Source organism: Pithys albifrons, chromosome 1, assembly GCF_047495875.1.
Source record: "Pithys albifrons albifrons isolate INPA30051 chromosome 1, PitAlb_v1, whole genome shotgun sequence".
Lineage (NCBI taxonomy): Eukaryota > Metazoa > Chordata > Aves > Passeriformes > Thamnophilidae > Pithys > Pithys albifrons.
Window position 1 is genome coordinate 18,136,859 of NC_092458.1, and position 144,179 is coordinate 18,281,037.

The 144,179-nt window shown below is 42.0% G+C and overlaps 1 protein-coding gene and 1 long non-coding RNA gene across 2 annotated transcripts; both read left to right on the plus strand.

Annotated features, from left to right (window-relative positions):
- Window positions 1-60,552: 60,552 nt before the first annotated feature.
- Window positions 60,553-115,544, plus strand: LOC139678699 (uncharacterized). The gene is made up of 4 exons (XR_011699074.1): window positions 60,553-60,798; window positions 89,185-89,271; window positions 113,953-114,026; window positions 115,158-115,544. It is a non-coding gene; the product is annotated as an uncharacterized lncRNA (long non-coding RNA).
- Window positions 68,805-70,907, plus strand: SOX1 (SRY-box transcription factor 1). The gene has a single exon (XM_071569720.1). The coding sequence runs from the start codon at window positions 69,340-69,342 to the stop codon at window positions 70,462-70,464; it is 1,125 nt and encodes a 374-aa protein (XP_071425821.1). The 5' UTR covers window positions 68,805-69,339; the 3' UTR covers window positions 70,465-70,907.
- Window positions 115,545-144,179: the final 28,635 nt, after the last annotated feature.

Genomic DNA, 144,179 nt, shown 5'->3' on the forward strand with positions numbered 1-144,179 from the left:
TTCTGACTAGAATACTAGGGTACAAAGTTAAAAGATGACAAATTGTTTAGGAATAACATATTGTCCTTAATGGTAAACATAATTAGTCCGTCAAACAGTCTATAGCTATGGCTGACTCTCCATTGCTGGATATTTTCATTTGAGACTTGACACTTTATGAAATATTATCTCTGACACCAAATAAAACCTACTCTACAAATCCTACACCCTGTGTTAGACCTGTACTCATAAAACCTCACTGTAATAGCTCTTTCTGGCTTTACAATGTATGCTGCGTCTAATCAGTGACAAATGAATTGTAGCAAAGGTAAACTTTACAAAACATATTCTAGAAGAAAAAAATCAATTGCATACCCTTCTTTTTAGTAGTCTTTTATTGACATCACTTGCTCCTGATTCTTGAAGCTCATGTGTCTACCAACCACAGACACTTGTGCACTCACTGTTGCATAGTAAACAGCGCTAATGCAGATTTTCCTTTTTAAAGTCCAGCTTGAAGATAATACAACAGAAATAAAGGTTCTTGTGTCTCTCCTGGATAATCTGCATTAAACAATCTCTAGTCACTGCCAACATGGCAGGAGAAAGGGAGAGACTTCTAGCAAGTTCATGGTGAGCCAATGGCAAAAAGTACCTATGAGTGTTCTGGGTGATTTCTCCACTGGTTCTTGCTCAGTAAAACCAGTATTTCATAGTCCACCTTTACAGGAACCCTTGGTCTTCACTATTCTTGATAAATAACCACTAAAGGCAGGTGCCAACACGTTTGCCAGAAAGAATAACAATGACTCAGGGAACTCTGCAAATTTTTAAAGCAAGAATCTATATCTCTAGCATATCCCATAGTCTTATAGAGGGAAGTCCAAGTAGCATACATTGCAGAGTTTGAAGCTCCACAACTTGAAAGTAATGACTTTCTTCCATGCACATAAGGGGAAAAACAATATATGTCCTGAAAATGCATCCCTGCTTTCAAAGGGATTCTTGCTGCTCCCTTTCTTTTCTCTGCAAAGATGAGACAAGGCAGACGACGATCAGAAACCAAACTGTTTTCTCTACAAGACTTCACTCTAAATGCACCACAGCAGACCTTAAACTGTGCACACAGTCTCAGCATAATGAGTGACAGTCTTGCTAAAACCATCAACATTACATTGCTGCTTTACTGTATACACTGGTAAATTGCAGTCAAATCCGTAGATGCATTAGGATCAAACTGGTTTCTATATCAAGGAAGGATGCCTCTGCTGCCTTTCTTTCTTTGACTGGTACCATCTCTTACGGCCTCAGGGAAGCATAACCTTCCATTACATTTGTACAGTGCAAGACCGATGGGTTTTGTCCCAGCAGATTCATCTGGTATTGTATTTAACAATTTAATACTTCTAATGCTGCTAAGTGATTATTTTTCCCAAAGTAAATATAGCTTAAGGATATGGTGAATTATACAGTTGGTCTGTGTTCCCATGAAAACATCTGTCAGCACTTTTACCTCAGATTTTCTGTTATTGTAGCACTAGAGTAGGTGGTCTGTAAGAGAGAAAGTCCTTATTCTAGAAGAGACAACTAACATAAAAAGCAAAGGAAGTAATGGAAGAAAACAGCAACAGAATTCATTTACAAAAATGCATCATTCTGTGGTTCTATGAAACATATAAATGTAAGCATGCTATCCACTGCACTGAGAGACAAGTTGTACAAGTCCAATTGTCTAGCAATGGCTGCACCCCCAAATATTAAGTATCTACTCCTAAGGACCTGCCTGCCTAGGCCTAGTGACATTTCCCAAAAGACCAAACTGTCAACTCGACTGTAGATGTATCTAAAACCAGCAGAATGATACAGAAGTGCATCAAACTAAGAAGCTGCTACCTGTGGCAGATTTGGCTTTTTTTAAGATCTATATGGGGTCAAACATATTTAGAATAGGAATTTAGGAAAGAAAATTCCCTCCTGCTAGACTCATACAACCTAAGTTTTCATGTCAAGAAAGGTAATACTTGTAGCACTTACCTTTATCCATCCACATATAACAGACGGGCAAAAAGTTTCTTGTAACTGTAAAATGTTATCATCCTTGGTTTAATTTATAGTTATTAATTTGCTTTACTTTTGGATGGTAGGAAGTAAGCAATCAACCTTCTTGTGGAAGAGAGAACTTTGAAAATTTGTTCATGTTAATTTAGCAGCTGGTAGCATTCAGACATTTGGAAACAAATGTAATTTCCTTTCAAACAAGAATTTATGAAATAGACCATACAAATATCAATAATATTTTACCAGTCAGACTTTTACTACAAGGAACAGGGGTTGGATGATGAGGAAAGAATATTGAAAACTGAAAGATAAAATAAATAAGTAAAAAAATGGAGAAAAACAGGAGCAGAAGGAAAAAATGGATGGTTAAAAGAGAAAAATGCTGTGCAAGGATATAAAATGAAAGCAAGGTAACAACTTATTGAATAAAAGGGCAGGAATCCACATTCTGTAATAAAGAAGGGATGAATTGAGGCAGCAATAGAAAGGATTAGAACAGAGATGCTTTAATATAATGTAGTTAGGAAAGAAGACTCTAAAAAACTGTAAAGCATAAAATGGTGCCAGACAGAAGGGAAGTAGGGGAGAGAGAAGAGATGAAAACTGAGAGCCAAAAAAAAAAATTGGATGGCATATGTCCATTTAACAAGCAGTCCACTGAAAGAGGGAGGACTAGACAATAAATAAAACAGTTTTCCCTTCTCATTCTTCTGTTTTACTGGAGGACAACGAATGGTGAAGACAGAGTTGACATTAGGTGAGAAATAAATGGATAGCAGTTGGCACACTTAATAGTCTGCAAGTGCTATCTACCTAATAAGCATATTTGACCCTGGATTCCCAAAAAGAGTAGCCTTATGCATTTTTGCTCTTCAAATATCCATCTCCCTCTCATCTTTACTAGCTTTTGTCAAGTCCAACTAAGAGTGTCTCAGACATTATAATTTTTCTTGTTTCAAGGAAAGCAGCCACTATGAAGAGGCAAGAAACCCAAATCAATCCCTACCCACCAATGACAGAATATTGCAGTACACGCACAGATGTTGTCTCTTCAGCAAGCAGTAAATAAATGCTGTGCAGTTAATAGGCACAGATGCAGCACAGAATCACTCATAAGACATGCTGCCTGCTGTTCAGCTGGTAGCTGGGGACAGAAGAGAAAACTGAGGGAATTGGTGATAGGTAGGAGACTCATCAGCGATTTTAAAAATTCTGGGACATTATGTGGCATTTTAAGAAATGCTGGAGGGAGGTAAAAATACAGTGAAACTGAGTTAGTGGAGAAGAACTGCATGGGGACATGGGGAAGGAGATCCTTTGAGGACCTGGAGAGGGGATAAGGCTATTGTGGAGAGGAAGTCACAAGACACAGGGAGAAGCAAAGTCCTTACAGCATGGTGCTGTAGAAATGTAGGATGTATGTATGTATGGCCAAACTTCGCGAACACAGATTTGGGCAGGGCTCTCCCCACGTGGGTGTGCCCTTCGAGCCTGCGCAGTGGATTTTTTAGGTGAGGCACAGCGTGTGCAGAACTGGCCCCACCGTTTAAGTCCCAAGGTCCATCTGCCACGGCCGAGCGAGCTTGGACAGTGACAGTGAAGTCCTCAGGACTGTCTACAGCACCCGGTACTAACCGGGGCTGACCCTGCTGAGCATCCAAGATCTGACGGGATCGGATGGCAGGGAGGCATTGAACTGCCCGGTACGGTCTCCACTGAGACGCGAACTCACGACCTTGTGATGAGGGTCCGGAGTGCTCACCATTACACCACGGGACCATGAAAAGCCAGGTTTTCACCACTCCTACTGAAACTATTTGTTTTCTCAGTGACTTCACTTGTGTGCGTAAAAACTACATAGAATGAAATGCCATTAAATTATTAAATTAAGTAATTAAATTACTTAAAACAGAGTTTGAGGAAATGGTTCATAAAGTACAAATTTGCAAAGGAAAACTAGTGGAAGCTGTATGGCCTCTGAGGTAAAAAGACACTTTTATAATCCTAGTCACATTGATATTAATCAGAAATAATACCAGGTTGATCAGACGCAAGAGCTTTTAGAATCATTGGCAGAAGATTCTGTACAAGGATGTCCACAATTTATTATCTTAGCTATGTCAGGAATTCTGGATATTCCTTTTTAAAGAATAGTTTCCACTAGCACTGTAAAAAAAGAGTAACCAGAAGGTCATCAACAAGGGAGCTGAGAGAATAATATATCATGAATAATGTATTAAATTATTTCAGTCTTTATCTATTAATGAATTATCTTCAATCATCTTATAATTTTCTTGAATGTATTTGTAATTCAAAAGTACTCCCCATGCAATTTCTCCAAAAATCATTTCTGTAAATTTTCTGTGGCCTTTTTGTGGATAGAAAGTAGCTAAAATTTGAATTCAATTATTGTGGTTTTAATAGGACATAGTAGGTGTTTCTGTTTCTGCTCCCTGACAAACACATTTCTAAGAACCATGTTACCTATACAGCACTAAAAGTTTAACCATGAAATCTCTTCCTCTAATATTTTCTCTAAATGTTACATTTCCACCAGTACCCCAATAAGATGTGCAGCATGGTAGTGCAGTCACTGAAATTCAGCATCTAGAGTCTACTGCCTGTTCTTGGCATAATTTTTTCTTCCTAAAAGAACAACTTCTGATATGGGTGTTCACTCATCTCTTGAAGAATTTAAGTGGTAGAAAGTCATAAAAATAATCTCTTTCAGAACACATTGAATGGTAGTGATGTAGTAGATGACCAGACAGGGTTTTTTCCATGTATCAGGCTATAAATAATTACCTTCATGGGAAACTTAAGTGGTCTCTAAATGAAAAAATCACCACAAATTTTCATTCTTTTTTTCCGGAACACCAAATAATCAGTTGCACCCACTGACACTCTTACATATTGTAAGCTGACTTTATCTTTACTTCTAATACTTGAAGTTATAATAGTGACGATCATACCTGCATTGGAATCCTGCGGTCATAATATGAATGACTGAAAAAGAGATTATTTTTCACTTTCATGGCATATATAATGCCATAACTAATATATACTAACATGCCAAATAAAAATAACATACTTTTATAGATACTTATGTGTAGCCTCCTTCCAGTGTGCAGAGATGTGCAGACATACCTTCTTCATGTGTAGGCCCAGCAGCCTTTTCTGAAATATCTAGGGGTGAGACACTCTTACTGATTTGGAAAATATTGCCAAAGGCTGGCTCAGCTTGAAATTTAATTTTTCATCACTAACTGTACCAAGAGTCTGATAAGTCTGTACTACCTGTCTAAATTCTATGACCTGTAAAGACACACCTGTGTCTTCGGCAATAACTTTTTGGCCCTCATTTAGTAATGTCCAACTGGCAACTGTCTTCACTAGTATCTAAGTATCCTGGTTGCAGCTGAGATAGAGTTAATTTTCTTCCTAGTATCTTGCTGTGTTTTGGGTTCAGCATGAGAATAATGTTGGTGACATGCTGGTGTTTTGTTTGTTGCTAAGTAGCATTCAGTTTCCCATGCTCTGCCAGTGAGAAGCTGCACAAGAAGCCAGGAGGCAGCATAGCCAGGACACTGACCTGTACTGACCAAAGGGATATTCCAGAGAACACCACTCTCAGTTTATGAACCAGGGGTAGTTGGCTGAGAGCCACTGACTGCTGCTTGGGGATAGGCTGTGCATTGGTCAGTGGGCAGTAAGCAATTGTATTGTGCATCACCTCTCTGTCTTCAGTTTTATTCCTCTTTCTTTTTGTTATCTTCCTTTTAATTACAATTAATAATAGTAGTAGTAGTATATTTTACTTTATTTCAATTTTTAACCTGTTCTTATCTCAAGCTGTCGGTTTTACCTTTTTCCACTTCTCCTCCCCATGTCGTGGTGGGTGGTGAGTAGTGTGCAAGAGGCTGTGCAGGGCTTAGCTGCCAACTGCTGTTAAACTACAACCCTCAGGAATGAAAATATGTGTGCCTACCTGAGACACTGTGTAAAGAACATTCAAAACATTGTGAATTTCCACATCCATGTCGTTGCTGTGTGTTTTGGATGTCCTCTAAAATAGGTTTCTAATAGGCAAAATGTTTCCATCTGCATCTTGAATTTACAGTGCAAAATGATGTAATTTTTATCAAGTTGATAAGAGAATATGTCCTCTCAATAACAGTGAGTCTGTCCAGGTCTCCTTCCAAAGTCCAAGTTCTTTTCTTTTGATCACTCACCCAATCATTTTGTTGGCACAGTGTGTTTTTTCCCATTCCTTTAGCCATATGTGATGCCACTAGCTACTCTAAGGCTCTGCCCAGGACCTCGTGCTGTACAAGGCAATTTGTGAAATCTATTGACAGACTTTGGATCAAGCTCTGACCATGGTACTACAGCAGCTGCAGACTTTTCCAACTGTCCCTATTGCTAAATCAATCTCTGTGGATTAAAACCCTAGCGGAAAGATGCGAAAATCTGTAACCAGTGCTGACATCTAAGCACAGTCACTAAAATATTTTGGGTTTCTTGGCATCAGTTCTGGCAGGCAGCAGCTTGCAATGAAAACATAGTATTAGTTGGTTTTTTTCCTGGAAACATCAAACACACTTTAATCCAAGTACTGTTTTCTTGTGAATAGAATCAAAGAATTTAGGAAAGTGCTCAGGGACACGGAGTTTCCAGATTCTATTTTAATTAAAGGCTATAAATACTCATGAAGAGAGGCTGGCACTCAGCTTTAGGGATCAAGCTGAGTAATCCTCATCTGGAATGCTTTCTTGTATTTATATGATCATGTTAGTTCTTGATAAGACAGTGACTTATCTAAGACAGAAACTTGCAAAATCTCCATCACATCAAAACAAAGAAAATTCTGCCAGGCTTTTCGATACCAGAACAGGTCAGGCAGGCTCATCTCCAGACAGCTCCCATACCAACTGGAACCTTCACTCAGCTCCCAGAGGACACCATTCCCCAGTGACTTCAAACAGGTGTGAAATCCTGCCTGGCCCCAGCTGTACTGAGTACAAAACAGCTGTCAGACAAAACCAAACAAGCTATTCCTAATCTGGTTGCTGGAACTCAGTCAGTGATCACTCATGGTGAGCAAGGAGCAAATGCAACAGGACCAAACAGAAGGGGGGGAAAAATAGAAGGAAAAGGCAGACTGGTCCCTTAGCACTACCTGCACAAATCTCTCCAAATGTGACCAAGGAGTGTGATGTCCAGCAGATACGCTGTATCACACAGACACAGGCATGCCTGCAGGAATGAGAAAGACTGAATTCAGGACATGAGCCTTTACATGACACTAGAAAATATAAAGACAGGGAAAGGAGCTAGTGATCATAAAACTTCCTGGCATCAGCTGACACAGCAAGGGCAGAAAGGACACACCTAATTTTAGTATTTCCTCCACATAAGTGGTTTTTTCCTTCCCTTCAAACACAGTGAAGATGCTTTCTCTGACCATAAAATGTTAAGCAGGGAAAATGCCTGACTAAGTAAAGGCAATTTATGCTCATCTGGCAAAGTTGCCAATCTGCTTTTGCAGGCTCAGTCTTTGCTGGCTAACAAATGGGATGCAGTGGTGGGAAAAGAGGGATAAACTCCAGTGCATACAAAGAATGCTCCTTACAATAGCACATCTTTTTCCAGGTGGGTTGGATCCTGAGTACCTCAGCCTCCTTCCCAGCTTTTGCTACAGCTGTTTTAGGCCATTTTGGCTCTATGCATCAAATGCCCACCTTTACAGTCAACACACAGACCGTCTTTCAGCCAGTCTTCTCCAGAGACTACTTAATCCCCTTTGGAATAACCTCCAAAACTTGACAGCAATCCTGATTGTAGATTGCTTTAAAGATCAGTTTTCCACAGAAGTGTACAAAATTACCACCAGATCTGTTTTTATATATATAAAATTTGTTAGCCTGACTCAAAATGTGTTCACTGGATTTGCAGAGAGAACTCCCATTCCATTTTACCTTCACAATGGTGCTGGAATGGTTGAATAAAGTGTGGCCCTGCTGCCCATATGCCATTCAGCTTCTGTCTGTCTTTTTGTTTACACTGGGAATACAATAGGAACTATAGTCCTTCCAATGCATCATTTATAAGTGTATTCTACCTCTGAATGTACAGACAGAACTGGCTCTGTGAATGAGCTCTGTGAATATTGCCAAGACACTGTGCTTTGTTCAGCATTATTCTTCACAATAGATACCACACTTTGGAAGTAATTTTAAAAAGGGAATCAAAATAGTGGTACTTTTAGCCTTTGTTTCTTTTATACCACACTGCATTCTCTGTCTCTCACTCAGCTGCTTCTATTATACTGACAAATTAAATAAACCACTCCATTGCTAAAGAGGCTTGGGCGGGCTGGGCTTCGGTACACTGCCGCACTAGGAAGTCGAAATAAACATTTATGCCGGTTTTATTCTTAACAAATTTAAGCTAACTTTAGTCAAGCATCCGTTTATTTTTTTAATTTATTTAAGAATGAATGAAAGAAAAAGGGAAAGCGGGGGGCAAAAAGGATGGAGTACTTCAAATTTTTGAGCGGATCTGCAGCATCAAGGGATCTGAAGCAATGAAGTAAGGAGAAGACATGTGTCCAGGTAATGAGCCTGCTTTTTTCGGTCCTCCACTATCTAGAAGCGCTGCAAGTTCATTCCTGCTGTGGGGCCTCTAGGAGAGTGATTTGGTGAGTTACAGGCAAAGTGGTGTGGTGCAGACTGGGTCCCTTGCAGAGGTTTGCTGTAAGTAGCTTGCAAACTTCCACAGCAAACTTTCCACTCAATCCGGGCATTTACCTCTCCTGCTACAGGCATAGCTCTGTTTCAAGAGGCGTTTTGTTCGCATGATTTTCTGCATACAGAAATAAGGGCAGGTGGGAAAGTGCCGAGAAAAGTGCGCTGGATGGAAAGGTCAGGTCTGGCTGCTTACAGGTGTGTATTTGTAGACAGATGGAGAGGTAGAAAAATGTGTTGGATTGTATTTTGGCTATAGAATTGTATTCCTATTGCATCGGTCGAAAAGAGAAAAGTACGAAACTGAGTAGCAATGTGGCCTTTATCTGCATGAAGGTGCTTTCTGACTTCTGTCTCTTCAGCTGGCAGTAAACAGAGAGGAGAACTATCCAGAAACTTGCGGTGATCTGCTTGCCTGTAGATTAGGTGTGAAAAGCCATCCTCTGCACCAGCTGTGGTGGTGGGGATATACTATTTACAGAGGTTTGCCCCTACAATCCAGTATTCTCGAAAATATTATGAAATAAACAACGTTATTTTCCCACATGAGATCAAAGTAATGAGCGCAATGTTGTTTGGGTTAGGTCTGAAAACTCTTCCTGTCCTCCTGGACCAGCAATGTGTGAATAATGCAGGACGAGTCTCATCCTGGTGTGCCTTTCCCCTCTTCTCCCAACAAAGGAAATGGACTACAGTCCTGAGTTTGAGTTGGGGGGGAATTTTGGGGAGGTTTTGCGGGTTTGTGTTTGTTTAGGGGACATTAGGAGTGGTCAGCTTCCTTCAGAAATCGTAAATGCCAGCCGTGTGCTATGAAACCCTGAGGTTCCTCTCAGAGGCAGGGAGCGGGCAACACAGGCTGGGGCCGCTCCAGCAGGGATGGTTCTTTGGTGACCGGGCCAGGTAGGGAGCAGTTAGCAGGAAGCAATCAGACCTCATGTTTTATTACTAAAGGAAGACTTTATAAAATGGGGGGGAAGAAAAAATAAAACCCTCAGGTGAAATTTCCTTCTGTTGTCTAGCAAAATTCCCTTTAATTTGTCCCCAGGGCCATCCAGCCGCCTTGGGATCTCCCACTCTCGCCTCTGTCAATGCCAGCATCTGAGGGGGCTCCCTGGAGAAGGGAGTGGGGAAGCTGAAGGTCAGGGTTACCCACTGTGGCATGACTTTTAAGCTAAAGGGGGTTTTATTTCTCTTGTTGCCGTGTCAGGTTTAATTTGCCCTGCATTATTCCAAAAGGGTGGGCCTGCTCATGACAGGAGGGGGTTAAATGGGATTACAAGCTTTAGAGGTTGTCAGCAGCCACTGCTGCCTGGGGATGTAAAATTGCGATTTAATGGTCAGCTCTATCTGTATAGTATCAGTGGAAATCTGCTGTTTTCAGCAACTTAATAGGCACTGTGGTTTTAGAGGGGCCGGGTTTGGGGGGCAAGGGGCAGGCGAGAAGGGCTGCCCGGGGCGGGAGCAGCGCGGGCAGCCCCTCCAGCCGGGCTGCGGCCATCGGGGCTGCGGCCATCGGGGTTCCCGCACGGGGCTGCGGTCATCGGGGTTCCCGCACGGGGCTCCGGCCATCGGGGCTGCCCCTCCCGCATGGGGCTCCGGCCATCGGGGCTGCCGCTCCCGCACGGGGTTCCGGCCATAGAGGCTCTGGCCGTCGGGCTGCCGATCCCGCACCGGGCTCGGCTTCCCAACGGGAATCGGGCATCCTCGCGACTCGGCACAGCGGGGAGGACAGGGCCAGCGATGGCGGGGAGGGGGCTGGAGAGTCGAGCGAGCGGGGAAGGGCGGCGGCGGGCAGAGCTTGCCCGTGTACGGCCGGGGGTGCCCGTGTGCGGCTGTGCGTGTGCCGGGGGCGGGGGGAACATGCCGAGGGCAGGCGGAGGGGCCTGGCCGGCAGACAACCGGCATTGTCTGGTGGCGGGCGAGGGGTCAGTCCGGAAAGTTCAGGATTAGTAAATCTAATATCCTGTCAAAATTCTCATGGTAATGAGCCCCGGCCGACGGAGCTGGCGCAGCAGCCCCGGCCCCGCCGCTCCCGCCAGCCATTTATGAGCACGGGATTGTGCTGCGCTGGCACGGCCGGGCAGGGAGAGCGGCGGGGCCCCGCCGGCTCTCAGACGGGGAAACCGGCTCTGGGTCCTTTCCAGTGGCTCTTGCTCATTCCCAAGCCCTCCCAGCGCCTCCAGCAGCAGCTTGGCCGCAGCGACAGAGGTGGTGTGCGTTTGGTTTTTCGTCTCTCTTGCAGGAGTTTCCCCGCCCTCGGGATTTTTGGCGTTAAAAAAATAATCAGAAAAAGGGAAGAGAGGCAAAATTGTGATTAGCCATATATATATATATATATATATATATATATATACTACATTATAAACTGTTTCTCAAAGGGCTTTTCTCTTAATTTACATGGCTGGTAAGTTTAAAACGGCAGAGAGGAGAAGGTGAGAAGAAAAGCGGCAGTGCAAACCCGTAGATCACAATAAATACCAAACTGTGGCCCCAACACAGTATGTTTTGAGCTGGTAATATTAAAATACAGTTCCTAAGCTGGTAACAAAAAAGATGGGGGGAGGAGAGAGGAGGAGGGGAAAAAAAAAAGAGGGGGGAGAGAAAGTTCCTGTGCACTTTGTTCAAGGTTCTGCACCTCTCTAAGCAGCTGTCACATCCGTACATTATGGTACATTGAATCTGAATGAGGCTCTCCACATCAAAACCTTGCATCCATTATGATATCATCTCCTGCTCTAAGCTGTAATGCTTATTAATTCTGCACCCATACTCTCCAAGCTTCAGCAAATGTATTCCATCAGCCTAGCATTTAATTTAATTAGTACAGCTGGGCTCTCATTCTCCTTTCTGTGTCAGAGGTATTGTCAGCACGTTCTGCTATAACACAATTACTGATTGCTTTTAGATAGGCAGAAATATGATTAGGGTATTGGGTGACTGTATCATAAGCCTTATTAGATTCATTTGAAATCTGGAGATAAATAGGAAACTTTTATTTGCAGTGTAATGAGATTATGCTTATTAGGCCAAGGCCTCACAACCTTTTGCAAAGAACATAGTGTATCACTAGGATTATACTTTGGAACCACACTTTCTGCTCATAGCATCCAAGCAATTTCTCAGCAGCTTTGAGATTTAACTGTTGTAGCCCTGTGCACATTTTAGAATTGTTTTCTGGCTCAGTGGGTTTCTCCCTGTGATGGATTGTGTGCACCTTCCACCATGTGTTTTCTTCTGCTTAAACCCAGAAATCAGGGGACGTTTTGTTCAACAGAGAAAGGATGTTTGGCTGAGCAGTGGACATACGTAGATAAGTAAACATACATTGGACAGAAGAGTTTTGGCCAATGCCAGTGGGGATTTTTTGAACTCTACTTTTCCCTCAGTAAAAAACTGCAGAAACATTTTAGGATCAGCAGGTAAAAAACATTGCTGTTGAGATACTTCTGAGGTTGAATCTTGAGATAGAAACAATGAGTTCATTTTCTTGTGTAAAAAATGATGGAAAGGCTGCACATTTCATGTCACTTCCAAAGAAGGTGCATTTAAATCTTAATGTATACATCACAACCTTTTGTGTTACACTGGCCTGACAAAACACATGACAACAGTGTTTGAGAAGCAACTGTTACATTTTTAAAAGTTCGTTTATTATAAGGATTCAGAATTTTGATCTGGTAATTTCCTTTTAACAATCAAAGGTACAAACAACATATCACTGACTTGACAGGCTATAGAAAGGAGTCCATCAGTTTTAACATCAGTGGCAAATTTAGGTTTCATTCTGTTTCTGCATAAGTTTTGCTGCAAACTCCAATGGGAGCAACATTAGTCTCTTACTGGATCCCTCTCCTTTCTGAGTGACATCACCCAGCAGGGAAGCTTTTTGTAACTGAATGTGGCAAAACCCTGAACCTAGTTTTGTATTCCTTGTTGTATCACTTGCTCTACAGTTAAGATAAAAGAATTTGTCAGGATGTCGGTCCCTCAGGCTAGCATCAGACTCAGGGAGAAAATGTGGATTTGTACTATCACAGTATTTTTATTTGCTTTTGCCTAGCATTGAAAGCACTTTGCCAAGTCTGGCTTGCCTCTGTCATTAGCAAGATCCATGTTCATAGTTTATCTCAGACATTTCTGGTATTTTAAAACCAGCATGGCAATAAGCTTTGAAGAGCTCGGGTAAAAGTTCTTGAAGATGACATTTCTGTATTTCTCATCTAGTTACTAAAGGCACATCCAGAGAGTAAAACTATTGCCGAGTGGCCTCCTGAGTCTGGTGTTCCCAGCCCTGCCTCCACCAGTACTTCTTCAGGAGCATCATTGTGCAGTCCTCTGTGATTCTCTAACTGGGGAATCTCATGATGTAGCTACATCTTTGTGGAGATAAATATGCATCAGTTTGGAATGGCTACTGATTTGCCTCAGGAGCCACAGTACATATGCCTAAAAAACCAGCAAAAAGTTATTCTAGAAGAATGATTCTTTAATCAGGAGACCTCAGTGCTTTGGAAAAAGAGGGGATTCATACTCTCCATGTTAGGTGCAGACAAGCTCAGGCACAAAACTGTGAATCATTTCTAGTTATATATCTAGGAGCAGCAGCCTCACTAGTGCTGAGTCTGCTAAAAAGTCAGATATTGAAAATCTTTTGTTTGCACTATACATAAGAAACAATTTTATTATTGTATAGCTTTATAAAGAGAGATGCCACTTTAAATCAGGTGTGTTTTGGAAGGAGATGATTTCTCTTGTAGTTTTAGAGGAGTGAATATCTAGTTTCTTTCTGCTAATCAACAAAAAAAAATTAACTGCAACCCTAGTTTGTACTGGCTCCAAAAGGAGCAGAGATGACAAATGCCACAATTTTCCAGTATGTTGCTTCATCAAGAAAGTATTTTAAAGTGTGGTGTAATTCTTGTATGTGAGAATGAACTGGTGGTCCTGTTCATTTTTCCTCCATCACTATCATTCTGATTTGCGGTGAGCAACAAGGTTATTCATATGCTCAGATTACACACATGCTTCGGTGCTCTGCTGGATCAAGGCCTAATTGACACCCTAATTGACAGGCTCAGTTGAGAGACTGAAGACTAAATTGGGCTTGGAAGCTGAAATGTGATGTATGTTTTTACCCTGAGAGGTGGTTTGTCCAGGCTCTGTTTGAGAAGTGTTACCAAATAATGTGTTTCACCTTCTGCTGTAGCTTTTGTTGTGTTTCTTTTGTGGCCAGATAGAGGACTTTGGTTGCTGGGCAAAAAATCCAAATAAATATGTTAGGCCAAACTAAATGACATGTTGGATGCTAAATCAAAACAAACCATTTTGTCTTTGGTCTTTCTAAAAGAGCAAGTTTGTTAAAAGAAATAGTAACAGCTGTTTATTCAAAACCAGTTGATTAAATGAAAGTATAACTAATTGTTAGATGTTTGTTTCATGTAGACTCAAAGGTAGAATCACAACAGAAGTAATTAGGGTAATTATTAAGGTCTGTATTTAATTCAAACCCTGAGAGATACTGCATATTCATTCAAGTGAGCTATATTTCCTATTAAAAAGATAGCATTCTCTCAAAGCTTTCATTTGCAGGTATGTTTTAGGTAGTGTCATTTTATATGGTATCATGTCATCTTGCTCTCTTTCTACCCTGACAGTGTTTGTTATTCAGAATGATGGCAATCAAAGGGGAAATGTTACTGGTAATTTCTGTGTGCACTTCTAACCTCCAAATATTTGTAGCAGTCATTTTCCTAAGGCATTAGAGAATTTGAAGATAGGGGCATGAACTTGCCTTGATCTCTTAGCGGAATGTACTGTGTACATTAAGACATGAAAGCTAGTTGGGTTTTATACACTCCTGAAGAAAGTGCAATGAGGCATTATTTATAGAATAACTGAAAAATTGAGGTAGTACTTGTACCCTCTTACTGACAATAAAGAAAAGTCTAGCTCTGTTTCACAGATTTTCTTCTTTTTAAGATTAGTCTTTATAAAATGTGAAGAAAATCTACAAAAGAAATGTTCATGAGCTTTGCTGTGGAGAGATTCTCAAAGGACTGATTCAGGCTGTAAACTGAAGATGCATTTGTATCAGAGCATTTTGGGGGGGAAAAAAAGCAGCTTCATGGACCCAGTTCTTACATATTCCTAATCACACAGGACACAGAGTGGCAGAATGCTTTCCAATATTTGTTGCTGGGAGAAGACACACACCATCTTTACAGGGCAGTTGGACTATTATGGTCTCCTCCTGGATGGATTTAATGCTTGGATTTAAGTCCAGATTCTTGTCTCAGTAAAGCCAGGTGTTTCTCTTGAATTCCTAAAATGAAAAATTGTGTTGTTCAGGCAGAAGATAATGTTGCTTTCTAAATTAGAAGGTACATTTTTTTCCTCTTGTGTTTCAGTACTGCCGTAGCACTCAAAGAGTATGTACTATGAATATGTGTATGGATTTCAAAGCTCTCCCAGACTGATTCCTTAGCCATACCACTCAAATGATAAGTTACTGGAACATTTTTAGTGCCATTGTTCAAGTATATACATTACACACCAAAATTAAAAATAACAACAGTAACAGATTTGTAATTCTCTTTTCTATTTACTGAAAAAGTGCAGTAATGATTATAGTAATGCCTAATTAACCTAATTTACTTGTACAATAATACATGTGCAAGGCCTTAGTATGGAGCCAACTGTTATGGTCTGATGATGGCCTGCCTTTCTAATTTACAAAAAATTGGTGCATCATGAAGCTGGCCAAACAACTGAATAGAGGGAAAAAAGTTCATATAAAAAAAAGCAGTGAACAGAGGTTATAGGTGGTAGCATTACAATTAGGATAATTAAAGTTCTGCATTTAAAAGTTGTATCTGCAAATTCATTGTAGTTCATGTTCTACCCCCTTGGACATAATTATATTTTTTTTCACCAAATGTAATATCTCTTCTTATTTGTGGCCATTTGAGTGCATATTGTTAAATGAGTAATAATACAGGCTCATTACTGAATTACTGGAGGTATTGAGATAGTGTAGGTGTCTGCTAGAAGACAGAAGACAAGGGGTTACTCACTGCTGAAACCTTTTGGCCAAATGACTGCACAAGCACTGTGCTCATGTGTTAGGATTCAGCATTTTGTTGTTTGTCCACTTTTCCAGAGCTAATTAGAGAAAAGGTAAAGCTTCCTTTCTGTCCCTCTTCCAATTGTGTTAGATAAGCCCTTCTCTCTGTGTAATACTCTTCCATCCTTCTAGCACTGGCCTACAACAGCCAGGTAGGACTAACTCTGCTGATGTTGATAGCAGTTTTCCATGTAGACCCTGCTTCTCCCACCCCTCCTTCCAAAGAGGGTGCACCTTTTCCACATTTAAAATTACCAGTGACTTTATTAAAAGGTACTGTCAGAAGCTGCAGTACAGCAGAACTGAATCCACTCATCACCATCTTGCAATATAGTCAAGATCTCAAACAGCTTTAGATGGTGCGTTTCCTAACCTAGCAGTCCATTTTACAAATTTATATAAAACTGATTTCAGAAGAAAGGCCTTGCCTGTCTTACAAGAAAGGCAGACTTGGCCTTCTCTGCCATATCATGGCACTGAATTGATAAACTGTGTCACAGAGGCTTTACAAAGTTATCTATTAGATCCTTTTCTAGTAGTGAAGGTATTATTTGGTCAGATCCATAATAAAAAAAGCCTTTGCCTTCAGGCACTTTTGACATTCATGCCTTTTACAATGGGCAGAGAAAACATGAAAACTTGCTTTAAAAAGGATGAAATTTTGTAAAATTACTCTTAACACTCACATGGCTTTGGTTTCCTTTGTGCACCAGCTGCCACTCAACGCATGATAACTTTTCTTTTTCCCTTTCAATATCCTTTTATAATTATGAGCTTCTCTGCAATGTTTTTGTTGGGATGGACTGTTCCATTAATATTCCCACAAGCCCTCCGTGGGTTAAAGCTTAGTGTATTTGACCCCCTACAGATGGACTTTTTTCTTGCCCAATGCAGCAGCAGCAACCTGAAAATCTATGTTGATGAAGGTCATCAGTTATGTTATATGCATTGTCTCTGCTCCTTCTCTTCAATATTTAAATATATTCATTTTTTTTCCTGTTCTCTACTGTGATTTTTTATGCTTGTAGAACATTATGGAGGTTGATGATTAACACTTCTCTTCCCCGCTGCTTTCCTTGTGCTGTATGGAAAACAAACAGGAGATTTAAGACTATTTCTCACTTTCCAGCAACTGAGTTCTGTATTCAGTTGCTGAGACTGAATATAAGAGGGTACATAGTGAGTTTGTTTCTTAGAGAGCTGCAGTAGCAGTACAGCTTGACTAAGAAATGCTACTAAAAGCTAGAAGAGTTGGATTTTATTTCAATCTCTGATATTTATTTTGGTTTAACCTGGGTTGGAGTTCTGAAATGTGCTGGTTTGTTTAGAAATCTTACCAACATGTGAATGGGTCTTCTGGGATGGATGTTCTGGTGAGTTCTGTTGCAAAGCTACCTAAGTGAAGCTGCTGCTTATGTTAGCCAGTGTTCATAAACCAATTCCCCAAACAGAATGTACTTTATTAAAGTGAATATGATTTTGTTGGTGTAAATGTACCTATGCACAGAAACAAAATCCTGTTCCAGAAAACAATTTAGTGTCTACTATATACCATATAATATATGGTAGCATCCAACTTCTGAAAAGGGGTAGTCTCTGCCCAATGACCTGTGAACCTGTAGGTCTCACTTTGGAAAGTGTCAAATGTCTCAAATTCCCACCACTAAAACACTATCTGTTTTATCAGCCTGTTCTGAGATTAAACAAATTGGTTTTAATATAACACAAAAACGTTTGAGTCTCTGTACTACTTCTGGTCAAAAATTCCCCAAGTTTACAATTTTCAAAATTTTGCAATTAAAATTCTATTTTTATTACAAATCTTTTAAAACTTGCAATGACAAATACAACGTTGTTGTCACACCTGTCATCGGAGCATTTTTATAATGAAAAAATAGGACACTGGCATTTTTCAAAATAAGTAATACAGAATTTTCTGTAGCACATTTTCAGTGCTTTTTACAGTAATAATTATTGTTTCAGATGCCTCATGTTTACCAGTATTGTGGCCATTTTTTAAAAAAAATATTGATTGATGACAATGAGATTACAGATAAAAGGTTGGAAGCTACAGGAAGTCAAATAGTAAGAATAGTGATCAACATGATGTGTAGGGATGTATGTATGTAGGGCAGTGCAGAACAGAGGGAGAGAGATGGCACAAATGTAGAGTTTTGTTTAAATAAAGTCAGTGAGAAGAAGAAAAGTATACAGATGTGGGAAGGGACACAAAGCAAAAAGGAACAAAAAGGATGTTTTGAAAAATGGTTAGGCAATAGGAAATTGTATGATTTAGTACTGATGGGATAGAAAAAGGGTAAATATCAGAAAACACTCTGCTTTTTGCATGGAAAACAAGAGGAAAGAAACAGGAATCTGAATTTCATAGCTTGATTCTCAACTGTGTTCTCATACTACATTCTACTGTATCATCACAACTCCATCATCTTCATGTAAGCCAACAACACCAGGAAACTTAATCATGGAACATCTGCTGCTTGTCTAGGGAGGCAAAGTGTTGGACTTAGCATCCCTTAGGTTCATTTGACACATCAAAAGGTGTTTGAGCAAGTCCAGAGGAGGGAACATCAAGATAATTAGAGGAATGGAGCTCCTCTCTTGTGAGGAAAGGCTGAGAGAATTGAGATTGTTCACCCTGGAAAAGAGACAGCTCAGGAGTGACAAAATTGTGGCCTTTCAGTACCTGAAGGGAGCCTGCAAGAAAGATAGAGAGGGACTTTTTACAAGAGTATGTAGTGACAGGACAAGGGGGGAATGGGTTAAAAGTGAAAGAGGGTAGTTTATATTAGATATTAGGAAGAAATTCTTTACTGTGAGGGTGGTGAAGCACTAGAACAGGTTGCCACTGAGAAGCTCTGGATGCCATATCCCTCGAAGTGTTCAAGAACTGGATGGAGGGGGCTCGGAGCAATCAGATCTAGTGAAAGGTGTCCCTGCCCACAATAGGGGTGTTGGATTGAGATGATCTTTAAGGTGTTTTCCAAACCATTCTGTGACTCTGTGATTCTATGATCTGTAACACAAAGAACTAAAATAGAGTTCTCACTGACATTTGCTTCAGTACCTATCCCTGGTCATTGTGAAGAAACCCAAGAAGTCTGAGGAGTTTTCCTATGATTTCCTACTAACTAAATCTGAATCCTGCTTAGAGTAAGGTGGGACAAGGAAAGGCCATTAAAACTTAGAGTGAATTAGGCCATATCTTTATTATTAGATTCTGAAGTGTTGTCATATTCTTGGATTTCATCTGCATGATGGGGCTATCCAGACTTCACCCTGGAGGACAAGCAGGCATGCGCCAAATATTGTTATATCTCTGCATTCAGGTTGGCAGAGGACTGTGACTCCAGGATTTATGTCAGTGGGTGTGTCAAATGCAGCCTTAAGCAAAGAAAAAAAAGATCTCTACAACCTTAGGAGTTGCTTTTTTATTTTTCTGTCAGGAATGCCAAGTATTAGTGAATTCCAATGGTTGTCTAATGTGTCTTAGACATGGTTCTGGTTTCCCTGACATCACACAAAAAATTCAGCTTCTTACACAGATTTAAATTTCAACTAGTAATATAGCATTAAGAATTTGTGCATTTTTCAAGTTGATATGGACAAGACCCTGATTTAATTAACTTATCTGAGTATATTGTGACAAAACTTACAGTATGATACCTGTTTTTCCCTGCTTCAGATATGACTTATACATAAGGCCATAGCAGGATCTAGTAGTAGACAAAATGTAGTCTTGAAATTTTTTAAGTATTTTTGGTAGGACTTAGTGGGGAAAAAAAAAAAGAAAATTGTAGACTTCATTCAGACAGGATATCTGGCATACTGACAGCTTTACATATGAGTTGGGTACTGAGTCAAAAATAATGCTGTGCAATTAACAACTAATAAAATTCCAACATAACAATTCCCATGTGGCCTTAAATTCTTAACATTATTTTCTAAGTTAAGCAGAGACTCCTGGGATTGTGTACTGTGCCCTTCTGAATAACATCAGCCACAAAACCTCCCTAGCAATTGCTGGTTTCATTCCAGTGACATATTGAACCTGCTGCACACATTTTTTATTATTACTTTTTCACTTATATTTATAGGTATCTATCAATTTTATGAAGTTACTCAATACTGAATTTAAAAATCCAGGCTGTTTCCTAAAGGGAAGTAGCGTGATCACTGGGTCATACAGTGAATCTCAAACTCAATTATCAAGGATAATAATGAGTGTAAATGTTATATTTTATTAGGTGTGTAGGCCTAAGAGAAACAACACCACTCAGCCTCTACTCATGTTTGCCATTTTCAGGCCCCCTGGAAGAGAAAACGCAAATTAAAACTGATGGCAAATGCATTCATTGGGGTATGTCTCACACAGCTGCAATAGGGATAATTGGAAGCTTAAACCCTAATCCTGCAACACTTAAGCAGTGCTTAACTTCAGTGCATGCAGGTTGACTCAAATGCAATTACTCATTTTTTCAAAAGTGCACTTGCTAAATCATGTGATAGAGAGGGGCAGAAATGGGGCTTTATTTAGCAATGAACTGCTGAAACTCTGCACAAACAGACCTGTAGGATTGCAGTTGACTCCTACAACATTTTCACATAGCACACGAGCATGTGTTTACAGTATTCACTTCTCCAATATTCTTCAAGGATGTTGAAATTATTGTTGAAGTAATATATTTCTTTTCAAAAGAACAATATAAGTAGAAAAATAGAAATCCCATAACAAATAGCAGTATGTTTAAGTTAATCTATATGCATGTGCCTGTAGTATAGTGATTTGTCAGTGAAGAATATGCTGTATGGATGTAGTTATTAGTGTTTGTGCCTGTCACGAACTCACTCACCCTCAGCAAGCTCTGAGTTTTTAATGTTATGATATTATTTAATTTTATTCTTTAATCTGAAAAAGCGGCCTGAGATCAGTAAGGGGATGGTTTTATCTTAATAATCACTCCTTTCTTCATAAACATGCAGATGTTCACCCTTCTTGTAACTCCAGCGATGATTTTTTTGATGCATAAGGACAATGGAATGAAGTAGTTTCACCTTAAACACTATTAGAACTGGTAGTCTGGTTATATTAGTATCAGAAGGGCATATTGCTTGTGCATTTTTAGAAACTGGGAAAATGTAAAGGTGGAGCTTAGAGCTTAGGGTTTTTTCTCCTTTTACTCTCTTGTGACAGAGTAACATTGACAGAAATGTTGCTGGGCTTTTTTAGAAAGATGTGTGTGAATATACTTTTCTCAGCTCCACTGTGATCAACAGAATTGGCAGTTTCAGATATCCTCTTATTTCCTAGTGAGAGGCTCTTAACCAACACTGCTTTTTTCAAGGAAAACACTGATAGAATTTTTTAAGCATTTATCTTCCATGTATGCAGAAAGTGTTAGTAGTTGAAAGTGGTTCTAAATTCAGTGAACCTTTGGCTACCTCTGATAGAAAACATGAATTTTACATCCTTTTGAAATATGGGGGAATTTATCTTATGTTTGTTTCCTTAATTTCTCTGCCTGAGATGCCAGAGGAAATGAGTATGTCAGGGTTAAGAATTGGATGCAGAGGAACCTTGTTGATTGAGAGATGAGTAGGCAGGAAAAGCAGTTTCACCTGGCCTATATTTGAGACCTGAAGGTGTTTCTCTGGTTCTGCATCTGGATGCACCTTCTGGCTATATCTCACTCCTAGGGGTAGGTGAGAAGATGTCACATTTTGTGTGAGGTCACATGAAATTCTCTTGATCTCTGATGGCAAAGTGTGACAGTGGAACTAATGTTACTGCTGTTGGGGTTTTTTTTCAGGTATTTACAGAGATTTGTTTTAGCTTATATCAGTAGCTCATCTCTGTCACATGCTGGTTTTCACTGGAAGGAAGGACAGACATGCAGCTGGCTGGGTATCACTGCATGGTCTGGCCAGGCCTCTATCTGGATGACTTGAGGGCACCAGAACTGTATGGTACAATGTGGAGCATGCATTCCAACAGCTAGAAAAACCTGTGTGCACAGGTGAGAGAATGTTCTTTTTTTGTGTTGAGTCTCCACAGGGTGAGGCAGAAAAGAAAAAGCTTAAAGCGTTCCCGTAAGATATACTAGACAAAGGCATCCTTTGGGGTCAATGGGAGTCATGACGGAAAGGAGGATACACCTGGATTATGCCCTCTTCTACGGTATAGAATGGCTGGACTTTAGTGCACAGAGAAGAAAAACATTTTCCTAGTGCAAGAGCTAAAGGTTGTTTTCCTTCCCTATGCTGTGTGCCTGTGTTTTGCCAAGTTGGAGTCTTGGCAAAAGGTAAGTTTCTTTAATTTGCCTGAGTCTAGCAAAAGTACTTGCACTAAAATGTTCTTCTAAAATGCAAACATAAAGTGTTAAGGTGAAGTACTGTTACATGCAATCCGTTATTCATATACATACCGTTATGACATAGGATTATGCATGTAAGAAATTGCTTAGGCACTTAATGTGATGGTAATTCACAGCAAAAGGCCAATAAATAGCTGATGTTTTTAGTGTACCTGGAAATCTGGTAGAGAGTTCCTCTATGACAGTATGCGTTCACCTTTGTAAATATTGCATAGAAAAGTTTGAATTACTTGTTTGTGTTGCATTACAAGTTGCTTTGGGCTCCTTAAATGATCTTGGCATAGTTTCATGTGAGCTAAGATCTTACAACTTTTGTCTTTTAGTTAAGGATATAGCTGTAGAATTTCTGTCATGACTGCTCTGAAATAAATGAAATAGATTTATAGGCAGATGAATAGTAAAGATTTTCTGAAAACTTTTAGGAATGTGTGAGCAAAATGTTTGGCACGATTGTCACTATAATGTGTGTGAGTTGTGTGTTAAATATACATACATATATGCACATACAATGTATCTGAACACATATATGTATGTCAATATTCATTCATGCATTTTGTGATTTGCTAATCTAAAAGTCTTCAAGATTATTTTAATACAGGGATTTTTGAATCTTGGAATTGTATTTTGTAGTCAACAGGAAGTATGATCATTCCTAATGGGAATTCTTTCCTTGAGGAGATTGTATTTGTATCTGAAGAACTATATCTAATACTTTTTCAGGTCAAAGCAGACAAAGCTAGTAGTACTATTATAATTATTTTGTTTTCATGAAAAGGGACACAAAAGAGGAAAGGATACTTGCCAAACTAATAATGGAAGTCTGTAGAAATTAAATCTTATTCAACCATGAATACTTTATATATTTACCTGATGAGGGAGGGAAATTCTCACACCTGTTGCTCAAGTAGATACATGAGTTTGGGATTTGTTGTCTTCTTTTTTTTTTCCTGTTTTTTTACCTAGATTTTAATTTAGATGAAGAGGAATGGGAGTGTCTTTTTGGTGTTTGTGTAGTGTATTGATTTCAGTGTTGTACTTTAAAGGACTAATTTACCATGTGTATCTTATCTATATGAGTATGTCCTTCATGTCCAGTCTAATAAATGTTAAGTTCCTGGGGTTTTCTTGTGGGACTGGGATAAATCAAGTCTTTTTATTTTATCCCCAGGACATTCTTCTCTGTATCACAGAGTTGCTCTTTTACCTGTTCAGTGTAATTTACCCTGAGTCAGGAAATCAGTTGAATCTATGTCCGGTAAACAAACAAATCTAAGAAATAGATGTTCCCCGATCACTGGGGATTTAATACTTTCCATCACAGTCATATTATACAGTGTAATAAAGTTCCAAAACCCTAAGTAAATAAGAGAAGTCATTCTGTTCCCAGTCCTCAGTGATTAACTAGATGCTTAAAACTAGTCTGGTGAATGTCCAAGGAAAATGATTTTTTTTTCCCTTTGGTCTCCAATTACGTAAATCTTGGTGAATTTAAGGTATGGAAGACAGTAGAGTAAATCCTGGTTTCTCCAATCTCCTGTGAACACACTCTTAAGCCTCAAAGTGCAGCATGGAGAGCAGCCAGGCAGAAAGGGACCTTGGAGTACTAATTGACAGGAAGCTCAACATGAGTCAACAGTGTGCCCAGGTGGCCAAGAAGGCCAATGGGATCCTGTCCTATATCAAAAATAGCATGATCAGCAGGACCAGGGAAGTGATCCTTCCCCTGTACTCTGCATTGGTGAGGCCACACCTTGAGTACTGTGTTCAGTTCTGGGCCCCTCAGTTCAGAAAGGATATTGAGGTGCTGGAGCGGGTCCAGAGAAGAGCAACAAGGCTGGTGAAGGGACTGGAGCACAAGCCCTATGGGGAGAGGCTGAGGGAGCTGGGGTTGTTTGGCCTGGAGAAGAGGAGGCTCAGAGGTGACCTTATCACTGTCTATAACTACCTGAAGGGAAGTTCTAGCCAGGTGGGGGCTGGTCTCTTCTCCCAGGCACTCAGCAATAGGACAAGGGGGCACGGGCTCAAGCTCTGCCAGGGGAAATTTAAGTTGGATATCAGAAAAAAATTCTTTCCAGAGAGAGTAATCAGGCATTGGAATGGGCTGCCTAGAGAGGTGGTGGATTCACCATCCCTAGAGATTTTTAAACACAGATTGGACATGGCACTTGGTGCCATGATCTAGTAAATGGACTGGAGTTGGACCAAGGGTTGGACTTGATGATCTCGGAGGTCTTTTCCAACTCAATCGATTCTATGATTCTATTCTATGGCCAACAAACAGACTTTTATCTCTGAACTTCTAGTTTCAGCCAAATATCGAGGAACCTTTGAGTCTTATTCTTCATAAAAGACTTGGTTTCAGTAAATGCCAGAAGTCTTTAGAAAAAAATGTACTTGGAAAGGTGATACTACCCTAATATCTAGACAAAACAGCTGCAAATTCAAGTTGCTCTCCTTTAGCCTTTAACCTAGTCGTAGTTACTCTTCTGAATTACTCATGCACAGTGAAGCAAATCTGCACATACTCATGCACATCTAAGCAAATGTATCATCTTAAACCTTGAAAACCTGAACCATTGCTAATTTGTAGGGCTGGAAATAAGGAAGGGTAACCTACAGACTTCTTTGAATTTCAGTCAGGTTTGACATTCAAGTTTGTGCTGTTATTTGTAGCAGTAACAACAACAGCAATTAGAGTTCAACAGATTTCATCCATAGGTACCACATTTGCATTTCAAGGGTAGTGCATGGTGAGTGCATTTTGTACAGTCACTCCTCTGAAAACAGCAGTGGTGGAGGCAGTATTAAAGTGGTTAGTAAGGATGCCTCTGCCCAGGCCACCACATAGCAACCACTATGTTTCCAAGGACAAATAGCTCTTGCCTGCCCTAAGCAACTGGATGAGAACATCAAAACATGCCTTGTGAGAGACCTCTAATACCCATTAGTGTTAGCAACTGTTACCTCAATCATGAATGACACAGCCCTAATTATTAAGGTAATTAGAAGTTATTACACTGGCAATATTAAAGGGAGAACTTCTAAAGCCCATTAACAATGTTACTTTAAGTGATCTGACTGTGAACTGTTCAAATCTCTAATTACATTATATGTCTGTCTTAAAGGGTGATGTAATTAAGTGATGGGAGAGGGAATGAATGTATAGTGACTACTGTGCTATACTTTTTAAGTACTATTTTCACAGAAACCAGCCTCAGTGATGTCATTATGTCATTTAGGGGTGGGATTTTTTGCTTGCTTGTGTACCACATGGGGCTAAAAATACTTAGAATATATAAAAATTATATGTCATGGTTTATTACAATGATAATTTCAAAATGAAGTTGGATTGGATACATTTTTCATTCATGACAAAACCATCAATGGGATGGCTTTGTTCATGCCACCTCAAACAGCACTACACTTCAATATCACCAGTGTGAGTGCATACCAGTATCCTTTATATCCTACACAGAGCAAACTACTCTAAATATTTTAGAAGAAAATACATAAAGTATTACAAAAATTTATGAAAAGTTAAAAATAGTTATGCTTGAGTAAGAACTGAGGGCAGACTTCTGCATCGTGACCTTTAGGTGTTCACATCATGAATTGTAATTGAGGACTGAAGAAGAGAGGAACCTTAGCACCAGTCCCTTTTTTTCAGATTGGAAGGAAGAGTGGAAGGAAATGCGAATGTAGTGAAAAACAGTTGGACGGATACAGGACACTGTAATTCTCCAGTCATCTTTTGGGAGTTTTCAAGATTGTTTTTCATGAAATAGAGAAAGTAGAAGATTAGTACCTCCCATATTCAGTAAAATATTCATTAACTCAGCAAAGAGAAACAAAATCAAGTAATTCCCTCTTTCCTGTTCTTTTTATTCAGAAATTGGCTATTTTTTCTAAGCATGAAACCTCCCAAGTTCTAAAAGACGGTGGAATCCAAGTGCTAAAGTTTGGCTTTGCTTCTGCCTCTGACAAAACCTCACCATCTGTATGGATATGGAGCCTCTAGCAAATCTGTTTTCCAGTTAGGTAGTTATATTTTTGAATTGTTTCTTCTAAATTCAGTGAAAGTAGGAAACGTCCATATACAACAAAGCACATTAAAATCTATACTCTTTTATTCTGCTGATCTTTTCACATTTTACAGCCCATCATGAGCTAAGAATTCTGGTTTTCATATTTTAAAGACGATTATTGGATGATCCTTTTATCCTTCCTCCAAATTCTGTGGGGTGTCTGAAGTGAGGAAAATTTGTCAGCATACTCAAACAAGCATCACAATGTCTGACTGTCATGTGGGTGTATGGGGACATTGACCCACTTTCAGCCCTGTGTAAACGCTTCCCTGTTTGCAAAGGCCCATAGAATCACAGAACTGTAGAACGGACCTTTTACCAAACCAGATTTTTAAATCTTTATAACAAAAGAAAAGGCAAAAAGTCTTCGAAAAAGACAAAAAAACATAGAGGACAGAGGTTTGCTGTTTTAAAAACCAGGTCACTCTTAAGTGACGCATAGAGAAAGTGTAGCTTAATGGGGATTGGGTTCCTCAGTAAACTGTAGTGTGAAAATTAAGAACTAAAGTAAACTTTTCAGATGATCTTAGATTTCATTCTTGCCCTAGCAAAAGAGGTGGTGTGCACAGAGGCCCTGGCTGGAAATATCCCATGTCAGAAAAGTACTTAAGCTCTTTCTTAAATGTATTTCTGAATTGGGTGTAAGCTATACACAAAAATAAACTGTATGTTGATAAATGGTAGTTGTAAAATTTCTGTTAACTGCCACTTTATGAAAGCACTGGTGTTGCCAGGGAGCAGAGAAAAGTAGAATATGATCCAGTGAGCTTGTTTCTTCTTACTCCCTCAAAGCAAGAAACATTTTTAGATGCATTACATTAGGTCCTGCTTCACATGCTAACAATTTTCTCAGACTTGGAGCAGGCATTTGTGAACATATGATCAAAAATTAGTTCCACAATATGGGAGTATTGGATAAGTCAGCTCTTTGTCAGGGTAAAAAGTCATTGGTGCATCTATTCCTGGCTAAGTCCCTGTGAGATAACATATCGATACAGGTCTTCATTTGAACTAATACCTCTCTGTTGTCAAGGCGCTTGCCGCTGAGTTCTGTTGGCCAGACAATTTCTGGCAGAAGCAAGGGTCACAGGTTAATGGCTAGGCACGTGTTTGTCACTCTTTATTTTAGAGCTGAATCTGAGACATACAACTTCATCCTGCAAAAAAAGAGAAATACCCTTCTCTCAGACACAAAGAACAGATCATTCCTATCTCAGTTTGAAAGCAGAGACTTACATTTCTAGTGAAGAAAAAAAAAGTAAGAACAGGATTTATCTTCGTTGGGGACTTGAACAAGTAATCAATACGTTAGTCGCTATCTAGATAGAGTTGGGTATAGAGCTCAATCAATAGAACGAGCAAGACAAGTCAAAGTCAGACATTAGAAGAGTAAAGATATACAAGGCGAGCATCTAGGCAAGACCTGGGATCAGAAGCCAAGCCAAAGGACAGTTGTAAGAAGTTGAAGGGCAAAAGTGGAAGGGGGGGCGGAGGCAATGGTAAGAAAGCCAAAGAATTATAATGCAAAGCAAAGCATGGAAAGGGGGAAAGGGGACCAAGACACAAGAGGAGCCAAAGGCAGAGTAAGCATGTTAGGGTGTTGGGGGCCGTCCCATGGTGTAATGGTGAGCACTCCGAACTCTGGATCGTAAGGTCATGAGTTCGAGTCTCAGTGGAGACCATACTGGGCAGTTAAATGCCTCCCTGCCATCCGATCCCGTCAGATCTCGGATGCTCAGCAGAGTCAGCCCCGGTTAGTACCAGTTGCTTGTAGACAGTCCCGAGGACTTCACTGTCACTGTCCAAGCTCGTTCGGCCATGGCAAGTGGACCTTAGGATTGAAACAGTGGGGTCAGTTCTGCGCATGCTGTGCCTCACCTAAAAAATCCACTGCGCAGGCTCGAAGGGCACACCCACGTGGGGAGAGCCCTTCCTAAATCTGCATTTGTGAAGTTTGGACATACACATACATACATGTTAGGGTGTGATTATTCCTTTGACACCCCAGACAAAGGACCAGCCAAGCTCAGTTGATTGTATTTATCAGGTCTTCAGGGGTCAGGAAGAGAGGGGCCTGGCAGGTCCCTGGAGCTAGAGTTGGAACTGGAAGGTTATCTCTGCTTTCTAGTACTTACTCAAACATAAGGCTTAAAACATTTCACCCTGCAAATAGATATTTTTAAACAACTGTTCTGAGATGAGCAAGGAAAAGCCTGAAATAAATACTCTGTGCATATGTGCCTGATTTACTCAACTGCACATATGGAGACATGGATATTGAAATAGGCAGTGACCTTGGTCCCCAGACTTCACAGGACATGGCACTCAGAGGCATTTGTGTCACTAGTAACTAGAGGCTAAGTATTTCTGTGAAAATACACTACAGCAGTAGGGATAAAAGAAAGAAAATGTGGTGAGATACCTTGATTTGGTTGGTTTGAGGATTATGAAAGTAGGTTTTTAAGGTTACAGGAAAGGGATACCTTCAGCACATGGTATTATGAGGCATAGGAAGGTGTATGTTCACAAAGTCTATTCAAATTTTTCTGTATTTTAGAATACATTTTGAAAGAAAAAGTCCCACCACAAACTTATATTGGAGCAATATTATGATGATGCCTAAATTGTACTTAAAATGATGTTTAAAGTCTGGAAATTATATGTTGAAGGATTTTTCTCTAGAGAAGGAGACATCTAGGCTCCCAGATCTCACTAAGAGTCAAGAGCAATCAGGCCTTTCATTCTCAGTTTTGTCTTAATCCTCACTGTCTTTCCCGATCCTGAGGTGCTGATACTGAGAATGGCTCCTTACAATTCAAGTTTTTTCTTACTTCCCATACACATTTTAGTACAGTCCTTAATTTCATGATTACCTACCTAGTCTCAAATCCCACAATATAAATAATATTATTTCTGTGAGCATCTTTAATAGTTAGAAGTGCCCAAGCATTCTGTTCTCCCTTGTGCTTCCAAGTGGAGAAAAATGTGAGCATTACTCTTGATGTGTGGATTTTTTTTAAATTAAGGCTGCTCAAAGATACTGAGAACATTGTATTACAAGAAGCTCAAAATGCTTTACTTAAATGAAATACACACAACACAGGGGGTTTTGACAGTATGGGTAATGAAGAGTTGTGTAATAAATCGATTTGGAGAAGAGAGGGGGAAGGTGGCAGACAAGTGTTGTTCTGACGCAAAGGTAATGCAGAACTGCTATTTGCCAAATTCCATATTATGAGAAATAGAGGCTACTCAGAGAAAATAATAGGAGTCTAAATTAAAGCAAAGAAGCAGTCAATCCTTTTACCCACTGGATAGTGAATTTCCAGAATTTGCTGCCACAAGAGATTGTGGAGGCAAACTCTTAAGAGAATCTTCAAAACAAGAACCAGAAAAATTCATTGACAACAAATCCATAAAGAGGTATAGAAGGACTAGCCAGGGACATGTGCTCTGAAATCCCCAGTGTTGCTATTTGTATGCTAAGGGAATGCAAAAGAAATGGACTGGAAATAATTACTAGGCTCACATGCTGTCCGTGAATGACATCTTTTGCCACTGAGACAGAATATGGGGCTAGATGGACAACTAGTACAACCCAGTAGCTTCTCATGTTCCCATGCATTTTGCTGCTTATGGCTTTGGGTCACCTTACCATCACACTGTCTGCTAATTCGTTCTTTTTGAAGCAGCTTCAGCAGCTCTTTTCAACCATAGACTAAGGATTTCTCTGCTGACTGGCCATTGGGTATCTCTTGTAAAACAGTTGCTTGGATGTAGGTGATGAGGTGGCTATTTGACCAAACTAATCTGAGATGATGAAGTGCACATCAAGACTAAATGGTGCTCTGTACAAATTAAGTGTGAACAGCTTGTCAGAGAGATAAAGCGGTGGAGAGGAAAAGACCATTTACTCAACCGTGGGATTAACTACATTAAACCTGATTTTATTCTGTCTCCACGGGTCTTCATTATCCTTTGTAACTATGTGCTCAAGTTTGGATTTTGTAACAAAACAAAAAAACAATTTTGTTTGTTTCTACACTAGCCAATCCTAGAGTAAAGGATAATGTACAAGACTACTGGTACACAACAATGCACAACATTCCTAATAGTAAGGTGATAACAAAAGCTGAAATCCTGGAGCACTTCTGAAGTTCCCAGCAATGGGGACCATTTGTTGCACAGGCTGGATTGGGCACTGATGCTGCCAGTATCTGTGTGAAAGAGGCACCTTCTTGCAAACATATTTAGACAAAATCCTTTAGCTATCGTAGGATAGTGGAACAGTGACTTGGTGGGATTTGTAACAGCAGCATTCAACTATGTGTCTTCCTAATGTTGTCCTTAGCTGGCCGTTTTGTCCCATTTCCAATTTTCTCATGTTTACAATCATTCAGAGTGATCTGTATCATCATATTGGTCATACACTCCTGGTTTTATTTGACATCATTTAACTAAGATAGTTCAGTTCCAGATCTTCTCTAAGTTGAACAAAGTCTATAGGAGTGATCAAGGAATGTAACTCACTGCAGATGATGCTTGAGTGGGAATCTGAGACTCTTAATCCCAGAACTGTTTTTCTACCAGTGTGGCAAGTCACTTCACTACCAGCTTCAGTCCTGCTTGTTTTCTCCAGTCCAGAAGAGTGAGATCATAAGACAGAAGGTGTGGCTAGATGTTACCTTTTATTCTTTGGAGTTGGCTCAGGGCCTTTTCTGATTCGGAATGCAAATTCTTTTGTTAAAATACACGGTTATCATGCTGTTTCTGTCTCCTGATAGGAATAGGGAAGGATTTAGGAAAAGGTGAACTTCTGCTTACTAAGAACTCATTCTAGTGAATATTGTGCAAGATATATATTTAATAATATTTATTTAATTATATTCTTACCCATAAATGTGATTTTTAGAAGAAAAAGTGGATAAGGCTTAAAATATATAAAATGGAAAGTCACTTAAAGCATAAATATTTGTGGACATCTTCTGTAGCTATAGTGTCTACTTTTCATTACAATCCCATTCCTAGGAAGCATACAAAATTTGGGACTGCAAACTTCAAAATTAGAATACCTTTCTGTTAAAGCAGTGTCTGTAAGATGGAGTCCGTGGTCTGGTGTGCACTGATGGACCAGTCTGCACAATGTAATGAGGCCAGTTTCTTCGGGTGAGTGAAAATCTTTTACTTACGTAACACCAACACTCATTTTTTGATTTATGTGACTCCAACTCCCGTTTTTTTATTAAACAAGGTTCTGTGATAGCAAACACAATATAAACTGTTTCTTAGAACCTTGGCAAAAACGACTTGAACTACTTCATGTAGATGTTGTCCTTGTATGTTTTATTTTATTAGAATTTTAGATAAATTTATAAATTTAATATTAAACATTTATCAGAAGACTGTACAGTTTACATAGAAAAGTATACCCTCTTACTAAGACCTTGATTCACCTGAGGAGTTCTGATAACGTGTATAAACCACTCAAGTCCCATTTTTGCTTGATTATTACAGTATCAGATCCTCAGTTGAACCAAACCTGTTTCTGCATTATCCCATATTAAATTTTAAGCTTCCAGCTTAATATTGTTCCTCCTTACTATTCATCTAGTAGATAACTGAAAAAGTGTTCCCATTTTTATTGTGATTTATATGCACTGTAAATACTTCAATCCATTTTCTCCCAAAGTTTCCTGCAATACTAAGTTGAAAGCCAGTTGAAATTCACTCACTGAAGGTTCTGTGTTGAACTGCCTCAGCTTTTTCCCTAAACAGTGTGTTGCTTGTCTTTTAAATCACTGCAACAAAGTTTTTTAAGGTGAGTGCTACACACATTAAACTGGCAAATCCCAGAAAAGTAAGGAAAGGAATTTCATATCGTCTGATGGAGCACAGCAATTTCTCTTTTTGCTTGGAGATCACCTTAACTATTCCCCTTACTACCATACATAAAACATGGTAGCCTTGGCTCTGACCTTCTGTGAGTCTTTTGCACACACTCCCTTAACATGTCAGGTTCTTTGTTGGGTTTGGTTTTTTTCTTTTTTCTTGTTCTTTTCCTATAATTAGTTAGTAGGTGCAGACATTTTCTGAAGTCATTGGTTATGCTGCAAAAGTGTAATTTGGTGAAGGGGCATTTGCACAAAAGAGAAAATGGAAGGCTGGTTTCAGTAGTAGGGGGCTGAGTGATTATGAGGCAGAAAGAGTTTATGTTAGTTACTAAGCAGTGTAAGGTCTACCAACAAAACAAAAAAAAAAAAAAAGAAAAGAAAAAGAAAGTACTATTATTCCAGAAAAGTGTCTGTGTAGGAACACAGAGAGTTCCACAAGCAGTAGCTGCTGCAGCATTATAATTATACTGCCATAGTTCTGCCAGTTTATTTCCTCACATGGACAAACCTTCAAATTTTTACTTGCAAAGTCTCTCCAAGAATTCTTACTCTGTATTAACTTCATGAATACCTGTCCTCTTCTTAAAAATGTATTGCTTTTTAAAACATCAGTTGCTGTAGGACCTATGAATTCTCCCCCAGACATCACAATGTATTTGAAGCACGGTGCAGATTTTATAATGTCTGAAAAACGTTATTGCATTTTGTCATTGAAATGCTATGCAGACATAAACCCCTGAGATGGGTGGCCCTGATAGCATTAATAGTAACAGACAGTCCCCTTTGGAAAAACTAATATGGCTGCTAATTCCTTGTTAGGCACTGGGCCCATGAAAGTAACAAGAGTAAGGGGTATGCAACAGCAAAATGAAGGTGTAAGGTAAGAATGGGGGTCTGAAGGATGAAACAATGCTTAGACAGCCAGACTGGCAGTTGCTTGGGAAAAACAACTTTATGGTCTTGTGTAAGGAACATTGCAAGAATGTCTTCATGAGCCCAAAGCAACAAAAGGAAAGGATTAGGAGAGCACCACATTACCACTCTTTTAGCTACATAGGGGTCTACTGTTCTTCCAGACAGGGCAGCAATGCACATTCACCCATGAAGGGGAAATATGAGGGTTTCAAACTGCAGGCAGTTTTTGGCCTAAACAAAGTGGTGCCTCCTTGAGCAACTGAGAAACGGCAAGAGATAATTAAGACTGAGAAAACTGGCAGGATAACTAAACCAGCACGAGATAAGAGAGGACCTGAGAAGAGCAAACTGTGGGAATGGAATGCGTGTTGATAATTTCTCTGGAAACTAAAATTACATCTGAAGAGTGAGTGATATCCAATTGGAAGATGTAACAAAGTATATGGACACTGTCATACACCTATTGGAAAGTGGCCATAGGAGGAACTAAGAATATATAAAGCGTAACTTGTAATTTGAAGGATCTTTCATTTTCCTATTCCTTCTCGTCCATTTTATTTTATTCTGAGTGTGTTACATTTAGCTTAATAAATTAGTTTTGTGTGTGACATCTGTGACCTTGTGCTCCTTTGTCCATCACAAGGATCAACAACTGTTTTGGTTTAGCTCGGCAAAATGACAACTGCTCAATAGTCTGTCAGAGTATCCCCCGCAGGGGAAGGGAGGGAGGAGAGAGAGGAAAAAAAACTAGAAGTGGAACTTTAAAATGGCAAGGTTTTTATGTTTACACAGAAGAAAAGAAAATTAAAAACAGAATAGGATATAACACATATATATATACAAATGTGAAAAAAAAATTACCGAGTCACCCAACCAAATAATACAGATTCCAACTACCCAATACCCACAAAAACCTTCCAAAAACTCTTCCAGAGAAAACTCCCAGCAAGTGAGGAGAAAAGTTAACAAGAAAATGTTCACGTCCCTAGATAACACAGCAGGGATGGCGGCAAGGCCTAATCTCAGTCGAGGCAGGGCAGTGTGTCCTCACAGGTGTAAGGCAAAGACCAAAAAGAGGCAGAAGCTCCACCTCCCTCTCTTTTTATACGTGTGATGATGTCAGATGATATATCTCTTTGGTTGTTTAAGTCAGGTGATGCTTGGCCCTTCTAATCTACATCACATTCTCTGGGCATCCTAAATTGAGGCTTAGCTAAAACTAAAGCCAAAACTACCACAACGACAGGGAAAGCTGTCCCTCATGCAAACCATGGGCTGAGACTGGCAGTATTGATGTAGTTACTGAAATGAGTAAGTTTGGGTTAGGTAGTGGTAGTCAATGACTGGAATTATTGAAAGAGGACACCTTTCTGGGATTGTATACAAACTAATGAATCTCTGCATTACTTGATAATATACAGCCATGGGCACCCTTATTTCCTTGTTGCTGTTGGACATTTTGTTTGCTTGCATATTTAAATATTGTTAGTGTTTTATTCTATTAGTGAAAGAAAGACAGACCATGGCCTTGCTAAAAGCATACAAAATTTGAAACACATAATTTACTATGGAAGACAGTTGTTAAAAACCAGAACCCAGGAGGGAAAGCCATGAAGTTCTGTTGTCAGCATCCTAAACAAACAAGAGTAAATGCCATATGTATAAAATATTTTCACAGTATTCTCAGGAGATTTCAGAGGCAACAAAATGCCTCCCTTTTTCCTGCTTTACTGGAGTTTGTTACATTCCAAGAGAAAATGTCATTTGCTCCACATAGAGCTTTGATGCATTTTTCTCTTACATTAGGACCGAGTTTTCAAATGGGAACAATCTTTGTATTAGAGACAACCAGCTCAAGAGCTTCAGAGACCTTCACTGTCAGATGAGTTCTCAGGCTCTTTCAGACACCTTACCTACCAGTACCAGCTACCAGCCTCAGGTGTCATTGCACATAGTAGCCATATGTGAGCTTTTTTTAGATTTATTTTCCAGAAATACTTTGCTCTATCAAAACTACTTCAGCCAGTCCCTTTAGTAAGAAGATTAGTTGTATTATTAATGATTGCTTAGCCTATCCTGATCCACTAGTTATTACTGTGGATCTGAGCATAGGAGAAAAACTAGCTATTTCCTTGAAATCATGTCTCCCTATGTTTAGGAATAGGATCAGATGTGTAGAGTCTGCTACATAGAGTAATCAACCTGATGGTAAACTAAAAGGTCACTTCAAGTGCTGTTACTACAAAGAGAATCAAAAGATAGACCTAGAACCACACTAGTTTAAATCCATGATCCCCAAAGAAGAGTTGAGGACAAACTGGTCTGTAAGAAAAATGATCTGTCTCAATAGCATTGCTCTTATTAGCCGGAAACAAACTCTTTAAGGTGCACTTAATCTGAAGTCTGTTTTGCCTGTCTTACTTATGTAAAAGTTTTTGTGCTGCATTTCCTCTGCTGGGTGAACAGTGTTACCCCAACTGTTTTATCTGATCATTCTGGGTAAAATTCAGAACAATTTAAGTTATTTTGTAATTTGTCTGTCACAAAATAGAAGCTGGGAAATTGGCAGGGGGAAATAGAGTTTTCCATTATAAATTCATAGATAACAAAGTCAGAGTAACCACTGCACTTGCTTACTGCCTTGGAGAAGCAGAATACAGAGTGTCCTGGAATTGCTCTGTGTTTAGTCAACATGAACTCTATTTAAAATTGGCAGTCTTGAGCAACCTGTCACAATCCCTTGACCAATAGAATACCCTCATCTACTTTAGTTCATTGAAAGGAGAAGATGAAAATGGACTTAATTTTGTGAATTTTACACCGCTAAAAATACAATATTGCTGGGAGGGAGATAGCATTACATAAAAAATACATTAAAAATACAAAAAAATAGGAAACTGCTTATTTTTTTCTTGTTTCAGACTTATAACTCACTGATATGGTGGGAGTTGTAATTCCAGAGCAGAAGTCTGAGTTTGGCAGTTCACATTTATTTTACTTGCAGCCAATGTTCCAGATAAAGTCTTCTGGGAAGACAACAAAAATCCCACCGTGTGGTGTAAAGCTGACAAAACAAGAGAAAATGAGAGGAAAATAATATCAGAGCTCATAGGCCTATAGTTCTAACAGCTCTGCTCATAATGCTTTCTTCCTTCATTTAAGCTTTCAGTGAAGTCTCCCTGTGTTTACCTCTAATTTAAGAAACTGTCCCTTAATCCCATCCCTTCCTATTCTCTGTCATTCTCATGTTACTTCCTTCCCCTTATCTTTTAAAAGCTTGCTCACTCGCTCTCCACCCCCACCCTGGCTTATTTCTTCCATATTAATAATAATCTTAGTACTGAGCACTTATATCACTCTCTACATGTTCAAAGTGCTGTACAAACCTTAGCTAATTAATCCTCACAACACACTCCCCTCCCTCTGTAAGATAGGTAAGTATTATTATCTCAGTTTTACAGATGGGGAAATTGTCGCAATGACTCAGTGGCAGAGACACAAGCACGGTAACCTTGTTCTTGCAACCTCTATTTTCAAAATACCTTCTCCAACCCAGCTTGTCTCTATAAATACATTCCCATCTCTTTTGTCTCCTAAATCATCAAGACAAATCCACTGCCTACTCCTGCCACGGCTCCCTTAATTGCTGCCATCTCTTGCTCCCTTAGACACCTCCAGCAGGAGCTTTGCCAGTGCATTGCTCTGCTGCCTCTTTGAATGCCTTCCTCTTGCATCTGCAGTTTTCATCTCACTTTCACCAGGCAAGGTGAAAGTAACTCCTTGCCAACCTCTCTGTTTTACAGCTATCCTATGTTTCTGCCCCAGGATTGCATCAAAATCAAGGCGTAGGTGCCTGACTCAAGGCAGCACATTAGAGATCTGGGTCAAAATGACCTGAGTTCCCTCAACATCTTTTCCTAATATCATGGCATTTCTGAAGGCATTCTGTATGAGCAGGAAAACAGCAGACATAGATTTGTTGGTAGAATTTATGCCCTCTGTATACATGCAGCTCTGAAATGGGCCACAGTGCTCCTGCTTAGGACCATGTGTTGGTTGAGGTTCAATCCACTGTTTTGTATTTTCAGTCAGTGAGCTGCAAATTCACCCCATGGCTCAGGACGCTGCTTGACCATTGAAGGTGCTGACCTCTCCCACCTGACACTTTTGTGTGCTCTGAACAACCTTCCTAGAATCTGGAATTTGGTACTTAAATAACTGTCTTGAAGTAGATAGTTCAGACAGTTCTGAATCTGTCCCTGAGAGCAAGTGGATTGACAGGATATTCTTAGATTTAGGAAAGAAGTGTCCGCAGTTACGAGTAATCACATCCAGGATTTAACTGCCACTGTGGTTACCTGTGCCTGTTGTGAGCCTTTCTTGTTCCTGTACATTGTAAATGGGTGATCCTTGTTCTCATGTTCCTGTGGTCACAGAATATGTGTGACACTTGAAACACTGGATTCAACTGCTAATTGCTTAGATATTATCCCTGATTTGCTCTCTCTGAAGGGATGCTCTTGGTCTTACCAGACTGAATAACAATAGATTCCAATAATGTGTTTCACTGAGGATAAGAGCTTAGCTGCAACCATAAGTTTTGTCAGTCTCATGTTTCAGACCAATTAATTAGATGTGACTACATGAATTTGCTCTTTAAAAGACTGCCATAATGTCATGCTCTGTCAGGAACATTCTGTTTAACGGATCAGTACTCATTTTGTCATTGTGTGTTCTGTGTCATATGATAGAGTATCATACCTCTAGTGTGACCTATCAGTACCTCTGGTGCTGTAGTAAGGATTTATTTTTCCAAGATGCCTTCAAAGGCTTGTTGTAGTGAGACTCCACAGCAAGTTCGGACTCATACTCATGCTAATGGGAGCCTGACAATGATAAAATGAATGCAAAGGCATGTCTCTTTTTTCATCTGCTATATGCATCAGTGTCATAGAGGTCAGAGACTTGGACAAAGATGTATCTGGTTTCTTGCAGCTAAGTTTTGCTGACCCATACCTGCCTCTACTGCTGTCTTTTTCATAATTTTATGTCAGTTTAGTTTATGTACATACTAGTGGTCCACTACTTTGTTGTGCATTGGGTCCTCACCATCTGCAAAGGGTGAGTAAGGAAACTGGTCAACCTTAGCAAATGTTCTTGAGGAGTCTGTGACAAATGTTATTACTTTGTGTTTGGTCTGGTGCCCACAGCTAAGGTGACAGGAACAATGTGTACCTGAGTGGCCTGCTTATGTCTTAGTTCAGGTTTAACAAGGTCTCTGTCATGCTAGGTTTCAGGAGCAAAAGATGTGGCATCACTGCATATTTTGCATAAGTGTTTGTTCTCAAAAACACTTGAAATTTTGGGATACCCCCTTCCAACATTGTGCCCTCCTTCTGCTAAAAATGAACGCTAGAGTGTGTAACCTACAAACCTCTTGGCTCTCCAGTGGACATTCTCTCTAGTTAAGATTAGCATCACTTTCAGATACAGATGGTCTTACCAGTTTACCACATGTGCACTTTTATGGGTACTCTACTTCCTTCTCAGCATCATCATCATTTACATATAGACCTCTGTGTCTCACTGTACCTCCTGGACCAAGTGACCTTGAATAATGTCCCTGACTTCATCTCTCCTGCTCTTCTCTCACCCTAGCTTTTTTCTGACTGTAACTCTTTCCAATGGAAGTAGAAACCACCTGCATAGGTTACGAAATACCTGGGTTGTTTACTTGAGGGATGAGGAAGATTGTTTTTCCTAAGGACCTGTACTGGTGTTGCATGGCAAGGTTTTAGTATTTGGGGGACTACGGGAGTGGCTTCTGTGAGAAGCTGCCAGAAGCTTCCCCCATGTCCATTAGAGCCAATGTAAGAAGACTCCCAGTCAGAGCCCATCAGCAACGGTTGTGCCTCTGTGATAATGGATTTAAGAAGGGGGAAAAGTTACTGCAAATGCAGCTGAAACAGAATATGTGAGAGAAATAGCCCTGTAGACCTCAAAGTCAGTAAAGGAGGAGGAGGAGGAGGGACTCCAGGTGCTGAAGTAGAGATTCCCCTGCAGCCTGTCGCGAAGATCTTGGTGAGGCAAGCTGTCCTCCTGCAGCTCACTGAAGTCCAGAGTGGAGAAGAGATCTACCTGAAGATCCTGGAGGACTCCATGCCAGAGCAGCTGGTTGCCCAAAGAAGTCTGTGACCTCATGGTAAGCCTGCACTGGAGCAAGCTTCTGACAGAATGTTTTGACCATTGGAGAGAGGAGCCCACACTGGAGCAGATTTGCTAGCAGAACTTGGCATCCCATGGGAGACTCACACTGGAGCAGTCTGTTCCTGATGGACTGCACCCCACAGGAAGGACCCATGCTGGACCAATTAGTGAAGAACAGCAGCCCGTGGCAAGGACTCACATTGGAGAAGTTCATGGAGGACTTTCTCCTGTGAGAGGGACCCCACACTGAAGCAGGCCAGAGTGTGAGGAGTCCTTCCCCCTAAGGAGGAAGGAGCATCAGAGATGTGATGTACTGGCCATAGCTCCCATTCCCTGTTCCCCTGCACCACTGGGGGAAAGAGGGAGAGAAATTGGGAGTGAAGTTGAGCCTCAAAAGAAGGAGGAAGAGGGAAGGTGGCTTTAGGTTTTAGTTTTATTTCTCACTGCCCTATTCTGGTTTCTTTGGTAATAAATTACTTTTTTGATTGTTTGTTTTCCAGAGTATGTTTTGGTAACTGATGAGTGATCTCTCCCTACCCTATCTTGACCCATGAGCCTTTCCTTATAGTTTCTGTCTTCTGTCCATCTGAGGAGGGGAGTGATAGAGTGGCTTTGGTGGACATCTGGCATCCAGCCAAGATCAACCCACCACAGTCGAGTCATTGGCCTTAGAGCCTTTCAAGCCAGAAATCTGCATTATTTTCTGAGAGCTGGAGCAATCATTTGTGGCTTTGGGAAGTTGTTCTGCCAGGTGAAAAGTGCAAAGATCCTTGGTCTTATCTAAGCTTGGTTCTGACCTCAACATTCAATATATTCATTGTGCTGTCTGACTACTCTGTGGAAAACCTAAATATGAAAACAGCAGTCAGTAATCAAACATGCTCAGCACAAGGCCCATGAGAAGAGAGTGCTACAAGCATTTGAATGCTAGTTCTGACATCAGTCCCCATGCCTTCAGCCATTTCAATAGACTTTTTTTTTCTGCCTTTCTTTCCTACCTACCAGAGAATAATAACCAGAGTTGTGGTTATGTGTATGTGCTTACTGGTATCTATTTACCATGAGCATAGCTACTGCTGTCTGGTAGAGTGGGTCCAGGGCCTTCAAGATGCTCATTCAGCTAAGTGGCTGTCAAACCCTGTTGGAAAATAGTGATGGGGTGAAACCTGTTTATAGCTGGATTTTTTCAATTCTGTTTTTCCAGGGAGTTGTATTTGGTATTTCACAGAAAAGCTCTGTCCTCTAGAGTAGTGTTGATGGGAAATTTAGATTACATCTAAAAATTTTCCCTTTTCCTATTAGCAATTAATATTTTCCTTTTTCATTTAATTTTTCTAAATTCAAATGCTGTTTATTTTACCTATGAAAAGTATCAGCTTAAGCAAACCCCACTTTTAAGGGAATTTCTTTTATTATTTCAAACATTTATATGATACTTCTAGTTATCTCTTTAAAATGTTAACAAGTTCTATCAGACCCCCACATAAACAGTCTCAGCAGAAGAAATGTCCATTTAAAAATATTTAGTTACATTTTTGAAGGTGGTCCAAGAACAGTTTTCCTGAATCCACCAAAGCCCACAGCTTCCTTTTGGAGCATGCCTTGAGTGAGGGTGTAGCACGCACCCCTCCATACAGACTCAACATTGATGACTTTTTGAAGATCTAAGGAGCTACTTCAAGGAATTGTGCAGGCAGGTTCTTATGTTAAAGTTCTGTCTCTCAGAGTTGAGATGTAGGCTTTAAGCTTTCTAGCTCTTCAGCCCACTGCAACAAGGATGCAGCCACACTAGCTGCAGCTGCTCAGGATTATACTTTTCACTTGGACAATAACTCTGTACTGCAAAACTTGTTACTAGATCTTATTCACTCTTGGGGCCATTTTTTTGTGTTTGCATGTGTTGCAGTCAGATTCCTGCCTTCCTGTAATCATGCTTTTAACACCCACTGTTGCTCTTGCTCCCAGAGTGATGCTCAGAGCATTCCTCGGTGCCATTTCCTCACATTGCAGTGTGGTCACAGCCATGGGGATCCATCAGATTTTTTTTTGAGTCATGTTCATTATTAAGTACTTTGCTGAATCAGAGCTAAATGTTTAATAAAACTGAACGTGAAGTAGCAGGGAAAATAACATGCTTTCAGGGCTACTCTACACTACTTGCTTTCAAAGAATAATGACAACAACTGCATCTCCTTATTCCACCTATATTCTGCCTGGGTGCCTGAAAGTGCCCTGTGCATTGCTGGTGTTTATACTGATTTCTTATCCATGGTATTTACCTCTGAAAGTAATGAATGTATCATTCCAAAAAGTTGCAGTGATAAAGAGTTTTGGTCTTTGTCAGCTTCTTTAATAGCAGAAACATTTTATTACATAATTGTCTGTCAAAGTAGAGAATCTCTACATTTTTAAAGCGTAAAATTTCTCTAAAAATTATATATTATGACCAAAACATTAATATTTAATCCAGTTAATTTGTTAGCCTGAGTAAACTGCCTTTCCGACTATAAGTGGATGTTTAAGTAGCAAACAAAGGAAAAAGATGCTCTAGAGAGGTCAGTGCTTTGTATCTAATATGCTTTTGCAGTTTACTTTTGTTTTAGTAAGCAGGTGCTTTGAAAACTGCTCTTCTGCAGTTCAGACAAAGGTCAATATCAGGCCAAGTAAGTATATAATACAAAGATCCAAATCAATATCCTGTGAAAGGAGGCTCAGCACCTTCTGCCTAAAAAGTATCTAGAACAGAAATTACTTCACAGGCTCAAGCTGTGCTGGGGAATTTCCTTCTTCTTGTTCCCACTGGAGGAGCCCATCATGATATTGCAGTAATTAGTAATCTTTTAACCACCTATCCATGTACTGAATTTTGAGATTCAAGTGAGCAAATTAATAACCAGCTTGGCATTTTTAGTACATAAATGTTAGGGTACCAGGCTTATATTTTTTAGATAAAAGTTCAGCAACTATTACCTGCAAAAGGTGGTTATTAGGGTCTAAGACGAGAATTCATCATAGTAAGTATGGTTATTTACTTTATACATTTATGCAGTGTATCAGCCACAGCTTTGACAGTGCTCTGCAATTTTTTTTCACACGAACGCATTCAAATCTAAGAAATATATTCATACCTGCTGTCAACAAGTGCAACTCCCTTGGAAAGCTCTGAGCCAATTTCAGCAGTGACGTGAATGGCAGCATAAATTTTAGGTCTAAATTAGTCAGAAAATAAGTGAAAGTGGGCATAATTTGCATGCTGAGGACTGAAAGAGAAAAAGTAGCTAGCGAAAAAAGTGTGCAATTAAGGGGGGTGGGGAGGAGGGGCAACAGAGTATCTACTGGCATGACTGTAGTGCATCAAATTTGGTTCTGAATTCAGACAACTGCAAGCAAATGTAAATGTTATACTTAATGCAACTAGCTATTTGTAGTGGAGTGAACACACTTTCTCTACCTATTATGCTCATTGCCTTGCTAAAGAATGGACTGGAGTATGTCATGCCTAGGGTGGCAAACAGTCAGCACATACCTGTATGTTATGTGCTGAATATGTTGCCCAGTTCCCTAGTGAGCTCGGTACTATGATCGCAAATATACTGACTCTTTGTGGACAGGCAATCTTGACAAATGAAAGCAAATTACCTTGATCACCTTGAATATGTTTATGGGGTCTTTTGCTTAAAGCAGCATTTCCTGTATTCCAGGCTACTGAGGTACATCATGGAAGGTGAGGGAAATTTGTCACTGAAGCATCTTTTGGCACCCACTCAAAGAAAAAAGCTAAGAACTGTGTCATGAAATGAAGACAGTATTTGAACTATCAATAGGAACTGCTCAGCTTGGGTGCTACCATACTTCCAGGCAGCCCCTGGCCCAGCAGGATGATTCAGCGCATCTAAGGTAGACATCTCAATTCCAAATACAATGAGTGGCGCAATGTGGCAACCTCTGAAATCATTCAAAGCAGCTAGGACCCTATTTCTCTCCACTGTTTGAGCAGGTCACTGAAACTCCTACCTACCAATCACCTGGGAAACCTCTCAGTTTAGATCTGAACAAGTTTTGAACCCCAGTCACCTTCATCCACTTGAAATCCAGAGCATTGAGGCATCACTTGAGAGGAAGCAGCTAATGATGGAGGAAGAAGAGGCAGCAGCCACTTCAGAATAACTTTATTGTTTGAACACTCTTACAAGAAGTGGGAAACATAGATTTTAAGCCTTTCTCAAACTGAAGGGGTTTGAACTGCAATTCCCTTTTCCTCAGAGCTTATCGTACCCATCAAGCTAGAGAAGTTCTTCATTCTGTTCACTATGTGAGGCTTTGGAGCAGAGAGAGAATAGGTAAGAGGGAGCTTGATTTTGCAGCCCATTGGTGAGGGCAGACATGAGAGAGTCCTGAGGCTTGGTCCCGGCTGTCACTGTTGTTCAAGTATTCTTTACTGTTAATTTTTAATACAGGCACTCATACAGTCAAGTAGACATGGCTGACAGACTGTAGAGACTGTCATGTTTAATTCTGCCTGAATTTGTATTAAGCACCAAACATGGGTGAACCAGTACTGCCCTAAGCCCTGACTTTCTCACACCCAGTGATAAGGACCTGAGACTATAAGCACAGTTGCCTAGTTAGGAGCAGAGTTGTTCAAGGTCTTCTGCAAAGATAGTTGGAAAAAAGGAAATGGACATAGAAAAAGTCAGACCATTCTTCATCCAAATCACATCCTGGAAGTGCCTTTTTTTCTGTCTTGATTATTAAGTAAGCCTAGGATGAAAAAGTTCCCCATATGGGATTTAGCATGCCCAAATCAGATTAATATGATTTATTTCTTAGTTATTTTGCAGTTTGTTGCTGCTGGTTTCCACTTCAAAATGGTGTGCACCTCTGGAGAAGGACTCAGTGAAATTGTCTAAACACAATCTAAGTGTCAAGACTGCTATGTAGCACCAAAAAAATGGAAAATATAAAGACTGTATTAAATTTTAGTTAGCCAGTTTCAACAAACTCATAGAGACAGTGAGAAGGCATGCCATTTTTGTTTGGGAAAGGCTTCAGTGATAATATCACAGAAATTACTCATCAGCCTTTATACCTCTCTGCAGTGTTTTTCACCTTTCTCATTCAAAGGGGATGTTAACTTGTAAGTAAGAATCAAATAAAGGTCACATAACATGAGTTCTCTGAAGATCTTCAGGCATTCAGCCCCAGCTTTCATAACCATAATGATCCTGTCATCCAGAGTAAACTATGCACAACCTAACTGGCCCAGGGAAGCTTTTGGTTGCAACACAGCTACCATCTCCCTACAGGTAGCCTGTCAAGTACTGGCACTTTTACTACAGTCTGAACACAAAATTTTAAGCTTTTTCATCTCTAGTACCTATGGGATTTAGGAGTTGGGCTTTCACCCAATTTTCTGAGACTGATACATACCTTTGTAATATTTAGATGAGACAACTGTGTATCTTCCCCCAAACCATTCACAGTTCTTGAAATATCCTTTTTGGCTGATCAGTTCAAGAGCCATGATAAAGGTGTTTGCCTGCTCATTTCACTGTATTAGTTGACTTTACTCCAAAAACAGGTAGCACTGATTGGGGAAGAAATACTAGGGAAGAAGCAAAAATATACTTATTTGGTCTTATGTGTGTGACAAAAAGTGTCCTGTTGTCTTGTGACTCCATCATGCTTCAGCAATTCACGTTATAGATCCTCAATGTTTTTGATTTTAGGCCTTGTGTTATGGTTCATGGACATTTACAGGAATTTTATCTATGTAACAGTGTTTATTTAGCTCTTTTATTTGACATTGTCCTTTTTAGTCAATTCTCCCCCGTATGATCTTACCTGTATCACACGCATTTTAGTTGCTGTATGAGCTTTAGAGGGTTACTGTTGTATTTCTCTGCCAATCTGTAACAGCAGCTTTTATCCTTGGGTGTTACCCATTCTAAAAAGTGCTGTTACCTTTGAACGTCAAACAGATGTTTTAATAGGACCTCAGTGCTTCTCAGCACCTGTTTCTTCCCACTCCTGGTTTAAGAAAACACACATAATTAGTTTTCCAAGCCAGTAATCTGATTTCATTTTTGTTAGGCAAAAATCTACCTTTGCTGTACAGGTGTTCTCTTTCAAAGAGAAGCCCAAATACCTTACAATATAGTTATGTTTGCTTTCTCTCACATTCACTCCTAAAGTGGGGATCTTGACATCTGTCCTTGTCATCCCATTTATATGGTCCTTTGCAAAGTACAGTATTACAGTGCATTCCCCAGATCGAAAGAAGTGCAATAAAACCAGCAGGACATATACACTGCTAAATAAACACTTACAAAGCCTAACTTGAAAACAGCTGAACATGTTTGGGAGTCTGTGAAGTAGATTTCTCTTCAAGGAAGCCTATCATCAGCCCTAGCTACAGACAATTGCTTCATCTCAGTGTATATTTTTGAGTCAACAATAAAAGAAAATCTAAGGCTTCTTAGGGCTTTAGATTTGTGGCCATACTCTAGTTGCTTCATGCATCACTAAGCAGTGTAAGAACATATACTGCTCCCTGAGGATTTCTCCTTTCAAGACTACTTTGGTGTAAACTGCCTGTTTAGTACTTCATATAGCAAGGTTGATCTGGAAACGGGATCATGAAACAGGAGTCCTCTTTCTAGCTTTGGAACCACAGTATATAGTCTGTATATATTCTATAAACCCAAAGACTGGCACAATTGCTAAGTTTATGTAGTGTCACTGTACATTCTTGAAGTTCGCTACTGAAGATCTGGTGTGGCAACAGTTAGATGTCAAAGGCTGTTACTCCCTAGTCTTCCCTTGTTCCACCTACACTGCTGATGGTTTTCCAACATTGGAGATGCCTTTGTAAGATTTCCATCATTTAGTTTCAGATGCCCACGTCTGAACTTGATACCTCCAGGTCTCTTCATATCCAGTGAAGAAAAACACCTGTAGTTCTAGAGAACTACATTTTTGACATGTACCTTTGGAAGAAACCAATCATACCATTTGTTTCCACTGACTTTACAGGAGGTTCAGATCACCAGCTCAGAAAGAGACTTTGAGAACTCAAGACTTTTGTCAAGGTACATCCCACTCAGTTTGTCTCTATGTATTTTCAATCACAGAACTATCTGCAACTCCAATTATCTGAAAATAAGAAAATGATATGTCATTTTTCATTTTCTTCAATGCAGGTCACCAAATGTCCATTCTTTGGCAGCTATTTCATTTCCTAGCATTGCCTGTTTTGCTACTGTTAAACTGAGCACAATTGCTTCCTTTTCTCTTCATTGACCTAGCAATTACCCTGTTCTCTTTATTACACTCTGTTTTAATGTCAACAGTTTTATGCTAGAGTTCAATCATTTGGACACTCCAATGACTTCACAGTAGACTAAGAATGAGAAAAAAGCCCCTTTTATATTTAGATTAAAATTACATTAGGTAATTAATTTGAAAACACGTTTTATTAGTGCAGTTTACGGAGTCCATACACCCAAACCAAACAAGCATAATTAAAGTTATTCTGTTCATTACTTGAACTGTGCTTTTACTTTCTATGTTCTCTAAGATATGCCATTGATTTTCATAAGATAACTTTTCAGCTTTTATTTCCAGGCAAGGTCAACAGAAAAAAAAAGGCATTCAGTATGAGGGTCTCTTGAGTTTCTAAAGATTCTCCAGGTAACACATAAAATATCTTTGGGAGCGTAGAGAGAGATGGACGAAGTAGAGATGGAGTTTAAGAATACCATATTTTGGGTAAGATTCCTTTCTCAGTACTGGATATCAGGCATCCCAGATTAGCCACTTCTGGTTACTTCAAACAAATTACTGTGATTCAAAGGAGTCTCAAAGCTTTTGTTATCACAGGGCTTCAGAAAAGTGTAATACAAGGATTCTTCACATTTATTTTGGTGTCTTTAAATAAATATCATGAAAATCATTAACAAGCACAATGTTCCCCAAAATTAAACTAATATTCTTGCATGCTTTTCTATTTTTTCTGGTATTTGTTGAACATATGTGGAATAAGTGGGATCTTTATAAATTTTTGCATGGAGTTTCCCTTAAGTACCAAAACAGATATGCATTTAAAAACCCAATTAAACAAAAAGTGTCTAAAAAACTTCTTGGGGACCAGTAGTATATTACACTATCTGGTTTTCACCTTCCCCTCAAGAGATCTTGATTCCAGATGTATTCTAGTATACTCCACATCATCCATTGTTTTCTCCCATTGAACTCTCACATCCAGCAGGAGCTCTGTGGAAGAAAAGACTATGAATCAGGACCATGAAAGCCATTTTGGGATTTGGGAAGTACCTTTTCTTTTGAGATGTCCATCTCGGGTCCTATCCACATACATTTATTTGGACTTCAGTTGTGTTTCTCTGCCTCATGGACAAAAACCAGACTTAGTGACACTGGCAGCAGCATTTTACAGGTACAGCCAGAGGTGGTATTTAATGCAGAGGTAATGTCTTGATGATATGAAGAATACTTCTTGGTCCTGTTGGAAGTTCAGTTACCATAATCACCTCTGTAGAAGTTACCACTGCTGACCTTCAGAAAGAAATAGGCTTTCCTTACCTCACAGAATAACAGCAGTGCCACTTAGGAGAGTTAGTTGATGGTCTTGGTTCAGCAAACAACATCAATGTTGATACAAAACTATGTTGATTCTTCCTTCTATTAGTAAGTCATAGTATATTCACAAAACTTATAAAGATGGAGCATGAAATTATGTATCAGTTCTTCCACCACTGACAATAGACAGTATATTGTCCCGTGTTCCTGAACAGAGCCAGTGCATAACTTTAGTCAGTGAGTTGTAACTTTAGGCCAGCCAGAGAAAGAACCCCTTTGGTTTTAAGACAAAACCCCCCAGAATCTTTCCACTGCCATTTTTTTAAAAAATCATATGTTGTACACATCTCACTGAAATCTGAGCATCCTGTCATCCAATAAATATTTTGATAAACAGAAATATATATCCTCCCTTAAAAAAATTTAAATATGTTATTAAAATGCACAGAAAGCTGCACAACACATCTTCTAGACTTTTGTAATAAAATATATTCTGGGAGAGATAAGATAAAATGTAATTAGTTTTCTTCATGGTAGTTTGGAGGGATTTTTTTGAGAGACCAACTGAGCTGAGATAGTAAAATTATTAAAATCCTGTGTGATCACATTTTTTATCATGTTCCTTTCTATGTTTAGAAACATTTTAAGGTTATTTTTATCTAAGTTTTTATTTGTGTAAGTAAATGTACATTAGTTCTCTACCAATAACTGTTTATGCCTCTGTTAAGCAACTAGCAAGTTGTTTTTCTCATGTGAAGAAACAGTTAAACATCTTAAAAACCATTTCCTAATGTAGTAAAGCAGGTAGCAAGGTAGAACTGTCACTGTTTGTGACTCCAAAAATCTTAAATTATGAGAGTTTAATTACTGTGATTCATGTTGCACACAGGTATGCAAGACTCTTGTCAACCACCGTAACTAACAGGGAAGTGTGGCCAAGACCCCTTGCACAGAAAGCATAAGCTACAGACAGCTGTTCAGAGAATTCCCAAATCTTTGATTTACTGTGATCAATTGCATGATTAGACTGGATGTGGTTAAGGGTGGTGATTATCTAATGGGTGCACTGTGGTCTCTGTTGCAAAGATACTCTGTTGGGGAGGGAAAATTTGCATAAGACATCAATATGTATTAATACAAAATACCTTAGGGCATCTTTGCAACCAACATACTAAAGGTTAATAGAGCTTTTTCTTGGTTAAGCCAGTGGAGGGAAACATGTTTGCATTAAATTTATGTCAGAAAGTGAATTTTAGTGTAAGGAGTTTTCTTTTACCTAATGCATTTAGCCACACTAAAGTACGAACTTAATCACTGAGCTATTCGGGAGATATCAAGCACAGACATTAAACAGGATTATGCAATAGCTCTCTGTGCTTGTTAATTAAAGTGTGGAAAACAGCCAGTACCAAATTATTTTGTTTAGACAATTCATGGAGGGGTTAGGTAGCTCAGCATATATGCAGTGGTTTCACTCTTTGGTAAGACTTGTATGATTTCACAACGAACTGTGTCATTCTAATATACAGACCTTAAGTGTAACCAATGTCATTGAGCCCAAAAAGAAACTTCAAACTTTTGTACTGAAGTAGGATTTTTAATAAATAATGGGCATTTTATTTATGTAGTTTGGAAAATATACTGATAATTTACGGAGCCTGCAATTTCTAAATTCTCTTCATCAGTAGCTTCAGCTACCAATGTCATGTACACTTCAACTACATTATGATTGATTCTTGCTTTTAGAAGACTTTTTTAGTAAAAACAAACAAACCAACCAAACTAAAAAAAAAAAAAAAAGAAAACTTGAGGTACCTTTTTTTTTAAATGGACTCACATGAGTCCTATAGAATTTGCTTTCTAATGATCTCTTATTCCAACAAAATTTACTTTTCAAGACATGAGTTGTAGTCATGAGTTGTACTGATGTGCTTCACATGTATCCAAGAAGCAAGAAAAACATTAATTTGATTCTGTAGCCTGTGACCCATCAGTTTGCTGTGAGAGAGCTGTAATCTGGATGACTCATTCTAGCAGTTTGTGTCCTGTAACCTTCTTTCCCCAGTGCCCAGCACACATCGCTGCTGCCCCAACATAACCAAAAGTTCATGCCTTGCATACAGGCACTGCCCACAGCCCCTACTAAATGCCATGTACATGTGGGAATGTGTGTGTCTGCAACATTACCACCTTCCTTTATGCTTTTTTGTTGCATGTTCCCCAACCTCCTTAGGTTGACTGCATCTGTATTCTTTGTTGTACGGGGCACATGTGCACCAGCACACCCACCAGCCATACGTCTCAATGTTTTAGATCAGGGAACTCGCTAGCACACATGCCACAGCTCTGTCAATGCATAAAAAAAAAAAAAGCTGAGCACAAGGATTGGATGGTGTGTACCTCAGTCTACCTCCATCATGAGGTAGGCCATGTCTGAGTCATCTCTCCAGAGCACACCTACTTTCTGAAGTGTGACACAGCTCATGTGGCCCACTGTAGCCAAAAGTTTGGTCACTACTTCATTAGTTCTTGAAAGCTCAGTATATGCCATCTCTCGGTCTTGTCACTTAAGTGAAACCCCAAAGGAACCCTAGTGCAAGAAGACATGTGACCATAGGTAGGGTTACCACTGTAGTTGCTTCAGTGACCAGTGTAGGAGGTCTGGCACATCTGTTCTTCTCATGGTCATTCTGTTGGGTCCCAGGTTCCTTCTCCCTCTAAAGAAACCATCCATTGCAATTACTTTTCTTCTTGAGCATGTCACCCTTTGTCCACTTCAACATTCAGCCAAGATAAGTAGGTTTGTGTGTTCATTAGAAAAATCACTGAAATGATTATCAGAGGAGCATTGCTTAAAAAATGGCATCTATATTCTAACTATAGTTTAGAGTCAATGCCTGCTGCAGGTGAAGAGAACTCCTGCCCCTATTAGATTTCCATCTGCACTTCCACTCCACTACCATCCACTGATGGTTTTGCATCCTTCTAACATTTTGACAGCTACCATTAGCAACCCAAGTGTTAAAAACTTTTTAAATTAAATCTTGGATTTCACTGCACAATTCTGTGGCAGAGTTGATTCACTGACACCCCTGCAGCCTCTGCAAAGTAGTAAAAGGAAGCTGGAGTTCTTCAAACTTAGAAGAAAAGATGGTTTGAACAACTCTGGATTGTTAACGTGGGTTTTAAGCAACATAGATTCAATAGAGAATCTTAAAATCAATGAGCAGTAACTTCTCTAACTACTGTTTTCCTGCTTGCATGAAAATGACTCATTAAAAGGACACATCAAATGGCTTTCCATGTCTGAAAGTGAACACCAACACAATTGGAGAATTTGCTAAGCTGTTACATTGAATGTGATATATAACAAGAGTGTTAGGAAGCTGCTGCATTAGCATGTGGGAGATGTTAAGAGAAAAACACAAATGTCGATGTAAGAATAGGGAGGAAATTTCATTTGCAATTATGCTTTAGATTTTTTTAAAAGACATTGTGGTTTGTAAAACAGAAAGAAGTGTAGTTTGGTAGTTCATGCTCCCAATTTTCAGTATAATTTTAATGTAAGTGTACAAAGTGTTTGGTTTCATGCTTTAAGTTTAAGTTTTTGTTGTAGTATTTTTGTCCTCCATCCTACACAGAGCACTCATGACATTCCTCTGTCTCAGCTGGAAAAAGAACCACATTTTTAGGCCCACATATAGACACAAAGAGAGGCTTGGTGTTTGCATTTTGTGATTATAGACTGTTAAATACAGAGATTCCATAGCAAAGAAGTCCTTTAAGTAAAGTGTAATATTAATCTCGGAAAATAACTTCTACCCATCCTTCAGCAGGGAAACCCCTAATAGGGCCAAGAGGCAGAAACCTGGGCTGTAAAAAGACAAAAAACTAAAATCCGCCTTTCTCTCACCAAATCACAAAGTCCCAAAATTACAATTGTCTTTTTATTTGTTTGTTTGTTTGTTTCTGAAAAGGGAAGTTGCACCATGCTTGGATTTGGGGCATGGGCAGGAGCATAACAAGCATATCCAAGAATGTCATTGCTTGATAATCAAGTGCTGTCAGAGAAAGCACATCAAGCTGCATGCATGGTGCTTCTCTGTCCTTCACAAAACTGCTGTCTAAATCATACAGCAATGGATCATGCTGAGGTACCAGTTTCTCAAGCCAAAAACCCTTCAAGCCCTTCAAATATGCAGAATTAAAATAAAATATAGCACTATTTCTTTGAGAGAGGCGCAAGGTATTCATATTGCTCCATAAATTAACAGGATGAGCATCCCCTATAGTCTTACCCCATGCACACATGATGGAAAGAGGATTCTCCAGCCCTTCTCTTTGCCACTTACCCTCTTGGTAACTGTGGTTTCAGACTTTTTGTCAGTGTAAGAGGAGTGAGCTCCAAGGACCCAAAGACCGATGGAATCAATGGGAAGTCTTAGAAGGCTCTCACCTCGTGAAAGTATTGAAAGACTATTTATTGACAAGATTGCACACTCAATTAGAAAGGTGTAAACTTTGTGAAACTCAGGGCAGTTGTTCCTTAGTAACACGTCTAGCTGAAAGTAGCAGTTAAATCAGTGTTTTAGCAGAAAAGACTGTTTACTCTGATAATTAAGGAGAGTCGAACAGTTAATCTATCAATAAAAGCTGTGCCAGTCAATTCAATAGAAAATCTCATTTTCCTAGGCAATTCAGGTGGAATACTCTGCATGCTATTCTGTTCCAGAAAAGAATCTATTAATATTGTATTTTAAAAATATATTGTTTGAAGCAATTATTTCATTAATCTGGCCTATCTGTGACAATATTTTTCAGGACACAATAATACCAGTGAATTTTACTACTTGCCAAGAGAGGCATGGTACTATCGGGATGCATCCTGAATGTGTTCAGCTAGTTCAGCTCAAAGGAAACAATGGAGCTTATAGGCATGGTAGGCTACCATTCAATTTGGCAAGGTTCCCATTAAAAATATTTCTTGTTTTGAGTATCTCTTGCCATCCAAGTTCTACATGATGCATATAATCTAAGCATTCTCCTTTATGAATCACAAATGAAGAGCAATGTCTATAAGAGAATTTCAAGGGAGATATGGGTAGGATCTTGTATTAGACTGAGTGAGCAGCTTCAGGGCAGGCAGGCAGAGTAGAGGCCTTACATAGAGGCTCTTGGTGGGAATAAGACCAAAGAGAGCTTTGGATCAAGCACAGAGGGGGCACAACACCTCTCCAGAGGTGTTTAACTGCCAACAGGTTAAAACCTCAGCTAAGTGTATATATTAAACTAGAGGCCTATATGTGGTTTTTGACATTTAAGGATAGTACTGCGGAGCTTGACAAGCCGAGCTTTGTCTGATTGAAGAGCATGGCGTGGCACCCTAAATTACCAAATATAAAATGTGTATTGTTATATATTGCTACTATATGTTTTCTACAGTTTGTATATGAGAAAGTATGATTAAAAGTCGATGAGAGACTGTTTATAAATTTTGATTGCTTCATAATTTTAACTCTGAGCAACATTTTTATCATAATTATAGGCTTTCTTAAAGCATTTATGCAGATTGTTTTATTCAAAAGGGGTTTATTCCATATAAACTCCACTCTTTTATCTCTCTATAAAATCAGTGTGTGAATTCCCAGCAACCACAACTCTACTAGACAGTCATCACATCAGTAGCAGAGATATTTTCAAACAAGGCAATATTCCTCAGATATTCTGACCATTATTTCCTGCTTTCCAAGCCAGTTAGTGTCATGGTGGTAAACTGTAATGATAATCCATAGCACATTTTTCACTTTATCTCTCTCTAAAAGTATTAGCAAGTTTGTACTCATAATTCCTCTGCGATATTCCTGTGTGCTGTGGTAGTCAGCATATTTATGGTTCAGTGGAGGCTTGGGGAGATTAAGCCAGATATCTCACATCTTGATCTCAAGGAGATTTAAGTCCAGGGATTTAAATGCAGAGCTTATGTTCATTTCAGTGAGAATTTTGTGTCTAAATAATCTAGATCCCTACAAATGTTGAAATACAAAGGTCTTTGGTAAGTTTTCAGGCTGTTTCTTAATTGTTATTAATGGTCACTTGATTGTATTGTTTCAATGCATGTGAACAGCTTTTGAGATGGGCAAGGGGAATGAGTCCATGGCTCCCAGTTCAGATTGGCAATGTCCATATCACCTGTGAGGAGAAGGCTTCTGAGAAAACCATCCTCTCTCCTTCCTCCAGGTTTTCTCACAAAGGATATGAGATCCCAAGCCCAGCCCAGCCCAGCCCAGCCCAAAGCCCAGGATTTCTGCAGTGGAAGCAATCAGGGTATCAGGACACTTGACTGAAGCTTAAGGCAACAAACTGACAGCACAGCTGGACCTAATGTAACAGAAAAGCAATTAAAGCCCCTGGGTGAAGTTGCATCCTGGTAAAACAGCAAAAGTGAATCATATTCACTGGAAGAGGAGCTGAAAGGTTTGAATAGTTTCATAGCAGTCACTGTCTCAGCAAGTTATGTCTCATTGTGATCGTCTCATCCTAATGACTTGAGAAGACACTTCACACTGGAACATCTATAAAGTACAGACAACATATATACCCTCTACATGCATATACTGCTAGGGCATCAAATGGAAAATACTCTAGCACCTCACCCAGGAAATACAAATATATGGTGTTAAATGTATATAAAATAGATGAAAACATTTTTGCCATTGCAGTAAAAATTAGATCTTTTAGTACATGTGCTTGGACAGTCAGAAAGACACTGATTTCTTAAAGTCATAACACATTCTGATGGGCTCATGACAGTGATGACACAGTCTCTAAATGTTTCACTCTTCAATGAGGAGTGTTAGTTTGTCTGTCTCTTTGATGCCTGATGCTAAACCGTGCTCCATTTTACAGCACTATCTTCAACTTCAATGATTTCCTCAAATGACTGGATCACATTGCAGTGGGATGACCTGATCTGAACCCCATACTTTGTATTCACAAGCCATTTGAAAAACTGTTTTGCACTTCAGTCTTGGAATGTATATTCTGCTCTTGAATGGTGTGATTCATACTTTGGAACCTATTGAAAGGGTAAACAAATGTAAGACCTAAAAAAAAAAAAAACACCCCAAACAAAACCAAACCAAACAAACAAAAAACCCACAAAAAACAAAGCTGCAAAACACTAAGGAACACTGAGGAAACAATTCCAATACTATCTGCTAGTATAAAATGAAATGAGAGAATCAACACAAACACTGTAAATACTGAGTTCTGTGCAGCAATACAAGTAGATTTTCGCTGTTGATTTTATAGCTTGCAGCCTTTAGCTTACAGGACTTGTAGCTTCCCTCTGGTTACACTCCGGTATGGATTAGGCCACAGTCCCAGGAACCAAGGAAGACAAAATTTTGATGAACTTTGTTTTTCCTATCTACAACACAAACAGCTTTTAATCCTTAAAAGCTAGAATCATAACCATCTTTGTTTACATTTCCTATGTTATTTTACTCATTTCCCATCTTTATCATTTGCATTTGTGGCATGATATTTCCACCTTGAAAACATGTTAGTATTAACATTTAAAGTATGGGAATAAATGTGAGTTGGTTGCTTGGATTTGTTATGATGCTGCAGTTAGAGAGGATGCAGATCTGTATTTCAGAGCAGTTGTAGGACAGGCAGGTTGTCACTGGACTTAATTTCAAGACTTGATAAAACTGCTATGTTTAAGGAAAAAATTATTTAGCTATGTCAATTATGTTCTGTCTACTGAGGTTTGGAACTGTTTTATGGCAGAATGCTAAAAAGGGGACAGCTATGTCTATGATGGAAAGCAACAATTGTACAAGTATATTGTTAAAAAGGCAGGCACATTAGAGGTAACAGAATGTCCATTTTTAGGTGACAAGAGAAGATTTTCAGTATCTATCAGGGATATTTCCAGATTTGTTGGTCAGTTACTTGTTTGAAAATAAGGGTCACGTTCTACCATAGCCTTTCTTAGCAGGCAAAGGGCTAGATACAGGCATTTTTCTGTGTGAGGGAATTGAATAAAGACAGACCACAGCTCCTCTCTAGAGCCAGGGTCTGGCCACAGAACCAGCCTCGCTGCCCATCAAAGTTGCAGCTACAACTGACTTAAAACAACTTGGAGGCAATTATTCCAAAGAAGACCTGACTTCTTCTTCGACGATGTTACCCGATGCTAGACTGTAGTTGTCGTTGCCAAGGCATGGAAGAGACGTGGGTGGTCTCGGGGCTGGTGCTTGAGACCCGAAGAGTATCCAGTACCCTCAGCCTGGAGTCCTCTAGGCGAAACGCTGGGCTTTTTTAAATACATTTTTTAAAATCTGGGGTTTCTGTAGCTGCAACTTTCAGGTCAGACCCGAAAAGAGACTACCTGTTGTACTGACCTACGAGCCCTGGTAAGAGATGGGGAAGGCTCCGAGACCCTCTCCGAGAGCCCGGGACTCAGATCTGCAGCCCCTGAGTTGCGGCCGGGGCCGCTGCCCGCCGCCAACGGAGCGGGGGAACCTTCCGCCGGGTGCGCGGCTGCGGTCATCCCCATCCCCCAAGCTTTCTGAACACCTGGGGCAGGATTAGCCAGTCTTGGGCTTTCATCATCGTTCTGCAAAAGTGTCTAAAGCCCCCGCAAAACAGCAAACAAACAAAAAGCTGCAAATTAATAAACGCTGTAATCAAGCAGCAGAGCTTTGAGGGTTTGGAGACGAGCGTGGAGAGAGTTTGGTTCAAATGGATTTTAAAGCTAGACAGCAGTAACTGCATATGATCAATAATCATCCTATGTGCATTCTTCTACTCATTTAACATCAGTTAGGATCATAGAAATATTGCAACTGAGTAGTCGACAAGGAAATCAGCTGAGCGTGTATTTAAACTGGTTAATTATTAATATGAAAAATTCTTTTCATTTAAATGTTTCATTTAATCCCCTCATATCGAATAGCCTAGGAAGCTACATGTCTAGATTCCAAAATGTTAATATGGGTGCAGACTTATCCTGGGGAATTTGGTATAATCCATATAATATCTCTCGTGAATTTTCATCTTTGCTCTTCTTACTTCCTTCTAACCAGCTGAGGCAACGAACAATTTTTGGTGTAAATATTTATGACATTTTTTAAATGTTCAAAGGAAATTTGTCAGGGAGATCCCTCGAAATACAGGGGAAAACCACATCTCAGAGAACATACGAGTCTTGGAAATGCGAGTTCAAAAGGAAAAGCAGCTCGTGTTTCAAATAGTAACTTCGGAAGAAATTAACATTGACTAATATTTCTTCCTGCATACCATTCTTGCCATGTCCTAGGCGGGTGTGTGCCACCCTTTGCAGCAGATCTGGCCACCTCCTTGCATGGGCCGTCGTTCACCCGATGAAGTCTGTGGTTGTGCAGTTGCCTGCTTGCTGCGTTTGTGGTCTTTCCTTCCCCTGCCGCCTTCTCCTAAATCAAGCCTCTCGACTCCTGCGTTAGAAAAAAGCCCCTTCTTTTCCTTCCTTCCTTCCTTCCTTCCTTCCTTCCTTCCTTCCTTCCTTCCTTCCTTCCTTCCTTCCTTCCTTCCTTCCTTCCTTCCTTCCTTCCTTCCTTCCTTCCTTCCTTCCTTCCTTCCTTCCTTCCTTCCTTCCTTCCTTCCTTCCTTCCTTCCTTCCTTCCTTCCTTCCTTCCTTCCTTCCTTCCTTCCTTCCTTCCTTCCTTTTTTCCTTCCTTCCTTCCTTTTTTCCTCCCTTCCTTCCTTTCTTCCTCCCTTCCCTCCCTCCCTTCAGATTTGGAAGAGCGACAGTGAGTTGAATGAGCCTTGGTTTCTCAGTACACACGGCAATCAGCCCCTTTCAACAAGCCATCTTATTTGTCCTTAATTTCGACTTTCCTAAGCGCTGTTCTTATATTCCACTGTTTGAAATGTAGGAAGATTTAGCATAATTTAGAGGTCAGATTTCTAAATAAGCCTACTTTAAATAACAAACCCACACGGGAGATTGTCAGTATCTGTATTTTGTATACAGTTTACACACTGGCACCGCTTTTTAAAACCCTATATGTGGGTTAAAACTCAATTTTACAACCCCCATTTATATGAGATGTAGGTTTGACATCTGTTTGCCAGAGTGTTTTGCACTTAGCCTAACACCCACTATTAAATGACAAAATTGTGGCAGGCTGTCAAAGACAGCTGACTGACAGCTGCTCTACTTTACAAAAAAGCCCCATTCAAATATTTGCAGGGTTGAAGCTTTCTGTAACGTTGTCGCCATTCTCCCCGTTATTTAGCATGTAAAATATAAGTCAAAGTTTTAAAGCTGCTTTCCAAAATGTTGCCATTTTTCCATATAAAAAGAGCGAGCTGTGGTTGCTGGCGGGAATCCAGCGGCGAACGCATTGGGTGGGTATTTCGCTGGGTCCCCGCGTTCCTCCTATCTGCACAAAACCGATAAAACTGTCATTTAGCAGCGTTTCTTAATATTGCAGCTAATTAGAGCCGGCGTGTTATTGAAGTGAGAGCAAAAATCCACTTAAAAGAGAGGGGAGGGAGGGGGATAAAAAGAAGGGAGGGGAATTTGCCGTGCGGACAGAGGTACGCACCCAGGCACGGCGCACAGCGAGACTCCCCCGGGGAAAGGGACGGGCTCAGGGGAGGGGACACTGAGGGCATCCCTGCACCCCCGCGGCGACCCCCCACCTGCCTTCCAGCCCCCATCTCCAGGGGTCCATCTGGGCAGCTCTGGAAGGACGTGCAAGGGATGGCGCTAGTGGAGGGCGAGCTATGCACCTTGGACGAGGTCTCTCCCACTTCTAGCCCCAGGGAAGAGGATGTAACATTCAGTATAGGTCGTTAATACATTCACGTCCGTTCCCCTGGTTTCCCTTCAGGCGCCAATACGAGTCTGTAAAGGGCAACGGTGGTTTAAACTTAAAACCATTCTGCTTTTTATTTCAACATATCTAATAATTGTATGTGACTGAACAACTCAAAATAGCTGACGAGGTAATCCCTGCATGCTAAGGAGTCGTCACAGAAATTGCTGGGGTTTATTTGAACCTCGGGTGCTTCTCGCAGCTTTTGCGTGATAAGCAGGACTCTGGCTGGCAGGAGGATGAGCGGTTAATGTTGGCAGTGGGGGAATGTATTAGTTTATTTTTTTAAGGAGGACTAGATCCCCCCCCAATAAAAGAAGAAGGCAGTCCAGCCATAGGAAGGGGGCTGCCCCCCGGTGTTCGTTCCCAGCGCTCTAGCCCCGGCGCTGTTTGTTCCCCAGCAGGGTACAGGCAGCCACGATCCGCCTGAACGCTACAGTCGGCTCTACCGGTGGGCAAAGCCATCCCCTCCGTGCGCCTCCTCCCTCTCTCCCCGCTGCACATCCCCGGCACAGAAGGACAGTCAAACACCCGCACGACCAGAGCGAAACGGAAACTGGGGCACTCTCAGCTTTACCTGAAAATCTTTGGCTGATTTGTGTTAATTTTAATAACCTCTATCGACCTTCTTTCCTAGAACGGTTGTCATGTTGGCACAACGACACTGGAAAAGAGTATTTCAGGGAGGGGAAAAAATGCAGGAAGAAAACTAACGGCTCTGCCTAGGAAAGGGGAGGTGATCGCAGAGAGCGGTACAGGGCGGAGGAGGTGCAGACCCTCCGCAGCGATCCCGTGCGGAGAGGGGGGGGGGGAGGGGGGGGTAGGCTGACAAAGCCCGACTCCATCCCAGGAAAAGCGAGGGAAGGCCGGGAGAGGGGGAGCGAGAGTGCGGAGGGGGGCTCTGAGCCTCGATGTGAAATCCAAGTTTATGGCCAACAAAGGAGAGTCTGGCCGGGCTCGGAGCCTCCACCATTCAGAGCTGCCGGAGGCAGGGTACGGCGGGGGACCGCGAAAACGGCGTCCCTGAACAGCCGGGGACCGTCAGGACACGGCGGGGAGGGCAGGAGCGGGGTCTCAGAGCGACCGAGGCGGACGTGGGGAGGGATGGGCGGAGGCGCGGGGAGCCCCACGGCACCGCACAGGTGGGGGAAGCAACATCCAGGGGTGGCTCTTGCTTTCCCGGAGACATCTCACCCGGAGAAAGGGGCAGGGGAGAGTGGCCCAGCAGGAGTGGGGAGGCAGAAATACAAGGTTAGAGGAGAAAGTGCGTGTGAGAGAGGTAAAGGGGAAGAGGAGGAAAGCTCCGAGCTCCACCTCCCTGCTCGGCGCGGCGCTCCAGCTGCTCTCAAACCAACTGCTCAATTCTATTCACTGCCGCGACGGAACAAAAAGTGGCTATTTATTAGAATACTTGTTTAGTATTGTTCGGTGCCACACAAAAGGCGTTTCATTATGTTGGGGTGGGGAGAAAAGCCCCTCTCTCTTCCCCCCCCCTTTTTTTTCTTTTCTCTCCAGATCGAAACAATAACTTGAAATTGTCTTTAAAGTCTTTTCTATCAATAATAAATTTCATTTTCTTCTCTCTCTCCCGCTCTCCCTCTCTCCCCCTCTCCCGTGCAGTGTGTGTGTGTGTTGCGCGTGTGTGTGTGAGGGGGAGAGAGAGAGAGCGAGTGAGCGAGAGAGCGCGAATGGTGAGTGTGCATGTGTCGCCGGGCACTCGTGGCTCGGGCACAGCCGCCTGGGAGCTGAAGCTGGGCGAGGGGCGAGGAGGAGACCGCCGGCTCCATGTCGCGCTGCCCTGCACCCGCGGGCACGGTCGGAGGAAGGTGTAAGCTAGGCTAGAGCAGAGAAAAAAAAAACTAAAAAAGTAATAATAATAAGGCTGTCCCTTCAGATGATATATTGGGAGGAGGCTGGAGCTGGAAGACCAACTGTAAGTGTGCCTCTAACTTTTGAGGGGGTCTTCACCCTTTCTTGGGAATGGAGGAGGGAAAGCCGGCGAGGGGAGGGCTTCCAAGTTACTTTTGCTGCATGGAGGGAAGAGCCGATTGCAGCCACTGGGTTATCGGCTGTGACATGGATTTGGGGGGGAGAGAGTGACAGTGTTTTGGGCTGCTCCCACTCCGCCTTCTGGGGAAGACGCCTCACTGGGTTGTGAGGAGGACGATGGAAGCGGCGGCCGGGGCCGGGGGCTGCAGTCGGGCTGGGGCGGGGAGGGCGCCGGGGGCGGCGGCGCTGCCTCCCGAGAGCGCAGCGCCCGCTCCGGTTACACGTTCAAAAATTAACATGTCCGTGCGCGGGTGCCATTTAGTGAAAGTGTCTTGGGCAAAGAATCAATTTTGCTGTGACTGACCAGCGGGCTTGTCTGTATTAATACTGACAAAAAAAAAAGGAAATAAATAGGCAGAGCAGCCCTCAGCTTTTGCAACTAATGCCTGCTTAATCTCTGCCCCTCGGAACGAGCATTTACATGGGCTTGCCAGCACTGCCAATGCGGCCGGGCTGAGCCCTGCTTCATCTTCCCAGGAAACGGGGATCTCGTATCTGGTCCCTTGTGAAGGTGACAGCTGTCGGCACCTCTCGACAGGGAGTTTGTGCCCAGCTTCACGAAGTCAAGTCCCGGCGAAGAAGGAACTCTGGGAGTTAGGGCTACCTGGAGTGGTCCGACCCAGGCTCTCACCCTCTCTCTCCGCAGCTCCAAAGTGTCTGTAGAGCTTCTCACTGTTGCTGTAAACTACGGGGATGTTAAAAAGGTGAAATGGATTTTTCCTCTCATATTTGACGGTGGTATTTGGGGTCGATCAACAGGCAATGGAGCAAGGTTGTACATCTATCGATCAGGGAGGGGACGGGTTTTGGCTGAATCTCTTTTCAGAAACAGGTGTTTAAACATGATAGCGGCTTCAGTCAATTAACCCATTAAAACCCCGTTTTATCGCATTGAGTCCCGCGGGCTCCCATAAAAGGTTATGGTTTGAAAGCCTCTTTGTTAAGGTGGGAGTGAGTGGATGGATGAATGGATGGATGCATGCATGCATGGATGCATGCATGGAGGTAGGGAGGGTGGTTGCAAATTGTCCTCAAAAGTACAGTATCGAGCAGGCAGTAAGATGCCGAACTCCGTTTCTTCCCACCAAGCCAGGCTGCACCAGCGTCTCAGCGCGCCCCATCTCTGTCCGCCGCTTCTGGTCCCAACCCCGCGGAGGGGCAAGAGCAGCCGCTCAGGGCCCAGGGGACTGCCGTCATCCCCTGCCCGCCGTGGGCCGCCCGGTTGCGCAGACCCTGTGGCAAAAATTGACACATCCACCTCGGGAAACGGACCTCCCGTGCGGGCTGCACTTCCCGTCCGGGGAGGAGGGGTACGGCCGGGGGCGGGGGATGCTGCCCTGCACCAGCTGCGGGCCGGGTCAGGCTGTGGGTGCAGCTAAACTGTAGCCCTAGATAGTTGCAAGAGGCGTTACTCCTAAAATAGGACAGTCTATGAACAACCTGCCCTCCCCACTCCACCCCCCGACCCAGCACCTTTTTCAGGTTTGCCAGTCTTTGCTGTAAATTATGTACCTGCTAAAGGCGTCAGTAGCCTTGTTCCTTTCCCCGCCTTCAGGTGACTACCAGGGAATCCGTGTAACGGAAATGTGAAGTATCAGTGATCTGGTGAAAAACAGATCTGCGACAAACACACCTTTTCCAAAAGGCAAACACGGGATCCCGACTACGGCCAAGTAATCGGGATCTCCTGATGGTGGGAAGGCAAACGGGTTTTTCTTCTCGCATCTCTGGGGTTCTTTATCCACCTTCTTATGGCCAGAATGCTGCACTGGATGGAGGAAGAGGATCATGTATTTTCTCTGGGTACTTTTAATTTCCAGACCAGAGATTATTTAGATGTTCCTAGTTTTCCCCCCTGTTTGCTGTTTTCTGAAGTAAGCACTGGATGAGCGACCGAAAAGGTTTGATATCGTGTCAAAGTGATGTTTTAATCTCATTGAAAAGTCTATTAAACGAGAAGATGTAATTTGTGTGGGGTGTTTCAATGAAAGGAGAGATTGGAGTGGATGATACTTTCGCTCTCCTGTGAACCTCATGTCATGTTTATATTGAAGCCTGTGTAGCTAATCTAATTTGCAATAACAGGATGGCCTGCAAGAAAGAAGCTTCTACATTATTTCTTTTTTCCTCCCCTCTTTTATTTTTTACGCAAATTCATTCTGACTTTGCCCTGAATGATGCCTTTGCAATTTGGGGATAACTGACGAGGATGTAAACCAGAAATATTACCTTTACGGTGTTCTGAGCCACGCGCCACAGACATAACCAGCCAGGTTGCCCTGCTGGAAATGGGATGCCGCACTTGGGCTTGTGAATTCTTTTTTGTGCTTGACTGACATTTCAGCAGCACAGTTTTAAAGATTAATTTCGTACTAACTTTCCGTGCCATGCTAGGTCCGACAGACTCTACCTCCCCGCAGCTCTTCGTTTTTCTTTAAGAGTTCACAGTTACAGAACTATGCTTTTAAACTATTTTCCTTTTGTTGGAATTTAAATTACGGGGTAGTATTTCTTGGGTGTGTTTGTTTGTTTGGTTGGTTGGTTGGTTGGTTGGTTTGGTTTTGAAGGGTTTTTTTTTTTTTGTCTACAGGGCCACTTGGTAAGTCGATTGTAAAAGGCAAAGGGTGTGGCTATCTTTTTAGGTAGAATTCCCAGACCCATAGGACAGTGCAAACCCTGATCTCCCGCGAGATGCTGTGCCATCTGATCAGCACGTATTCCTGGCGTGTGCCTTAGTAACAATAATTTTAAAAAATCTGAACAGACTTGAAAATTACAACTTTTCTGCAATGTAAAAAGGTGTATTCAGCTTGTTAATTACAGGGAGTTGTGTCATTGGAATGTTATCAATGACCCGTTTAATTTTACTGTAATTACTGACAAAATAAGACAAGGATAGTTCACAATACAGGATATTCCTCTTTCGGAACAATATTGTGCTGGAAGTCAAGCTAATGCGTAGCATAAACAAACATGTTAGAAAATGCTCCTGCTGGCAAAATTTCGTAAAGTCACGATTCTGCTTTTTCTACCGATTCGGAACTCCCATCGGGCGAAGTATTGGGACCATTCCAAGGCGGGGGGGCAACGCAGTATGTCCTGGCGGGGAGAGGAGAGGGGAAGCAACTCTCTGCTTAGGCGCCGACTGTCCATCCTGCCGTCTCATCTAGGTGTGCCTCGCCGTTCCCCATGCAGTGTCGATCCCTGGCGCTGAGCTGGGAGGTGACACCCTCCGGCTCACCTGTCCTCCGGGACCCGCTGCCACCTTGGGGCGGCCGCCGGCTGCTGCGTAGATCAAACCTGCAGAGAGATCGATACTACTTCTTTTAGGCGCAGAGAAAATATAAAGCTCATTTTTAAAGCCAGTGAAAACTAGAAAGGAAGGAATGAAAACAGAAAGCTGGGACAGACAAACTCTTTGGAAAAGAGCGATTTATCGACACTGGGGAGGGAGTGGTGATGCAGAATTCCTTTAGAAAAATGACTCCAGCCGCCTTTCTATCTGGCACAATAAATAAATAAATGAAAGTAACTACATGGAACAGCCGCCTGCCTTCCGGACGCTTTGATTTTGCCCAGAAAAGGCTGGCTTCATGTCTCGCCCCCTGTTCAGTGCCCGCGCCACGCAGGGCGAGCGGTTCCCGGCTGTTGAGCCTCGCCGGCCCAGGGCGCGAAGAGCACTTGCCTGCTCTCAGTAGGACTTCAGAAACCTTTCGACCCTGTCCCGTACCATCCTCAGTGTTCCCCCACCGTGCCTCCCCACTTCACCCTGGGGCATCCCCGCAGGGCAGTCTCAGTGCTGATGGCCCAGGTTGCCCCTTCCCCGTGCTCCCAGTGCGGAGGTGGACGACACTTGTGTTGGGGTGGAGGTACAGGGAAAGCGACCTGGGAGCCAAGCCGACGCCTCCCCAGGCCGCTCCAGGGGTCCGCAGCGAGGTCCCGTAGTGGGGCCGCCACTTGGGTCGCGATGGTGTCGCGACAGTCCGAGTTGTCTGGAACTGGCTGCCGGGTGCGGGGCGCGCCGAGGCGGTGGCAGGACAGCCCTTACCCTCGTCACTCTTCCAGTTGGTTGGCACGGCTCTCCTAGGCGAAGGGGAGAACATTTCTCGTCAGGGAATTTTAGCCCTTTCCTTCCCCTCCCTTTTCTTTTCCCCTCTTCCCTTTCATTCATAAACCTGGTGGCTATAGACGCAGCTTGAATATTTACGTCTCTTCCCCCAACTGCTCCACCGTTAACCCAATTACAGAATTCATCAAGAACTGTGTTGAATTATCTCTTTCCATACAGTATCAGCATTAGCCTAATTAAAAGCTATAATGTCTGATATAATGATTAAATCGTTAGCTCTGCTGTAGGGAAGCAATATTTTGTTTTCCCTTCAATTAGAAGCTGATTGAGGTTTTCAGAGCAGGTCAGCTGTGAAATTTGAATTATATGTGTGAGTACCGTTCACAGGGTGAGCCCCTACTCGAAAGCTCCAGAGATTCTCCATACGCTTTTACCCAGCAAGCTGGGAAAAGACAACAAAACACAGAGAGAGCCCGTAGCTGGTTTGGGACTGGGGCTGTAAGATCGCACGAAACAGTTGTTAACACTGGAAAAGAAAGCGAGACTTTATTCAGGCGCCCTTTTTCCTCCATCCCATCTCGACTGGGTAGCAGGTCGTGTTGAAAGCCGTGATCCACGAGTTTCCAAGTTATCGAGCCCAGGAAAGGGCTTCCTCTCTCTCCCTGCCTGCCCTTGCTGCTCCTTCACGGTTGTTCGCTTTGGCCCATGTAACAGCACCCCAGGAGCAAAGGAGTGCTTTGCGTTTCGTGCTGGCCAGCCGGCTTTTGCAGTGAAGTGCCACAGGAGCTAAGAGCGATCCCCGCACCTGCTTGCCCCGCGATTCAGATAGGGCTGGCGAGAGATCAGCCAGCATCTCTCTTGAGCATCTCCCCATGGCATCGTCCCGGTGCGGGCTGGCGCTCGCCAGCCCCGACCCAAGGTGAGGGAGGCACGGCGGCAGCCAGCAGACGGCGATCGCCGCCTGCTCCGGGATGTCCGGTTCTGCCCCGCCGCCCCTTTGCCCCCTTCTCGCCCCCGGGGGCACAAGAGGACACAGCGTCGGCCGCGCCCGCGGCGGGCGACCCCCTCCCCGAGGGACCGGGAGCTGGGGGAGGCGCCGCCCGCCGCACAGCGCGGGGGTGGGGGGAACGGTGGCTGGAGGAGGCACCTGTCTGCGGCCGGCCCCTGTCCTCTCTGCCGGGCCAGGCGGCGGCCAAGGCTGCTACTGGACTTTCAGATCTCCCCAGTCCTTCTCCCAGTGAGGGATCTACTTCTCGCTTCCCCTCTGGCTTCCCTGCAGCGTTCACCCAGCACACCCGCTCCCCGCGGCCGCCCCCCGCTATTCCTTTCATCACACTACTCCTGGTTCTTGGCAACCCACTTTCCTCTGGGAAAAGCCCAAGGACCTCCCATCTCTGGGCACAGCCCCCAGCTGCACTACCCCAGCACTGCAGACCTCTCTCGGCTTTTCTCCCCTGTCAAACGACACTCGCAAAAGTGTTTGACCTCGTCCCTCAAATCGGCATCTGCACTACCTTTACCACGGAAGAAAAGCCCCTGCCTGCCCTCTCGAGCTGGTTTTTACAGCCTCTCTACCCCCCCACCCCCCACCCCCCGCTCAGTCGATAGACACCCTTCGGCCGCCAGAAAGTGGGGTGCGCCTGGACCAGATGCAAGAGTGCTCATGGTAGCAGCGTATCCTCAGTCCTTGCTCCCTGTCCACGTTTTTCCCCACAAAAGACCATGTTCGAGGTAGTTTGCCTGCTTCTAGGGGAAGGAAGGAGTGCTCTGTATTTATTTGCCAGCAACGGGAGCAAAGAGGGGGAAACGCCACACCGCCAAAAAGCCGAAGAGGTGGGCAGCTCCGGGAGGTTGCAGATGAGCAGCTGCCCCTGAACCAGAGAAGGGAAGGACAGGGTCAGCCTCCTCCGCTGTTTCTCTGCTTGTGAGGGGGTGGGGAAGCAGGTGTGTATCTCCAGTTCCCAGGGATAAGTGCATGTTCCCACGGGGTCTTCCGGCTAGCAGGATGCACAGGACTCATTCAGAAAAGGTCGCCCCACAGACATTAGACACATTTATTTGTCAGGAGACCTTTAGGTACCTTTTTATCCAATTTCAGGGGGAAATACCACTAGGGCCTTTGGTGGATGGATAACGTGCAAGCCATGTCATATATCTCACAATATTTAGTCCTAATATCTTCATTTGGCCATCAAAGTGGAAGCATGCTTTTCTGCAGTAACCTTCTCTCCCCTCCTACCCAACCAATTATATTTTGAATACATAATTTAGCAATCACAGTGGCCTCACTTGTTTTGCTGCAGCAGATGTGGCAACTTGGGAAAATATCAGGTGGAGAAACATGCGTCCAATCCTACACTGCCTCCCCTCCTCTTTTTGCACCTTTAGGGCTGACCGGAAGGGGACAGGATCCTGCCTAAAGCATCCCCACCCGAGCTAATGGCACCACTCAGGCTGAGCTCAAGGAGCACAGAAGCAGGCCAAGCCTTTGGCTGTCAGAAATGGAGAGGCGCTTTCCTCTCCCCAGAAAAAAACACAGATTATCGTGGTGAGATCACTATTTCATGAAATGGGGGGGAAAAAGCCTAATCCTACCCCAGTGCCTAACGATGGTGCTTTGTGTATGGTGCATACTCCTCCTGCAGAAAACTTCTGGTGGTAATAACAGTTACTGGGGGAGCTGTGGCGTGATTCCAGCCTTGGATAGCCCCTGTGGTCAGGAAAATTTACACTGATGGACCATGAAAAGAGCAGGGATGTGTGTGTCCCTTTCTCCACCTGGTGAAAGACGATGGGGGTGGCAGTTCATACGTGTATGGGCATTTGTGCAACAGTTTAAGATTGCAGCCTGAATTTCCATATGGACCATTTTCTCCCCTCTACAAAACAACTACACGCTCACAGGTCAGACAGGGCACAAAGATAGTCTTTTAATATTCCCGAGGGGGGAAAAAAAGTCATACATCTGTACTTAGTATATTATATAAATATAACATGTTTCCATGTACCTTCTTCAGTCGCAGGTAAAATGCCCTGGGACTAAGTGAATAATGACTGCGTCTGGCCTCTGCCTCATGCCCGGGCCTAGGCCTGGGAGCAGTTTTAACGTCTAGGAGCGACGTCTGAGGGGTCTCCGGAGAAATCTCCAGAACGAAATCCCGGGGAACAGGCGGCTTTAGGTGCCGCTCACAGCGGTGCGGTAGCGGGGCGGACACCCTGGGGTGCTTCAACCCCGCTCAGTACTGCTCGACGGCCGTCTAAGCGCGGATGGCGCCCGGCGAGGAGGGTTGGACCGCGGCACCCGGGCTCCCCGCGGCGGTGCCCGGCGGGGAGGGTGGGACGGCCGGCGCTGGGTGGGTGTGTGGGTGAGTGTGTGGGTGCTGTGTCCCCGCCCCGGGGGCGCCGTCGAGGCCTCGGGGAGGGGCGCGCCCCCTCCGCCCCCGGCGCGCCCCGCCGCACGTCACCGCTCCGCGCGCGCCATATGCAAATCACCGCCCGCCGGCGCTCCCCCATTGGCCGCCGGCAGGCGATTTAAGGCGGGCTCGGCGCGCGCCGTATGGCTGCGGCTGCGCTCGGCCGCGCGCTCGGCGGCTCCTCCTCCTCTCCCGGCCCCTTCCCGGCCCGTCCCGCCCGGGCCGCGGGAGGGAGACCACCGCCAGCAAATTACTGTGCCGCCGCGCCCCGGCCGCCGGGCTCGGCGCGTGTTTTGGTTGGGCTCCTTCCTCCACCCCCTCCCTCCCCTGATCCTCCTCCCGCTTTTTTTTTTTTTTCAGTTAACGTTTAAATACTTTTTTTTTCGCCTCCTTTTCGCGTGGCGGTGGGTTCTCCTCTCTTCTGCTCCGTTCACCTGCGATCAGCGGATGCAAGTCACACACGCTCCCTCCCTTCCCTCCCTCCCTCTCTCTCTCCAAGTTAGAAGCAAAGAACAAAAAAAAATAGCTGCGTTAAGGATAAGAGCGGGAGCGGAGGGGTGTGCGCGCGTCTGCCGGGAAGCGCCGGCGAGCGGAGGACACCGCCGACGGCTCCGCACACTCCTCCCGCCGCGCCAAGTGAAGCAGCAAGTTTGCCGTGCACCTGTTTGAGCAGGTCGAACACCCGTCGCCGCCGAGCCCGAAAGTGATTTGCCAAAGGGAAAAACTTTTTCGCCGGTGGGGTCGCCGATCGTCCGCCTCTCGGTTTTCTTCTCCTCCTCTTTTTTTTTTTTCCCTTTCTTCTTTTTTTTTTTTTCCTTAACACGGCGGTCGCTACCTAGATACGAACGGGTTTCACCTCGCTCGCTCCCCGTCCTCCTGGGCTCCTCTATGTTTGATCCATTTTTCACGTCTGGCGCCGGTGGAAAATAAAAAAGCTACTTGAATGTACAGCATGATGATGGAGACGGACTTGCACTCCCCCGGCGGAGCCCAGGCCCCCACGAACCTCTCGGGGCAGACCGGAGCGGGAGGCGGCGGAGGAGGCGGTGGCGGTGGCGGAGGGGGGAACAAAGCGAACCAGGACCGGGTCAAGAGACCCATGAACGCTTTCATGGTGTGGTCGCGGGGCCAGCGGCGGAAGATGGCCCAGGAGAACCCCAAAATGCACAACTCGGAGATCAGCAAACGCCTGGGGGCCGAGTGGAAAGTCATGTCGGAGGCCGAGAAGAGACCGTTCATCGACGAGGCGAAGCGGCTGCGGGCGCTGCACATGAAGGAGCACCCGGATTATAAATACCGGCCCCGGCGGAAGACCAAGACCCTCCTCAAGAAGGACAAGTACTCGCTGGCCGGGGGGCTGCTGAGCGCTGGCTCGGCCGGCGGAGGCCCAGCCGGTGTCGGCGTGGGCATGGGCGTCGGTGTCAGCCCGGGCGGCGTCGGGCAGCGGCTGGAGAGCCCCGGCGGCACGGCCAGCGGCGGCTACGCACACATGAACGGCTGGGCCAACGGCGCCTACCCGGGCTCGGTGGCGGCGGCGGCGGCGGCGGCGGCGATGATGCAGGAGGCGCAGCTCGCCTACAGCCAGCACCCGGGCAGCGGGGGGCATCCGCACCACCCTCACCCCCATCACCCGCACCATCCACATAACCCGCAGCCCATGCATCGCTACGACATGGGCGCCCTGCAGTACAGCCCCATCTCCAACTCGCAGGGCTACATGAGCGCCTCGCCCTCGGGCTACGGCGCCCTGCCGTACGGCTCCCAGCCCCACCAGAACTCGGCGGCGGCAGCGGCGGCAGCGGCGGCGGCGGCGGCCGCCTCCTCGGGGGCGCTGGGCGCCCTGGGCTCGCTGGTGAAGTCGGAGCCCAGCGTGAGCCCGCCCGTCACCTCGCACTCGCGGGCCCCGTGCCCCGGGGACCTGCGGGAGATGATCAGCATGTACTTACCAGCCGGGGAAGGCGGTGATCCGGCGGCCGCTGCCGCCCAGAGCCGGCTCCACTCCCTGCCCCAGCACTATCAGAGCGCCAGCACGGGAGTGAACGGCACCGTCCCCTTGACGCATATCTGAACCCCCGCCGGCCCCGGAGCGGCGGAGGAAGGCTCGGGTGCGGGCACCGGGTCGGCCCCCGGGCCCGGGCCGTCCCGCTGGACTGCGCGTCCCGCCGCTGTCACCGCACGCTCAGCCCCGGCCGCCCGCCCGCGTCCCGGCCTCGCGCCGCTCCTGCCCTGCTCCCAGGTTCCCTCCTCTTATTTTTGCCTTTCACCCCTTTCCTCCCGCCCTCCCCCACCTCTCTTTTTTTTTCTTTCTTCCCTTCTTTTTGTACAGAAATGTTTTGATGTTCTTGTAATAATATTAATAAATAATAATAATAATAACGAGAGAGAAAAAAGGTAATGGTTGCTTTACTTACCTTTTTTTTTCCTTAGAAGGACTAGTTTATGAAACTAGTTTTAGACTGAACTTCTGTGTTTTATAGAGACATTTTGTACAGTATTTATCATTCACCCAAGAGACACAGAGCGTTTATTTGCAAAAGAGGAGAAAGAGAAAATAGGAAAGAAAGAAGGAGAAGGAGGGTAAGCGACGTCGAAAAGACCAAAAAACCCCAATAATAACCACTGAAAGTTGTAGGCGATGCCAACTTTTATACCGCGTGGAACAGCTACAATTTCAGTCATGGATCGCTTCTTGCGAAAGGTTTTAATTGACTAATTAACTCGAAGTTGATGAGGAAACAGTTCTCGTTTATTATTCATGTACTAAGGCAAATCCAAAAGAATACTTAAAAGTTTTTCGTAGATATTCTCGACATTTTGTTGGTTTGGGCGGGGTTTTTTGTTACCTGTTTGTTTATTTATAAATTTTTTTTCTTTTGGGACCTGCATTTTTTTCCTGAGGGCTGCAAAATTTTATTGTATCTGGATATTTTTGTTTGTTTGTTTTCTTTTAGTTTTGTTTCATTTTTGTATAACTTCTTGTAAATGCATTGTGAAATAATTTTTATTTTGGCGTTACGAGGGAATTCAGATTTTATATATAGTTTACTAAAAAGCCTTTCTGCTAAACAAACATCTTAAGAATGGGTTCTTCTTTTTTTTTTTTTAAATTTTATTTTATTTTATTTGAGTTAAATAAATTTCAAAGCGGGAAAAGTCACTTGGCTTTTAAAAACAAACAAACAAAAACTACCCGGAGAACGTAGTAGTGTTTACCATGGTAAAACCTAGATTTTGGGGAGACGTATTAAACAGCAGCGGCAAACAGAATGAAGTGGAATCTGCAGTAAATGTCGGTGTTCTCTAACCCGTGCAGATCAGGGGGTATGAAGGTAGATTTGTTTTAATACTTGTTCCCTACTGCAAGGGAAAGCGGCTTACTGCGTTACTCTTCTAGCCGTGAATATTTTGTGAACTTTATGGCTGGGCTGATGATCTGGACCTTACCGAGGCCGTGACTTTCCCCCTGGAGAGTGATCGGGTGCTGCCCGCCCTGCTCGCCTCGGGCCCCCGCTCGGCCGGGAGTTCCTGCCGGCCCAGGGGGGCACCCACCTCCCCGGGAAACGAGAAGGCACCGGTCAGCGTGGCACTTCCCCTCTAATTAACACCATGAAAAGAGAAAGCGCTTCGTTTTTCGCGTCCCGAAAAGAAAAGCGACCTCTAAGCTTCAAGCCCCAAAAGCAGCCTCATCCCTCCTGGGCATCCCGGGGGGCGAGCGGGGACCGGCAGGGTCAGACGTTTCTCCCCCGTCCGACCCCCCCGCCATTTTCAGCGATTGGTGCGAAAGCTGTCGAGCAAAACGATGCGTGTCAGTTCGTTGCAGAATATTGTTCAATGCTTTGAAATTTAATTTTTTCTAGATGTCGATCAATATTTTTCAATATGTTAGAATTAAAAGTCTGCTGTAAACTGCTTTAGAAAATGAATTTTTAAAATAGTCATAACTGTTTAAACAAAAGGGATAAAAAATAACTTCCATGACTGTAATGTCGGTGGCAGCAGGCTGTAGAACTTCTTAAACTATCTTTTAATGCTGGTGAATAAGTCCTTCATCCATGTAGGAGAGGGAAAGTTTTAGTTGGTTAATGAGGAGAGGTTTCGGTCCCTGTTAGAGATTGCACTTCTCCTATAAAGCTGACATGTCAATCCACATATATAACTCTTCAGAGTCATGTTGATAATTTTGTATAAATCACTCATACGTTAACCTGAATGCAGAATTTTCATGAAAGTCGTCTGTTGATTTCAACGCAAAATATCCCACACACATTTTTTTTCCCGTGTTTTTTGTTGTTGGTTGTTTTGGTTTTTTTTTTATTTGAGCCTTTATTAAAACGAAGTTCAGACAGTCAGCAAGTGACTTTTGGAAATGCTCAGAGTCCAAATAGAGAACACAGAAAGCAGAAAGCTGCGAGAAACCTTCCGTGGTGTTATCTCCAGACCAACACAGTCCTAGATGTAATTTAAAACATTAATAACCGTACCCTTAGATATGCAGATTAAGCTGGGTACCTGTTGAACTGTTTCTTAAAATGTGTTCTCCTTTATGTGTATACTACTTTTTCGTAAATATCTATCACACTAGAGATAGTATCATGACCGAAGAGAAGTGTATATGTGTAAATGTGCACATGCAGGCACATATACATCTAATGCAACCTTATTACGTGTCTTTTCTTTAAGGGTCATAGCTATTGAAAATCAAACTACTGACTATGCAGAATAGAAAAATCCCAGCGAGACGATCCTGTATCGCTGAACATGACTGATGTTACAGGAGGATTGGGGCGGTCAAGAGAGAAAAGCAAATAAACATCTGTTTATTTGCATCCAAACAAAATGAATACTGTGTGGAAGCGCTTAAAAAAGGAAAATATTTCGGCTCTCTAAACTGACTCCTTTTAACGAGTTTTCCCTCCTACCCTCACAATTTAGAAAGCTCAATGGCCTTATGCCTAGAATAATAGGAATACCTGCACTTTCAACAAAAGGGGATTAAACAGTCCCGATCTCAGCTATATTCAAATAAGCTTCGAATATCCTCAGACCGCCTTTCAAAGAGATACAATTCATTCTGTGGGGATACAACTCTCACCAAAAAAAAACCAAAAACAAACAAACAACCAAAAAAACACCCCCAAAACAAAACCAAAACCCAACACAAAATACCAAAAATACCTACCCATCCCACACCCCTGAAACATCATCAGGGTAGAATTTTTGTCTGTTCATGGTTTACTGGTTGGTTTGGCAGCTCGGTTTAATTTGAGTTAAACTTCACTTTTGGGTATGCAAACAAAACTTTCCTAGGCAAATGAGCTGGATTTGGGCACAGTAAAATAATTAGGTCTTCAGGCTTTTTGCTATGCGAGTTATATATAAGAGAATAATTGAATATGCAAAACTAAGAATAGGTTTAAGCGATTTATGGTTTAAGTACATTACATCTAAAATTGTATGAAATGTTCCTCCTTTAACGTGATTGACAGAGCTATTAAAATCACGTATGTGGAAGAATTAAACCAAAAAGTCATCTCATTTTCAGTAAAAGGAAGGACAATCCAGGGAATAAGGTGAAGGAGAGCAGGGCGGAGGTGCCTTCTCTGCGGAGTTAGGCTGCGTGCAGCGTGGGGAGCTTGGGGTCAAGGCCCCCGGTGGGCCAGACCTCACCCCCGCAGTCAGCGCTCTGGCGGAAGGTCCCTCTGCCCTGGGAGAGGAGCGGCGGCAGAGGAGCTAGAAGGATAGGAGGCACAAAGCGATAACAGATTTGATGTGCTCCAAACTTCGAGCCAGAACGCAAACTTGGCCTGAACTCCACAGCTCTCTCCCAGTGGTTCTCTCTCTTTTTTTCGGTGGTTTTTTCTTTTTTTTTTTCTTCTCCCTCTCCTCCCTCGCCTCCATCGTACGTGGCTTGCTGAGCAATCAGGAGTGACGCTGGGCCCCAGGGAAAAGCCATTCCCACCAGTTCCACTCCTCCGCACCTTTAGCCAGAGTCGTACCGCAACAGGCTCCGGAGGGGCATCGATGGGATGTCTCCGAGCCTCTGGGAGCAATGGAGCGGGGGAGAAGGGCACATGAAATTGTCCATGAAGACAAAAAGAGGGGGACGACTCCAGAAATCAGAGCCAACGAGCCCGGACTGCCATAGAGGGATAAAAAGCACCGCGAAATGCTTCTTGACAGGACGGAAGGGTGGGGAGGACCCTCCCTCCCAGCTGTGCCACATGCAGGCGACATCAGGCAGGGTCACCTGAGCGTCTGAGGCCGTTACAGCATTTTATTATAATGCGTAAACTGCCACGAAAGGAAAAAGAAACATTAAAAAAGGCACAGTATCACACATACACACTTCCCGCCGAAAACTAAACCAAAGGGATTATCTGAGAGTTGCTGTTAAGTACAGCGGAGCTAAAAGACGCGAACTGGACAAGTGCCTGTGGGTTATCTGGACGGCATGGGCTCCTGGGCCTGGCACAGACGCTCTCCCACTGACCGCAATACCCCCGCCTCTCCCGAGCACTCACCGATAACCCCCCTCCCCGGCCCTTTTCTGCACCACCATCCCCCCTTCCCGCACGCTTTCTGCCAGCTCCCCCGAGTAAGCTCCAGCTCTTCCCTTCCCTCCTACTCTCAGCAACACGTGGGGAGCATCGGGAAGGGGCAGTCCCGTGGGGGCGGACAGTGTCAAGCATGTCCATGTTTCTGTGTGTCCCTGTGAGTGTGCAGGGAACTGATCTTGCGGGAAGGGCCTTTCTCACTAAGCAAGTCCCCGCAGCGTCGTGGAGCGGTGGGCTTGGGGGATATTGTTCGTGGGTTGCGAGAGGGTCTCTGCGAGATGCAGCTCCAGGAACCGAGGTGCCTCCGGTGCCGTCGGAGGGACTGCAGATGAATGATGCAAGGGGGAAACGGGGGTGGAAGGAGGCAAGAGAGAGGGGAGAGAGAGGGAGGGAGAACGCGGGAAGGAGAGGGGGTCGGTGTTTGGAGAGCGAGGGATTAGCGAGGAGAGTCCTGACCCCGAGATCAACGGCCAGTCAAATCCGTTTACAATCACGCGGCGGAACACCGACGGCTCCCGCTGCAAGCCAGAGGCCGGGCAGCCAGCGAGACCAGACCCCGCGGTGGAAGGGGGAGTCTGGTGGGGGAGGCGCCGACCCTACTGCGGGGAGAAGGGAGACGCCCCAGCCGGGAGGGTGTGAGAAAAGAGGTCCCAGCTGGAGGTCGGGGAGCTGCAGCGGGTGGCCGTGGGGAGAATGTTGAGGTGTGCCCTGTCTCTCGACTGCAGCCTTCTGGCCTCTCACCGACGAGCGGCGGGGGAAGGGAATGAAGGAGCGTTCCAGGCGTGAGAGGCGGGGGCGGGCTGAGATAACCGGGAAAAACAAGCGTGTTGCTGTCAGCCGGCAAAGGCTGCTCTTGAACTCCACACGGGACCCTCCCGGGCTGGGAGACACCAGAGCCCGGCTCCAGTCATGCGTTCAGCGGCGGGCGGGCGCTGGCCGCCCTCTCGGACCGCGGGCCATCTGCTGCACGGCTGCTGGGGGAGGGAGATAGGAGTGGGGCAGGGAAGTCCCCCCGACGAGACCCCAAGCGGGGTCGGCAGCGTGGGGAGGGAGCCTCGGCTGCCGCTTCGCGCCCCGCGGGGCACCCGTGCGGCCGCTCCTCTGTGCCACTCACACAGACACTGCTCAGGACTGGGAGACGACACGTGCTATCTTTTCTTCTTCTTTTTTTTTTTTTTTTTTTTTTTTTTTTTGGTGGAGGAGGAAGGAAGAGGTCCCTCCACTTCGCGGCATGTTGACTCCTCCTCCTCTAGAAAACTCAGTACCCCAAAAAGTGAGAATGCTGAGTGGCTCGGCATTACCCCACAATCAGCATAGAGCATCTCGATGCACATCGTCCCAGTCAAAGGGGATCTGAAGCCAATGGGCCAGGCCCTGTTCGGAGACATTCCTCTAAAAAGTGCTGAGTGAAGCCCCGGCACCTGCTGCCACGCGTGACCCCACTCTGCAAAACGCAGCGCCGTCTCGCTCCACTGCCCTTCCGTCTCCCCAGCGCCACGGGTACTCACGCAGCTCCAGGCATGACTGGCGCCCGGGAGTGGCAGGCTGGGACCGGAGGGTACCAGTCAAGGCTAAGCGACTCTCTCTGGTTGATGTTGAGGTTAGAAGTGGATGGTGGTTTCCGGGGGGAAACTGAGATCTGGAGCAGGTATTTCCCACGGCCAAGGAGGAGAGGAGTCAAACAGCAAAACTTGTCTGGAAAGTCACTTATGGAAAGGCAAGGTCAAAAGAGAGGCAGAGGAAACGAAACAAAAAACATGATCTGAGTGGCTGCAGAGAGGAACGTGGGGGAGCGATGGAAGCCGACTTCCGCTGCGCGGGCGGCAGTAAGGATAACAGATTATGGGTGCGAGGCGGACAGGGCCTTTCCTGCCTGCCTCCCTGCCTGCAGGCTCCAGCCCCAGTGCGCCTTTGCTGAGTAATGTCCGGAAGAGCTGGGACACAGGGACGGCCCCGAGGGGCAGGACGGATGGCAAAGCAACCGGCGAACCTGGTGTGCAGGTACAAATGTAAATGGAGGCTTTAGTTAGAGGCTGAAGGGAAAGCCCATTGACTTTTACACGCAGTGAAACATTCTATCGTCAGAGGAAACTTTGCAAAAGTAAAGTTTAACAAACTAAAGTTCGGAGGCTTTTCAGGATCTTTGATGTAACAGTGGTGCAGCATATGGGTCCCACTCCTGTGGCCGCATGCCCAAAGTGGTAAGATGTGCTAGCAGGACACTCCTGGCGATGCCTTTGTAGGATAGGCTAGAAGTCAGTAGGAACTGACAGAGCTGAATCACACCGCTGCATGTGCCGTCAAAAAGTCTGGAACTACCAAAGTGAAAACAAATGCGGAGCTAGTGTTGAGTGAGGAGCAACTGCCAAGATAAAGAACATTGGTCCCTGGCTTTGGTGTAGAAGGAGTGGGGCCTTGTGACAAAGAACACATACCCTGCCCCCAGTTTACAAAGCCTTGGGGTGCACCCATTCAGTTTCATGTCTATCTTTCCTGGACGGTGTAACACTCTGAAGGGAGTAGCCTTCAGAAAGATCTCGTTTCAAGAAAGTCATTCAGTGCTTTTAGCACGGCCTGTCAGGATGGGTTTGGGGGGTAATATGCTTCATGCTCAGTAAAATCTCATTGTCCACGCTTTCAGCCCGGACACCTCTCATTGATTTGGAGAAGACGTGTGCCACAGATAACTGCGGCACTCAGACAGATGAACTATCACTCAGAAATCTTAAAAAAAACCAAAAACACCGGACAATGAAACCGAGGAAAAGCAGGAGAGCATCTGTCGGTGGTCAAACAATTGGGCAAGTCCTAGAGGGTGCGCTTAGATCCGAGTGGGAAAAGGCGGCTTCAGCCGGGGGCAGACCAGCGTGGGCTGAGGAAGTGCAAGCCGACATGAAGGGGGGAAGGACTGGAGTCTGCAAAGTGTCCATTTGGGAAAAGAATAGCTTCCACTGGGAGGAGGTGAAATATAGTTTACCAAGGCGTAAAACTCCATAGCAACTAGGAACTAGTGGTGAACAAAGGCGCCATACATCCACGGAGGGAGTGAAGGTACAGGAGGATTGAGAGGGGAGTAGCAAGATGTTTATTTCCTACCCTAAGAATTGCCTAGCACAGATTTTAGAATTATTCAGTTCAGGTCTTCCTCTCCCCACCCCCCTCTCCCCACCCCCGCCTCATGCAGCAAAAATCTGTAGGAGGATTGTCTTGCCATTGGACAGTGGATACTTCAGGACTTATCAGGTTAGAAGAATGAATGACTGTTCAGATTTGGATTTACAAACACAAGTAGCCCAAGGCCAGGAAAGACCTAAAACCCTAAACACGGGAGTTCAAAACGAAGTATTGATACGAAAACAATTCCCACGCAGTGGGAAAAGCTCTGAAACCATCTAGGGTGCTTCCGAGTTACATACATCCCAACCATGGTCTCCTCTTGTTGTCTTGCGCACAGGACATCTTTGTCTTTTGGAAAAATTTTGAGCAATCCCTTGATCAAGCGATCAGGTGAACTTTCCGCATTACCTTTTATTTTACCTGCAGGTAGTAGAAGAATGAAAGAGGCTTTGCTTTTCTTAAGGGTTTGTTTGGGGCTCTTTCTAATTATCTGTACCTTCGTGCATTATCAGTCCTACCTTCCTCTAAACCGCTTTCCAGTCCCAGAGCGGATGAAGGCTTCACAGTTTGTCATCGTCGTCCCCTTCCTCCTCGATGTCACAATGTAGGAAATAATGCAAAACACAAAATGCTGTGCAATCGAATCACTGTTAGCATGCGTATTTTTCTACCTAAGGACCGTAAAAGAGAAAACAAAACTAAGTGGGAAATATCTTTTAAACTACACAATTGTAAGTGAGCTCAAGCCTGTGTATTTCAGGGCGGAGAAACTGGAGGAGAACTGTGAATATCAGATTCCGTAATACAGCTGTGGCAGATTAAAATTTGGAAAAGAACAACAACAACAACAAAAAAAGGATATGAATGAAGGAGTCGTGGAGTTTAACCTAAAAAACTTCTCAGCAGTGTGTCTTGAACTGCCATAAGAATGAAGAGGAGGGATACAGGCATGCAGTGCATTTCCCAAAACTCTTATTTCCGTTCTCTGGTGTCACATCTTTACTTATGTGTCTTGTGGAACAGTTGAGAATGAAGTAACGGGTGCAGAACATGTATTTCTCTCTCCCAAAAGCATTTCATCCATTCACGTTCCTCTCAGTTTCTAGTTTTCTATCAAGCCTGAGGAAGTTTCTGCTACCTCTCCAACCAAAATGTCCATTTAGCCTAGTAAGTTCTGGGTCACAAAATAGGGGGGACAAATAGTCTCCTAATTGTTTTGCTTTGACTAGGCAGCTGCAGGAAAAGCCCTGCGTGATTTTCCTGAATGCAGCAATATCTCAGTTTTAGGAGTCTCAGACCAAAGCTCACTAGATAAGTGGGGCAAACTCATTATGATGATCCACTTATTTAAGAAACGCAAAGCAACGAAGTGAGGCTATTGCAAAAGGTATCCTTGGGTGACCAAAAGAGCCCAGTTTTGTACAATTTGATAGGAGCTTGCTATATAGCTGTATTATTCGTTGGGTAGTTTCAGGTAGATAAACTTAATGTGTTCGTGCATCTTAGATGTGTTTTAAATGTTTCATAATGCCTAAACTATGTGCTCATGTACTCACGTAGTTAAGGGTTCCTATTTGGACGTCTGTATGTATTATCTATTTTAGGATAGGCTTAGATGCTCAGTAAGAGAAAATACTACAGTTGAAAGGCAAACTTATTGTCATGAAAAAGGACAGTCTCAGAGTCCCCTTGTTTAACACATGGTCTTTGCTTCTCAGGATATCCTTGCTGATCTCCTTTAACAAGCAAAAACTAGTACACATTACAGAGAGGGGGGAAAATAAAAGAAAGAAAAAAGAAGAAAAATCTTTAATAAAAATCTCTGTGGGAATACCAACTGCTTCATAAATATATGCAATGACGTCATGTACTTGGGAACATCCCATCATAGTTTTCGGGCGTTTGCTGGAGAATGCAAGTCTCTCGCCATATTCACACAACTCCACAACAGATTCAGGTACCGGCAAGCGGAGTTGACTTGGCGTACCTTCTAGTATTATTAACACATTCCTATTGCCTAACAGGTAGAGGACTCGCTATAGGCGTGAAAACTGAGTGATAAATGGAAGTATTGAGGCGGAAAATCAGAGCTAAAATTCAGAGGATAGGGCTTGGCTTTTGCGGTGTGAGATATAATAATAAAAAATGAGGAAAGGGCAGAAAATATAGTACAGAAGCTCCCTTCCTATTCTATGAAACAGCTGGACAACACGTGGAACGGAGTCCTTTTCGTCATCGGGCATCACATAGTTAAGCGCAGCCACAAAGCTTTCGAAGGGGAAATTTCGGCATTCCCTCCGCCTATGCGCACGCCTCGCTTAGCGAAAACACCAGGCTTAGAGGGATTTCCAGTGTCTCTCTGGAGACGACAAAAGGAACTGTGAAATGTTGATTTAAAAAAAACCTTTCTGAGTTTTCTGTGGAAGACGGCTGCCTTTTCCCTATGAAAAGGGAAAAGAAGATTTTTCTCACGGAAAGCAGGGGTGAACGTAGCTGCGATGGTCTCCTGCTGTCCTGCCTCCAGCCGAAAGGACTGCTGATCTAAACCGGTCCGGTCTTGAGAGGCCGTTACTTTGCAAAACAACCTGATTAGACAAACTAGTTGCCAAACGTCGTTAAATGAAGCCCAGGACCCGACTAATCTGTGCGCTCACCCCCGCCCTTCCGACAGTGCCAAGTAGTTTTTTACAGAAACCGGTGTGAGCAGCCTCTTCCCGCCCCGCTGTGGCACCGCCACCGCGGGGACAGCCGCCCCACTGTCCTGGTGCCTCTACTGAGCAGGTTCTGGGCTCCTCCCCCATATTCTGGGGAGCGGGATTCTGTCCCCGCTGTGGGGGAAGGCGGCCCCCAGCGTGGGTGCGGGGACGGGCCGGGGTCGGGGTCGGCAGAGGCCGGGTGGTGGCAGCGTGGGTGCCGGTGACGAACCTCACGTCCTGGGCAGCAGCTTCGGGGCCAGGCTGTGGCGTCGCCGCGAAGATAGACGCCTCTTGTCCCTGGAGAGGGAAGACGGGGCAAAGGTTCCCCTGACCCGGGTCAGGGAACGGGAGGCGCTCAGGCTGCGAAGACTTCCACTCTGCGCTTTCCCGAGTGGGACAGGCGGGGCTAGCGCCTGGTGGATTTTAACGGGAGTTGAACCGGGCACGGGACGTTCCTTGTCCGAGGAGCCCGGAGATGCCTCATGGGCCGGCACTGACTGCCGCGGGTAGCCCCAGAGTCAGCCTTGTCCCCAGGATATCATGTTCCACGTCCTTGTCCCACTCCTGATGCCGTTTTTTTTGTTCACTGGTGAACAAATAGCAATTTCTATGACCTAACTTGCAGTCTGTCTCTTTGCCTACCTTCTTTTTCTATAGATATATTTTGGGTAATTTTGAGGGAATTATGGGACTTTGAAAAAGCATGTCTGCCTTTAGAAATAATTTTAGGTAACCTGTGAAAATGTTAAGCTTGGGACTGCAGTATCTTTGCACCTGCACAAAACACAAAATACGACCCAATTCAAAAGAATACCTCAGAGAGGGAGAGAAAAATAATCTACAGCCATTCAGCAGTAAAACAAAAAGTCAGAAGATTTTCTTGCCTTAAACCAGTAGTCACGGAAGAAATATATTTTCTTATATCAAAGAAGAGTTATCTTATAGAGTTTTCCTAATTGAAGTGTCTCCGAGACGTGTATTTTCTGCTCCAGCAGCAGGGCTCTATTTTGCCGAGTATTGCTGTGCCACCAATACAGGAAAAATACTGCTCGAGAAGTAAGGAGTATTGACATACAATTGAAGACCGACTTTCTCAAAGAACAGTTTAACTCCACCTGACAGCAAGCTGCTAGTAGAAAATAACATTTAGAATTTTACCACTATACAGAATATTTTCTGAACTTGTAAATAAATATAAACTGAACAAGTGAACTCATTTTGGAAACTTTACAATAGAATTACTGCAGGCAGCTAAGATCACTTCACTGACCCTCAACCGTACAACACAGATACTGCCAAACTGAACTCCCTTGTTATTCCTCAGAGTCAACACTTGTTAAAAAGGAGAATGCAGAGTCCCTAATTTAAATGTCAGCTTTCGGGGGAAGAAAAATAAAAAAAAGAGAGAGAGAGAAAGAGAAACCAAGAAAATGGTGGTAAGCTGTCTTTTAAAGTAAAATGAATTTGAGAAGTCTGTAGGAAAATGGCCTAAAGGTGACTAAACTAGTGTTGTCTCTTCTTCAGCCTACAAGTCTTCTGCAGGTTATTTTTCCCTAGTACAAATGTAATTTAATAGCCAAGATGGATATTGTTTCACTTTCAGCTATCTGCTCTATACTCCCGTCTCATTCTACGTTAGATGATTACCTTACTGTCCTATATGCACAATTTAAAGGGAATTACCTATTACTTCAATTATTTGTTTCTTATCAACTGATGTTACACTACAAGGATTTGCATTGAAAGGACACAAAGAAAGAGCAAGTCATGGCACATTGCCAAATAAAAGAGTAATGTTCTGGTGAATTTAGCCCAAATAATTTACTGCTATATAAAAGTGTAAAAGTGGAAGGTGAACCCTTTGACCAATAAATCTCTTCTGCATGTGAAACCCTTATCTTGTCCCCTCCAATATATTCCACACTAGGAAGCCATCATCATTGGCTCTGGTTTGTTATTTGTAAACCTTGATCTTCTGCACTCGGTGTCCTAAATATGGATAATTAGCATCAGTTTATCACGCCTCTGCATATTTTCTCTTCTCTCCAAACATGCATGCTTCTATTGGCTGCCATTCTGTCACAGAAGATTATGGAGACAGATTGCAGAGAATGAATGTGCTAAACGAGATTAGGAAGGAATAGAAATAGCAACTTGGCCAATAAATTCCTCGTGAGAGCCTTATCATACAATTACACGTTGACTTGTTTCACACTCTCCCAGCCTCTTAATCCAACGCCCCCACCAAGAATAAAATTTCACTAATTTCTGAATTACTGCATATCCTCATGACTTGTCACTGAGAATGGTTGGAAGGAGCAACATGGTCGAAAATAGCACACTAAACTTCCAAAAAGAAAAGAAACTTTACAGACAGAAAGAGATGTAACTTTAAACTGGTTTTGGCCACATGTAGTTTTTGTGCAGCAGCAGTTTGAAGGGTCATGACTTCAACATCCAGACATGTTCGTCTGCATTGTTATTCCCTAATTCGTTATATGGGGTGTTACCTTATCCTTTAGAGGGACTTGGGGATCAGAATACGGCGTGTTGATGCTGCTAAACTATGTACCTGCTTTTCAAACGATTCTCTCAAATGACCCTCTACAAACTCGCCAGAAAGCAGTGGTGAAAACACCTACTGCCGTCATCGGTTTATGGGACATTCCTGAAAATGCGTAACTGAGAAGACTCCAAAAGTATGAAACCAAAGTGAGATAAAATCGTGCTGAACTCACAAGAAACGTCTAGCAGCTCTGTGGAGTCTATTTTGTCCCTTCTGCAGCGGTTATTTCGATGTGGACATCAAGAAAACATTATTTCCATGACGTAATTAAGAGACACGGCTAAACCCTTCAGGAAACATCATCTCTGGAAACGCTGGGAGTCTCCATTTCCCCCCTTATACTAGCCCAAGAGGAGAACTTGCAAGAAGTACTAATGTTGTCATAATGTTGTTTTCATTACTTTAGATACGTGTGGAAGAAGGACAAAAACGGAATAAAAAGTCCCAAGACAGGAAGATAAAGCCTCGCTCAGTTGATCTATACTCATAGATTTGATGTCACAGTGCACTTGTCTTCCAGTTTTAGCAGAGTTAAGGACATTTTACAGAGCTTATTAAAATGAAAGGACTTGCTTTAGAAAGTAAGGTGTTTGTGTAACTCCAATAATTGTTTCCCCTAATAAATGTGAATCTTCAACCACAGACAGAACTCGGATGAAAAGTATGATGAAGTTGTGCTACGTATTCCCGAGTTGCTTAGCGTCACTCCCACCTGTGCAATCAGGTGTTGGAAACGTAGCAGTGAAGGGATACACATCTCAAGTGTTAAGGTGCGTAAAATAGGCAAATCACTCGAGTGGGACCTTTCCTGTGTGCTTTTCCCCAATGTGGAAGAGATTCGGGCTGCAGTGGACAATCCCCTCTTCCTCCGAGCTGGAGACCGCGGGGCCGCCGCGAACCCTGGGCACAGGAAACCTGTCCTGCGAGTAGCACTGAGTCTTGGCCCTCTGAGTTATCCCAAAGTTGATTCAGTGATGTTGGGGTTGGTGCTTTTGTTTTCTTTTAACCTGCCTATTGCTTTTCTCTTGCTCTCCCCCGGAGTTTTGTTTGGTACTCAATCACTTCCAGATGGAAAACCAGACTGCAGTTGAGAGTCACATTCATCCAGAGCTTTAAAACCATACCATTGCAGAAAAGATTGAGATGAGAATAGCATAACCCCGTGGGACAGCAAGACAGCCTGCTACTTATTTGGTGCCACAAGAACCTTTGTCGTCACATAAAATAAAATTTTAGTAACTCTCCCTTATTTCTTTCTTCCTTTCTTGATTTGTGTACATATTCATATGCACGTATATCTATATGCATACACACCCACACACCCCCATATATATATACACACACACTCACACATTCCCCAAATGAATTGGGATCGGGCAGAGAGGCGTTTGCCATTAATCTGGGAACAAACCGCTAACCTCGGTGACTGGTATTTTAGCTTTTCTTTTCTCGCTTCTCTCAGTGCGGGAAGAGCAGTAAAGCTTGTGTGGACTGATTGTGAGGGGCTCTGCTGGAATTTGGCAGGCCAGGGGCTTGGAGAGAAGCCCCATGCTGACTCCTATTCAGTGGGCCAGTTTTCTGCGAGCTTTGGAAGTTTCACTCAGCCGTGCACTCAATGGCTTCACAAAGCTGATTACAAGCTTCAGCGCATTCCTGAAGGAGCCAAAAGCGACGCAGGTGCAAACGAGCCGAGGGAGCCCCTTATCCCGGTGACAGAATGGGACAAGCTGGGAAAGGCTTGGACCACACAAATCCAGGGCTCACCAGGCAGCAGCAAGCCTGCCTTGGGAACAGGGGATCATTATCCGCTCCATTCAGCGGGGACCCAGCGGCGGCAGCGGCACGTCCCAAGGCTGGGGACGGCTCCTGGGGCTTTCCTTCCCGGGTGGGAGCAACGCCTCTTCACCTGGCATCCCCTGCCCACTCCCATCACCGCAGCCTCAGACATGGACCTGAGGTGCCCCTGGTCCCCCGCGCTGATTTGTATACCAGCATCTGTTAGACTTCAGCCTGACGGCTGAAGTACCTCGCCGTTTTATCCCTATTGCCCCATCACACACGAAAAGCCTCCCATCCCGTCTCTCTTCCCTCTTGCCTTCCCCGGATAAACACGGTGCTTAAGGGTCTGTCTGGAAACCCAGCACAGAAAACGCACTGATCCGAAATGGTAGGTTTCCTCCCGATTGAAGTTCTCTAACAAACACCCTATTTTGAAGACTGCCTTTAATTCCAGAGAGAAACCAGCCTAGAGTGCACCCGCCTCCCCTTCCAATTACTTGAGCCACTCAATTCCCACAGAAACCTCCCGCAACATAAGCGCCTGGTGAATGCTTTCTGACTCGCTGAAAGCAGCCCACGGTCCTTGCCCTTCCTGCCTCCCCGGCGAGCGAAGGGGTGGCGAGGAGTCTAGGGGGTCTCGATGCCGGAGAGGGTGAGGCGTGATTTCTTTTAATTAGGGGTTCTCGCAAGGAGTTCCTCTCGCCTCCGCTCTCTCGCCCCCTTTCCTCGCTCTCCAGCCCTTCCCCTCCAGCCAGGAGAAGAAGCTGCACTTTACTTCACTGCAAAATTAATTACGGCCCTTCCTCGCTATCAATTACGGAGGAATCAGCCTTTCCTGGGGAGAGGAGAAATAATCAAAAGGCTTTTCAGTCTTGCTGGGGGGGGGGACGACCTCGGACCGCCGAGCACATAATGCGGCAAGGGGACTGCCGCGCTTCTGGCCGCTGATTTCATATGCAAATGAAGAGCTGCCTCCAAGTTATCATTATGGTTTTATTTTTTTTCTTAATGTTATTATTGTGTCGGGGTTTTAATAGCCACATGCTCTACCCTTCCCTTTCAGCGAGGTTTCCTTGGCGATCAGCCACGCCGCTTCTTCCCCCGGGCGCGCTGCCCCCGCCCCAGAGCCTGCCCCACGTCCATGTTAATTTCGCCCTATGGAAATGAAAGCGGCCTGGCCGGGCAGCTGATATTAAAGCGATCCCCCGGCCCCGGGGCTCGCCCTCCCCGCTCCTCGCAGCGGCCGTGCCTCCGCAGGAGCGCGGCGTGTTGGTGCCATGAGTGCCCCCGACCCCCCCGAGCCCGCCGCCCCTTTCATGCTTGCGAGATGCTGGGGAGGCAGCGGTGCGTTTGCTTGTGCGGAGCACACCGCCTGCAAGCGGTTGCCTTGGCAGAAAGGTGCAGCTTTCTGATGTTCTTTTGTCTGATAACTAATTCAAGTTAATGCGATCTTTATGTAAAGCTAACAGCGGATAATTGTCTATTTTCTCGCCAACAATCTCCATCACAATCACTTATCTGGAAACCTGCGGTTGTATTAATCGTTATATTCCCCGAGATAAGCGTCTCTCGAATTATCAGTAAACACTGGAGGGAAATTAAACAAACTCCAGAGCCACTTAAGTTTCCTCTGCAGCTTTTAACTCCCTTATCCGGGAAGGGGGTGGGGAGAAGGGGAAGACGATGACACCTCCCAAACCAAAATGGGATCGGAACACAACATGAAAGGGGCGTGAGGGGACGGGGTTTGTGGGCGGGTATGTGTGAAACATTGGAGAAGGGCCTGAAATTTTGGATAGTTTTGATGAACCGAGTCCCGCTGAAGGCACCTTGCTTTGAGGTGTCCGTGTGGCAGACAGGCACGCACCTTGCGCCCCGCTCGCCGAGCGGAGGTCGGTCTTTAGTGGCCCCTGGGACCTCGTTGGCAATTCTTGTAAATCTTGTAATTAAGTGTATTAGTCGCTGCAGAGGAAAGACGAGCAGCTAGAAGAGAATAAACCGAGAGAGTGAGGAGGAGTCGCGTGGCTTTAGGTCTCATACACGAGAAGAGAGTTCTGCTTCCTTTCGAGGACCACCGTATTAGCACAATTATTGGCAATATTTATACTAGAGAGTGATCTGAACCCCAGGAGGATACAGAGAGCGCGAGAGAGTGAAACTGCTGTGGGAATATGTTTTACTGCTCCGATCCCATCAGTTCCGTTAGGTGTAAAGAAATTACAGCAAATTGTTCTGAAAAACCCTCCAGGGAAAACATACTTTTATGACAAAGATTTTGTCTTTTTGAGATAAAGTCAAAACATCGGTATCAAATGAAACTCATTTTAGGGACTCTGTCGTGTGTGTGTGTGTTTACTCGAGTACCTGCATGTGTTGGGGGGTGTGGGGTGTGAGGGGTGTGGAAAGCAGCCCAAACCATGACATTTCAGTCGTGAATCTGGGCTAGCAGAGAGTTTACAACTACTTCGGGAAGAGCGAGGCGTCCTCCACCCTCCCCTCACTCCCTCCCCTCGCCCGGGCTGGGGACACCGCTGTCCCGCCCGCCCGCCGCCGGACTGGCTGACAGCGTTCTGCGCGCTTCCCCTTTCTAGGAGGGTTTTCCACGTCGAAAGCGCTTTATGAACATTAACTAATTAATCCTGGCATTTAGTTACGGAGGCACCAAGGAATTTAAAAACTCGCCTCTATGATGAGCTTTATTTATTGTCGACCTTTTATTTCCCCCTTTTGTTAAGCCAACATTTATTCACAAAGTTTTCCAATGGCACATCTCCCATCTTAACCTGAGGAAGGTGCGGCTTGGGATGAAAAAAAAAAAAAACCAAAGCAAAAACCAAACCAGAAAAAATCCCCTCAACGCAACGAAACACAAACAAAACAAAATAACAAAATACCTTAACGAAACACACAAACCTCCTGTTACTTATTTGTGTGTCATGGCAGTGTAGTTCTAAATATGATCAGTTTCCTTAAAAAAAAAAAGAAGATAAAATCAGTCTTCTAAATGCTTTGATTCTCGAATTATTTCTCTTGAGCTAAAAGTTCCCAGGGTAGCTTTTTCTTATGGCATTTGAGAATCATCCCACTTCATCTCTCACCTGAATCTTGTCATCTGTGCCATCTTGAAGTGATCTGTGAACAATGCTGGTCCCTTGGACAGCCCAAGCTGGTCAATCAGGCAGAACAGACTATGCAAATGGAATGGAAAGGCGAAGCGATGAAGAACAGTGGCCCCCATTGTCTTGGGCATTTCAAAGTGAAGCCCAGCTGCAGCAGGCGTTGCTGTCTCGGACCCTTGGTTGCTACTCTAATGTCATCATTGCAAAACATCACATTTTGAAAACTCTACAGTCTGAATGCATGATCAGCCCTCCACAAAGATTTCACTTTGCCGTGACATCTTTCGAAGTCACCAAAAAAAAAAAAGTGTAAAAAAGGGCAGAAAAAAGTCGCCCCCCCCCCATTTCCCCAACAACTGGGGTCTGGGATCCCAGCCACATTGCCCGCTCACATCCCCCAATCCCTCTCCCTCCACTCCTAATAACTGCGGTGCAGCTGACGCCTTTTGCAACCTTTGGGTGGACACCTAGCCTTTCTGGTTGTTTTTGGAGTCGAATGGGATGATGATTTAAATTGCATTTAACTTATTTTCTGTCGAGTCTCTTTCAGGCACTCTAATGAGCTAACGCCGAGGAAAGGTCGCTGTAAGCAGACAGTGAAGTATTTATTCACAGTCACTTCCAAAACTTCAGATATGAGAGGCTTTAAAAGAGTCAGGCAATGTCTTTGCGAGTGATTAAACCAGCAGCCAAGCTGGATATTTTTGGGTCCATTAGGAGTTTTTGTGGATACTTGGTTTCTTAATACACTCATGCAGTTACTGCTCCTAAATGTTGCTGCCAGCCCTGCTCCAGCTTTGCCTCCTGACACTGGTTCCAAAGTTAGCCCTGCCATGAGAAACGAACTTTCAGTTCACTGAAGCTGAGAGCTGTCAGATGATTAATGCACATTTTCAAGGGGCTTAATCATTGCCCATGTTTCACTTATTGTTTCTTTTAATTTTCTTTTGTCTATAGGTGACATTTGTGATCACCATGTGGTGAGCAGAGGAAACTCCCCTCTCTTCTGCCCTCATGTCAGGAGCCTGCGCTCAAGGAGCAAAGGTCTGTGCCATCGGTATCTAAAAATGTTGGGGGTTACCTTTGCCTCTCAGTCTCTTACCTCATAGGAATTAATGAATCCAAAGCTTCTTCTCCAACAACAGTCTTTGTACAGTGAGCCTACAGACATGGATAACGCCCCAGCCTCAGATACTGTCTGGTTCATAGATGGAGTGGTCACACATATTAGTGGTCACCCTTGAGGGCAGACTGTTTAACGTTCATGTAAGAGCAGAGAAGAAAGTGTCATCAGTCAAAGAGAGCTGAGCTGAGAAACTCTTAATTACAGTATTTTCAGGACCAAGAATAACTCAGTGCTTCTTTCCTACTCCTTAAACTGGTTCTTTCCCTTTAGATTGGGTAATGCATTCTGTAATAACATCACATAAATAGTAAAAGATGGAATTTTTAAAAGGTAAATAATTATTTACTGTGATTTTATTGGCTTCCTAAAATTAAGGCTGCCTTATTCAGAATGCAGCAGTCAGTAAGAAGGAAAAGATGAGAGTAACAGAGAAATCCAAAGAGAGGTTGAAGTGAATTGGGCAAATTAATGCATAGGTATCTTTTCATCTGGCTGGAAGACTTTTTCCCTTGCTGTCTTGGGTTGAGCTGGCAAAATGCCAAGTGTCCAAGACAGAGAGAGAGGGTTCCCCCTCCCCCCAACCAGCTAAGGGAAAAAGAAGAGGGAGGGGGAAAAAACCCCTCTAAACCAGGTTTATGCTGAAACTACCTATATGTATTTATACAGAAAAGAGAAAATTAAGAGAAAACTACAATATAACACACACTTACACAAGTTATATATATATATATATATATATATATATATATATATATATATCAAGAAATAACTTCCCACTCTCCAATTAATACAAAGTGTATTACTCTATAAGTACTCTAAAAGACACCCTGCAAGAAAGAGAAGGTATAACAACAAAATATTTCTACTTTCCTGAACTCAAACAAAATGCAAGTAGCAGCAGCAGGAGCAGGGGCCTAGCATTGTAGAAGAGCTGTGGCACACTCTTCTTCTAGTGCAGCCATGGTGGAACTGAACAAGCCACTTCCACACACTGAATTTTACCCCTTTTGAGTTGATATAATATGGTATGGAATACAATATTATTGGCTAGAAGAAGTCAGCTGTTAGCTAGCCCAGCTCAGCCCAAGTCAGCTGACAATCCCAGGCCTGGTCTGAACTTTAAAGCCTAAATTTAGGCCTACTTTGCTAACCCATAACACTTGCCAAAGAGAGTTTTCAAAGGACAAGTACTGGGTCAAAAGAAAGTCTGCTTTGAACTACATGAGCCTCATGGTCAAATGAGTAATAGCAGGAACTCAGACTGCTACCTGCCTCATCCAAATATTTCAATAGAGATGATATGCATTGTAAGCACCCTTTTCTGCCTGGTATTTGTTCACTTACCACCTTTAAACTTTGCCTACTAGACAAACAGATCTCCCAAAATCTGTCTACTAGGAGATGTTGGACATGCTTCAAGTACCCTCTGGATCACTCACTTGCTGACTTGAATGCACAAACTCAGAGGAAAAGCAATGTTGTAGAACCAGCTCCTACACACAGGACAACAGCAATGCACATGGCCAGGCACCAAATACCCTATTACTGCAAGTGGGTGCATCTCCATTTGGGTCTTTGGTGAAGTACTTCCAGAAAGAGGTTGTGAAGGAGAAGCTTCAAAGAGGAGCAGCAACTTGTCTTGCCTCCCAGGGAGATATTGCCATGGGGATATGTAGAAGTAGGGGTACTCTCTGTGCACACCACAGTACCCAGTACATGGGGAGGTGAATGGTTGCCTCAGGGCCCAGACCGTGGGAGGGGAACAGAGGCCCACAAGGTCAAGTCACCACTTCTGACCCGGGCATGTCCTTCTCCCACAACAGCCCTATTCCAAGCCCATCCTGCCAGGCTGACTTACTCCTTCTCAGCAGCCTGCTAGCCTCACATGCTAGGGATGAAAGCCCAAAGGTGTGTTAACCATCCTCTTCTCAGTCTCTCTGTCTCTTCACAGTACCAAAACAGTTCCCATCACCCCAGGGTTAATGGATTTGGCTGTACTTGGAGGGTACTGGTCCCAAATACAGCCTTTGGATGGGGTGCTGGGATAAACAGGGACAACCTTCCTTCCCAGTGGGCCCATGCCCCCCTGCCAATGGATCCTAATTGGAAAAGAGATCAGCTTCTCCCTTGAGGAGCTGAACTTTGCTTTTCTCTCACAGCTGGAACTTCTGGCCCTTCCCCCTACTATCCCCAGTCCTGTTACATTCAACCACAGTTATCTCTGCTCATGCACTGACTGTATTTTTCATGTTTATTATCATCCAACCCAGTGTAGTGCCATCTGGCACAGGGACAACGGGGAGAAGGAATCCATATATTCAGCAAATGGAGCATACAGGGTTTAGGTTTTGTTTTGCCTTGTTTTTTTTATTCTTCCAGGTTCTGTTTCAAATTATATGGAACAGATAGCTGAGCAATTCTCCCTTATGAAAAAGTATGAAATATCCCAGTATGAAACTAAAAATTACAGGAGAGCTGAGATGCCAGGAAGAGACAAGAACATCCTTCTGCTGAAATACAGTTTCTTCCTTTCCTCTTTCTGTGTTTTATTTCATGTCATGCTCAGAGAAGGATTAGAATTACTTTAAACTGTTTGTGTTAATTCTTTTTATTCAGGATTTGTTCTGATATTTCAAATAACTATTTTACTGTAAGACACGTATTTTAAGCAAGTAATACATAGCAAACCACACTCCTCCAGAGCACCAGAGTACTATGAAACACCCTGCAGTCCTCAGAACCTTTGCTATTTTTACTGCCACAATAAAAATTGATACAAAATACACCTCCAGAGTAGATACAAAAAAACACATGTAGTATTTTCAGGGAAAACTTACACCTATTGGGTTGCCACCTTAATTCAAGGTATTTTATAACAGTTGTACAACCAAAGTGTATTTCTTTCCTGATAATTCATGCACTGTAAGCTTATCAGTGGAGCTGCCTGTGGAAAAAGTACCATACGGTGTATTCTATTACCTGATTCATTTTCTTTCAAATTTTCCTTTCATTTTAATTTTGGCTAGTTACTCTATTTTGATCTAAGTCAGCAATCTCAAATTAACCATCATCTTAACTTTTGAAGAAACCCTACAAAGGCATGATAATAGTGAAATATAAATTGCTGTTGGTTATTGTGTAATGTGTACACCATGGACAAGTAAACATTCAGGTATTTTAATTCCATTTGCATACGTAACATTGTGGTTTTCCTACTTAATTTTTCAGAGTAAAATTCTCTACTGTTTCCAAACTATAAAAATACTATTAAAAGCCTGTTTGAGGTATTTATTTATTTCCTTTTTCTAAATTGAATGACAGCTTTGGTGAAAATGTGAAAGGAAATAGTTATTGGAAGGAAACTGTCAGCTACTCAGATTTCTTTGGATAAAGAACTTGTTGTTTTACAGGTACAGATGCAGAGTGGTAGGACAACTCTCTGATCTTACTAAAACAGAGAAACACATTTCAGTGCAGTTGACACAATATTTTAATATTGAGCTAGAGTCTGGTCTTATATCTGTTTAAAACACCATTTGCTCAAGCCCTTATCCCGGGCTGAGTGATGTCACTGTATAATGACTTCTAGTGGGCTATGGGTCAAGGCCTCTTACACTATTGTGCCTCATGTCACTATGCTGAGAAACATTATTTTTATTACACCTTTCTTTGTCTATGAAACCAGATTAATTTGGAATGAATTAGAAACGCTTGAACAGAGATATTTATTTTTTTATGGCAGTAGTTTTAATTTTAAATAGTTCTTCCGAAAAAATACGATTTGATAGCAAAATAAAACTTTGCATTTTCGATATATTTTTGCTCATCTCTGATTTTTGGGTGAATACTTTTACATGTGTGTATTCATTGCTTTATTTCTGGCAGCAAAACATTAAAATTTCTATGTAAATAACAAACAAAATCTATTGTAAAATACAATTTATGACAAATTGATTGAAACAAGCAAAGTAATTGAAACAACAGTTTTCAATAAATGTCAGGAAAGCAATCCCATACCTTCATTGATTGAGGCTGCTATGTAACTTGGAAGAAAGTGATCAAGGAGAACTTTTTATGCGGTAATGTATGGAGCTTACTCCAGTTGTTAAGCACATAATTAGAAATTCAGCAAGTCTTACCAAAGAGAGTCATAAACAACCACAATTAAAAACTCAAATGTCTGTGCTTTGTATGGCAACATGTATGGCGGGAGGGAGGGGGGAAAGGAGATTTTTTGGTGATGACTCAGGTTAACTCCAATTAAACTTAGCTTTAACTCTCAGAGCCACAAAACAAGCAGAACTTTACTGCTCGCTGTTAGAGGTTGTTTTATAAACTGGTAAAATTGCTTCTAAGCATCTCCAATAGAAGAGGTACAAAAGGTAAATCAAAGGAAGAAGCAGTCAGAATGCTACAACTATAGCACAGAATCCTTATGTGTTAATAAGTGTCAATAGGTAACAAAGCAAACTTGAATCTATGCATCACTTTCCTCATCCTGTATGTATTGAACAAGTTAAATTTTTTAAAAAATCTTGTAATAAATTATTTTAGTTTTTGGAGTATACAGTGTTTGCAGAAATACTATTAATTTTAATACGCAGATTCAATGATACTACTAATTTGAATAACCAGAATCAATGTAGCTTTGTTAAATGATCTACAAACAATAGCATTTTAGCAGTGATCAGTGGCAGATTGATATTTCTATCTTATGGCACTTATGTGGTCTGAAATGGCAGAACAGACTTGTCTCATTAAATCCTGTCTGGGAAGACAATATGTGGGGAAAGAAACTTCATCATGATTAAACATCCCATTTAGATTACCATATTAGTGTTGGGTCATCATAAACGCTGGGTAAGTGAAGCAATGCTTCTCTTCAGTAAGTGCTTCAAAAATTTTAAGGAATTTAAATGCTTGGAAACATTTTCTGACTCACCTACTTTCCTCATCAAGTTTCGCCCTTGATTTCCATATTTATTCCTCTAACTCTCCTGAAGTGCCCTTCAAAATGCACAAGCATGGATTTATCGTAAACTTCAGTGTTGCAGCTCTGCTGTGATTGTTCTGATCATTTCAGGACAAATGTGACAGTTTAAACTAATGACTGAACATCTATTGTGTTAGTGCTGTTTCCTGGCTATCTAGTTATTATTTATTTCCTGCTTGTTCTATTGTTTCTTGCCTTACGAAGACTCCTGTTTGCTCTGATAAAATTCCTTATAACATGTCTGCAACACCAAGGTTTGGGTAAAGGGGGTCCTCTGAACGATAACACAAAGAGCATATAAAGAATCCATCAAAGCAGTCAGTAGTATAATGCAATTTTTTTTCACTAGACATCCTCTTCACTACTAGATTAGTCACTTTGTTAATGAGCAAATGACCCATAACTCACAGGAGTGGGAACTTTATGTGCAGGTCTTGCCTTTACCAGTGCAGATGAACTGCAGCATCCTTGCCATTATATCATTGCTTAATATTTATGGCTCCTTCCCGTCTTTCTTGGGCATTCCATGCATTGTGGGAGTTTCAAGAGGGTGAAAAATGCAGAACCCAATGGCAAAATAGACACTGGGATTTACACTTCTCATTGTAATAGAAAACATTATTAAAAGATGCCACTTAGATCTAGAATCCACCAGGACCCCATAAGCAGACAATGAATCAGTTTTAAAAAGCAATCTTTGTATGTGCTAATACATTCAAGATGCTATTTTCTACTACTATATTCTAGGCATCTTTGGAATTTTTTGTCCAGGTCTCACTTTAGCATGACTTTAAGTCTAAAGAGAATTCATCAGGTCATTCTCTGTATGAATGCAGCTTGTCTCACTGTGCTAGGAGGAGCTGACACAGTGAAGTCTAAAAAATTCATAGTTTGTCCATAAAAGAAGAGTTTACGGTTTCAGTAGAATCTAAGAACTTATGAGATCTTCCTTTTAAAAGTATTTTTTCCGCCTGTCCTTATTTTCACATATTGAAAATCTGTGTTTACAGAGCCCTGTGTCATCCCACCCCAAAAGGGAAGGGAGAACCCAAGATTCATAGATGCCTGTGGGCCAAAAGGAACAACAAAAGTCAGAGGGTCCACAAAAACTTGTCAAATTTTACTGGTAAATTTTACAGACAGCATGGAAATTGGTATGTTAGTCCTTTATAGCATAAACACACCATTGTGGATTTTGAATAAGGGAAAGAGTGAGAGAGGAGAGAGAAAGAGAGAGAGAGAGACAGAGTAAAGAGAGGGAGAGAGAAAGGAAGATGACAAGTCCTGGCTACAGCACTGATACAGCTGATGGGATGTCAGGGGTCCTGGGGTCACTGCTCAGGCCTTACAAGGGTACCTTTTTATAGGAAAGCTTTCCCCACCCTGGAGCTAAGTTTCTTGCTTTCTATGCAAATTAGTTATCATGTGCAGTTTGTTTTTCTAGACCTTTCTGGAAACAGGTAAGAGGGCTTCAGGGGCCTTTCGTGGTCTTGATCCTCCCCTGCTGCATCAGGCTTTGCTCAACAGTCCATGCCTGCTTCTTGACCTCATTCCTGCACTTGTTATGCTTATCTCTAGGAGCCAGAACAAGGAAGTTTGTCCAAAAGAGCGCTGTCCTACCTCCATATGGTCCCCTTCTCCAGCCACATCCTGTTCTTTCTTACAGCATGTTCTTACCAATAATCCTTGGTTGTCTCCATGGCTATCCAGCTATCAGTGTTTGAGACATAAGCACTGGCCCCTTATCTTCCAGACTTCTCTAAGCCCAGAAATTTCAGTCTATGACTCTCTTAAAAACTCAGAGTTCAAAAAAAATTCCATCAAAAGTATATAATATTCAAAATTTTAAGTTGGTGGATTTCCCTAAGTGATCAGGGAAGTAGAAGTCAAAGCAGAAGTACATTGTGTACCTCATTTAGCAAAAAATGATGACAAGATTTCCATATCCAGCATTATTTTAACATATTAAATTCTAGGAAGCATTTTGTACATTTAATCTAGAAATGGTTTTCTATAGACAAAATAACTTTCAGCTTTGATGATAGGGCTGATTCTCTTCTGCTGAAATACCCAAGTTAAGTTCATCCCTAACTTCATACCTGGCAGATCACAGAAAATTTATCTGCCTGACACAGTAAATCCCATGGTAATTAGAGAGATTAGAAGCCTTTATAAATATTCTAAACCTTTACTCACTTACACATGAGGCCAGGAAAAAAGTGTTTTCTCAAATCCTCAGTAAGACCCTGGACCCATTGAAGTCAACTGTAGTCTTTTCTATTGACTACCATAGATCTGAAATCAAGAATTCAGGAATTCAGAATTCAGATCTGCAATTCTCTTCTGTTGCTCTGCATCAGTGATGGTTTTGTGCAAAACCTTGGATAAAATGTTGCCAATGGCTCTCAGGATAGAATTTAGCTGAGCAGTAAAATGTAATGATTGGCCTGCTGCTGTGTTTTGCATTACATTTTATTGATATAGCAAACATTATAGGAATGAGGTCTATGAATTCTATGAATGCCTCTGATATTTCCTGAATTAATTCCTCTTTCAAACCAAAAGCTTGTGGTTAAAATGAAGTATACTTTAGAAACATGTTTTATTTGGAGAATTTTCAAGAATCAAAAATCCACCACAGCTTTCAGTAGATGATTAGTTATCATCACCATTGATCATTTTGGCCATTTTTAAGTCAAAATTTGTCTAGCTTGAACTTCCAGGTGCAGTGTAACATGTATGCCTTTGTCTGATAGACTGAAGAGTCCTCTACAGCCATCCTTTTGCCCTCATATAGATATTGACACAATCAAGTCACCCTTTAACCTGGGCTATAATGTGATTTATCTAGACTGAGTACCTTCCCTTTCTTCCACATACTTGGCCAATACTGATTTCCAGTCTTTTATCCATGCTACTTGTTCTCCTCTGAAATCTTACTGACATCCTCCAGGTTCATAGCAAGGTGTTCTCAAGCAGATATGCAGAATTAAGACTATTTTAAACCTGGAGCAGTGGCTCGTGTTAAGTTCTTATTAGAATTATATTAGTCATAAAGGCATTAGAAATTATTAGCAACAGCTCCTAAAAAAAAGGTGACATATCATGTTATTTCAGGTTTAGATGTTCAGGGACAGAGACTAAATGGGAAAATAAAGTGTGTTTGAGCCTTCAGCACTGACATTTGGGCTGCAGCAGCCTCTTCATTTGGGCTTCTACATACAGATGTAGGAGTCTGAAAAGAGGTGCCATTTCATAATCTAGAAAACTCCTCCCTTTGTTTATTTGCAAGTGTGCTTTAATGTACTGAAAATTTCCATCTAGCTTTGGATGAGGGCACAGTTCTTCATCTTCCTCTTGGAAAGTTGCCTAGTTTTTGTGTCCAATGTTAAGATCACGGCAGCAGCATGGCTGGAGGACTGATGTAATAAACAATGTAATACAGTGAAGTTTGTAAAACACTTTCCTTGGGGGTAAAATTAATGTATTAAACTTTATTGTAATTGCATTTTATTTAGAAAATTATGTTGTTATAATTCATACATGCTGTAAGATCTCCAGTGCAACTGCTTCATGAAAGTGTTGCAGTAACCTGTGAAGAGACTTATAATACTTTATCTAGCTATTTCTGCTTGTGATTGACAGTTCATAGACTGGTCTATGACACAGATATTTCATGCAATGAGTATTTGACATTTCTCACCCAATCATGCTGATATTTTATGAAGTTTCTCTAATAAAAAAAATCCTGTCAAATTTGGAGGAAAGAAATATTCTACCTTTATTCTTTGCTGAAATATGTTTACTGGTAAAGCAAAAAATACCTCTGTAAAACTGTATATCTGTTAAAACAACCAACAACCAACCAACCAAGCAAAGAGTTAAATGTGTTACTTCAGCAAAAATTCTCAGTTGTTCAGTATCCTTATGATCGAGTGTTTCTTCTAGCCTTTTCTGTCAGATTTTTTACTTTTGCTTCTGCTTTTGGTCTATCACAGTTTCTTACACTCTTCCTATTTTTCTCTCTCCTATATTTCCTTCTGCATTATGAAGTCCATGCAGGATGAGCAGAAATAGACTTTTCTGATCACCCTAGTTTTCAAACACGGAGGTTTGAGGCTTTAAAGAGAGGTAAGATAGGGAATGCTGATGTCAGGGCTACATTGTTCAAAGAATTAAAAATAGGACTACAGGGAGAAAAGAGGACAGGACTGAAAAATAAATCCCAACAGAGAGGTTTTAAGAAAACCCTCTGTCATGCAACTTTACAGTCAGTTTCTGAGAGAGGACTATGTATCTGTGCAGTCCCACTAAGACCTGGCCCTGTCAGGCCAATTTCTCCTACTTTATAACTTCAACACCACACTAAAATTGTAGCATGGTTTCATAAGTCAGTTCAGTGCACAGCCATTTCACCTTCCCTCATCCCTCCACACTCCTGCAAAATGAGTCTAAGGTGCAGCAACAGCCACGAGTCAATCAAGGATGGTTCTGATTGTAAATGCTTGCAATAGTATAAATGACAGTGCTGAAGGAGATTATATTCAGAGCCACATACATGCTGCAGAGGTCCCACCTCGAGATTAGCCTAAAATACCACCCAGATCTCTAGGTCCCACCCAATTAGCACAGCCAGGCAATCTTCCTGGCACTACAGAGGCAAAGATGTATTTTTAGCTCAGTGCTGTGCTCTCTCCCCTGAACTCTTGGAGCCCCGCTGAGCCAATGGAGTCCCAATCAGTGGGCTAGCTCTGATGCTGCCCCTTCACAAAATTGCCTGTAAAGCCAGTTCAGTAAAGAGATCTGTAATGAGCTCAGCAGCTTGTGGATCTCAGTAAACTGCAGCAGTGAAGCAAGTTCATGGCTGAAATGCCAGCCCTTTTATTCATCGGTAGCACATCAATTAGTAGTTTAGCAGGCAGAGGAAAGATACAGCGAGTGTTCATTTAATATTAGGCTGATTGTTAGTCTGTGTCTGTGCTAATTCTGGCAAATTTTCTGCATTTTAGTACTTGAGGAGAGCTAGTTTCTTTCTTTCTTTTCTTTTCTTTTTTTTTTTTTTACTGTTACCCATGCTGCAAAGAACCTGATAGCTAAGTTCAATTACAATGTATAGAATCAAAATGTAAAGATGAATAAATAAGAAGTTAAGTAATTATTCTTATAGATTGAACAATTAATGAAGAAAGAAAAAGAATCTTGTAAGATTCATGTATGATTTGTGATATTGTTGTTATACTTATGGTTCTGGTTTATTACTCTCAGAGATCACTAAGCTTTAATGATTTGCATTATACATGAAACTCTTGTGAGTTAATCAGTACCTCAAGTTCTTCAGTGGTCTTACCCTTTCTTTCTTTCTGTGTTACAAAGAACTGATTTTACTACTTAATTAGTTCCTCTGGTCAAGGACTATGGACCCAGTGTTGTCAAAGTTAGCAGAAAGAAACATCTGTCCACTCAGCCAGAGCTCTCTTCCATCAGTAGTAGGGATGAACAAATAGTTGATGGCAAACAATGTGGTCACCAAATGATGGGCTATTCTCATTTAACAAATAATTTGGAACAGTTTAGGGTTTTTTGTATTTTGTCGTTACTTATAAGTATTCAAGAAATACTTGCTGGGAACATATTTCAGCCAGTTTCAGCCCACTGCATGTTGGATGTATGCCTTTACTATTCATGCTTGCTGCTCTCCTACAGTAATCAGTTTCCCAAGTCACATGGGGTTGTTTTTTGTCCATTACTGGTGAGTAGAACTAATAAACAGGAGGTTAAACCTATGAATTAGTTTCTGCTTTCTCACTTGGAAATAAAATCTCCTCTTCTTTGCAGGCAAGCACAAGCCTACCTAGCTCAAGCTTAATATGTGATACTGGACATTCAAGATTCCTGGGCCCTCAATTCTACTGGAAATATAGAAGAGTTTTTTGAAAGTCAGCAGCAATAACAAATATTTCAGACTTCAAGGAGCAGGGATTTTTTTTCTGATGTACTGTTCTTAGGACTCTGTGATGGGAAGTCACAAGCTTAGGACAAATTTAATACTCATTCTCACTCATTAGGGTTACAAAAAAGTCATTCTCAAATACTTCTTTGCTCTGTTCTCAGGTAGAAAAAGAACAAAACAGTTCAGAACTTTCTACTACCCCTGTTCTTTAATATGTCTGCATAATCACTGCTTTTTTGGTTATCTTAAAATGTATTCTGGGTATCAACTGCTGTTCTCTTGATATCTGCTGCATGACAGAATGCTGACACCTTTTTCTGCTAAGTACCCCTCACTCCCCAGCAGTCTCTATTATAGGCTATCAGTCAGTTTTACTGGGCTGTACCAAGCATTGTTCTGTCTCTGCCATGTGCTGAGGCTCCCTAGAAATGTAGATTTGTCTCTCCACCTCATTCACCTTTTAATGGCTCAGATTTTCAACAAACACTGCTGTATTCCTCATAGTCCCATTTGTCTGTATTTTCTGAGACTGAAATAGTCCTTTCCAACAAGGTGATATTATGTTCCATGGTATGATGTTTTCTTTTCATTTACTACGTGCATGTTACTTTGATATTTATTTTCTGTTTTCTGAAACTCCTCTCTTGCTGTTGGTTCACCTATCTGACCCATTTTTCACTCTACGTGTCTTGACCCATGATATATCTGTCACATATGAAGTCAAAGCTTTTCTCTCTGTGCCTTTGAGGATCTGCATCCCTTGGCTCTCACCTCCGTGATAAGGCTGGTCAGAATGACTGTCACACAAGGGTTTTTTCCTCAAATTACATTTTTTTCCTTTTTTTTTTGGTGAAGGTGGCTGAATTATTGCCAGTGAGAACAAAACTGAATGTTATAACACTGGAAACTGTCAAAATATAAAACTGTTGCCAATCTCCGTGTCTGCTTCCATCTGTTTCTCTGTTGTCTCCTTCCTTTTCTGCTCCCCAGCCGATGTCAGATCCAATATCCATTTTATTTTCCTTCTTCATAAACACCTATACTCATTTTCCCAGACCAGACTTTGTACCAGGAATGTTATTTCCCAGAAGCTCTAAATATTTCAGTTTTTTTCTGATTGCTCTCCATTTTAAGAGGACAAGTAAGGAGTGACAGCTGAGAAAGCCATCAGTGTCTCATTGATAGGACACATTATATGACTTTCTTCTTAGATCCATGGTCCCAATGCTCCTTTTCCCCCTAATTCAGTCTTCATGCTATTCTGGGAGAGAAACACATTGTGACTTCTTTGGGCTTTTTCTGACATCTTTCACATTTTTGAGTTATTAAATTGTTAATAAATATTTAAAATTCTATAATAGCAGGTATAAAATATAATTACATAATAACATGGCAATTGCATCTACTAATGCAAGCAATTGCAGATGAGACATATGTAAATACTCTCTCTGAATGGCATGACCATTCACTCTTTTGTTTGCTCCGCAGGCCTTTTTGGAGGGGCTCTGAGAGAATTCATGGTTATGAAAAAGATGCCCACATAGTTTTGTCACTTTTGCCTAAATGCAGAGCTTTCCTTACCACACTCCTTCCTGAACTGAAATCATGTAGTAATATATACACAAACTGAGTCATATCAGGTCCAGTCTCCAAGTTATGGGCAGGCAATAAGAACTACTGCATGGAATCCCAGACCAGGGAAGGAAGAAGATGAGGTGACTACACTAAAATTCACTCTATTTTAGAAGGACCCAGGTCTTGTACCCTCAGAAGCCTGATTCTGGCTGCACTCTTGAGGTTGCCACAAACATCACCACACACTGTGGATCCCTCTGCATTTTTTGGTCTGGGAAAGACACAACTAGGTCCCTGCAAGAGCCTTCACACCACAGTTTCAGCTGTGACCATGAGGCTCTTCTGACATGGTAATGGCAACTGACCAAGAAGCAGTAACAAATTCAGAAGAACACAAGGACAGGCACATGGTCCTTTTGCAGGTACTGTCAGCACAGCTTTCTCTTTCTCTGCTTTCCAGACATGAAGGCATTAGGTGAGCTTGTCTGCAAGAGGTAATGGTCAGGGAGAGGAGGAAGTTTCTTTAAGTAGTCAAGATACTGTATGATTTGCTGAGCTATTAGAGGAGTCTAGTGGACCCAACATCAACTCAGCTGGGAGAAGAGTAATTATGTGTAGAAGAAATCTGTAATTTGGTTTTTTCTGAGGGAGAACCCTATTATTAGGAGCTGCATATTTAGGAAAACTTCTTAACAGCACTGTAAAACACATTTAAAATCATCAACCTCTTTGAACTTTCCTTCTTTATTTGTATAAGTTTGTCAGCACCTTATCTTGAACAGAAACAACTGTAATGCATAATTTTTTAGTTCACAGATAAAAACCCTCTCTCTTTACACAGCAATGAAGATGGGAAAGTGTACAGTATGATTCTAATACAAACAGTGAAATAAATCTCACTTCAAGAAGAATTAAATGAAAAATAGAAAGTAAATCTGTCAAATATATTTGGTTAACATGAGTAAAAATACTTGACATCAGACTTACATACTAAGATAAGCAATTGCTACCTCATTTAGATATAGCCAGTGTTTCTTTATGCAACAGAGGTCCATTGCCAATTTTAAGAACATATATTTAAAAACATATATTACAATGACAGATGTTCTATAATGGAATCATCAGTACTGTGTGAATACAGCACAAGTACTGGTATAAATGCAATACCTGATGAAGTTCTTCAAGCCACCAAGTAATCACAAGGGATATCTTTATTTTAGACTGAGAAACAATCAGAGTTTAAACAACTGATCATAGCTCTGCTGTCTAGTGACTAGCCTAATGCTTAAGACAGCATGTTGAGGTGTCCAAGGCTTTTTTCTCAACTTTTCTGTAACTGCCCAAAACACTGAGTGCCTCGCTGTTCAGCCTGAGTTTGTCAGGTGCCCAAAGTTAGCTTCCAAACACTTTTAAAAACCCTGAGTTTGAAAATTTTGTTGACTAATCTCTTACCTGAGCTATTTTATTATCTAATGTATTCAAAGGGACCTAAATCCTGCCTAAGTCCTGGAAGAGGAATTCTCTTTCTCCCCATAGTAAATAAAATAATTTTTGCTGGGAATATCTACCCCTTGAAAAGAACCTAATCATGAAGTTCTTGTCTGCACTCTTGCTGGGAACCATGCAGTGGTCCTCCTCTTCCAGCATTAGCAAGATGCATGAATAATGTGCCCAAGGTGGTGATCCAAACATCTAATATTAGGGGGCACCTAAGATAACAGGGCCCTTGTGAATGCTATAGGTTCAAACCTTGCCAGGTTCCCTGATCCCTCTGGGAGCACTGGAGAAAAGGGAGCAAGTGCTCTTTCAATTGTACTTGGCTGTTTGAATCTATTATTTCACTTTTTGTTTGGATGTCATGAGCCAAAGCAGACCTCCTCTTAGTTCTTTGGATGCCACTCTGCCAAGATTGACTGGACACTCTTGAACCGAACAGACTGAGGTGGTTCTTGTGTAGTGTAGAACTGGGTCTGGGTGCCTGCAAGAAGTGTCAAGGAGCTCAGGCAGCTTCTATTGCAGCTCTGGGCATCTGCCTTTGCAGAATGCAGTATTTGGAGATCAGCTCTCTTCCCTCCGCTGAATTCAGAGGGATCTTGCACAGCACTCAGTTGTGTGTGTTCATGTCTCTTTATCAGTGCCAGGTGCCTTCGATTACAGTGCTCCGCAGCAGGACATTGCCCCTTGCATACACAGGGAAATGTGTGTATTTTCTTTGGTGATGTTTTTGTTGTCTTTATGCTTCTTACGGTTATATTTATTTTCAATTAGAAAAATAGTATGAAATAAAATACACAGAGACTACATTTTATGTTATATCCATAGCTTCTGGGGATTGCATTAGTGAAAGAACTTGAAGCCCTTGCAAAATGTGGGGCTGGTTGGTGACTTCCCAGACCTAGGATATTGCAGCAGCCTGCAATAGCCTAATACAGGTGTCTGCCAGGTACCTTGTGACTTTGAGACATCACTCGTAGCAAATCTTTGTGATCTTTCAGTATAAAATGACTTTTGAGCGTAAAGCAGAGCAGAGTTCTCCAGCATGATACTGATAATGTTTGATGTGTGACATGGGAGGGGATGTGACACCATGTGGATGCCAGTTTGTGCAAGGATCTGTGGGAGAGGTTGAAAGAATGTCTCAAGGAAGCATCAGTCAAAACCAGGTTATTTATTTGCCATGTGTCCTTCAACAATCTGACCCATCAACTGTGCTAAGATTTCCCTCCAGAGGAAAACAAGTAACTTTCAGGAGAAGGGATTTGTGTGTGAAAGAGCATAGAGAGAGTAAAGATGTCAGGGTGACCATGTTCTGCGAGTAAAACTAGAATGATAGTGTCTCGAGTCACAGACTTTTTGCAGAGTTAAGTCCAGCTCTTATACTCTTAATATTCCCACCCATCTATCCCAAAAAACTCTCATCTGACTTTGATGGTGCTTTCAACCCAGGCTGACAATCCTGTCACACAGTTTGGGTGGCAGCTCTAGCAGTCACTTTCCCTTCAGCTGATGCTCAGCCAGTTCTACAGGTAAAGGCAATGACAGGGAGCACCATCCTGGGCCCTGATGTTCCTCTGACACTTCCTCACAATTCTGCATCCCCTGGCATGTGAAAATCCTATGTGTTTGCCCAGATTTCAGTGGGAAAGAGTCACAGTCAAATTTGTCAGAACTGAATGTGGTAGGGATGGCAAAGGCAACAGAAGGGCTTCTGTAAATACCTAGGTGTCAAAAGGAAAGCTATCAAAAATGAGGGCCCACTGCTGAAGGAGAATGGGAACCTGGTTACGCAGAACATGAGGTGCTGCATGCCTTGTTTGCCTCAGCCTTTACCAGTGAGAACGGTCTTCAAGAATGCCAGATCTCATAGACCACGGGAAGGGCTGAAGCAAGAAAAAATGTACCCTTGCAGGAAGAGGATCAGGTCTTGTATTACTTAGACAAACCAGGCATACATATGTCCGTGGGGCCGGATGAGATAGACCCACAAGAGCTGAGGAAGCCAACAGCTGTCACTGCAAATTGTGAGGCCACTCCCGATGATCTTTGAGCAATTATGGTAACTGGGAGAACTGTGAGCAATTGTGGTAATTGGGAGAACTGCCCAAAGGCTGGAGAAAAGCAAATAGCACTCCAATCTTCAAGAAGGGCAAGCACTTAGAGAACTAAAGGCTGGTCAGACTCACCTTGATCCCCTGGGATGTGATGGAACCATATTGGAAATAATTTCCAGACACCTGAAGGAAAAAAATAATCATGGAGTAGTCAGCATAGCTTCATCAAAGGGAAATTATATTTGACCAACTGGATAACATTCTGTGCTAAAGGACTGGCAGGGCAGATGAGGGGAGAGCAGTGGATGTTTTCTACCTGGACTTCAGAAAGGCTTTTGCCACCGTTGAATTAAGGGGTGGATGAGTAGAAAGTGAGGTGGATTGAAAACTGGGTCCAGAGAGTTGTGGTCAGTCTCATGAAGTTTAGGTGGAGGCTTCTAAGTAACAGTGTACCCCAGGGGATCCAGTCCTGTTTACATCTTCATTAATGACCTGGATGACAGGGCAGAGTGCATTCTCAGCAAATTTGTAGATAACACAAAAGTGGCAAGAATGGCTGATATGCCAGAGGGTTGTACTGCCATCCAAAGAAACCTTGACAGGCTGGAGAAATGAAGGCCAAAAAACTTCATGAAGTTGAACAATGGGAAGTGAGAAGTTCTGCACCTGGGGAGGAAAAACTCCAGGTATCCATGGATGCTGAGTGTTGCCCAACTGGAAAGCAAGTATTGGTCAAGGGAGGTGATCATTCTTGTCAGCGTTTGTGTCATTGTCCTCAGCACAAAAGAACTGTTGTGTCCAGTTCTGGGCTCCCCAATACAAGAAAGGACATGGATATACTGAAGAAACTCCAATGAAGGGCCGTGAAGATTATTAAGGGATTGGAGCACCTTTCATATGAGGAAGACAGGCTGAGAGAGTTGGGGCTGTCCAGCCTGGAAAAGCGAAAGCTTGGGAGGGATCTTACAAGTGTAAAAATACCTGAAGGGAAAGTGCAAAGAGGACAGAGCCAGGGTCTCTTGAGTGGTGATCAGTGACAAGACAAGTGGCAATGGGCACAACCTGAAACACAGAAGGGTCCTTTTAAATGTAAGAAAACAGTTCACTGTGAAGTTGATTGAGCACTTGCATAGGTTGCCCCAGGAGCATTGTGGAGTCTCTGTCCTTGGAGACGTTGATTGTTCAGGTGGGATGCTGGGCAACTGGCTTTAAATGTCTGTGCTTGAGCAGAAATGTTACACCAGCTTACAGAGGTCTCTTCTAACCCCAAACACTTTGTGATTCTATGAAGTCTATGCACCGAAAAGAACCATGTTTCCTCAGAAGTCCTAATGGTTTGAGGAGACTCAAGCCAATGAAGATGACATGCCACAGGTGCAGCACAGCTATGTACACACTGGGCCAGCTGGTCAGCCACACTGGTTGGACAAGAGCAAGTTTTAAGAGAGCTGTGGACCATCAAGTGAGGGTAAATCTCAAAGCCAAGGCATCCTGAAGTTTGTCACAGCAAAGACAAAGAGTAGCTCTTCTGAGGGCTATTAGCCAGAGTTAATGTTTACAGTAACATTCTTTTTCATAAAGGAAGGGTTCAAATTAGGAGCAGCGGTTACTGTATTTTCTTTTCAGCAGTTGGGGATCAAACCACACTTTTACCATGTAAATGAGGGGTGAAATAACAGATCCTTTTACAGTGTTTTTTTGACCAGACAGGATTTCAGCACATATTGTGTTGTCAAACAAAGAATAGCTCCACAGGAGCCAGGACTCTCCCTATGAATCATTCTGTCCCCCCTCTCCACTCTCCATATAGCTTTTCTTTTTGTAATTTTCCTTAAACATCTTCTAGATGAGAAGGTCATACTAACTGAACTTAAAAATGGCTAAAGTTGGCCATTTACTAGCTACAATTTTATTTAATAAGTAGTGACTAATAATGGTTATTTGCCTTCCTACTTGGAGACAGAAAATACACTTTAAACATATGGATAGTCAAAATTATAAACATATCCTTCCCCTAAAATACCAAACAGAAATAAAAGTCATAATACATCCCCAGTACAAGGGGTAAAATTAGAGTGGAGGGCCTGAGAGATGGTGTATATATTTTTCTGCATAATGTTATGTCAACAACAGCTTTGTGTGAAGCAATATTACATATAGAACCATGCTGAAATTTACAGGAGCTGTTTGGACAACCTGAAATACATGACAGAACAAGTATGAGATTTGGAGTGAAACAGTTAGAAATAGAAGGAAACAAGCTAATGCAGTTAATTCATGTTAATATGGGTGGAGAAAGTATTACAGGTGCATCTAAATATTGCTTGGTGAGCATTAATGGACATTGTTTCTCTACAACTTTCAATGGGCAATTTGTCAAATACTCTCTGATATGTTTTGAAGAGAGTGCTTTTTTTTGTGCATCCAAGGTGCTCAGTTTATATTCTCAAGGGCTGGTTGGGAAAAAACAGGAGCAAAGGAGGAGTAGTCATGAGTCTGCCCTGATTTGCACTGACTGGAGTGGCTTTTTTGGTCTGAGCCTAACTTTTTTTTTAACAACCTAAAGTAACAATAAAATCTTCTTTTTCCTGGCCTGCTATCCTGGGAACGGGGACACAGCAGTCAGATACCACAGAAAGATAATTAAAGCAGGAAAAGTGCTATCTAGCTGCTGAAGCCTGCTCTTTCCTGCAATGCCCAGTGGCTGACCATGATCTGGCCTAAAGTATAATCATTTGCCTTAAGACTGACAGATGTCATGGTAATTTCCTGGATTCAGCAATTATTTCACTAATGTTTTGTTTCAAATCTTCAAAAATGCCTAAGTGACCAAATTCAATTTTTCATGCATGTAAGTATTTTTAAGAAGTGGTGACAACTTTGTACTAAATATGATGCTATAGGAGCTCAGTGCAGGATGAATATCTGCTATAACTATTATTTCTGTGTTTGTGCTCATTAAAATGTGAAAAGTAACATTTGAATACACACATATATATTTGAAGTATTTTTCTGGGAATTGTTTTTTCAAATTATTCTTACTGACTTACTGAATCACAGAATCATTTCAGTTGGAAAAGATATTTGAGATCAACAAGTCCAACCGTTAAGCCAGCACTGCCAAGTACACAATTAAACCATGTCCCCAGATGCCACATTTACACATTTTTTCAATACCTCCAGGGATGGTCACTCCACCTCCTCCCTCGTCAGCCTGTTCCGATGCTTGACAAACCTTTCAGTGAAGAAATTTTTCTAGTATGCAATCTAAACCTCCACTGGTGCAACTTGAGGGCATTTCCTCCTGTTCTATTGCTTGTTTCTTGGGAGAAGAGACCAACACTCACCTTATCACAACCTCCTTCGAGGTAGTTGTAGGGAGTGATAAGGTCTGCCCTGAGCCTCCTTTTCCCCAGGCTAAACAACCCCAACTCCCTCGGCTGCTCCTCACAGGATTTGTGCTCCAGACCCTCCACCATTTCTGTTGCCCTTCTCTAGACACACTCCAGCTCTGAGACACTGTTGACTTACAAATCAGCAATAAACAAGTGGAGATTCCTATGAATAAGGCAAGTGAAACTAGAAAAGGGGAAAGAAGGAAGGAGAGAAGAGGTGAGGCAAAGAAAAGGAAATGGAGAAAGAAAAGAGATCTAACACATGGAGCAGTGAATATAAACCTTAAAAGAGCCTTAGGATTGGGCTCAGGAAAAATGCAAAGCAGGCACAGCTTTATGTAGGACATAGAGTCACAAACAAGACACTCAGCTCATCAAAAGACAAGTCTGCATGCTTACATTTCCAAAGTTCCATCTCCAAAAGAAAATGAGGTATTGCTTTTAGTAAGTGCACAGCATATCAAGGCTGATCAATTTGTTAATGTGAATGTTTGAGAGAAGAGCAATTGCAGTAATAAAGGTTCTGACATGCAAATTAAAGTAATTGGGTTAGACCAAAAGAATAGTGTAGAACACCCAGGTGCCCAACTTTGTAGGCAAAATCCATATTATTTGAGGTTGGGGACTTTGTCATCACATGATTAAGGACTGTGATGGTGCAAGCACACCTGGGTTAGCATGAGCTTTGTTGCTGGTCTTGTGAATGCAAGTTTAACTGCACATGCAGCCTCAGGAACCCTGTGCTCCTGGGGAGATGGGACAGATGCTTCGCTATATTGTAGGTTTTAACTGTATTGCTAAGAAATCCAGTGAGGGCTTTTGAACAGAAAAATTGCAGGATTTAGCTGGAATGTGAGGAATCTTTGGGTCCCTAGTTAATTAGGATCTGATTTGTTACAGCAGCAGAAATAGTGTTAGGCAAAAAGAGAGTTCCTAGTAATAATGAGAATATGTGCTCCTCCTATTACTTTATTTGTATTCTTCCTTCTTAAAAGTAGCCGCTGCTTTTAAAGTAGCCTCAGTAAATCCAAACAGTGGGATGGAGACAGAGATTGACTAATTGAAATCTGCCCTAAGTGTGCACCCAAGAGATCAACTGAAATCAATTTATCTTGCAGAGGTAGGTGGTTATACACAAAAGCTCAGAAAAATCATACTGGAAACCACAGGAACACTTTCAATCAGGAAAACTAGGGGTTGCCTACTGCATATACCCTTGCTACTGAAAAGTGTGTGTATATGTGAGCATGCCTGTGAGTCATGAAGAGACAGAGAGTGGAGGAGAGAGAACAAGAGAAAGTGGGAAAGAAAAAAAGGAGGAAAAAAGAAATCACTAGAGACATGCAGATGCAGAAGTACAATGGTTGTATAAAATTATTTTGAGCTTTTCATACAACTTACATAATTCTCAAGTAGAAGAAAATAAAGCTATAATTTATGCAGTTCTCCCTAGCAAGTAAAAAAAAAAGTTATTTTTACAACTCCCTATATTGATTTTATTTTTAGAACACTTGCTAAAATAAGTAGAGGATTCAATCCTACTCTCTGAGGCATGTCAATTTGTGCCCACATAGTCGATGGAAAGATTGAACCCTAAGTGCAGATCATGACATTCTGCTGTGATAAAAGCTGTTTCTGTTTGCTTTAACACTCATGCATAGTGGTAAATGCCACCTGTGACACATTGGGATAAGTAACAACTATCTCTATTGCTAACAGTGATTGCGATACACTGGAAGTTGTTTCTGAAAGTTACCTGAGTCTCTTGAGTCAGGTAGGTTAATTTTGTCTAAGTGTTTTAGTACAGAAGAAGGTAGTCAAGTTACAGACACAAAATTCACTTGACAGGATTTTTTTCAGAACATGACACCAATTAACAAAAAAATAATACAACTTAAGAGAAAATAAGTCTGTAATCTACTTTGGGATGTGCTTGTTTCTAACCTTATTCAGGAAAAGCTTTGAATTTTTGCTTAGATCCTTCTTAAGCATGCCTGTTGGCTTGCTTAATCAATGCTATGGTAAATAGCCATTCTTCCAAACACAGACATGCATGCAATAATAATCAGTATCTGGGCAGTAAATGGTCCTTTAATCTATTATTTTCTTTGCCTTGTGGACACTGGCCTCTTCTTGTATTGTCAAATGAACTTATTTCCACTATTACTAAAGTTGTGGCTATGAAAGCAGAACCAGAAACTGCCGGAACCATCTACATTGGTGAAAATCTATTGCTCAATAAACGTGAACATTATCTTTCCAGGGATAAGAATTGTAAGATTACTAGGCTACCAGTGACATATTTCTTTTTGCATAGTGTGAAATCTCACAGAGGGCAACAGGGCAGCAGGCTGCCTTCCCATGACAACTTTTGCAACTTTCCAATTGCTTCTTCATCTTCCAGATGTCTCACACTTCAGAAAGCTGTTCACAACCTTAGAAGACTCCCCAAGAAAGCCTGTATACTTGTTTTTTATTGACTGTGGTGGCTACTATAGCTATTATATATTAATCAGGTTTTTGGATGGGGAACTAGCCATCTTATTTGTCTGGCTGAGGTTCTGTTCTCCATGCCTGCTGAACCTCAACATGGTACCATGTCAAATTACATGGCAGGGGCAAATTCTCTTCTGTAGCCATGTTGGCTGTTCAGTCCTTGTCTGCCATAAGGATGAAGAACTGTCAGGTTCCAACTCCAGAAATCTTTCCTGCCCCCTCCTCTGTGGCTCCCTCCAATGCTGGCCTAGTTTTGAATTATGCTGGAAAACAGATGCAAGCATCTAAAATTTTCTTTCTGTGTAAGATAAGATGCCTTTCTAATATCAATATCTAGAAGTTCCCAAAATCTTGAGCAATTTTAAAAAATCCAGGTGGGCACTAAAAAACACAGTGAGCATTGACAAACCCTCTGATTACAATTATAAATAAGTGAAAATGTTTGTTAAAATTTTCCAAAAAACCTATTTTTGTTCCCAGGCAATATTGTGTTACTCTGCTTGCATGCTTTGGTATGTTTCCTTCTGAGCTGGCTATATAGTTCTATAGACACAACAATACATATGCACATAAGCATTATCTATATCTCTTGTTTGCTAAACTTGGAGTAATTTATGTAATTATACACATAATGTATTTTATCCAAATACACAAAGAATTTTTTTTTCTAAATGCCACTTAGTATCTAGATTTAACTTAAACCACTACTTAGTCTATCTTAATAGGATACTAAAAAGGAATTTTATGACAACATTATCAGTAGCATTTTGCTGATAATTAGAATAACAATAACAATACTGAGATATTTTTTCAGTAATAATGGTGTTATTAATGAGATTTTTATGAAAGACAGACTTCTTTAGTATAATTATGAAAATTGATCTTTTTCATTTTACTTATTCACTGAAATCAGATAAGTGGCTTAACTACATGTATTATTTCTAATAAATATTCAAAAGAATGCATTTAAACAAGGCACCTCATTCTATTCTTGCTCATATTCCTTGCATTTAAATAAAAGTGTAATTGCTCTGCTTTTTTAAACTGCTAGTTTGGATTAGCTGTCTAACCTGTACAGTGTAGCTGTTTTCTGTTTGCATTTTTAATAGCTTTATTACCATTTGGTGAAGCCTTAATTTCTCACTCTCTTGAAGAGTCCTGCCTTTAAGTCAGCTCTACAATTTAACCAGCAATAATCTGTCAAGATAAGATAAAGACCTACACCAGATGAAATGCAGTATTTTTGTGTAGCATTCTGTCATTGTTAAAGGAAAGATCTGAGTATGTCAAAATGTAACACCTGAAAGTTTAATAAACTTTGTAGCATAATTTTACAGTTCACATTTTAAAATAAATTGTTCTAGAATACATTAGCTTTTTCACTAGTGAAATCAGTTAAATATCTATATAAATATGTTTGGGTGAAGGGAGCCAGCAGTTTCTCAATAAGGATAAAAGTTATTTCAGTTTTCAAGTCTCAGATTAAGTCACTTCTGAAAATCCTTGCTTCAGTTCAGTTCTATTAGCTCTGCAGTTTCCTCATAGTTCCTTCATAATATTTGGCTATAACATTGCTGCAGAGGTTCATTAAATATTAAAAACATTCTTTTTTTTTTAAGAGCTGATAATACTGAGGCAATTGAAGTGAAGCATACTTAAATCCTCTCTTTCAGGATTTGTGCTGCTCTTCAAGTATTCCTGTTTCTTTTCACATTCCTGTTTCACTTATCCATGCAATTAATGTGGTTTTTTTTTAAATAGAAATATATGAAGATGAGGTCCTAAACACATGTTAGGGTAAAATAGTAACTGAACCATTTTGGGTATGTCTGAACTCATATATTTATAGGATAGAAGAATGAAGAATAAGTTTTTCAGTTCTACCTTGTCTGAACCTATTCCACATGCAAATGGCTGTCAATGCATTTCATCTAACCAGGCACATTCAATGCAAATGGTAAAAGATTGGGTTCTGTAAGCTACTCCTGAGTCCATGAGAGTAGATACAGGGTCAGATACGTGGCTGGGAAGAAAAAGCAGAGTGCTATGCATGGAACTGTTTGGGCCGTCTTCTATTCATATCCTGCACTTCTGTGCCCTCTGAAGAGCCTGGACTGCTCTGCAATCTTTCTCTGCTCAACCCAGGAAGAGAGGAAGCCTTAGGATTTTGCACCCAAGCTTTTATACATACATATATATATATATATATATTTAGTAACTGGACTTTTATGAATACTTTTTCCTTTTTTTCTCCCCCCTCTTAAATAAAAACTGCGGTAAGCTAAAGAGCCAGTACTAGAAGCTGTTTGCAAGCATTCAGCTCAGCTCACTACTTGGACTCAAGCTATTATCACTCCATAATGATACGGGTTAAACTTTCCCAGGACAGCTTTGCTGGAACATAGACTTCCATGAAATAGTTCCATTTTGATGAATCATGATTTGGTGAAAAATAGCTGATTTCCTGCCAATTACCCAATTTGTTTAACTTCAGTATTTCGTGTTCCTGAGCTAATTCTGCACTGAACTATATTAAGAAGCAGCCCAAAATGCTCTTTTGGAGAACTCTGAAGGTTTGACACCATAGACCCTGTATTAATTGCAAATATCATAGTACTGTGTATTTTCATTTCTCACAGTCAGTGATTCATGAACTGCAGAGGCATCACTAGGAAGACTTTAACTTACGAGAACCAGGCCTAAGACTGCAAAGGTTGGTAATAATTCAGCTCTGCTTTGGCATAAACTTGGTAGTTCTCAGGGCTTTGGTAATTAGTTCCGAGGAAAAAAACTGATTTTCAGACAAACAGGGAAGATCTGCAATAAATATATCTATTGTGAGCTTCGTCAAATACACTACTGTCAGAATACCTGTTCAATTTTAAGGTTAGGGCCATATGACTGTTCTGTGTTGCTCACATGAAAAAGGCCCATTTGATGTAGCTTTTCCAGGAAGAGCACTGAGATACAAACCTCATGTTTCAGAAACAGGAGCATTGAAAATTAGGGTTCTAAGTCTGTTGTTAAGGTCTTAAAAATATTTGGGACTTAAGAAGTATTTACATGTGGTTGCTACTTCATGGTGACCCTGAAAGGCAGCTCACTGATAGTTACTATCCCTATTCAATAAACAGTATTTTTTTCCTACATGGATGTTGAAAATGGGAATAAAGGCAGGTCATGAACAATGTCACAAGCCCATGCCTGTGAAAAATGAGGAGGGAGTCTGCAGTGGGCATAGCCCTTAACAAATGCTGAATGTCTGCTGAAACATACCTCTTACAAGCACAGATCTCCATTGAACAAAGAATTTAATCACATTCCTAAGTCCATACTTGTGTTTAGGGCTCTGATCTCTGTCTGAAAGACTTTCTGGAACTGCAAACTGGCATTCCTATGCTTACAGTTTAGACCAAGAGAAAGGGTTCTTTGGCAACTGAATCATATCAGCTCACAAGACCACAGAACACATGGGGCAAAAGAGCATGACTGCCAGCATCAGGGGCTAGGAGATCAGCATCTTTTGCATGGAGGCTTGAAGCAGTGTAAGATGTCCTCTCTTAAAGCCATGCTGAGTAACAGTGGTACTGTGCTGAGATGCTGATCCTTGACCATCATGGGAGGTTACTGCTCCATCAGCTCTGTCTGTGTGAACAGCCCTGCAAAGCACTTTGGCAGAAAGCAGCCGGGTTAATGCCAGCTGCCCAGCTCACCCAGGCTAACCCAGGCAGCTTTGTCCCTGCAACAGCAATAATGGTGACCTCTAGGAACAGGCTGACACCATCATCTGACATAGCTCTTTCAATGGTAATACAGACTTTTAACCTGATTATTTTCTTCACAGTCTGAAGTGAAGCATGGATGCAAACATCTCTTCCTACTATCAGTCCAGACCTACCTCAAGCTGGAAAAGCATTTATACAAGCAAGACAGAAGGAAGGGCAGGTAGACACTCCCTTTGAGCAGGAGGAACAGTGCACTTGGTGGAGCTGAAGCCAGCTGGACTCCAAACTTGTCTAAAAGCCTTCGTGAAAAGCAACTTTACAGCTGCTGTCTCAAATCAGTCTTTAAACAAGACCTCACATCCCATGATTTTAACAACTCTCTCCACACCAAAACAACCTGGGTTTAAGACTAGTCCAGGATGGAAGCACATGTACTTTTCAGGCTAATGTAATGAACTCTATGTTTCTGTCATGTAATTTTTTGTTTTTTAAAAAGTAGGAGCACTACCCCACATGTGTGTGGTGTGAAAGCACATGTCAATTAAAGGTGTATAAAATTATTACAACAAAATGCTCTGACTTGAGTAACCACGGAGAAGCCAAAAGGCTTGTGCTTCTATAACAAGTTCATTCAGAAAATCACAAGGCAGTGTGACAGCTGGAGTGAGGAAAGACTTGTGGCAATATTTTTTTAAGAATTGCATGATGAAAAAATAATAATAAACATTAACAATGCTTTTTGTTTTGTTTTGTTTTTATTTTTTATTTTCCCATGACATAAACAATGGTACTTTGGTTATAAGCCAAAACCTGACAAAGGTCCAAGGTTGAAAAGGGTTTCTTTGAGCCTGTCTTCCAGATATAATTATTGTAGGTTCAGAGGAACCAGATCTGGAGTGTTGTAAAACTCAACACAATGAACTTGACAGACAGCCAGATTTCTGTTTTCAGCCAGTTTAGGGTTACTATAATCTCATTATTATGCTTGAAAGACGACAAGTAATAGAATCTCAGGTAGCTGTTCTGTCTTTACTCAGCCGCATCTTCTCTTTTATGCCAATTTCCCTTGATTACCTGAACTAGTGAGGCTCGGTTTTCAACCACTTATCTTCCAGCAATAATCATCTGATCAGACTTACAAGGTTCTCACTGCTCTCAACGGTTTTAATGGGTCAAGCGTTAAATTAACCCTTTAACCGTAACCCAGGAGAATACAAAACTTATTAAAAAACAATTTACTATTCAGTCGTTCTTAACTTTGCAGAGGAGAAGGAGTTCTTTAGACAGATTTGCTTGTTGTTCTATCCACTCATATCTTGTTTTGCTTCATCTTTACCCTTAATAACATATGAAATCTTTCTAAAGCTCCTGCTTAAAGAAACATTCTTCTGGTTTCTCACTTCTAAAGAAACATAAAATGAAGCCATAGGAAAAGCTGTGTGTATCTTATGTTCTCTTTTAAGGCAACTTTTCACAAAAGTTGAATTGATTTTTCTATGTATGGAAAAGTAAGTCTGCAACATTTTAAGAATTTTAGGGCTCATGCAACTCTTGTGTACCCATCTATATGATGGAAAGGGTTTGCAGATCTGCTACATGAGAGCATTCGTACCAGTTACAGGAAGGAAGCAGCAAGAAGTCTCTTACTCATGTAGATCTGTGTTGGTGTGCAGGGCAGTCAACAGCTGTGTCAGCACTCCCAACCTCCCCAGAAAACTCTGGAGTGCTCTATGGGAAGAGGCTGGAGGCAGGAACCCAAGCAATGCTCTCTGGCTTTACCCTTCCCTAGGACAGTGCACAGCCAACAGAAATATGTCTTCTGCCTTAACTCACCCCAGAGCTGGGGAAATAGGATGTGTGAGAGGATAGGGCTCTGAAGAACAGCATTGACAAAGGTGCTCCTAGTAGCAGATCTGCAACATCAGGGAATGACACTATTAAGAGGGGCTTGAACAAGAGGCAAATGGCATCAGTGACTTTACCAGACCTGTTTTCTTGCAAAGCTAAGGGCCCCTGCCCACAAGAACTGCTTTAGCAGAGCAGCCTATCCATTCCAAAATGGGGTGAACTCTCCCTTTCAGCAACTCTCCAACAGCAAAAAGAGATGAAAGCAGAAATATGTAAACCAAGGTGAGAGCCTCAATTTACCAGCTGTTACAATTGAAGGGGGTGATACTTCCCAGTGCTGCTTCTTATAGCAATACATAGTGGAGATGCCCAGAGTATAGATCTATCCTTGTTATCTTCAGACAGTTCTTGCTCACACGACATTCTCACTGCTGTTCACAGGAGTATTGCCAGGAAATTACTTGAATGAAAGATGGAATTTTTTACAGAGACATTTCATACAACATTTTCATCACCTTTAGATTGTACAATCCCATCTGATCTTTGATGAAAACTGCAACTGCTTAAGGGGCTTTACTAGCTCTGGTTAATAGTCATCAAAGGAATACTAGGACTATAAAATCTACTGTGTATGTTAGTCATTACAAGTCTATATAAAAATAACCTGATTTCAGTCTGTTTATAATACTTTGGTTTTTACAGTGGATGAATGAAAAGAAAGAAGAAGCAATGCTTAAACATCGGATGGTGTGATGATTTTGGGTACATGGGCTTTTTAGAGGAGTCTAAGACAAACTCCCAGGCCCTTACACAGAAGAGGGACAAGCCAGTGATGAGGAGATTGAGCACAGCCAGCCCACTGAGCAGAGCACTGCCAATAGTTTACCAAGAGAAACACTAGCAAAAGAAACACACCTTGGGGCTCAGCCCTCTGCAAAACTTCAGTATCTTACTGTTGTCTGCAGTGAAGGCACCTTGTCTTCAAAGTACTCTCATGGTGGGACATGTTTCTTATGAAATGAATATTCTATTCTATTAAAGCTCATCACTACTTCTCTTCAAAATGCAGACATTTGAGAAGACATGGTGGTGACTTTTCCACATCATTCTTAGTGGGCAGCATCTTCCCCCACAACACCAAGTATCAGAGTACAGTGACTCTCTCAGCTGGCAAGTGTTTAGTCTCAGATCTCCTTTCTACAAGTTCTTGAACCACCAGTTCACAAACAAGAACTTTTCAAGAAGAAAAAGTTATATCAAGAGATATTTTTCCCCAGTGATTACTAAAAGCTTGTGTATGTCAGGCACTTCACATGTGACTCATGTTTGGGATTTGCATCTTCGGTCACTTTCTGTGCAAGCCCTACTGAAAAATGCCCAAGACCGATGTTGTATATATATATATACCAAAGATGGAATTCCCCTGAAAAAAACCCCAATGAAATACAAAATTAGGTGTTAAAATAAAAGCACAATGACAAATTTTCACAAATAAAACTAAAAACAAAAGGCAAGATTCACTTTCCAAACATTGGCCCAGAGTGTTGCTTCAAGGCATTTCCCCTAGTCTTTGGTCAACCATTTTAAATGCCGGTGTCAGCTATTGGCCGGTATGTTAGACAGCCTGTGAGTACCTACACATCCCTGTAGTGGCAGATGGAGGCAACTGAAAAGGTACACTGCATGCCTATTTACATATAGGCAATTAAATCCCACACTTTGATTGTTTTGCTTTGATACCAGAGCTGTAGTTTTAAAAAGTATTAAATTAATACATTTTTCTTTTCCCATCAATTTCTATTTGAGAAAAAAAATATTTCTTTTTCATCGGTTGTACTGCTCCAGATTCTCCCACAAATATTAAGACATTCCTGTAAGATCAGCAGGGAGTAGATGTTTGCATGGAGTCCACATCTGTAGAGGGGAAAAAAAAAGGACAAGAGTAATGTGACATTTAAATTAATCCTGAAGACAAGTGAAATATGTTTAAATTTGAAAAGAAAAACCAGATAATTTCCATTTATGGAAATGTACATACCAAAGATTAAAAAAGAGAAAGTGCAGATTTGGGACGAAATAAAACAAAGGAGGAAAACACTGCAGTTTACAGATCTTTATTAGTGCATGCTTAGCTCTGGGGTAAGTAGATTGAGAGCAGCTCTGGGGAGAAGGACATGGGGTGTTTGTGGACAAGAAGCTCAGTACAACTCGGCAGATCAGAAGGCCAACTGCATCCTGGGCTGCATCAGAAGAGGTGTGACCGGCAGGTCAAAGGGGTTGATTCTGCCCCTCTACTCTGCTCCTGTGAGACCCAAACTGGAGCATTGCATCCAGTTCTGGGGTCCTAAACACAAGAAAGACATTGACTTCTTGGAATGACTCCAGAGAAGGCCATGAAGTTGATCAGAGAGCTGGAACACCTTTCCTATGAAGATAGGTGGAGAGAGTTGGGATTGTTCAGCCTGGAGAAGAGAAGGCTCCAGGGAGATGTTATAGCAGCTTCCCAGTACCTAAAGAGAGCTTGCAAAAAGGCTGGAGAGAGACTTTTCACAAGGATATGTAGCAATAGGACAGGGGGAAATGGTTTTAAGCTGAAGGAAAGCAAGTTTAGATAAGATGTTAGGAAGAAATTTTTTACTATAAGGGTGGTGAGACACTGGAACAGGTTGACCAGAAAAGTTGTGGACTTCCCATTCCTGGGAGTGTTGAAGCCAGGCTGCATGAAGGTCTGAGGAATCTGGTCTAGTGAAAGGTTTCTTGCCCATTGCAGGGGGAGTGGAACTAGACAATCCCTTCCAATCCAAACCATTCTATGACTCTATGTTTCTGGACAGCCACACTTCGGTATAACAGGACGACACAAAAATCATATTCCACTTCTCCTCAAGGGGCTAATGTATTTTTAAGCTTTCTGGGAGATTCTTGGGAGCATCTTATCCAATGTGTATAGCCTGTATTTACCTGACCCAGCCCAAACATCTACAGTTCTTCAACCAAGACCCACTTCATAGAAAATGGGAAAAGACATATCTAGGGATCATTATCTCTGAATAATTTTAAACATGTATTTTGGAGATGTACTTTCATGATGACTAGTGTCCATGAAGATTGCGGAAAAGGGAGAAAGTAAAAAAATATTTATAGGGTTTTGGTCATGTCAGTCAAACTGTGTAATTAAGAACATGCCTACTCCTTTCAAAGGGCTCTTTCAGTCAGAGATTCAGAGAATCATTTGAGTTGGAAGGGATCTCTGAAGTCCAATTCCCTGCAATGAGCAGGAGTATTTTTAAGCTGCTTGGGTTGCTCAGAGCCCCATCCAGCCTGACCTTCTGTGTTTCCAGGGATGGCATGTTCACCACTTCTCTGGGCAACTTGTGCTGGTGTTTTCCATCCTCAATGTCAAAGTCTGTAGTAGAGCTAAAGCTCTGCTGGGAGACCACTGAGTCCATTCAGTTCTTCAAATGGCATAAAGCACCTGAAACTTGTCAAATACAAGATTCTTCTCCAAAGACTATCACAGTATAGCTCTGAACCAACTTTGGATTAAAGGCCAGCATCTTATTTTCTTTAGCTTGAACGAAGCATTTAAGGAAATGGCTTGTAGTTAAAGGATAAAAAAGTGGCAATAAACAGTACCTAAAAACTGTACTAAAATGTGCTCCTGAAGAAGGGGTGATTTTCTAGTATATAGACTGGCTACATTATAACATCTAACATGAAATCATTGCAAAATCTTAGCAATTTTAAAGCGTTATAAAAATAAAAATACATTGCAGTAGACAATGGGCAACTCAGGCATTGTATTTCTGGTTCTTAAAACTAATATTTTGCTTTATGCACACATGAAGCTTTATCAAACTGAAAAGGCCTTCTATAAGACAACAGTGTTTCTTAGGCTTCTAAATGGGGTACAAGCATTTGCCCGCAAAAATATATTATAATTCACCTTGAAAAGCAAAAAAAGTTTAAAGGAAGTTCTTCCTAAATTTTATTAAATCCTTTCCTTGTTAAGACAAGGCTTTTACTGATTAATAATCTGAAAATAATTAAAACCCAAACAGACAAATAACTTTTATGAATGGGGCTGATGACAAATTCCATTTGAATTACTGGGCTCCCACAAAGTTCAAGTTTTCAAAAACTTGCATCTGTGAGTGAGAAGATGGATTCTCATTGATTTGTATGTAGTATTTTCTTGCTGAAGTTGGAGGTATCATAAAACCAGAAAAAAACAAGGAGTAAACCTTAGCCCTACTGAAGTTAGAGCATCATTTCCAATTTATAACTTCCCATATCAAATGTAAGTAGACCAAAAGTTGGCTATCCAGACTAAACTACTTGCCTAAGATGTTTCTATAACAAAAGGACCTTGTACAGCAATTCAACTCTTCCCTAGTTGACATCTAAAATAGAAGGTCCTGTTTGCCTCCATTGGCTCTAGCAGAGGCATAAATATCTGGCTTAGATTGTCCATCTCCATGACTGAAGACAGATGAGACAAAGCCTGCTGCCTGTGCAGGTAGCATTTGGTATTAAGGTAATGCAAGCAGAGAACAATTTCAAAAGCTTTCAGTGGAAGTTAGTCATTTTTTGGATGCTGCTGGATTTTTTAAATGTGATTGGCAGTTTATTACAAATTTTGGTGAATGTAGAAGAACTCTACACAACCTTGTCATATTTTGCCAGACTCAAATACCCAATGACTCTGTTCACAGAGAGGTGTCAGTGGAGGAAATAGATGGAGTTTTGCCTAGACTTTAAATATGCTTATCCTTAGTAAAGCCCAACCAGGCAGTGAGCTCAGGAAATGAATCACTGCCGTGGGACACAGGGATGTCTGCTCCACTCTTGCTTCTCCTGCTGACCTCCTATGTGGCCTTGGGCACGCTGCTCCACCATCTGTTTCTCTACTCTGCTTTTGTCTGTGCAGGGGATTGGCTGCAGGCTGTTTTGCAGTCAGATGCAAATGAGTTGTCTGCATACCCTGACCCAAAATGGCGTGACCAAGATGATGGGGTGCCAAGTATGAAGTCACATACCTACGACATCAGAAACACTCTTCAGTTCCATCTTTGTGCTTTGTTAACCATAACAAAACCGTTTCTGATCAGCTCGTGGCATTGGCAGAACAAAAGTCCAGGTAGATGTATCCATAGACTGTAAAGACCTTCTTGCTTGAGCAAGAGCAGGCAGCACAAAAGGATCTGTAAACTTTGCCCTAGGGACTAATAGCACTGACTGCATGTGTGTTTGTTGGTCTGGCTAGACACCCAGTTCATGCATCTCTGGGGTAAGACCAAGGGTTCCACTAGGATGGTGGCAGTTCTTTCTAATCCTTCACTTCCCATAAAAAGCAGAAGAAGGTTTTTACGAACTATGGAGATCAAAGTTAAATTAATAATATGAATGGAAAAGTTGTCTGAGTGTATACCTGTGTATGTATCTGTGTGTATTTATGCAAAGTATTTAACCTTATCTCCTGAAGTGACAAATTAAGACATTTCCTTGCTCCTGTGTTTTCCCCCACCCCTGCCCTCACTTCTAAATTTTGGTTCAGTAGAGAAATACAACCATTTTGTCCTTGATGTTAGTGAGTTACTTACTACTCAGAATGAAAAAGTCACATAGGTACTGGAATCTGAAGCACTGTTATAAATAGATACTTAATATACAGGAATCCTGTGTTTCTCAGCTATTTATTCAACTTCCCAGAAATATTCACAGAAATAAGGAACCAGCTTAACTTAAAATCCACTAACCACAGCAGAGTAGCCAACCATTATACTCCAAAGGCTGTCCATGTTTGCACTGAAGGGCTTCATCTGACATGTTAGTCTCATGCCACACTCTGGGCTTGCAGTCTTTCAACATATTTTAAAATATTTAGAAGAGTGTCAAAAGAATTCTGCTGATGAAGATTCACCAACATTGCATAAATTGGACTTTAAAACTTAACAAAATTTTCTGTGAGGTAGATGGTCTCCATCCCTTTCCCATAGAGCATGCTCCACTACCTTGTACCACCAAGTGGATCCCCTCAGGTGTGAGCTCCCAGCAACAAGTTTTCTTCTCTGCAGAGGGAAATTTTGTCAAAGAAAGCTGGTCCAGCTCTCTGAGCAAATTAAAACTCTTTGGTCTCATTAATCTATCCAAAGTTCTCCTGGTGGTTCACAGAATTAAGAGTGTGGCTGGTATAAAAGCCAAAGTGGGTTCCTCTGTGTATGGCATGCCACTGAGTGGTTGTTGGCCTGGCAGACTTAGAACTGAGCCAAGGGTGTCTGGAGAAAAGGAAAAGCATATCTTTAGCTTGAAATACAGACTGAAGACTTGAAAGTCCATCCCTTGAGTCTGCAACAAGACCTGTTCACTTCTGGCCCAACCCTGCTTTTATGACTATTCATAGTTCCTGAAACCTCGCTTGTTTAATAAGCGGGCTTGAACCTAGGGCCTGTAAAGTGAGTACATGCCACAGCTTGATCTGAGACTCCATTCTGACAGAGGTAACAAAGTGCATGAAATTAATGTCGTTGTCATTGGTCTAAATGCCAAACTGTAACGTTGTTCATTCTTCTCCTTGAAAATATCTGCAGAGGAAGTGCTGGAAGCAAGGAATGAATCACTCTTTACCGCAATATCCATCCTATTGCATTTGTCCAGGATAATCCAGAAAATGTGTGAGGTTTGGCTTCTTCTCTTTTGAAGTCTCAGCCCTCTCTTTCTCCCCACACAACTGACATGCTATATCTATAGCTCAGCTGTGTGGGCCAGGAGTAGGTGCTGGACAAACCTTCAGTACTGGCAGCCAGGACACCCTGCTGGCAGGTCCTCCCTTTGGAGACTGAAGTGTTTTCCCCCAGCATGGTGGTGATTATCAGAGAGGGTGTATGCAAATTTAGCACAGCCATAGAGTTCCTAAGGCTTTGAGCTCTGCTAGTGCTTGGCAGTGCTGGACAATCTCCAGGGAACCCTGGACTTGGGCCTCCCACCAAACATCCCATCATCTTCCCATGACACAAACAGCTGAGTCTGTCCCAGCTGAATATACACCCAGTATATGTGCTTCCCAGAGGGCTTCTGTTTTGGTTTAAAACCTTGGCAAAATGCCAAGTATAAACCAAAGGAATAAAGCTCCCTCCCCCTGCTGAGAAAAGGGAGGAAAAAACCTGGAAACTTAAACTTGAAACAAAAACTGGGATATATATTTTTACACAAAAAAGGGAAAATTAAAAGCAAACTGTAATATAACACACATATACAAAGGTAAAAAGAAACAACAATAACTCCACACCAAGTTGCCTACCCAATAATACAGATTCCACCACCCAGACCCACAAAAACACCCCAAAAGACTCTTTCTGAGAAAAATCCAGCAAGAGAGGAGAAAAGCCAACAATAAGATGTTTACTTTCCTGGACCAAAACCAGCTGGAAGCCAGAACAACATACATGTCCTTCCCAGTCAAGCAGCCATGAAGGAAAGAGGCAAGCATCTCCTTCTCCACTGTATTCATATGCCAGTTTGCATCATCTGGTATGAAATATTCCTTTAGTTGCCCAAGTCAGGTGACACCTGTACCCTCTAATCTACATAGCACTTACCAAGGCCTATTCAAATTAAGGCTTAATCTAAGCCTAACTAAAAGTAAGGCCTATGTAGGCCAAAATTATCACAGCTTCTCTGTGGAAGCAGTGTTTCCACCAACCCAAAAATCATAGATGGATGAGTGGAAGAAAAACAAGGAACAGCAGAGCATCAGATCTGATCTTATGTATCACAGATGTCTGTTCATCACATGAACTCAGACAGCCAGATCAGTCAAGCAAGCAACGACTACATGCCATAGATGGAGGGGAGACTCTATAAGGCAAGTAAGGGAGAGAAACTGTAAATCTCTCTGCCATGAGGCTTGGAAGAGTTCAAAAATGCCAACAAGAAGCTGTAATCCAGCTTGAAACAGCAGCAGAGGCTCAGCATCATGGACACAGTGATATTGTGACTTCACCACCACCGCAAGCTACAAGATTAAAGCAAAGTACGTTAATGTAAGAAGCCTGGCATGATCCAGACATTCCTCTGGCATGAGCCTCACATGGAGAAAGAGCCCTTTTGCAGAGACTAATTTGCCTATCCCCCTTGCACCACTTCTAGAGAGATTTGTTCCAGATATGACTTAACATTCCTGGTTAATTGTAGTGGGTGGACCTGGCAAAATGCCAAGCACCAACTACGGGGGGTGGGGGGTGGGGGTGGGGGGGTCATAGAGACCTACAGGGTCATAAAGACCTGCCCCACCCCTGAGGGAAAGGCAGGAAAAAAGCCTGGAAAACTGGAACTCAAAATTGCAAGGTTTTATTATGTATACAGAAGAGAGAAAGTTAAAAGCCAAATGCAATCTAACACATATATACAAAGGTAAAAAGAAACTCTCCACTTGCACAAAACACAAATTGCACCACCCCAGCCACAAAACACCCCAAAAAGACTCTTCCCAAGAAACACCCATCAAGGAAAAGGGAGAGATTAACAATAATAATGTTTATTTCCCCAAACCAAAACAGCTTCAAAGTAGCGGCAAGAGGCAGTGAGGCCTGGTCCTTGTAGGACAACACAGCAGGTCCACTCCCTACCCCAGCCACGAAGGAAAAGGTGAGAGTCACCTCCCTACCCTTGCTTTTATACCTGATTTGACATCAGATGATATGAAATATCTCTTTGGTTTCTTAAGTCAGGTGATACTTGTCTCTCCTAATCTACGTAGCACTTACCAAGGCCTACTAAACTGAGACCTTCAAAAATAAGGCCTATCTAAAACTACCACATTAGTAAACATGACTACAAGATCCACCCCATTTTGGAATAGATTCTCCTTTCCTTCCAAGGGGCTGCAAAGGATTTGCCACAGGAAAAAGACCTGGGAACAGATTAATCCTTTGATCAAAATAATCCTTTGGTCAAAATAGTCCACTGATCAGCTGCCCTGCATCTTTACTCTCATCCAGCTGAGCAGATTGTGTTTTGTCTTTCCATGTCACTGATGGACTGCTCTGTAGGACTTCATATGGGGACTGAGGTGACACCTGAGGCTACCAAAAAGTTGAAGTTATAAATCATTCAGCTAGTCCGCTTTCCCACCATAGGCAAGATTTGCCTCCTTCTGAAATTGGTCATGCAAATTGTAGTTGTTAGGAAATGAAAGACATGAGGAAAGTGTGATGAGCTAAAAGGCTTTGCCATTACCCTCCCTTTACTTTAAGTTGCTGTGGTGACAGAAATAGTTGCCTTTGGTTGGATAGGCCAACACTACATGAAACCTACAATCTTGTAAGAGTGAAACTTATGAGCTATAACCTTTCAGCATAAAATCATGTATGTCACTTTCATAGGGGTGCTCACACACTTTCCCTGTCAGGAAAAGATAGACTTTACAAAGTTTATTCCCAATAATTTCCTATCAAAACTTTGTTCTGGTAAAAATGTGGATTATTATACATACAGGTTCACTCTTGCAAAATTTGCTTTGCAGAAATCAAATTTCATACAAAATAAAAGAAAAAAAAGGAAAAAAGAGAGAAGTTGAAATTACTGCGCTTTGCATTAGAGGTCTGGAATTTTGTGGTTTTCAGAGCAACATTTCCACACAGTGTAAATTTGTTTGGAAAATAAGACCATCTTTTTTTGAAGTAGTTAATTACCTTGGTAGAGGGATCAAATGAAATAAAAGATTTATGGATCCCTCTTTCTCAAAGTGAAGGAGAAAGTGATCTGTTTGCAGGAGTTATATTTTCAGGCACTTTGCTAAGACACCCCAACCCCCCTCGGTTGCTGACTGTAAAATAAGAAAACTATTACCCAGCTGGGGTAACAATAGGCTCCCACAGTGCTTTTCTGCTCAGCCCGCAGCTGCCAGTGAAAGTGGAAACTACAGCAGCAGGATAACATTCTTTTCTTACAGCCTGTTTCTATGGGCAAGGAGCCCTCCCACTGCTTCAATGTATTTTCTATGCAAAACTGTAGAAGAAGTGACATTTTAAAAGTTTTGACCTTTGTTTTTTTTTCCCCCTCCCCCCATTTTTTTTTTTGCATGAACCAAGGCATAAATTTTTTAAACCTTCTGACAGGCTATGTGTTAGGAAGGGCAATAGCCATTACTATAATAACCAAATGTTTCAAAATTTGAAAATTCTATATTGTGTGTAGCATACTGGTAACCTTTGTGCAGAAAAAAACAGTGAGGAGAGATACAGAACTCTTCTGGTTATTTTCACGGGCAAATAGATGATTGTGGCAGATCTCATACACCTTTGCAAAATAGTGTCGTTGAATGCCACATTTGTATTTACAAATTCCATGTTTTAGAGCTAAAATTTTAAAGGACTTTGCAGGCAAAGATTTTTTTCCCCCAGCCCTCTGAAAGGAAAAAAAAAAGAAATATTAGCCAATTTATTAAAATTGTCTTCAAAGAACCATTCACAAGAGAAAAATCAGTGGACTGAATAAAGCTGGTGAGCATTAGAAAAAAACCTACATATACTTATATCCAAATTATATAGATTTAATTTGAAAGGAAATTTTCATAGTTCCCAATTAGATTACAAATATAACACAAAAAATACCCTACTGATTAAAACATAGCACACTAAATCCCAGGAAATTATAAAGGATGTTAGAAATGTAAAACATATTTTCCCACACACAAACAAAATAAATTAAAACTGTTCAAGCAAGATGGGAACAGGGATAGTGCCCATGAGCCATTGAAGTGAATGTAGAACAGATTCCAAAAACAAGTCTGGCAGGTTAATCCATATAAGAATCTTCCATTCACCACCAATTGCCCTGTCTAGCTACTGCCACTAGCTGTTACCAGCTCACCCTTATGCTCACCAGAGCACTGGCCCTGCTGTTGGTCCCTCTATATATTTATCTCTCCGGGTCTGACTCCACATTCTTTTCTTACCCGATCCTTTTCCCATCACACATTGAAATTTCACCAATGCAAATGATGACAAATATGCCTATAGGGCAGCAGTGTTCTAAAATAATGAGTTTTAAAAGCTGTTTTAACATTCATAAAGATTTAGAGGAGAAAGTAGAAAAATCCCTCATTTTAAACTGGGGACTCCACTAGAGGATTGATAAAGAGCGATAAAGACTCTTGGTAACCTGAGTCCTCCATCAGAACAAGATAAAATCATCTCTCACTCTACAACACACACACACTGTAACCAAATCCATCATTAGCAAACTACATCATTCATCATTGGGTAAGAATCTACTATAAATTACAATGGCTCCATTAAAAGATTGGGAAACCTAATCAAAAAAAAAAAAAAAGAAAGAAAAGGAAAAAAAAAAATAAGCAAAAGCAAAGTTAAAAAAGCTCTCCCAGGAGGGTCTGTGCCAAGACAGAAAATTCTTTCAAGTCCTCTTGATCTGTGCCCGAGACATTATAAACTCCTAGGTCACCCCTTGAATTTCACATCCTAACAAACCATCCCCAGGTAAACAAGGAAAATCCTAGTTTCTACCCAAACTCCATGGGTTTTTGTTTCTCTGGGCAGAGCATGCCCTGTAGATTTTCAAACTCAAAGTTGTTCTTTCTGGTGTGTGAATCAAGAGCTTAAAAAAATATTCAGAAACATTTTCATGGCAAGCCTGCCACCAGGGAGCCAGGAACCAGCAATAGTCCTAGGCAAGTCACCAGGGTATCTACACCTTTTCTGAGGGCTCTCTAAGAGCTGGGGCACAGAGCTGTGAAGTAGCTGCCAGACCCTGCACCCAGGGAAGGTCTTCTCCTTGGCTTTAGTGAGGATGCAACCAAGTCAAACCAAGTTATCCTTTCAAAAGCGTGTCCCTCGTCATCTGCTGTGTTAATAGTTATTTGCATGTTTCCTGGTTTCTTTGCTATGATATGTGGGTGCAGGCAGAAGAATTCTAAAGGATTTTTAGGTTGATAGTACTTCCATTATTCAGGACAATGTGCTATCCAAGGCAGGCAGCTATTTGGGATAAATAGCCTATCCCCATTTGTCCAAAATAGCCAAATGTCTGGCATGAGTCATGCCAAACAGGCAGCTGCTCAGCAGGAGTGTAGTACTGGCATACTAAAAAGTAGAAGATTTTTAAGGGGGCAGAGAGAGCTAAAGGTGGCACCAGAGTACAGTGACAGAAGTTTCAAGGGGTCAGTAATACACAGCTATCACACTCATTAAAACTATCAGATGACGCCATCATAAATGACAACGTTTCTCTGCAGTTTGTGCACAACAGTTTCCAAGACACCACTCATCTCCTTACTACCTCAAACAGATAATAAACAAATATCTTAGAGTCCCCTGTGTTGGTGGCACTCGCAAGTATTACCTCTGGAGCACACATATTGCAAGTACAATATGACCATCACATCACAAAGACAGTCTTGAGAAACAATTCCTTCAGTAAGGGTGCTGCCCTATGATTTGCAGAGCACAGGGCATTTTCTCAGCTGTGTCGGATTCCTGGGAAGTAATGGCATTCAGAGGAGCAGGATGGATGTCACAGGGAGGTCCATGAATAAATTTTCAGGTGAATGAAGGTATCTGTGTCCTTATCTGTCTTCCAGGTAAAGTCATGTACATGCAGTGTTGTGAGCACCAGATACACCCCTGTTGCGTGCAGGCTGTAAAGTCCCTTCCTCCTTCAGGATTGCATGAGTACTGGTAACTGAAGCTGAAGATACTCCTGTGAAGTACATAATGAACTTCATTTCACAGAGAAAGGCAGCAAAGCTGTAAAATTTGTGCTATACCCAACATGCCAAAGAAAGCATGGGGGAAAGTCCTGAACGAAACTGGCTCCTGAGAAAGTCTTCTATGACAAGCATATCTTTTGTCACAGTCACTGAGATGCAAGCTCAGCAAGTGTCATTTCAAATTCTGTATCTTGGCCATCTACTTGCCTTTTAAAATAAATGAAAATAGTCCCTGGCATGTAGTAAACTTCTTGCCAGATTTTGGAATTCTTTAGCTAACATTATATTTAACACATTTAAGTGCCAGAAAAAAAAAAAAGACTAAATATGCAGTTAGTCATGCTTGTAAAAATGTCAATGCTGTCAAAAATATTTGTGTGAAAATCATAAACAAAATCTGCTGCCATGAGAAGTTTTTTGGTTCTTAATTATGGGAAAAATTACTTCTTTTTCATGAAGACAAAAAAAAGAGCTAATGCTGTGATGAGAATATTGGCACAGTCTTGACTCATCTGCTTCCCTGGGGTAAGAAAGTTGCTCCTAGAAAGAAGAGGATTATGATCTTTATAAAGTACCTTAAAAATCCAGCTAGTATGCCAGGCTAGCTTAGCAGGTTCCTAATAGGATGTACAATCCTGCACCTCTAAGCATGTTTGAAGGCTTTCAGGTGCTTAAAGGCAAGAGGGTTGGTTAGCAATCCCTTAATTGGCATTTTTGAGTGGATTTCTAGAACTGAAACTCTCAGATTTGCACTCTTGTTTATAGAAGCTGGATAAGCATATTTTATAACTTAAAAAATAAACAAAAGCAGGAGGTCACAAGACCAAATCATGTAGGTCAGCGGAGAGGAATACCTATAGCTATCGTGAGGTTTGTGTTCACTGACCTGTGGGAACCGTTGGTGGTCCCACGCCATTTCTGAAAGGACAGATGTTCTTACCCATACGCTACCACAGGTGGCAATGCTGGGGTCAGCAGACCCCACAGGCACATCCCAGGAATGAACTCCCACAAAGGAGGTTCACTGAGGCCAGGTACACTGACAGGTCCTTTGAGAAGCTGCACTGTCTTCCCCCTCTCTTCTTTGCAACTTTTTAAAAACAAGACTCACTTTTACAACTTGTGGTTAATTGGGAAACTTTCACTGATAGCAAAGTCACAGGCAGTGGAAGTGAGCATTCAATGGTATGGCCATTTGGGGATTTAATCTTGAAACCATAGAGTGAGTACAGGCCTTGCTGTCTTCTCAGAACAGAATCATATATTTTGGTGCATGGTTGTAAAGTATAAGACTCACAAAACAGTATTGAAACAGGCAGAGAAACAAAGTATTTAGGATTTTTTTATTATTAGGGTGGTGAACACTGGGACAGGTTTCCCCAGTGGTAGAAGACCCAACTCTGGAAATATTAAAGGCCAGGCTGAATGGGGCTTGGAGTAACCTGATGAGTTGAAAATGTCTCTGCATATTGCAGGGAGGTGGGAACTAGATGACTTTTAAAGGTCCCTTCCAATTCAAACAATTCTATGATTTCTCTTGCCTTAAACTGCAAATACAGTGTGTAAAAATGAGTGTCCACCTGTACTGCTATGGTCCTATTCAGCAGTGATCAGTATCTCAAAAGTCTGGAGAAATGGTACTGAAAGGTCTGTCACAAACACGCACAAATTAACTAGCAAGAAATAAATTCTAAAAGGTGCTGCAGCAATGGAAGCAATGTTTCCTACTGAGCTCTCAAGGCCTCTTACAGAAATGGTTTCCCATCCCTTAATATCCCTGTGAATTTAGTGCCAATGTGCTATATTGCAAACCTGAAAGATTTCTTGACACCAAACAAAAATTCTTGACATTCATCTGTTATTACTCCATTCTCTCAATTTTTATCTTCCATTTTCATAGAATTTCAGATTACAGCTTGAAAAGGTAAACAATCCTATATTAATGCTCACTAGATTTATTTATGGGGGTTTTTTTATCCTGTTTTATAATTGAAAACATCTGCATGGAATCAAGATACAGATGAAAGTCAAGTTATATTTTAGATATAAGAAGAGGAATAAAATCTGAAGCAGAAAAACATGACATTAAATGAACAAAAACTATATTACATTGGCTCATTTCAATCTTGTCTACCTTCATTAATCCAAACATTTCTACTGAGAGAGTCCTGGTACCTCTTACTTGCTATCATCATGAAAATAATCTTTTGGTGGGAGAGTGAAAATAGGTGAGACCCTCCTATGCACTCTCTTTAAAGCTTACACTTAATCAGATAGAAGAATTTCTAAAATATTCCATGCTTCCTGAAAAATAAAAGGCAGAGAACAAGAGCTGGATAACTTTGTCCCACCCATTTTTGGTTTGTTATGAAAAAAGAAAATATTTGTTACAGTGTTCAGTGAGCACAACAACTAGGGGAAAGGCAGATCAGGAATAAATGGATTAAAAAGGAAAGACAGTTTTCTAGGCAGGAGAAAAAAGCGTTGCCTGGAGATATTGAAATGCTAAGTAACATAAGCAGGAGTCTGTGACCTGCCTTGCACAAAGGGCAGCAGGGAAATTAAAGGTTCTCTACCTCTGGCCACCCTTGAACAGGGAGAGGGAGGCACTGAAAGCCTGTCTTCTGACCAGGAAATTCTTCCCAGCAGCAGCTCACGGCATCCTCTGTACCTGAGCTAGGCAGACGGACACATTGTCATCAGGCCAGCACAAGATATGCCACTTACAGAATAAGGTAGCAAGACTGTCATGCTATGAAATGCCATCTGCCTTCTGGACTGTTCCTAGAACAGTACCAAAATACCTTGCAACATCTCACATAAAGGAACTCTAACAGGCATCAGAATTTTTTACTTCTCTTGGGAAATGGGCTCTTCTGAGGCCATCTATTTCCAAGGTCCCTAGAGTAAAAAAGACAAGCAAAGTAGGTTCTTTTACACAACAAGTAGTGAGAAGTCTGCTTCAACCTTGTTGAGAGCATCATAAAAATTCAACCTGATAAATTCAAATCTGATAAACTGTCAACATTTGTTTTCTACATACAGGCTTGAAGCTAATTCTCCTCAGCTTGTTGAGAGACAGGAGGGAGAAGCAGAAATGCTTGGCTCTCTGAAACATCAGTTAAATATTTCCACAAAACTTTTTACCTTTCTGTTAGTTTTTCTGAGGTCTTAAATATATCAATCTTCCTTTTCTGGTGCTGACATTTTAGTGTCCAGAAGCTGGGTCTCCTCTACTGGGCCCGAGTGCAGACACTACAACTAGTTTACGCTGATGCAAAAGATGAGCAGAGAAGATGTCCAAGAAAGGGTAATGTGGGAACATTTTCTGATAGGAAGGGTCAAAGTCATCTCATTAGTCTGTCGAATATCCTGGAGAGCCCATGAATAAAGGTGTTGCCCTAACCTTTCCCATTCTTTCATTGCTATCTTACATCCATTGAGGATATCAGAACATGTGCCTGGAGATATATTGAGGCTCTTTGGTAGAACTGAGTCCTGTTAACTCAGTTCTTCCAGGGCAATCATGCTACTGATAAGTGTAATTTTCTGCCTCTTTCCTGATCCTTCCTACAACTCTAAGAAACTGTTGGAGAGGTCTGTGAGACCACAATCTATGGGATTGGATTGGATGTACCCAAGGTTATGGAGGGAGCTAACAGGACAGCTCACCAAGCCACTTTTCAATATTTACCAACACTCCTGGTTAACTGGAGAGGTTCTGGTTGACTAGAGGTTGACTGGAGAGGTTCTGGTTGACCAGTGTAATGCCCATCTACAGGAATAACCAAACGGGAGGATTCTGGGAACTACAGTCCTGTCAGCCCAACCTCAGTTCTGGGGAAGGACGCAGAGCAGATCATCCTGAGTGCCATCACACAGCATGTACAGGACAACTAGGGGATCAGCCAGCATGGCTTTGTGAAAGGCAGGTCCTGCTGGACTGAAGTGATCTTCTGTGGCAAGGTGGCCCACTTATTGGATGAGGGAAAGGTTGTGGATATAATCTATCTAGACTTTAGTGAAGTCATTTAGTATAGTCTTCACCATTTTTTACAGTATTCTCCTGGAGAAACTGACTGCTCATGGCTGAATAGGTTCACTGTTTAATGGATAAAAAACTGGCTGGATGGCTAGACCCAGAGAGAGGTTGTGCCAGGAGTGGTTTATATTGGATATTAAAAAATCTTCTGGATTGTCAAGTACTGGAACAGACTGCCCAGGGAAGTGGTGGAGTCACCACCCCTGAAGGCATTTAAAACATATAGATGTGGTGCTTAGGGATACGATTTAGTGGTCAAATTGGCAGCGCTTTGTTAAAGGTTGGACCTGATGATCTTAAAGGTCTTTGTCAACCTAAGCAATTCCATGGTTCTCTTCTAGCAGTACATTACTTTGCTTGGCTGTGTAACTGCGAAGTAGGTACAGAGATGCCTATTCCTAAGACTAAGGTTAAATTAACTGTAAGCAGAGGAATTAAAATCTAAAATTAAAATGCTATAATTTTGTGCTAATTTAGTAATCTGCCTATTTAGCAATTCCTAAATCTCTGGTTTGCAGCATCTCTGCTCTGTTCACCAGTGAGTTTACTACCTTTAATTTATGTAAGGTACCATAACAATAGACATCTACAAAATATAGACATTGGCATCAAAGCTGTTAATCATTGCCATGTGACCTATGGTAGCTGTCTAATTCAGGTTGAGCCAAATTACTGCTGGTAAGTGCTTGCATCTTTCCATTGATTCTAACAAGGTAAAAGAAGGGGCAGACTAGTTCATGTCTGCATTGTACATGTCTTAATTTTGGTCATTAATATATAAATTTTAGTTACTTAGCCCACCACAAGTGTCTCTGTGTAATTTAAGAGAATCCATTAAAACTGTATCTTCACATTTGGGGCAGTCAACAAAGGTAAGGTGGTGAGTGAGTGGTGTGCAGATTTTCCAGAAACAGGTTCAAACTCATGTCAGTAAACAGTACAGGAGAGAAATCAGCTCAGAACAAAATGCAGAGATTGCTTGTTTGGCATAGTTTTCCCACAGTAAATAATAGATACAAAATTAGCTAGTGAGGGAGGAAGGGAAAAATAAATCATTTGCTTTCACTTGCAAAGCTTTTAAAGCATTCAGAACAATATAAATCCTGAGACAGACAGAGACTGTCCTCTACAGATGGGCACTGGGCACCTGCAACAAAACACAATCATGACCCTACATATAAGTTTCAGTGAAGGGCCATTAGATGGGAGACAGCTCATTGTGTGCACATGTGTTTGGATGAGAAAAATGAGTCACTCACAACTCTGGATCAAGCAGGTGATGTAAAGGATTGGCAGGGAGAATGATGCAAACAAAGGCTCTACTTGCTGAAAAGCACTGAGTCACATCCTAGGAAAAACTATTAAAAAAGAAAGCAAAACTGGATGCGGTGATACCAATTGAGAGTTGGGAGCAAGGATAAACACACCTACTTCTGCTACAGAGGATACACACCTGTGTAAATCAAGGATCCTAGACTATGTATTGTGATGTCTTTTGTAAGGACTTAGGTTTAAAACTTTCTGTCTGTTCAGCAGCAGTTTCATTAGAAGCAATTATTTTTGCAATTTCACATGTTAGCACAATGTACAATTCTCTGGAATGACAAATTTTTCTATGATCGCAGGGCTGGTAAGAAGTCGGCTACTGCAAAGGAGAATCAGATTCACCATTATTCCAAAGTTTTGCTGTCCTTCTTAGCAATACCTCTAACTTGGTATCAGTGAAAGGGTAACCAGGAGCTATACCATTACATTTGCAATTTAAGAGGTGGACTATTATGAACCTTCTAGGAAAAAAAGAAGCTATTAAAACAGTGAACTTTTAATTACTCTGCTATGTTTTACCCAGGTTTTAGAGCAACAGGAAAGCAAGCAGAGTTTTTTAGCTCTAGGCTGTGGGCCAGCCTTACTGGATCTGGGCTCCCTTTGTGTTGAGCTGCTCAGGTGTCCTGCTCTCCTCTGCAGTACTTACATTATCCTTACACCACAGACTACCTCTACTTAATATAGATAGTGGACATTAAGACTTACAGTAATTCAGCTCATACTGAGACACCTTTTAGCTGATTTTATTAACCACTCACAAGATTGAAACAAACAGCTAAAGACATCTCAGCTAAAGCAAGGTGATAGCCACCAGCTCTATCATCACCTTCTTGGATGTGTCAATGCAGTTAACTCCAGTTAGCCCATCAGGGGACTGGCTTCTGATATGAATAACAGATTCAGAAAACTGATTTCTGAGCTTGGAACCCCTCAAATGAGGCACAGCCCAAATAATTCTGCATGGCAGCTTTTGTATTGCTTTACAAGCATCTCTCCCTGTACACTTTTAACAATTGATATGGCAGATGTTCTGAGAGGTAGAAATCACCAGGAAAACTGAGTTAAAAATTAAGTCAAGAAATGATGTTCAGGCAGCATAAATTTGCCTTAGTTATATTTTAAATTTTTTTGAGCATTCAAGTCTTGTTCCCTCAAATCTCAACCCAGATTTCATTAATGCTTCGTGAGACTCTCACAAGACAATGCTTCGTATCTGCTCTAGTTTTGCTTCTGTGAAAGCAATGTTTGTGTGTTCTGGAAAAAGATGTGAATAAGAGATAGATTTGTGTAGACTTGGGGATTGTCATCATCTTGACAATGTTCTGCAAGTTCAAAGAGGTACTTGCCACTCAACTCCAGCTTTTGCGAGGAAACTTAGACCAGTTTCGGGACACCACCACACTTTTAATGGGGTCTCACAGCTGGTCTTTGAAACCTTCTGGAGGGATCAGGCTGAAACCCAAGACCAGAGTGACACATGAGACAATTAACACATTAGACCTCCCCATCCCCCAGTGAACTTTTGTTGGCCTGTCCTCTTCCTGAAAGGAAGGGGGAAAACCTTTTTGTAGTGGCTGCTCATTATATAAAGTAAATCGAGAGTGAAGGGAAGGAGCAAAGAGATGGCACAGAGCCCAATAAGTGCACCCTTAAATCTATAATTAAAACCAAAGGCAAGTTCCCAATATAGCCAATTCAGTTATATAAGATCTTACAAAAGCTTCACACTGTTTGCTTGGTTTTGCTTTATTACTGTTCCCTCTCCTCTGAGTTCACTTCAGGTCAGTAGTGGGTGAGGTATTACAGTCAGAGTTTGTGGCAGGGTAGAAATCTAACAGTGCCCTGTTTGTAAAGATATGCAAGTGTGCACCCAGAGGGAAAAAATAATCACTGGCTCTACTTGAAAGAGAAAAAGTTAATGGTCACTTTAGAGCTTAGTTTAGACCACCTTCAGCTCCAGAAATGGATTTCTGGTTACTAACAAATTACTTGAAATGATGTCCCAAGAGTTTGCCCACTGGTCAAAGAAATATGGCAAAACTACATATAAGACAAAAAATCAGTCTGGATATGGCCTCACTAGCCAGCCAGACTGAGGAATGATGACACAGAAGCATTCTCAGAAAGCCCATGACAACTCTGTGCATCATTTCTTCATACCTACTAAAATCATCCTGCAGAAAAACACAAGATCAGCTGTCTTATTTATAAGCTCACTGCAACAGTACTGGGAGTAGCTATTTCCATGTGGAAGTTGGAACATGTATCAGAACCACTATGTTAAATAGTATGCAAGTTAGATTTTGGAAATATAAATAAAAAGCAGTTATCATTATTAATAAAAGCATTCACTGCTGCATCCTCATCTTGCATTCTTTACAGCAGCAATAAGCAGTAGCATTCCTAAAAACAATGGTTTCCTAAGGCCATTCTAAAACTCTACTCTTCCTCCGTATAAACCCCCCCTCCTCCCAAAACCCAAACCATCAAGAGCACCACATTTAAACACCAATACAACCACTCAGCAGTGATCAGCACTGCACAGACATCCATGTATTTCTGAGGTACAATATTCCAAAGATTGCAAGAATGCAGGAGCCAGGGGAAGAAGGCAGAATTGGCTTCTCCACTTTCTGGTTAAGACCAAGTGCAGACACATACAAGGTTGATTTGTTAATGCAATTTGCTGAAGTCCCATATTCCAGGGTGGTAAAAGTCCCCAAAAAGAACTTAACTGGAAGAAGCTGATAATTGCTTAGTATAGCACCAACATTCACATATCAAAACACTTTCATGTTCTAAATCTCAACTATATTTAATTTGTCCCACAAAAATAGAAGTAGGGGAAAATAGAACACTTTCAAAAAAAGTCCTAAAATACTACTCTTTCTTCCTAGTGACAATCAGAAATGCTACTATTTTTTACCAGCATTATAGGCAGCAGAAAAATGGAAATAATTATTTGCACGAAAGTTTGTGAAATCTATGACCACCTTCTCTTTGGAACATGAAACCTCAAGACAATATACGTTTCAAAACTTGAGTTCTACATGGTGTGTTAGTTGCATCAACTCTCTTTGAGTGGTGACAGTTGTCACCTTGCAAATGTCGTATGGAAAAGAACAGAGAAAGTCACCATGGCCAAAACTGTGTTGCTGATGCAGTATAGTTAAAATATTATACCTGATTGGGTTTAGTTCCAGTTTCTCCTGCATGCCCCCATCAGAGGACTTTTGTGATTAATAACTGTCAATGTCAGGCACTAAAGTGGTTATCCAAAGAGTATTTTTGAAATTGCACTGGTTTGAAAGTTGAGGCTCAGCTCTGCAAAGACCTGTGTGGGAGAGCTGTGAGAAGGAGTGGCTTGGTGATGTTACTTTCCTCATATACCCACTAGCCCTCGTGTCAATGTGGGTGCTGGCAGAGCTCCAGCCTCACAGCGACAGTAGCACAAGGCAGACTGGTCTTTCCAGGGCAGTGGCTCTACAGCTGCCACACCAACCAGCAGACTTAGTGGTATGCAGAAGGAATGCTTGCTTACCCTTTGAAAAGTTTACACACAGTGCAGAGACACACGCTGGATCCCAAAGTACATCTGCACACAATATAAATATAGTGTTTTCACAAAGTTCTGTGAAGCCATGTCAGAAGTTTAGGGCATAAATGAGAAATGGGCTGATTAAATTTCACTGGGATGTAGTATCAGCCCAGGTTGTACCTGCTGACACCAGTCAAACTCACAGCCACAAACAAGTAGCTATCTGCAAGAAGGTTCACATCTCTATATTAAAAGGGAGGACTGACACTAAAATTAAGGCTCACATTTTTACTATTTTCGTCATTAGAGTGTGACAAGAGTGGTTGTTTTCTGAGCACACCTTTCTACTTTTGGAAGGGCATCACACACTGTCTAATGGGAAATTCTATAAGCAGTCTGAGTCTAAATGAGATGCACCACCAGCAGTTCCATGTAAACAAGCTCTTTTGTGTTTATCTAGAATGTTCAAACCATTTCCCTCAGTACACCGCCATCTTTCATATGTTCTTATAAACAGAAGTTAAGTCAAAGAAATAGGTGCATCTGACAACATTTTCACAGCCAAAAAATGGTCAATAAGTTCTGTGCAAACCTCATGAAGAATCTATGTCTATGTCAGTCTTATGTTGCTTTCCCATATGACACCTGCTCTAACCAAGACCACAGGGAGAAAAAAAATCATTTGATGGTTCAAAGTGTTTGTGAGTTTTGTGGTGTTTTTTACCTAATGAAATCAAGATAATCAAGGCTGAGCTCTAAAAGCTAATCAGATTCTGGATGGGAATGGCTTGAATGCAGGATTCCATTTCCTTGAACACATTTGATGATCATTACAGTCTATCAGCTTGGTAAAACAACTTCCAGCATTATGTCAATGCTGGCACTAATCGACTCACTTTCCAGGGCTCAGAGAGTCTAATAAGTATTTCATTGATGATATTTATTTCAAAACTAATTTGCACTATCTCATAGATTTTCAACTTCATGTACTGTCTTCTCCTCAGTTTTTAGTGCTATGCTGACATCTCATTCCCTGCTTGTTGCCTTTTTTCCATTTTACATCATGAAACAGCACCAATGATTTCAAGTGACCATTCAAATAAGGTACACAACATGGGTATGACAGATCTTATATACTGTGGCAGAGGTTACATGTTATAAAACAACCTCTGATTTCTCGGTACAGTGACAGCCTCTTTCTCATTAGAGTCATCTGATAACATATGTCTTTTGTGTTTATCATCTATTTTGATTTCTCCATGCCTTCCACTGTTTATTTCCATCTCTGAGGTTACCACTTTAGACAGAACAACTGATAAAGAAAATACCAAGTCGAGTTTCACTGTCCATTGATGCTATTTCCTTTCTGAATGTTTACAAGATAGTTATCGTTGAACTTGCCTTCAGCATATACACATTCAAATTTAAGCTTGATACACAAAAACACAGATCCCTATGGCAAAGGTAAAGTTCAAAGCCTTTCTCAGTTTCTTTGTTGTTCTTTTTCAGATGTGTAATCACAGAAAAACTGCCAGTGATTTTCAAGACTTTTCCTGTTCCACCATTTGGAGGTGATACACCTAGCAGAGACCTGCCTCCCAGGGCAGTTTCTGAGCATTTTTTTTCTAAAAATTTCAAATTCTTCTCATGTGACCTTTTATTTTTTTCCAAAAATGCACGGTGTTTAAGTGCCTGGATCCAAATAAATTGGTCACCAAGATAAAGAATAAGAAAATATTTCTCTTAAATAATTCAATTAAAGAGATTTTTATCATCCTGGTGCTGTTCACTCTTTTAGAACTGATTTCTAATTTCTATACACTCATGAATAATCCCGTGAAAAAATGATGCTCCTGCACTTAACATACTTCTGAAATTGGCTCAAGAGAAGAGCTACTCATGTTATTGGGACCCTCAGCTATGACAAGAAAGAAAAAGAAAACTCAGTTCAATCTTTGAAGCAAACAAAACCCATAGAAAAAAATGTGATCATCTTCTTTCCAGGGAAATCGTGACAGATGAGACCCAGGGAGGCAGAAAAGATTTTTCTCAGTGCTTCGGAGTTATTTGTTCTTCCCGCTTGTGGAGATAAAACAGAAAATACAATGATGGGTCCTAGTCAGATCTGCACTTAGACATGGAAATTGCTTCTCTCCAGTGACTGTACAGGGCTTGTCAGTAGCAGTCTGAATCACTGAAGATTTTGGAAGTGATAGTAGTCAGAAACCCTAAATTAGGCACCCCAGGTAGTCAGCTGAGGTCTAAAAATGGGAAAAATAAGGGAGATAGAGAACCATAAATTCAGAAGGCAGATATTTTTCTATTCTTAGTCTTCAAATATGTCTTAAATCTATGCTAGGAATGTAGCACATTGGTTCCTTCTGCTGTGGGTGATGAGGCAACTTCTGAAACTTTTTGCTAATTTACACAACATCTGAATGCAGGGCAGGATTATAGCACCTCTCTGCTCTTTTAGCATTTCATTTGTAGGCATCAAGTGCTCTTACCTACTCAAAAATGTGGGCATCTTTTGTGTCCCACAGAAGTTCTGTGGTGAGAGGAGGTTCCCCCCTAGAATCCATACCTTACTCTGCAGGTATTTGAGCTTTCTAGACTGCTCATAGCAGGCAGATACATATAATTGGTAGCGCAACCAACTGTTCTCTTGTCTTAGCTCAATGTGGAAACAATTGCTCAGGGGTCCCATAAATAATAGTTCTTTGCCATTAAAAAAAATTTTAAAAGCCCCTTGGTACACAGTAAGCTGGCTGTAATTTTCCCATTACTCCAGACAGTATCCATTTCATTGTTTGACAGATGTGTTTTTAATTCCAATTTCTCCTTCAGCTCTCCTGTTGCAGGTAGACAATAGAATTTAACTGTTTGCGTCCATCATCCATGGCTTCATTTGCTGCCAAACTGTTTACTGTTTCAGGAGAATATCTGGCAAAAAGAGTGGACTAATACTGAGAGATGTTTGACCTACAGAGAGCACAGAAATTTGGGTGGAAAAAAAAAGAAAGCTAAGAAGACCTGACAGTAGCTAGTAAGAAGTCCACTGCACATACAGGAAAATGTATTTTCAAATGATCTCCCTGCTCAGATCAGGGACACAGTACCACAATTAACGAAATTGAAGAGAAAGCAATACAGTTCTGAGAAAAATTGCACTCCAGACTAGTGCATTTAAAAAGTGTTCCCAAAGTGATTTTAAGTAATGCAAATTATGCCAGAGAACAGAAAGCGCTCACACCTTTATCTGCAGTTCAGTTAACTGCGCAAAATCTGTTTCCTGAAACCTGTCTAGCAAGCCCTTGGTCCAGTGTGCAAGTAATAAGACACTTGTTTTCTGGGGGACAGAGAGGCAGATACATAGCACAAACAAGTATTGGAGAGTGGCACTGTTAGTGCTATGTGGTACAAAAGCAGTTTCTCTGAGGTCTGATGGTTGGTTTATACACAAGGAGGCTGCTAGCAAATCAAAGGCAATGTTAAACCTCTGTCAAATAGAATGACTCCTCTTTCCAGCTGTCATATGATCAATGTATTCCTGTTACTCTTGTCCTGACAACTGTGATGTAATAAACTTTTAGAAGAAACAGCATCAAGTGTTACATGAAGGTAGCCATTGTGTCTGCCTGAACTGTTCTCTCTAGATACAAAGGCTAGTCATAGGTTCCTGAGCTTTTTTTTCCTGCTCACCACAGCAACTGAGATGCAGGTGTGCTGCTTAGAAAAAATCCAGCCTAGGATATCTGCAGTGTGCAGTAGTGCCTGTGCAGAAACAGATGATCCTTGTGCTTGTGTCAGCAGACCTGCGTGGCTGGGCAAAATTAGTTTTCAGAGTCACAATTCTGAGGTGCCATCTGCAAAGCACAAGAATGCATCAAACCATGAGAGTACAAAATACATGCATCTTCATCCAAGATGCTGGCCTATCTCCCTGTGCCATATGCTCCAACTGCTAAGCTAAGTTCCCATTCCTGAGTATGTGCCAAACAGTAAAAACAACATAACCCCCTGAGTTACATCCGGTAGTGCAGGGTACTGGATCTTCAACTGATCATGATTCAGCAGCCGAAAATTCAAATAAAGGTGTAATATTCATGGCTGATAGTGAAAGGTGAATTAAAAAGTAAGAACCAGAAGGAAATAAGATAGGCTTAATTTTTCCTTTGTATTTTTTTCTGTGTTAGACTCCTGCATCTCACAGAGGGGGAAGGAACTCTCAAAGGAATTAAAGACAGAGCATAAAACAATTAAGTAAAGGATAAATATCTGAAAGGTTGTTGAATACAAATATCATCCAATTCACTGTCAATTCCTTACTGAAAAATTCAGAATTTAAAACTGAATTTGATAGCAGTTAAGAGAAATTCAGGTAATTGAGTAATGACCCCAAATTGTTGTGGAATTCATTGAAGAAATAGATGTTCCATGAATTTTTAAGCCAATATACAGGATCTTATGGTGAATGACACCCCCACTAGCACACCTTTAAAATTTTTCACTCTATTCAGAATGACCCAGTCTGAACTCTATGTTTTCAAACCAGGAAAGATAAAAGTAAGCCAACACTACCTACTCTAAAGACTACTGGGGAATTAATGTTGATTCTCAATCACATTTTATCCAAATTCAATAGTGTGGGGTTACACTTTCACTGGAATGAAGGTTTAACAGGCACAAGAAAGAACCTTGGAGCAATAATTAGATAATTACAGAAATGCCATCCGTTTAAGTACCTCTGAACTGCTCCCACAGGGAATTTGCAAGAAGACCCTGGTATAAAATGAGTGGAAATACAGCACCAGTGCTGAGAGATTTTTGCCCCAGTTCTATAAACACTGACATAAATTACCTCACACAACGGAAGTCCAGGCTGCGTTGGTTTTTACTTGTGTTCACATAGGAAGTACACATAGGAAATTTTTATTATTCTTTGCTGGAAAATTCCTTCCCTGGTTACTGTTCTTACGAATGCCTCATTTGCAAAGGAAAAAAGGAAAAAAAGGTTGCCTTGCTTCACTGGAAAAGTGGGCAGCAGGTTTCAGAAAGGGAAGGAATTTGATGGTTAGGGCCAATGGACGAGAGGAATATCAGCTACATTGAATGCCCTTTCTCTTCATGGCAGGTACAAGGTGAGCTGTGAGGGCATAAGGAGGACAAAGTAGAGAAGGAATAAATTTACAAACAGTTTGAGCCTTCCTGTGCTTTCCTCTGTCTTTGGCTACCACCATTGCTGTGGAGCAGCTGCTGGCCACCAGCAGCAATGAACAGGCTTCCAGCCAGCCCAGTTTATTTGCCCACTGTCCAACATATGACTATTCCATGGGATCCTGAGTGGCATAATAGCTTGTCCCTTGTACATCTCTGATACCCAAATATAAAAGAAAATATTGTGTATTAAGCCATACTGCTTCTGAAATCACTTAGCTTTGATGAAATCTTTAGGGAGAATGTAAAGACTCAAGCAGGGAAAATCAGAGGCATACTTTTCAACAAAAGTAAACCCACAATCTATATCACATATTGCCAACAGCGGTCAGTTTTAGTCTAGTAATTGGCTTTGTCATTCTCCTGGTTTTAATATGTATCCACCATCTCACACACTGTACATATAAATTTTCTTAAATCAAAAAATATGTATCAGACTT

Bases quoted from the DNA above. Each gene is read 5' to 3' on its own strand.
- SOX1 (XM_071569720.1), top strand. From the start codon at position 69,340: ATGTACAGCATGATGATGGAGACGGACTTGCACTCCCCCGGCGGAGCC.